Below are 144,179 nucleotides of genomic sequence, written 5' to 3'. Positions count from 1 at the left end.
GTCTGTGGTCTTTACCAATCAGGAAGATGAAAGGACAGAACCACAGCAGGGGCAAAAAGCCCTGTTGTGCATAAGAAAGCTGTGAAACTACAATTCTTCTCTCTAGGTACCCCACCCGCCTTGGCATCATCAAGGGCTGCGCGCATTCTCTCCTCCCTGACCCCCCTGCCCTTGCTGGTGAGTATCTCTGCTCCTGCCCATTCCAACCTTCTGCTTGTCTCTACAGATTTCAGGAGACAAAGGTATCTGTAAAGCTGTAATAGCGGCATTACAGGTAACTCCAGAGGAAAACCTAACCACAGCATTTTCACTGGACTCAACCCATGTAGTCTCCTTTTTTCCCATCCTGTCCACAAGATGACGTTCTATAGAGAATAAACCAGGATTCAATTTAACAAAGTTATGTCCAAGACACTGAGACTATATCAGGCACAGTGCAGTGGGAAAGATGGGCAGGTTGTGAGAGAAATTTGAACTCAGCTTAGGCTCATCAAATCCCTTTCTAATCCTTGGTTTCTTCATCTGTAAAATAAGGACATTTGCAGTGTAATACAAATGTGGGATTATGTGCCAACTGTCAAGTCCTACTGAGTATTATGTATAAAAGAGCCCACAAGGAACTTATCATTTAAGTTTCCATAGCGGTGAGGTAGCATTAGAATATAGAGCATATCTCGGGCTGCCATAACAAAATACCACAGACGGGGTGGCTTAAACCGGAGAAATTTGTTTTCTCACAGTTCTGGAGGCTGGAGGTCCAAGGTCAGCGTACCAGTGTGGTCGGTTTCCGTTGAGACCTTTCTTCCTGACCTGTATATGACTTCTCACTCTGTTCTCACACGGTGGAGAGAGAGAGGGCAAGCAAGCTCTCTGATGTTTCTTCTTATAAGGGCACTAATGCCATCGTGTGAGCCCCACCCTCGTCACCTCATCTAAACCTAATTATCTCCCAAAGACTCCATCTCCAAAACCATCACACTGGGAGTGAGGGGTTCAATGTATGAATTTTGGGGGGACACATTCAGCCCTTAACAGAGCACCACCATGGCCATCTCCCAATTGACCCTAACCCTTGATAGCAGTGCTAGATACTTTTAAACTGAAACTAGAACTAAAGCTTCTCAAGGACAGCAAATTAGAGAAATCTGAAAATTGTCCTTAAATCATATTCCTTTTTGTAATATTGTATAACTCTCCTAGACTTAAGAGTATGCACCATTAATGTCTCTAATAGAAGGGGCTGGTGAGATCTTCCTTCACTATGGATTCAGGGTGAACAGTGAGAGGAGGTCATGTAACCTACCATTGTAGAATGACTTCAATTTACATTGGAGAAAAATTCTGCGAAAATAAAATTAGTTCTATCCTCAATTCATAGAATCCAAATGTAGTATTGGAGCTACCAGGGCTGAAACCAGAGTGTTTTCACACCTTGCCATAAGTCTCATGTAAGGTGCTGTGAGTTCAATTTTATTCCCCAAAAAAAGACATGTTGAAGTCTTAATTCCTAGTACCTAAGAATGTGACCTTTCTCAGAAATAGATTCTTTGCAGATAGTTAAGATGAGGTCATACTGGAGTAAAGTGGGTCCATTATTCAATAAGACTGGTGTCTTTATAGAAGATGGTCATGTGAAGACAGAGACACACAGGGAGAACACCAGGTGAAGAAAGAGGAGTGCAGGGATGCATCTATAAGCCAAGGAACACCAAAGATTGCCAGCAAATGACAGAAACTAGCAAAAGGCAAGGAAAGATTCCCCTATAGGTTTCAGAGGGAGCAAGGCCTTGCCAGCATCTTGATTTTGGACTTTTAGCCAGCAGAACTGTGAGCCAATACATTTCCGTTGTTTTAAGCCACCCACTTTGTGGTACTTATTATGGCAACCCTAGGAAGTGAATACAAAAGGAAACATGTCTGTGGGCTGAAAGTAAGCAAAAGGTTCCCTGCCTTACGTTGGACAATAAATCTACTATAAGACAGTCAAAAATAACTCCCTTTCTCCTTTTAGGATGTCTTGAGTAAAGAGCAATACTAAAGACAAAGGGATAAGGCTCAGGATTCTTCCAGTGAGCTCTGGGGTTTTGTCTTTTAGGAAGGAAAGCTCTCAGGAGATCAGAAGGACAAATCTCAGTCCAGTAAGGTTGCTCACTGGCACAGGTCCCTTCCAATTCTGAGATTCTCTGATTATCAGAAAAGGGCAGTTCTGTGGGACACTGCTCATGTTGTCTCTGATCTGGCAGAATGTTCTGATCATGCAGCATTCCTTCAGGAAGTGCTCCTGGTAACTGATATCTAGCGGAAGGTGGAGGGGATATGAGGTTACCTCTGAATTAGCTACACAGAGCATCAGGGTTTACCTCCCAGCAAGTAACTATCCTTTGAATGGCCCCCTTTCATCCTGGAGACAGCTAATGTCTTTTCTCCTACCCCTGGGTATTGCCTCTTGCCAAGAGAATGACTTGGGAAGTCAGTTAAATGAGCCCCTCCCCTCAACTCTGTTTCATATTCCTATGACCCTACTTGCTCATCTCTTGACTTTTCCATTCCCACTAGGTATTCAGACCCCTTTCCTGAGACCTCAGGCTGGCTTTGAGCTTGCCTCCTTCCCTCCCTTGCTTGGCAACTCTATTCTGGTTTTCTGATTTCTGCCTGCTCTCTGCTGTGGGTACTAGACAACTCCGCTGGTGATGCTTGTTCAGTTCGCCTCTCCTGCTGCTCACTCCTACCTCCTCAGTCCCACCAGTTTAATCTCCAGCCCACTGCTCAGATGGTTCTTGGCACTCACTTCCTGGCTCCTTCTGTTGTGTCCTCCAGATCTTCTTACTCATTTGCTTAAGCTAACGCTGAAAAAGCATTCACATTCTTTAAGAAATGTTCTCATGAGGAAGTAGTGTTTACCTCTTGGGAAGCAGAATAGCTGACTTCCGGCTGAGATGTGCAGGAGTTTAGTCCATTGCAAGCAGTCACCTTGTCCCTGCTATGGCTATCTACAAGTGTAGTTGGGCATAAGGACAAACAGAGCTTAACTCTTCCTTTGTTTATGAAATGTCATGCCTCTATTGACTCAACCCTACGTATCCTGGGCCAGCTCCAGACAGAGGTGAATGTCTCCTGAATGGTAAAAACATTTAGAAGAGGGCTAAAGAGCTGGCCATTGCTAAAATATCTCCCTTACTTACTCATTTCTCTGCCCCTACCTGCTATACTGCCATGACTGTACTGGAAAGACTTTAATAGGTTGCCTTAGAAAAACAATAAAATGACCAACTCATATACTGATTGCTATGAACTGAATATTTGTGTCTCACCAAAATTCATATGTTGAAGCCCTAATCCCAAATATGATGGTATTTTGAGGTGGGGCCTTAGATTTAAATGAGATCATGATAGCAGAGCTGCCATGATGGGATTAGTGTCCCTATAAGAGAAGGAAGAGACCAGAGCATGGACTCTCTCTTGCTCTCTCTCTGTCTCTCTATCTCTCTCTTTTTACCATATGAACATATAGCAAGAAGGCAGTCATCTGCAAGCCAGGAAGAGAGCTCTCACCAACTGCAGACCATGCCAGCACCCTGATCTTAGACTTCCAGCCTCCAGAACTGTGAGAAATAAATTTCTATTATTTAAGCCACCCAATCTATGGTATTTTGTTATAGCAGCCCAGGCTGACTAAGACACTGGCAGACTACCTTCACCTATGATAAATTTACTAAAGTCTCTTTTCATCTAAAAAGCAGAGTAAGGAGAGAGTAACACAGATAAGCAACAAATCTATAGAGGATGTTAAAATCCTATAACAAAGCAATGGGTTGATGAACTGATGCTGTAATCAAGAAGCATCAGTCTGTACTCTGTGATCATGGGGGAACTGGGAATGCGTGAGAGGCTGAGAAAGAACAGACGCCACAAAGACAATGAGAAGACAAAAGAAATTTTGAATACATCACAATTTTGCCTAGGGAAGTTTTTTCTGATGTTATTTTGCACAACCTTTGCTCCTCCCCTCCAGAATAAATAGAATCAACCCAGATGTTTTATAGCCCAGCTGACTGGGTGAGGGCAGCCAGGCTCAGACAGCCAAGGACTTCTGAACATTTGACTTGTGCCTATAAATCCAACTCACTCTTGAGATTAAGAGTGAGCATCCAAAAAGATGCAACTTGAAAAAGAAGGCATGGATTTAAAACGTTTTTCATCATACACTATTCTGGCTTAAAATTTCACTCTTCATCTGAAAGTAGTTTTGTTTCCAAAAGTTTGAAGAATCAAAATACTGTTATGAAATGTCCCTCGGTCCCATTCAATCTATTTGGTTATGTAGCTGGATATCTGTTTTGTAAGCATTTATCACTTTAATAGGAAAGGCCTGAAGGGGAAAAAAGAGCAGTTGTTAGGATTTATTTTATTTATTGTAAAAGGTTCCAGCCCCTCGGTCCCAGAAATTGTCTCTTTAGCTCATTCTCCTAAGTCATATTTAATTTACTTCAGAAACAATGCATATTTTGTGTCACATAGTCTATTTAGCAGAGTTGGATTGTTTTATTACTCAAGACTGTTTCCTTCTGTGATTTATACTCACTTACAAATTCAAAGGACTCTTCTTGTTGTATAGTGTTTTCCATGCAATATTTCTTTCATTCATAATACATCTCGTAAAAATCAAATACACCTTAGATGTTTACTTTTTAAAAAGTTATTATTGTTTTATACCCAAATGATGAGAAATATAAGTATAGTAATCATAGGTTGTATGCCTTTCATTTGTAAAAAGCATTTCATAAGTTTTCCAAGCATATGACCTCACTGAGTTTTTATCACACACCTTGTGATTAGGTATTTCACAGTTAAAGAAACTGAGGCTGTAGCTGGTACATAACCGAAGGCAATTAGGTTATCATCTATGCTTCCCTGTCTCCTCCCTACTTTTTAGAATCTTGGACTCTCCGGTTTCCACGTTGGTTGAGGCTGTGGTGGTCTTCTCCAGTGGGCTACAAACACTAGTCCGTGAAGAAGTGTGTGTAGACTGATGATGTAATTAAGGGATCTTAGAAGTTGTGATCTTACAGACAGACCAAGTCATGGGAGATATGTAGAATCCAGTTGCAGGTCTTTATAGTATCCACAAAGAGCTAAGGCCAGTCAGAGAGGGGGAATATAAAAACAATCCTGCATTCAATCAATCAGGGAAAGATTGATTAAAGGAAGTTATCCGCAGTCTCTCTGAGATATTGCAGACTCAAATCGGGTAAAAAATATTTGGTAAGATGTAACTGAAACCCAGAAACCAAATACTTGGTAAGGTGTAACTGAAATCTGAATTCTTTGAATTCAGAAACCAATTGAATTTGAAGAGTTTAGACTAACAATCGCTGTTGTAAAATCAACTAGAATTAAGAGTGCATGTTCTCTCAGTGGTGCAAGATCTATCAGCTCCATCCAGCATCTAAGCAAGAAAGCTGTCCCAGTTCTCCTAGGACAGGAATTCCAACTTACCTGGAGTGCAGAGCTATTTCCTCATGGGAAAGTATCTTTTAACCCTGGCAAGGTTTAGAATTAGGTATATAGATGATTAAATGTGCTTTGTTCTTTGAAAAATCAAAGGATGAAGGAATTTAAACATATTTTAAAAGGTTTAAAGGAATTTAGTAGACTAAGTTTAAAATGAGCCTGATTATTTAAATGTTTATTCATTTCAATTTGAATTGATTGAAAATTATTGCCCTCCAATAGTGATCTTTAAAGTTTTCTAGATTTATTAATAAAATAATCACATTTGTACATTAAATTTAAAGGTTTCAGGAAAACCAGGTTTTAAACTATTACTGTAATAAACTGAATTCTAATGTAAAATCTCAAGTAGCAATCATTCATTTTTTCTTCTGCTCCCCAAAGCCTCCCCTGCGTCAAGCCTGGAAAAACAAAAGCAAAAACTAAAACCTCACAGAACGCATGACATCCTGGTCACATTCTGAGGTACTAGGGTTTAGGAATTCAGCATATCTTTCGGGGGACACAATTCAATCCACAAAAACCTCATTAGATAGGACTTAGTCACGTGGCCACAGTGATCTGCAAGCAAGAGGGCAAATGTCATCTTTAGCTAGATACATTGTCATCCAAATTAAACTGGTGCTGTTATTAAAGCAGAAGAGAATAGGTGTTGATTGTCTGTCTTAACAAATAGCATTTGTCATTGAGCACCTACACAACGCCCAGCACAGTGTGTGGCACATAATAGACGCTGATTGAATATTTTTTGAATGGACAAGTGAATGAGTGTTCTGGAATTATGTTGATGAGAAGAAAGCATATGGTAATGGAACAAGGTTATAAAATACAATAAACTGGAAACCCCACCTAAAACTGGAAACTCCAACTTTATTCAGAGAGGATATTCCTTACAATTGTTGGAGGCATCTTAACAATCTAGATCCTGTCAAAAATTCTGGATGCATTTGCCCACAATCTGGAAATATCATAAGCCATGGGCAAGGAGGCAGGGGCTTTTCTTCCCACAGCCTATCAACATGCCTTAAAGACTAAGTTGGGCCTACCCAGCAGAGCACACAAGACTTAAAAACAAAACATGCAAGCAGGAGGCCCAGGAGCCAATCCAACTTGCAGAGATCCTTGGTGTGCACCAGTGTTATTTCCAGCTTTTAAACTTGGGAAGATTTCAAATAGAAATCTGTATTTCCAACACTTATTGAAAACCTAAAGATGTGGGAATAGTGAACCCACAGAACTAGACAGCAATTATTGGCTGGATCTATGTAGGAGCTGTCCACTTCAGATGAGGCAAGCACTCCCTATTTTTCCAATAGCCCCGCTTCACAAATTTATGCTTTTTTCCTCAACTCTCAAGGCATTTGATTTTGTCACTCCTCATTTAAAATCATCTAGAAAACCTAGTGTAGGTGATTGCATACACCTAAATGTCCTTAATTTTAAAGTATTAGTATTCACTAGCAAATAATAAAAAGCACTACAGCTATGGAAGTGTGACATGGGAAAATAAGCTGATATCTCAAAATTGTATAATGTACACACGTTCAGGCTTCTTTCTTACCAGACTGTTGACAGTAGAAAGATGTGCCTTTCTTTTCATCTAGTGTTTTGGTGCCATGAACTGGTAAATTGACTTAAAGGAAATGAATAAAAGAAAACTAATGTGTTGATCCTAAAGAAACAACAGATTAATATATCTATTGAACCAATCATTGAAAAAATACTTATTGAAAATATCACCAAGCATTTCTCATGGTGTCGGACTTTTGCAGTGAAAAAAATAGACCCAAATTCCTGCCCTCATAGATCTTCTTGTCTAGTCTTTGTGCTTAGGGAAAAAGGGAAGAGAAGGAATAATAAACATATAAATAATTTAAAACATAATAGTTTAAATTATTTGTGATGATTGACTTTAAGAAAAATAAAGCAAGGAAGGGGAATAGGAAAACCTAGGTCAATACAGTTTTTAAAAAGTTGTTAGGGAAGGTGTCACTAAGAAGACAATACTTGCAGGAGATGAGAAAATAAGTCACACAATATCTTGGAGAAGAACTTTCAAAGTAGTGGGTATAACAAGGGCAAAGGACTTGAGAGAATGGGAGCATGACTGGCATGGAAAGGACAGCAGTGTGTGGATGAATGAGCCAGAGGTAGAGTAGCAGGAGGTGAGGCCAGGGAGCGTGTGGGAGTGTGGGAGAGTGAATTACAAAGGCCCTTCTATGTCATTTTAAGTACCTTGGCTCTACTCTGAGGGAGGATAGAAGCCAAGGAGTGTTTAGAGTAGAGATATGGTATCACCTGATATTGTATTTTAAAGACATCATTTTGGCTGCTGTGTTGAGTTAGACTGTAGGAGGAAAAGGGAGGAAACAGGAATATTACTTAAGGAGACTATCCAGGCAAGAGAGAATGGTGGCTTGGACCAAGATAAAAACTACGGGAATGGCAAATAGTCCTAAGACTTGGAATATATTTCGAGGTAGGATTTGCTAATGGATTGTATGTGGCATGTAAGAGAAAGGAGTCAAAGATGACTCCACAGTTTCTTGGCCTGAGAAACTGGAGGATTAAGACACCATTTACTAAGATGGAGAAGACTGAAACAATTCCATTGTGGGTGGAGTGGGGCAGGGGGCTAGGTCGAGAATTTACTTTAAGATACGTTAGGTTTCAGATGCTTATTAGATATTTAAATGGGCTAAAGATGCCTGAGCTAATGCTAAATTTTGGAATTTTACTGTATAAAAATAGTAATTAAAACCATGAGACTGACAGGTATTACCAAGAGAATGTGTGAGAAAGAGAAGTAGAGTTCTGAGGACAGAACCAGGGGTACTTCAACATTTAAAGTCTGAGGAGATAAATAAGAATAAGCAAAGGGGCAGCAGTGAGTTAGGAGTGAAACCAGAGGAGTGGTGCTCTAGGAAGCTAGCGTAGAAGGCATTTCAAGAAGATAGGTTGACCACTGGGTCCAGTGCCGCTGATAGGTCAAGAAAGACCAAGACTTAGAATTGATTATGGGATTTAACAAAAGAATGGGATTTGTGCCTTGAAAAGAGCAGTTTTGGTAGAGCCGTGGATGGAAGCAAAATCCTGACTGAGGAGTATTCAAGAGAGAAGCTGGGCATAATCAGAGGTGGCAGATATAGACACTGATTTTAACTATTATTTTCTAAAAGGTGACAAAGAAATGGTAAGAGACTAAAGGAGAATGAGGAGTCTAGGGAGGTTTTTTGGTTTTGAATTTGTTCGCTTAAAGACGGGAGGAATCGCAGATATTTATAAACTGATTAGTATGATCTCGTAGAAAGGGGGGAAATATTTGAATCAGGAGAGCGGGAAGAAAATGTCTAGACTGATAGTTCAAACAAGCGAAAGGAAAGTAGATCAGGTGCACAAGTGGATGGTTCAGTTTTACTAGGAACGAGGTCAGTTTGCCCATGGGAGATGGAAAGCATAACATATGGGCGCAGATGTAGGTAGATAGATGTGGTGGTGAGAGCCTGTAGACACTGTCTTCTGATTTACATTATTTTCTCAGTGTAGTAAAAGCAAGGTAATCAGTTAAGAATGAGGGTGGGAGAATTGGAGGTTTAGAAAAGAGGGAAAGGTGGGAAAAACTGGCTTAGTAGAGTGAGAATGAATGAACCAGAGCAGTAGAAGAGGATGGCTCAGCAGCACTGAGAGTCCACTCGAGATTAGATGTCATGAATTTAAAGTGAGATCCGATAGCCTGTATGTATAATGAATTTAAAGTGAGATCCGATAGCCTTTTGTATCTTGACCCATCTGCATTTGCTGTGCAGTTGCAGGGACAAAATAGGTGGAGAGAAGGATTTAACCAGGTTTGGAATTTTGCCAGGCAAGTATGATAAAGTGACATGGATAAGGAAGTTGAGGATATACGTAAAGAAGAGATTTAATGCCCAGTGATAGAATCAAACCTGGGAAACAAGCATCTATAGACATAAGAAAGTAGTGAAGCAGGGTGGAAAAAATGGTAAAATCAATAGATTCTGCTGATGAGCTCATTAGAATTGTTGAATTGGGGTACTAGAAAAGATGTGATGGAAAGATAGGAAGAGATGTTGGGAAGGTGGGATGCTTAAAATTAAGGCTACAAAGATGCTACTTTTTGGTAATGATATCATCTAGGATATGGCCACAGGAGGGAATGGCTGTGGAAGGACAAGATCATTGAAGAGGAGATAGGCAAAGAAGTTTGAGGCCAAGTTATTAGAAGGATCATCTAAATGGGTATTGAAACCACCAAGGACCATAACCGAGTAATGTGGCAGAACTGGACAGTTCGGCCAGGAGCTAAAATTTTCCATCAACAAAGAGGACGGATGTCGGGTAAGTGGATGGCTACAAAAAGGAAGGGTAGTCTGTGGGTGTGTTTTGACCACAGGATATTCAAAACTTAGTGATTATAGGGAGAAAGAAGGAGAAAGAGTCTGAAGCAGTTATAACGAGCAAAGACAGCTACCCCATCCCGGGGCCAATGTTATAAGGAAGGTGGGAAAGAAAACATCCACCCGTTGAGAGGACAACAAGAGAAATAAGTGAATCGAGGCAAAAGGTAAAGAAAGCATCAGAGAAGAGCTCGACGATATAAAAGATACAAGCTCTTAATATAACTCCTACCAACTCTTAAGTAAGGAGCAATTCCAGAAGGCAGGGTGAAAGTTAAGGAGAAGTGGGATGGACTGAGACAAAGGGAGCATCATATAAGGTTGACAGCCCAGAGGATGAGACCTGGTATTCCTGTGGCAACCGATAGAAACAGAGATAAAAGAGAAATGGATTAGTCTAGATAGAGCTGGGACTGGGTCAAGGGAGAGTGAGGCACTGGCTTTCTGGGGCAAAATTTAAGGGTGCACCCAATTTAAACAAATCTATGATGAACAAATGATCAGAATTTTAAATAAAAACAAGATTAGTATTACTGATTTTTCTTTTTACCTCAGACTCCAGTATGGCTAGGCATGGCACTGTTTTAATCAATGAATATTTGCACTGATTTTGATTTTTTAAAATATTGCATTCAAATTGTATTTATCTTGATTACTGAAATTTTCTGGTGTCTCATTAATTTTTACCCCTGAGGTCAGTGTCTCACTGGCCTCATCCTAGTCCTTCCCTGAGTCTAGAAAAAAGTGGTGGTGGGGGGGGCTGTGAGTGCTTTATGAATAGGGAAAAGCAGAGCATGCTGAGTCCTGGAGTTCTGTCTTCATTTCTGCAATGGTGGTTTTAGCTGGAATCTTCAGATCTTCCTCTTGATTCTCAACAATGAATGAGTTGAAGCCAGAGGAGGACCCACCCCATCACCACTGCAAATTCATGAAATATATATATATATACATACATATACGTATATATATGTTCTCCAGATAACCTTCCACAATCAATACTTTGATAATCATTCTCTAGACAATCTTCAGGACATCATCTCACAACCAATATTCTGATAAATATCTGGTAGCAAAAAATCTGAGGTTGTACTCTAAAAAGTATGTGGAATACTATATTCTTTGTTACTAACTTAGTATGAATACTTTTATTTGACAGTAAGCCAAGATGAGGGTAGAGTTGATAGCCTCTTATAACCAGTTGAAGAATATAACCAGGGCTTGTGCCTAGATAAATGGTCACCCCCATTACCCTGTAATAACTACTATAATACAATAAGATGAATCAGGAGTGCCATCCTCAAGGCTAAAAGACATCCCACAAAAAACTATTTTAAAAAAGAGTCATATGGTTCACTTTCAAGAAAATGTCCAGGTCTGTGGCTAAAGGAAAAAAGCTTTATAAATATACTGATCTATTTCAGAGGTTGGTTATTTTTAGTTTTTATATTTAAAATTAACAGGATCTTAATGCACTTATTTGGTAAAAGGCAATCTCCAGCAGCTGAGCAAACACGTAAACCAGTCAAAGAACTCAAAGAAGCCAAAGCTTCTCAGAGTTTCAACTCATAGCTTGACAGTCGGGCAGCAAGTGACAAGCCCTACTCATCAAAACCAAGAAAAGAACACTTACTTCATTCACTTTTATGTCTTATGACAGGTGAGGTGACTGTGGCATACACATTATGAATGAGGTGGGAAAAGTTCATGGTCTATTCACTGAAAAATCAATGAGGTGAGAGCAAATAAGTTAGTACTTCCCATTGTGCACCTGCTCTTCCTAGACACAAATTAAAAATTTAGCAGCATAAGCCTATCCCTCCTGCCACAGCCCTTACCACCTCCTTCAGCTCTCACCACCTCCTAAGATACTGGTTCAAAAATGAGCAAACCAACAGCAGCTTTTTCTTCCATCCCCCCTAGTCTCTCCTATATATTTTCAAGCCATGTCCTGTGGCTAGAACTGGCATTAGGTAAATATACTACCACTAAAATTTTCTGGAAAAACCATGATAAGAATGCAAGAAAGATTTGGAGCGATTCACAATGATCATGATTGGTGTTAGTAATTGATGCTCTGAATTTATACATTCAGGAACCTGAAGACAAAGAAGGACTTATTGAAATGATATTCAACATTCTTCTAAAAAAGATTTTGGTTTCTATTCAACTTGCCAAATCAGTCATTTATAAGAGTACTAGTTAAAAGTAAAATACTTGACATATAGACCAGGTCTCATCAAATCATTCTTGGGAGTTTACCAAAATTAGCACAATATCTTCATACTTGTGTGCTATATGAGTACTGCCAGTCACTTGAGGAGATATTCTAGGGGAATTTGCAAACATAGCATCTATTACTTATGGATCCTCATTTCCTCCCTTAGTATCTAACTTCCACACACAGTTTTAGGGCAGCAATTGTTTCTGTAGCTAGAGGTCTCCTCCCTGTTATTAGCCTTCTGTGACTTGATCCTCTTTGTTCTCCAACTTATTCATAAATTATGAGTCCCTCTCTTCAGAAGTCCCCACTCAGAGAGACGAGACAAGTACTTTTCAATAGTGTCCCTAACCATCCTATAGGTTGGCTTCCTAAGTTTAAAAATAGTCATAATGGAAGTAAATGGAAGTCATAATGAAAGTAAAAAGTTTAAATTTCTTCTTCTCAGAATTTGTTGTTGTTGCTTCCTACTGCTTCTTATTTGGAAATATTAGTCGCGAGAAGAATAATAGAAATGTAAATTGTTGTGGAAGTGGGGTTGCCAGAGGACATTCTTTTTTACAAAGCCTGAATTATGCCAGGCACTCACTAATTTAAACTATGACCATTTTTCATGTAATTAAAATATTCATGCGGCATAGACACAGGAATCAATCATATGGTCTAACTTTCTTGCTTATCAGAAAGAAACAATAATAATTAAAGATGCCTTCAGCATTTCCCATGACAAAGTTATGACTGTAAAATAATCTCCCTTTTGGGCAAGATTATGCTTTGCTATTGTGGTAATAACAAAAGGAGTGATGAATATCAGAATGAGAGAAAGCTTTCCTAACGGTTGAAGAATAGTATTCTGACAATTTCTATCTTACTAGGAGGAGCATAGCATATGAAAAATATATTCAAGTAGAACCTAATATCTGTGAGAACCGAGATAAAATACTGAAGATGGGTGGAGCAAAATAATTCAGACTTATTTAAGAAAGATGCTCCAATGTTAAACTGACTATATGACGGCATTATGGGGAGATATAAAATAGTCTTCCTGAAGCAGAAGCTTCAAGAAAAGGAGCTGTAACTGTTCATGGAGCTCCTCTCATCATGCTAAGATGTCCTTCATTTATGTTTCTCTAAGCAATTTTGAAAGCTTGGGCTGGATGCTGGGAGAGGCTAGATTCCTGTAGAAAGCCATATTCTCTACATGCAGAGCTAACCTCAAGGGGACAATGAAAAACAGAGGTGGAAATACAGCTGTGTCAGGTACAAAGGGGAAAGCAAGACAACAGCTGTCAGGCAAAGGTCCATTGAGAAGTGTCTTTCTTATCTTCAAAATTGGCTTGACTGGGAACCTAGGAACAATTATGGGAAAAGCCCAGACATGTGACTTCCTCCTTTTCTCTTGTAGCCTTGCCCTTACAATGGTATGCAGATGGCCCATGAGAACAGTGGATTCACACAGTCTAAAGCAACTATGATGGGAAAAATATTCTGCCCTTCACAGATATCTGAAAGTTCATCTTTCTCCTTCTCAATGTCCTCTCAGCACAATTTGGGGCCAAGAGAGTTTCATTCTATTCATTTTTTTCCTTTAACAAGGAAGCTACATCCTTTGAGTACTGAGGACAGAGGAATTCCTTGGCCCTTTTACCCTTTTTTTTTTTCTCTTGAAGCCTGAGCTCTTGTTTATAAGCTTAATATTTATAATCTCAGCTCCAAAACCTGGTTTCTTTCAGGTACTTGGCAGACTGCTTTCCTTTAATCTTCTCCCTTTTTTAGAGTCTTTTCAAAAGCAGCTAAATGAAAAGTCAAAGGCAGCAGGAAAGAGGCTGCTATTCCACCAGCTGGAGATATCTTCACGTTTTCTGGGAGGCGCAGACATGAATGATTCCACGTGAATATGACGACAGCAGAAAGAGCAGGCTCTTTCTCCTCAGTCTCTCACTCCTACAACAAACTCATCAGACATGTAAGTGATCTAGTCATCCAATATCAAATGATGCAGATTCATCACTGCCTATTAGTTCTGAAAGTCCGAAATGGCTTTTTCTCAAGTCAGTCTTCCTAGCAGAGCCCAAGTCTAGCTTGACATGGAAGCCGTAGAAAGTTCATAAAGAGTGAGGCTGCAATAAATAATTCACTTGACCCTTTAAGGTTATATTTAAGAGGTAGACAGAAGACTATTACAGTAAGGCTGTCCCTACAGTGTCCCCTGATGAATCAGATTTTGATGCTTAGAAAGACAGTCATGTTGTAGAAGATACAAAAGAACTAAAGACAACTATCACTTGAGTTCTTGCAAATTCACAAAGATGATTTAGAAAAAACTGGCAATAACTGTGAAATGTACCATTAAAAAACCCAAAACTATTTCTAATGAAATTGTTTATTGCTTGCCTTAAGAGAAATTGTCTAGGTAAGATACTTTTCCAAGTGGAGAATGCAATAGGAGTGGTGACATTATTTGCAAATCATTGTAACGCGGTTCTATATATATATTACTGTACTCCAAAGCAATTTCCTGAATGTACCCAGAAGCGGATTAAAATATGACAAGAACAGAACTGCAATGACAGCAGAGTAAAAAAATGCTAAGTAGAACTTAACACAGATTGTGCACAATTCAAGTAGATATAGATGTGTAGATATATTACTCTTCATTTAAATTTGAACATGCTGTCTTTAGTCTTTACAAATATTAGATGCATCACTTAGTTGTATTACTGAAGATATTACTGTACATATGTAATGGATTTTTCTATTATATTTGATGTAACATGATCAGTTCATATCTAGAGCTCCTGTTATGATAGACTCTATTTCATCTTCAAAGCTATTTCTCATCTGAAAAAAAAAAAAAAAAGGCTATTTAAACCAGGGTCAGACTCTTGATTAAGAGTCCCTATATAATTTCCTGTATTATAGAAAATGATTCCCACATCAACACCATCAAACACAAACATTATAATCAAATTCATGTGCAGGCTCCTATAAATAAGTTATTATGCCATAATATGCTCACTGAAAAGTAATAGATTCTGTATATGGTAAAACTAGGCCTAACAGATTATCAAGTTTCTTTTGCTTTCCATGAGGGATGGCAAGGTATGGTACTAAGGAGCTAGTGCTCTGACAATATATGGCAATAACTGACTCTACATGATCAAAAATTAGACGATTACAGGGGCCAGCCCTGTGGGGGCTTAGTGATTAAGTTGGGCACATTTGGCTTTGGATGCCCAGGTTTGCAGGTGCAGATCCTGGGCACGAACCTACACCGCTCATCTGCCACACTGTGGCACTGTGGTGGTGACCCACATAAAGTAGAGGAAGATTGGCACAGATGTTAGCTCAGCGCTAATCTTCCTCAAGCAAAAAATGAGGAAGATTGGCAACAAACGTTAGATCGGGGCTAATTAGATGGTTACATTGTTGCCATGTGGCAGGCACTGTCCACTGCCTATCCAATTTTCTCCCCTTTTTCCTTCTAAGTGAATCCCATTTTATTCACTCCACTCCAAATGGCCATGATTTTCAGAGATCTGCTTCCTACAATAATTAGAGGGGGTGAATCTGTAGATTGGTCTAACTGTGGGGGTCTCACTCCTCTTCCCGGGAAATGGGTTCAGGCATGAGCATTGGATCCAATTCTGTGATTTTTCTCTTTTCATAGTCTTTAGATGCTGATTTCTGAGATGCCTGGGAAATTGGTCTTGGAACCATGAGGACAGATGACGGCAAATTCATAACAATTGAGCTATCAGGAAAGGCTTTGAATAGAAGGTTGCATTTGAATCAGAGGTATGATAGACTCCCTAAGACATTTCCAGAAGAGAGCTTCTCATGTTGTGATCATTAATAAAGACAAAAAGAAGAAAACAGATTCATGTTTATAACAGGAGAGAAAAAGAGAGAGCCAGCAGATGCTGCCTACACGAGGTCTCTCACTTTTCCTACAATTTACTTACCTGTGTCTTTAGTAATTTCCTCAATGTGAACCAGAGCTACAGAGAAAAGTAATTTTCAATACCTAAATTCATCTCAGTTAAGAGAGGGATGGCAGTCGTGTTAAATATAGATGCTGAGTCTAATGAACTAATCATCTCTCCTAAAATGCCATGTTAGGGAGGACACTAAGGCGCAGCCCCCGCCCAGTTGAAAGGAGATCGGTGCTTAGAGATGTCTGCCTGGAGCCCAACATAGGAGAATGGTAGCTAGCCTGCCAAGTATTTGTCATCTTCAGCTTCGTTGACTCAACTAAACTGTGTAATATATGTATATTGCACCTCTATTGAATTTAAACATATCTGGTAACAAATATAAATATTTCTAAACTGAATTTCTGCTCATCATTCATTTACGTATTTAGTAAATATGTTGGAAAGAGACAGAAACAATCAATTACTTATAATGCAAGGCAAGAAGCGATAACTGGTAAGTGTTATAATAAAGGCATAAAAAGGCACATCATTTCCTAATTAAAATTAAACAATTTACAGCCTTCTTTCTGAGATTTGATGGTTGACCCCTTCAGCATTTTAGATTCATTTGTCTTTTAAAGGCAGATAAAGTTGCAATTATGTCTAAGCCTAAGGCACAGTCAAGAGAAAGTGAGAAAGTAAAAGGAGGAAATAGAAGAAAGGATACAGGAGAAAACTTGAGAAAACAAAGCAAGAGGCAAGAAAGAGGTGAGGAATATGGGAAATGGTCACCAACAACTCTCTATGTGCCATTCAGCAACTATCCAGGAAACCTCAGCATGGTCTTCACAAGTTAATCAAGATGATATTTATTTTATTTTTTCTCTAAGCCTCCTGGATTCTTGAATTTTTGAAATAAAATGTTTAAGATTGCACAAAGAAATGTTTCCTACCCTAAACGTCATTTCAGCTAACTTAACCCATGTTACCAATATTATTGTTACTAAAGCCAATTTTGAAAATCCAGACATAAAACAACTTCTAGTGCTGTGGGGAAACCACTGGTGCTTCAAATAACTCATATGAAGGATTAATTCTGGAAATGGTGATAAAGTCACCTTTGATTTAAAGGTTCACCATTAGATAGTATCATCTATCCGTTTTAAATCTAGAATACTTGTTTTGCCATAACATCTTAATTATTGAAATAAACATAAATGGAAGCCTAATTTTTTAAATGACCCTTCTTTATATTTCTCTTTTCCAAACTAGGTCATAAAGTCAATTTTTAATAGAATAGAACAAAATAAAAATATCAGAATTCATAGAGTCTTTGCTTTGCCACACTTTTGTTTCTATTATATGTTTGTATTATTATATTGTGTCATCTTGACTTTACAGTATTTCTTTTTGTGGATTACAATCAAAAATTGAAAGCCACCACTTTAACTTTCTAGTGCTATTTGCCTATTCTCCTTTTTAATGGAATTGTCACTGATGATGTAAACAAAGGGAGGCCCAGGTGTGACTAGGAACAATGACTGTACACTCAATCTAATCAATTGGTTTGATAAATATTTGCATTTGAACTCTTTTACTTTTCTCAAACAAAATCTCATTAGGAACTCTCAAATAAAAAATAGAAAAAAGCAAAACCAAACAAAATAGAATTTCTCTGGTTGGACCAGGGGTTTGCCCCCTGTCACCTCTTTCAGCCTCCTTATGGAGAAACTGTTCACAATAACTGTATCAGGTCTCACCTCCTCCACAGGAGTCTGTCATCTTGAACAAGTTACTCAGCTTCTCTAGACTCAATTGTTCCATCTGTAAAATGAGACATTTATAACCTCTTATACTCATAGACTTACTGTGAGTATAAATTACACAACAGATTTTATCTCCCAAGTTCCTAAGTAGTTTCTCAGCCATTGTTTTGTGCCAACTCAGTGTTTTCCCAATCATTGCAAAGTGTCTTAAAAATGCATCAAAGCCAGATTAATTTGAAATAACCCTAACACATTTAGGTACCTGTAGCCCTCCTCTAAGATATTTGACAATTGTTAATGTTTCCCTGATTCAGAGACCTAGGGAAAAACATATCGTGTCCCATTTCTAGAAAGTGCCTCATCCTAAATGAGATTCTATTATTTTAGCCTCATTCCTTTGGATCAATATCTGTATTGCATTAAAATGTGAAAAATCAAAAAAAAAAAAAAAGAGAGAGAATTGTATGGCATAGTAAATCATAGTCATAGGAAAGAATAACTTAAACTTAGGATTTTTTTTAAATATAGAAGTAAACCTATGGATACCAGATGCCTGAAGATTAAAAAAAAAGAAAAAGAAAACGGTGACCAGTGAGGTAAATTAAACAGGAAAGAGAGAAATCAAGTATCAAAGAAACTTTTGTCTACTACTATTGATAATAGGTCCAATTGTTATAAGTAATAATACTCTGCATTTGCATTTTGCTTAGTAGTTTGCAAAACTACCTCATACTAGATCCTTGTAATATCCATGTGGAATACTTAGATAAGCCTTTACAAATTCCTTTTATTTTTAAATAGTTTAGTGAAGTAAAACTAAGAGTCGGCTGAGTAAATTGCCTAATTTTAAGAGTAAGTTAAGTAGTAAAAAATAACCTGGGAGAAAAACCTTGGCCTTCTACACTCTTTTGGGTATATCTGTGTTCTCACTTTGCAGTGTGACAAAAACCAGCCTAGAGCGTCATGAAACAAATATCTGAGATATTCCAACCTTGGTCACCAGAAACAGGAGCTCAGTCAACTCTTTGAATGATAGCAGGATATACCACTTGGCATTACATTTTTCGCCAAGTTTGCTGTTCCTTAAGTTGTTCCTCAATGGCCTCAGGAAGTTTATATAGCCTGTTTATTCCATAATGCCAGGGTAGGTCTCTCTTCAAGGAGAACTGAGTTCTCCAAGTGAAAACACCTCCAAACACAAAGTATTGCATGCCCCTTAGGTACAAGGCACTTCAACGTTGCCATTAATGACTAGGGAAACATTGCTACCAACACTTGACAGAACACCCAATTTATTGACAGTGAAAATCACTAAATAAACAAGCAGTTTATGGCCTTGTAACACGGAGTGAAAATTTATCTCTAACTTCAGCACAGTATTTTTATTTCCCTGGTTGAAAAGCAGCTACATGAACAAGATAACGGACATATTTGATCATTAGTTGACACTACTGAGAACGAGAGAGGAAACATGAAAATGAATAAACATCGTGCATCTTTAAATAACATTTCTGAAGATGCGACCTTGTGAATCAAATACAGTTTACTCAAGGGCACTGTTAAAAATGTTTACTAAGTTGTCTCTATTTTCAGTCCAGGAGGAAGTTTACCCAGGAGGACAGTCACTGATAGTCAGTTTGCTTTATTAATGTCACTTGATTTGTGCTCTTACTCTTTTCAGTGTTCTTTTTGGTATTGTGGGCTTTCTGATGTACCCTGTTAGGACTATCGAGAGTGTTGTCTTGTAGATCATACAGTGTGGGTGGAAAGATAATGTGCTGAACAGAGTTTTTGAAGTTATTTTCATTCTTAAAGCCATAAAATATTTTTAAGAATTCTTAAATATTATGAAGATTATCTATACTGAATCCAGACAGCTAGGTAGGGTAGACAATGATCTACATCATTTGATTTCAGGAGTCTAACTATCAGTTTCCTGCTCCTCTCAGAATATTTTGTCCTTTTGCTCACTGGGACGTGAAATTTAACATGTAGAGCTTCTTTTAGCAAAAGACTTTCTCTATTGTTATTCATGTAACCAAACATTTCTTAAAAAGTAGATATTCAAATGGACACCATTGTAAATTAAGACATCATTGAACTCATGGTGTAGACGCCTTTAAATTTCCTATGGAGAAACAACAGTAACAGCCGAGATGGAAGGAAAATGTTTTGCCTAATTAGAAAAAAGTTTTAAAAATTAATCAAAATTTACGTTTTTAAGGAAGTTTACAAAGTCGCATGTCATATGACCCAAACCATATCAACCTTACATGCAGAGAATCCCTTCAGCTACTTTTCTCAAAAGAGGCTGTTGATAACGCACAAACTCAAAATGTCCCATAGATAGTCAGGGACATTAAGGAATTCATATGCACAGAGAGACCAAGGAAATGAGATAGCTCTTACAGAGGAGTGACTTGAAAATTAGTTTTTGGTGTTGGTTGTCGTTTTGTTCAAAATTTCCTTTTGAAATAATTTTAGACTTACAGAAGCGTTGAAAAAAATAGGATGGTGGTCCCCCCTTATCCGCAGGGGATACATTCCAAGCCCCCCAGTGGATGCCGGAAACCATGACAGTACCGAGCCCTGTACATGCTGTGTTTTTTCCTGTACATACATTTTTGAGGTGTGACAGCAAAACTAGCACAAAAAATCTTTTTCTTTCTTCACAATTTCACAGATAAAAGATCCATTCTTACTGTAGATCTTAGTTTAGCAAACTCAGTGTACAATTTTTTTTCCTTTCCTTATTATATGGCGAACTTTCACAGTTTCACTGAAAGGAAGCACTTTACAGCTTTTCTTTGGCATATTTGAATTGCCAGCATCTCTACTCTTACACTTTGGGGCCGTTATTAAGTAAAATAAGGGTCGCTTGAACACAGGCACTGCAACACCACAACGGTCGATCTGATAACCAAGAAGGCTACCAAGGGACTAAGGGGCAGGTGGTTTCTATAGCATAGACGGTGTGGATATGCTGCACAAAGGGATGATTCACGACCCAGATAGGACAGAGTTGGATGGCGCAAGATTTCGTCATGCTACTCAGAACTGCCTGCAATTTAAAACTTATGAACTATTTATTTCTGAAATTTTTCATTTAATATTTTCAGACCGTAGTTGACTGCAGGTACCTGAAACCATGCAAAGTGAAACCATGGATAAGAGAGACTGCAGTACAAAGAGTTCCCATATACCCTCCACCTAATTTCCCATATGTTAATGTTTACATAACCATAGAACATTAATCAAAACTAAGAAATTAACTTTGGTATAATAACATATAACTAAAGTACAGAACTTATTCGGATTTCACCAGTTTTTCCATCCATGTCCGTTTTCTGTTCCAGGATCTAATCGACGACCCCACGTTGCAATCAGTCGTCACGTCTTCCAAGTCTCCTCCAATCTGTGACAGTTCCTCAGTCTTTCCTTGTCTTTCATGACCTTGCCACTTTTGAAGAATACTGGTCATGTATTCTGTAGAATATCCCTCAATTTGCTTTTCCCATAATAAAATTAAGGTTATGCATTATTAAGGAGGATACCACAGGGTGGTGTGACCTTTTCAAGGGGTACATGATGTTGATTCGTGTTACTGGTGATATTAACATTGATCACTTATCTGCCAGGATCCTCCACCATAAAGTTACTACTTTTTGCTCTGACATTTATAACTATTTTGAGGGAGATACTTGGACAGTACCCAGATATCCTGTCTCTGCTTAAATTTTTGCCCACTAATTTGAGCATCCATTGGTGGAACTTAACTGTGACAATCATTACTGTGATGTTTTAATGATGATTTTCTGTGTTTTTAATTCCTCTATATTTATTCATTGTAATTTTTCTGTAAGACAGAGTCGTCACTTCTCCCCTGTTTCTTTATCAATTGGTTATATATTTATATCATTATGGACTCATGAATATTTATTTAATTCATGGGTTATAATCCAATACTATTGTTATTTATTTGATTGCTCAGGCTGAACACAACACAATTTTTATGAAGTCTAATTTAACTTTTTTTCTTTCTTTTATAGTTAGTGCATTCTGTGTGTTCTCTAAGAAATCTTTACCTATCTCAAGATTGTGAAGATATTCTCCTATGATTTCTTTTAGAAGCATTATTGTTTTAACTGTAACATTTTAGTCTATCATTCAAGTTGGTTTTGCGTATGATGTGAGGCTAGTGTTGAGATTCTCCTCCCTCCCCCCACATCCAATTGGTCCAGCAACATTTGCTGAAAAGACTTTCTGTTCCCCTACCTAATTGCTTTGGCACTTTAGTCGCCAGTCATTTGACCATACTTATGGGATTATTTCTGGACTCTCAATTTTGCATTTTGATCTATTTGTCTGTGTTTTCACTCATACAACACAGTCTTGACTACATAGCTTTATAGTAAGTTTTGAAGTAGAAGTAAAAGCTCCAAATTTGCTCTTTTCTTTCAAGATTATTCGGTCATGTTGGGTCCCTTTCCTTGCAGCATAGATTTTAGAATCGGCTTATAATTTTTTACCAAAACAAACAAAAAAAAAACCCTCTTGCAGTTTTATTTGTTTTTCATTAAATTTTTACACCAATTTGAGGAAAATTGACATCCTAACAGTATTGAGTTTTCCAATCCGTGAACTTGATATATATTTCCCATTATTTAGAGTTTTAATCTCTCAGAAATATTTTATAGTTTTGATGTGGAAGTCTAAAGCATCTGTCATCAGATTTATTCCTAAGCATTTTATGCTATTTCAAAGGTTTTTTAAATTTAAAATTTTTATTTCTCGTTTGTACTTTGAAAATTTAAAGAAAACAATTAATTTTTGCATATCAAATTTGTATAATATCTTGCAAAATTCCCTTAATAGTTCATAGTGGTTTTGTAAGATCCTTTGGATATTTTATGTACAGTTGAGTTGTCTGTGAATAATGACAGATTTATTTCATCTTTTCCAAACTTTATTCCTTTTATTCATTTTTCTTACCTTATTGCATTGCTGGAATCTCTACCACAATGTTGGGAAAAAAAAAAAAGAAGTGAGAGCAGCCCTTGCTTTGTTCCTGATCTAAGAAAAAAGGGGTTGATTTTTTACCATTAAGTTTGATATTAGTTATAAAGTTTTCGCAGGTGGTCTTTATCACACTGAAGAAGTTTCCTTCCATTCTTGGTTTATTGTTGGAACTTTTTTAAATCATAAATTGGCATTGAATTTAGCAAATACTTTTTCTGTTCTATTGAAATGATCATGTGATTTTTCTCTCATAATCTGCTACTGTGATGAATTATACTGATTTATTTTCATATATGAACCCATTTTAAATTCCGGGGATAAAACCTACTTGGTAATGACATATTAGCCATGTTATACATTGCTGTATTCTGTCGGTTGTATTTTGTTAAGGATTTTTACATTTATATTCATCAGAGATATGCAGTTTTTTCTCTTTGAGATATCCTTGTCTTATTTTTATACTAGGGTTATGCTGGCTTCATAAAATGAATTGGGAAGTGATCCTCCTTATCTACTTTGTGAAGAGTTTGTGTAATACAGCCATGATTTTTTTTTCTTGTATATTTAATAGAATTCACTAGTGAAGCCATTTAGACCTGGAGGTATTTTTGTGGGAAATTCTGTAACTTTAATAACTATAGGACAATTCAAAAATTCCATTTCTCATTGTAAAAGTTACAGTAAGTTGTGTTTTTAAAGGAATATCAGTTTCATATAAATTGTAGCACCATATAATTATGAAGTTATTCATTTTATCTTCTTATTTCCTTTAATGACTGTAGTGATGCTCCTTTTATTATTCCTGGATGTAATAATTTGTCTTTTCAGGGATATTTTTCTCTTTTTTCCTTGATCAATCTTGTTAGTAGTCTTATCAATTTTATTAATCTTTTCAAGGAAGTATCTTTGACTTTGTTGATTTTCTTTATTATTTGTTAATTTTCTATTGGAGGTAGAGGTAGGACACTGGGTCATTCATTTCATAACTTTCTTCTTTTATAAAATAAACACTTAAAGCTATACATTTCCTTTTACGGATTGCCTTAGTTGCATCCCACTAATTTTGATATGGGGTGTGTATGTGTGTGTGTGTGTGTATGTGTGTGTGTGTGTGTTTTATCATTCAGTTCAAAATAGTTTTAAATTTATCTTTATCTTATGGTTTCTTCTTTGATCTATGAGTTGTTTGAAAGTTTTGTATTTAACTTTGAAATATTTGGGGGAGTCCAACAATTTTTTATTGACATTGATTTCTAGTTTATTACACTTATGGTCAGAAAGTTCACTTTGTATTATTTTCATCCTTTGAGATTGATGGAGTCTTTTTACATGGCCCAGGATGTTATATTTTCATGAAAATTCCATATTCATTTGAAAAGAATGCATATATTGTCTTTGTAGTGTCCTGAAAATGTCAATTAGGTTAATTTGGTTGATAGTGTTCATCAACTCTTCTATATACTAACTGATCTATGTGAACTCTTCTTATCAATTTCTGAAAAATTGTTTTTTAAAAATCTCCAAATATGATTGTAGATTTGTTCATTTTCCCTTTAGTTTTGACAATTTTTGGTTAACAAATTTTGGAGCTTTGTAGATTCAGGCATATTTAATATTAACATGTGTTCTTGATTATTTGACACTTTTATCTGATATTAAAATAATCACATCAGTTTTCTTATGCTTTGTGTTTGCGGGCAATATATGTATTTCTGTCCTTTAACTTATAGACCATCTCTGTCTCCACGTCTTTGTCTTTAAAGTATTTCTTGTAAACAACATGTAGACCATTCTTGTTTTTTTATCTGATAATCTCTGCCTTTTAATTGAGATCTTTACTGTATATATTTAATGTAATTATTGAGATATCTATATTCAAGTCTACAATCTTGGTGTTTTCTATGTGTCCTATAGTTCTTTGTTCCTTTGTTCCTCCTTCTAAGCCTTTTTGAGAGGGCAGTAGGAGGCGCTAAATCAACTATTTTTTTAATAGTCCATTTATGTCCTCTATTGACACTTTAGCTATGCTTCTTTGTTTTATTTTTAGTGTTTACTGGACTGATTACAATAGGCATCTTTAACCTTCAAAAAGCACATACATGAATAGCTTGTCTTGGCACATGCTGTTCCCTTTTCCTAGAATGCTCTCTGCACAGATATCTTCAGGATTCTCTTTTCCACTTTTTTCAGGTCACTGTTCAAATGTCATTATCATCTTGTATCTTGCTTTGTCTTTTCTCCATAACATTTTTACATGTAAGGAAATTTGATTAATTGAAGGAACAAATGAGATTGATTACTTAAGGAAGGGGTTGGTGTGTTCAATTTGAGTTTTTTTCAAATTAGTAATCACAAGTCAATATAACTGTTGGTGTTTTAACATATTTCTGAAAACTATTTCAAAATTTATAAATAGAAGTTAATGGCTTAATACATCTTTTATTTTATAAATTAACTACTTATTTACAAGTCAACTAACTGTAAGTAATCCTTTTAATGTTCAAAATTTTCTCTTCAACCCTCTTTGACATCTCTCATTTTTCATATTTCCATTTTAAATTAACTTCTTTGGAATGTTCTCCTCATCTCTCAAGTCTGGGTTGAGGCTTCTTCCATATACTCTAGAACATCCTTTCCTAAGAATATTTATCCTACAGTACTGTAATTGACTATTTGTCTCCCAGCACCTAGTAAAGTCCATGGCACATAGCAGGCACTTAATAAATATTTGTGGAAGGAAGGAAGGAATAATGGGAGAGAGGGAGGGAGGAAGGAAGGAAGAATCTCTCCTCTACCTACTCCTGTCAATGCACCTTCAATATCCTGCATTCTTTTTAATCTCACAAGATATCTAAATTCTCAAAGTGAAATATATTAAAATAGAAGCACCTTTTCAATTCAGTTAGATCCCATATAATTTAAGCTTTGCATGTAAGCTTAAGAAGGAGAAACTCATATTGGTTTACCAAAGCTATGTCCACACAGAGTGAACTTTCAGAATATAAGATTCTGTTACTTTTGTATGTTCCATATAGTTCTAAGTACATCATGCACTATTATGAAATATTAAATCAAATGCCACTGTTTCTTGACTTAACATGTTCCATCTTATTGCTTAGTTACTTTGTTCTACAAAATTTCAAATTCACACTTGCCACTTGAAGCAGAAATTATAAGGAGAGAAAAGCTTTGAGGATAATGACTCAGTTCTGCAGTCTCTCCAAATCTTCCAGAAGATCCTTTAAGATATTTATATGTGCAAAAGCTGAATGACTCTTCTGGGGTATGACAGTCTACCTTTCTAGAATTTTATATCAATACTCTTCTCTTTCTCCTATCCTTTGTTTCAGTGCCATTCTGTTCATCTTTCTTTAAATACATCAAGATCACCAATGCCTTCACACCTGCTGTGCCTGTGTCCTGGATTTCCCTTCTCACTTTTGCTTCTTTATCCCAACTTTCCACATGAAATTCAATCATCTCTTCCTCTGTGTTCCCAAAGCCTGTACTACATCACTCACATCTACTTTATGTTATTTGGCATAAACTTAATTATAATTATACCCAGCAAAAAGGAGAACTTTTTCCCCATGTAATATCTTTCCAGAAGTACACCGTATTTCTTCAGCATAAATTCATACACAAGCTCTTTTCAGATACAAAGGGAAACCTTGAGGGGCCTGAGTATGAGCAGAATCGTTCACAGTCTTTTCTACAGAAGGAAAAGAACATGCTGGTTTGTCCTCTGGGATAGGAAGAAGTAGAGAAAAGACAGGGGAAATGGTGATGGATGATGGAGAGCCCCGTGATTTAAAAAGTGATCCCACCTATGTGTTGCTGAATATCTATGGTAAAGTTATAACTTCATGAAATGCTTGCATGACAGAACATTTTGTGAGAAACTGGTGAAAGTTGGAGGTTTGCACTCACGTGGCAGGAGTGAAATTCTGACTGAAAGGATAGATGCAGTCAGGTGATGGCCAAGAGAAAGATGTGAAATAAAAAAAGGAATAAAACGTCGGGGATTTGAAGCAAATTTATAGGAATCTCTGATGGCTGTGGTCACTCAGGTTCCATTTTAGACACTCTGCCTTGAATCCTGTGCTCTAGCATTCCTTGGCTAGCTACATCTTGCATGTAATCGTCCACCCTTGAACACAATCAAGGTTGTGGATATCTTTGCCTTGACTCAAATCTGTTGAATAAGTATACAGAGTCTGACCAGGCACAAGTCCAAACTGCTTTCACAATAAACCTCAAGTCAAAGAAAATTTTGGGAACCACTACTTACACTGTTGAATGTGTCAAATGAAAAGCTAGGCATATAGAAAGTGGGGTGTGAACTTATTAGATTCAGCAATTCTAAGAAACTCCCACATGAAGCAGCTGACTAGAGGTTGTTTTTTAACACAGCTTTAACTAACACACCATGCTTTAAGAAATTGAAGAAATCTTTCCTAGAAGAGGAAAAAATGCCTGTTGTACACGTATTTAAACTAAGTTTCTCTCTCCTTTTTTACCCATTGAGAGAGGAATGCCCAGCCTGGACTGCTGCTATGTTATTGTCTATCAGGCAGGTATTGGAATCTCTAAACAAGGTTACAAGCTACTGGAAACAAGGGACATTTTAAGGAAGCGTATATTTAGGGTTTGCAGAGGAGGATTTGGGGCTATGGAGAGAACAAGCTCCTGAAATGTTGCGGTACAGCCACAGGTCTTGAGAGTGGAGAAGTAACAGCAATTAATAGAAAGTTGGAAGGGTACAGCATATGGTCTCAAAGCCACAGTGAAACTATCTTGAAAATAGGATAACTTATAATACTAGAATGGGTTTTCAGGAAAGTGGAGAAATTCCAGGATTGCACTTCAAATTTCTGACCACCAAGAGGAAGGGAATGGGACAGAAATATTTTAAGACACATGAGTCATTTTAAGTAAAACATTCAGTGAAGTGCTTGGAAGTCATTTTGAAAAATCAGATCCAGGGAGCAACTTATAGCAATGCTTTACTAGAAAAAATTTAGACAGCATGAGCAGGTTTAGAGCCCCCTTCTTACTATTAGTGAGTCTAATTCAGAAAAAGGCAGAATGATGAGACATTAGCTGCCCTCTGGGATGAAGAATAAACAGGCTGCCATACTGAAAATGACTGGGGAATTTGATTTGAAGTAAGTATAATGCAGACCCAGAAGTCAAATGCAGGTGCTAAGATGTGAGCTTAAGTTGGTCCCCCATATTTAATAAGAAGGTATGGCAGTCAAGAGTGCTGTTTAACAAATATTTCCTTTTCTTCTCTCTTTCTAGCACAGGGTGGTGTTGCATTTCCCCATCCCCTTTAAAGTTAGGCATGGCCATCCAACTTGCTTTGGCCAATGCAATGTGAGCAGAAGTGATTGAGTCACTTTTAAAAACAAAGATTTTCAGAGTCAGTACACAAGTTGTCATATCCCTTCCCACCGCTACAGTGATTAAGGAAGCTAATGTCAAGATGGAGTTCCCATTGGTCTGGGTCCTTGATTGTCCCCAATGAAAATGTACATATAATATGATTGAGAAATAAACCTGTATCATTGTAAGCTCTGGCGGACAAGACATGTTGTCCAATAATGCTCATCTCCTGGTGTTCATGCTTTCATGTAATCTCCTTGCCTTGAATGTGGGTGGGACATGCTTCTATGATTTGCTTCTAACCAATAGAATATGGCAAAATTAATGGGATGTCATTTCTGTGATTATATTACAATACGTAAAAGACAGTCTTGCTAGCAGACACACTAGGGACTCCCCTCACTGGCCTTGAAGAAGTAAGCTACCATGAGATCAGGACCTGTGTTGGAGAAGCCCAGTGGCAAAAAACTGCACACAGCCTCTAGGAGATAAAGACAGCCTCAAGCATGAAACTGAAGCGTCAGTCCTACAACCAACACGAGACAGATTCAGCTGACAAGACAAGGGAGCTTAGAAGTGGATCTTTCCCTAGTCAAGCCTCTGATGAAAGCACATCCCCAGCCAATACTTTAATTGCAACCTCTTGAGACTTTCCTCTAGAGAATCCAGATACAACTTGTTTTTTTTTTTTTTGTAAGGAAGATTAGCCCTGAGCTAACATCTGTTGCTAATCCTCCCCTTTTGGCTGAGGAATATTGGCCCTAAACCAACATCTGTGCCCATCTTCCTCTATTTTATATGTGGGACGCCTGCCACAGCATGTGATCAGTGGTGCGTAGGTCCGCACCCGGGATCCGAACCTGCGAACTCCAGGCCACCGAAGCGGAGTGTGTGAACTTAACCACTACACCACCATGCTGGCCCCCAGATCCAACTTTTGACTTGCAGAAACTGTGAGATAATTAATGCATTTGGAGCTCGGGGGGGAGTTTGTTTTTTTGTGTGTGTGTGAGGAAGATTAGCTCTGAGCTAACACCTGTTACCAATCCTCCTCTTTTTGCTGAAGAAGATTGGCCCTGGGCTAACATCCATGCCCATCTTCCTCTACTTTATATATGGGACGCCTCCACAGCATGGCTTGACAAGCAGTGCATGGGTCCAGGCCCGGGATCTGAACCTGCGAACCCCAGGCCACTGAAGCAGAGCGCGTGAACTTAACCACTGCACCACTGGGCCGGCCCCAATTAATGCGTTTTAAGCTACCAAGTTTATGGTAATTTTTTATGCAGTAATAGAAAACTAATATGCAAGCCATTGTGTTTTGGAAGTTGTTTGTTACTGCAGCATAACCTATCCCTTCTGACAGAAGGATATAGAATAAGCTCAAGATTTGTGTTCACTACAAATTCCTTTACAGTATAAGTGGCCCTAGCCCATAGCAGGCTACTAAGATCCACTGGTTTTGCTTGTCTAAGTATCCATTGGGTGCTATCGTATGCAGTGGAATTGTCCCACATGTGTAGGACAGATTCAACTTTAAAGAACAACCAGAAATTCTGTAGGGTAGAAACATTTACCAGTTGACTCAGATCACAATGATCCTGGGCCTCTTAAAACACTATCCGTGGGGCCAGCCCGGTGGCGCAAACGGTTAAGTGCACACGTTCTGCAGCAGCGGCCCGTGGTTCACCGGTTCCAATCCCAGGCATGCACCAACGCACTGCTTGGCAAGCCATGCTGTGGCAGTGTCCCATATAAAGTGGAGGAAGATGGGCATGGACGTTAGCCCGGGGCCAATCTTCCTCAGCAAAAAGAGGAGGATTGGCAGATGTTAGCTCAGGGCCAATCTTCCTCCCAAAAAAAAAAAAAACACTATCCATGAGAATCCTATTTTTGTATCCCAGAGTTTTCAAAGAAAATTGATGATTTTGGATTACATGTCATGTTTATTTGTACCACTCTACACCCTCTGGAACACTATCACATGTCCCTAGATTTACACACATCCTGGTTGAAATGTGCAATCTTACAAGAGCCAACTATATGAATTAGCTACGACTGCGTGGTAATGCTAACAAGGGTGGATGGGTCTACAATTATAACATCTAATAATACATTTTTACAACAGTAAAGCTGCTATTTGGTATTTATGCTAAACCTTCCTAGAGCCATATACAACTTAGCATTTGGTTATTATTTGCCTCTGATTTGTTATCACTTCTTTCTTAAGTCACTTTTCAGAGTCTGCTATATACTGCATGTAACTAATTTCTTCTGTGTAAGTCTCTCTCTCTAATATTAGACTCTGAGAACCTTGAGGAAAGGGCCATGTCTTATTTTGATTCCTATACTCAAAGCTTAGCGTGATGCCTGGCAGTTGGCTCTTGATTATTGAATAGAATGGAATGGAATAGAACAGAATGGAAGGCCTTAGTCTTGGTTGTTTGGTTCCCATTCATTGACCAAGTTATTGGCGCATCTGTATTTCCAGATCTATGATATATGGTAGGGAAAAAGTAAGAAGACATGGCACATGAGCATGGTTCTAGCAGGTCTATGAGGATTACTCAACCATTTTGAATTGCAATTTGAAGACTGTTAGCCCAGCACATAAATATACTTTTCTGAGTACTATCAACACCTCCTCCACTTCGAAAGGGGTTGGCTCAGAAGTTATGTTTATATTCCATGATCCTGTCCCTCAGTTGTTACTGAAAAAGGAGACGACAGACTCAAGTTAGATCAATTAGATTTTGTCTTCAGAAAATTTGGAATTAGGATTCATTGAAAACAGTATCTGCTGGTCATTTTAACTGAAGAGGAACAATCAAGAGCTGCATGGGTGACCATATGCACATTGAAGGGAAAAACTGTCAATGCAGAGAGAATAGAGAAGTCACAAAGACAGTGCAGAAATAAGAGACCAGGTAGGAAGCGGGAGAAAGGACAAGAGAGAAACTAAGTGACCTGATGACTGAAGAATTCCCATTTCCATCCTTGGGTTTATTATAATTAAATGCCTCTTTTACACTTATAGCAGATTGTGTCTTTTATTTAATTTGAAATTTCAAATTTATGAAATGTATCTCTAGTAAGATATGCTGCTTTCTCCAAAGTCTGTTTTTGTCTTTTTTCATCGTAAATTCTAATGTACTGTGTGGCGTGAGAAGGATTCTCTAATAGAGGCTAAGGGCTAAAGTAAGGCACTTGGAAAATCATAAATGGTAAGATAACATTGCATTTATCACCTTCTACTAGAGAGCAGTTGTGTTATTCCAAGGCATGCATTTTTAATCTTGGGTCCATAATTTCCTATTGGGACCGTGGGTAGAATTCAGGCAGTCCACGAGCTTAGATGGGAAAAAAAGGACATCCTTAGCTTTACCAACATCTAACTGAAATTAGAATTTTCTTCAATTATGGATGTAGGAAAATAAACAGTAATATAAAACAATAACTGTAACTTTGTCACCAACATAAATCAGAAATTTTCATATCCATTACAGTTGTCCCAGAAATTGTGGTGTATTGTATATGTTGATCACGACTTCAAAATGATGGTAGTTATTAGATTCACCACTAGATAGTATTATTTAATGCATTAATAAGGCAGCACATAATTACTATATCACAAATTCCTTTTTAATACTTTGATAATTGCATTTCAATATAATTGGTTTCCTTTGTAATACTATGTATTTTATTATATAAATTTTAAGATGTTATTCTGAGAAGGGACACACAGACTTCAGCAGATTTCTAAATGGGTGAAGGGCACACAAAAACTTTAAGAACCCCTACAAAGGAGATCAAAGGCAGGAGAGAATTAAGTGATTTATTATCAGTGACCAAAAAAATCAAATCCATGGAAACCAGAGGAAGACCAGGCAGAACCAGACCCTTATGCCTCTGAGAATTACTGTATTTCTTACTCCCAGGTTTGGACGTTTTACACCTACTGTGTTAAATATTTGACTATCTCTTTAGAGAACCTTAGTGAAAAATATAAAAGATAAAAATTTTTGTTTCTGCTATAGCTGAAGCCTTTAAGTGCTGTGGCTGATGGAACATTAAGTGGTATTATCATGCTAAGTCAAATCATTCAATTTGACTACCAGTTAAGAAACATAAGTACAGGTTGTATTCAATTTGGAAGGAGTAATGAAAAAATATAAATCTCATCACTTTCATGATTTAAATTTTTTCTTCTCTTATAAAGAAATGTTCCAAGCCTCTTTCAGTAACTTAAGATTATATATTTATATATATTCTAGTGATGATTTTAAATAAGCATTCTGTCAGCCTCTAGTTATCACCTAAACTAATTTGAGAAAGAGAATCCGTGGCTAGAATTACAAATGAGTGGGTTTGCAACTTATGGCACTTAGGGAGTGAAAGATCATTGACAGTAATTACTTCTTTTCCCCTTGAGGACCCCTGAGAAGGAAAGTATAGCATTTTCCTACTGAGGAAATTCAGTGTTCGACAGACCACGCCTAATTATAAAATTAGCTAATTGATAACTTATTAACATTAGAAGTGCACATGTTCATCGGTAGATATTTTTTAAATAAACATCTATTCCAATTTCAAATGAACATTTCAAATGAGACTGATCAGGAAACTTTGTTTTATTTTATTTCATATTTCTTCATTTGCATTGTCTGCTAGCTCTGATCAGTTCTAGAATCTTTAGAAGTTTAGGTATCAATAGAGAAAACCGCTTACTATGAGGTCTCTGAAGTTTCCTTCAATTGCAAATTAAACTATGGCATTATTCTAAAAATAGTAAAAGCACCATCAACAACTACAATGGAAACCAGCCCAGACAAAGAAAGGCCACCTCTGACTGCTTCCTTAACATTGAAAAACACACACACCTTGATTCTTGTCTATATGAGGGCAATGAACACTATATAAAGGAAGAATAGCAGATGGGTGCATACAGTGTGTTCTCAACATCCCTGAAGACTCATTTTATGAAAAGACTTAGTTTGAGCCATTCTGCTTGATCTAATTCTGTAAATTTTAGTCTCCTGAAAAATGAGAATAGAGAACCAATACCTTATGAAGAGAATAGCTCTATATTGTAATGTTCAAACAAAGATTCACTAAACAATGGAAAGTCTTGATTCTAACAATCTCATAACACCGTAGTTAATGGAGGTGTTTGAAAGCTGCTTACTGTAAGGAGCTCAAATTCCAACTCTGCCGCTTTCCACCTGCATGTTCGAGGGAAAATTATTTAATGCACCTCAGATGACTCATGTATAAAAGGAAGAATACAACGATTCTCTCACAGGGATGTGAAGATTTTATGAAACGTAACAGTGCTTTACTAGGCAATAACAGTGCCTAGTAAAGTGCCTGACATATAGCAGGCGCTCAACGAGTTTTAGAGCGCTGCCCTCTTCTGCTGGTTTTGTATCCTTACTCACCATCAGGCTGAGCAGTGTATAGGAGAGTAAGTTAAATGCATATTGATTTCAGGTGAGATGAAATCAAGGCAAAGAAGGAAACAGAAATTTAGAGTGATTGAATTTGCAAAAGGACTAAACCTGAAGAAAGACAGGGCAACCAATTGATACACCTCAAATGGGCAATAAAATAGCTCAAGCTTAGATGTCTTTAACTCTCGTTAGTTAGAATCTCTGAGGGCCTTTCTTAGTTTCTCCTGCCTTGATAGTCTCTTCAGCATTCCACATTGCTTCCCAGAAAAATCCTTGTCTTTTATTTTGATTATTTGGATGCTATATACTTAAATTAGGCTTATTATATCTTCAAAGATGTAAAGGAAGTGGACTTACAGTGGTAGTACACAATAACATTTCTTAACACTTAATGTCTTAAACTGAAATTTAGGTAATAAATCACTAGGGGATGGATTTTCCCATTCTAAAATCCCATAGCCCAAATGACTGGTTTGTTTAAGCAACAATAAGTGAGAAGGGAAGGAGAATGAACAAGAAGGAGAGAAACAAGGAGAGAAAGAAAGAGGGAAGGAGGGAGAGGTGGAGTCAAGATGGCAGTGTAGGCAGACTCTGAGCTCACCTCCTCCCGTGGACACAGCCAATTTACAACTACTCGTGGAAAAATTACCCCTGAGACAGAACTGAAAACTGGATGAGAGGAACTCTTGCAACAACGGACAATCCTCACTGGGGTAGAAGAGGCAGAGACTCCCTTCTGGAGAGGAAAAACGCCGCCTTCACAAGCCGCCAGCTTCACGGCCGCTGGGAGCAGCTCACAGGTACGCAGCCTCCCTGGAGGCGCGGGGTCCTGAGCCGGGGAGCGCCCCTGCTGTGGGCATACTGTGGACCCAGCACAATCGAGACCAGCGGCATAATATCTGACTGTGCCTGCTACTAAAACATTGGGGAGCACCCCCAGAAAACCCGGTTCACAAAGAAACTAAAACTGGCTCTTAAAGGGCCCGCGTGCAAACTCACCCGTTTCAGAGAGCATCCTAAAATCACCAGAAAGAAAGGTGCACAGTGCTTTGGTGACAAGAGACTCACCTAATAGGCCCTGAGTGCATCTCGGTGAGAGGTGAGACCTCTCCAGGGACTGGGACATTGGCGGCGGCCATTGTTGTGGCCTGGTGTGAGCGTGCTGACACAGACGCCATTGGAGTTCTCCCTGAGGCCTGCTAGCCCTGGGTCTGCCCCACCCGCTAGAGCACGGATTTAATCCAGCTCAGCCAGGGCTGGCAGCCCACCCTAGAGACTGGCCCCACCCAACAACAAGCCCTCAGGCAACGTGTGGGCCTGCATAGATTGGTGACTGGATTCTCTGCAGCCTGGCAACTGAACCGACTTGAGCGGGGCAGGGTGTGCACAAGGAGCGGGTGGGGAGTGTGGGGTGGTGGCGGAGTGTGTGGGGCTCCCGCCGTGGAGAGACTGGGTCTGCTTGGGGAGGTTGGGGCGCTCACACGGGGCAGGACTGTGTTGACTGTGTGTGTGGACCTGTGGGCGGCAGGGCTTGTCAGCTGCAGAAGACTTGTGCTTCTCAAAGACCCACATAGGGGGTTTGCCCCACCTTCCAAAGCCTGAAACAATTGGGTGCTCCTGTGCATGAGGCCAGCCCCACCCAGCTGCAATCCTCAGAGAGCTGACAAGAGACCTAATAGGCTAGAGGCTTACAGCAATTGTAAGGCCCTGAGCCTAACAACCTGCCACGCTGGGGGCCTACTCACTTAAAAGAAATACTGCAACACAAATGTGGTATTAGAACTTACAGCCAACTGTGCTGGGGCTCCCCACACCTGATAAAGACACTAAAGGGCCCACAACAACTACAAGCAGCTGAGCATTACAACAGCTGGCCAGGAGCATAACTCAGCCTCCCTGGGCGCCTATAGGGAGAGCTAACAGGTCACAATAGAAGGGCACACGTAGCCCATGTAGGGGCCACCCCTGGAACATTGAGAACTGAGGGAAGCACACTGGAAGCCTCCTAAGGCATCACTAACATAAGGTCACCTATCCAAGAGCAGGAGACGTAGCTGACCCACCTAATACATAGACACAAGCACAGGGAAAGAGGCAAAATGAGGAGGCAAAAGAATACATTCCAAGTAAGGGAACAGGACAAAACCCAAGAAAAGGAACTAAGTGAAACAGAAATGAGCAACCTACCCGACAGAGAGTTCAAACTAAGAGTGTTAAGGATGCTCACAGATCTGGGGAGAAGAATAGATGAACTCAGTGAGAATGTCAACACAGAAATGGAAGATATAAAAAAGAACCAATCAGAAATGAAGAACACAATACTGGAAATGAAAAATTCATTAGAGGGACTCAAAAGCAGAGTAGAGGATACAGAAGAACGGATCTGTGAGCTGGAAGAAAGACTAGAAGAAATTACCCAAGGTGAACAGGTAAAAGAGAAAAGAATTAAAAAGAGTGAGGACAGTCTAAGGGACCTCTGGGACAACATCAAGGGCACAAGAGAATGTCAAGTTACATACAAAGGAAACCCCATAAGGCTATCAGCTGACTTCTCAGCAGAAACCTTACAGGCTAGAAGAGAATGGCAAGATATATTTAAAGTGCTAAAAGGAAAAAACTTACAGCCAAGAATACTCTACCCAGCAAGGTTATCATTCAAAATGGAAGGAGAGATCAAAATTTTCCCAGATAAGCAAAAATTAAAGGAGTTTGTCACCAAGAAACCAGTGCTACAAGAAATGTTAAAGGGACTGATTTAAGGGGAAAAGAGAAGACCACAAATAGGAAAAATTATCTATTTCCATGATTAGAACGAAATGGATACAAATGCACAAAAAAGAGGTTAGATATGATATTAAAAACATAAAAGGAGGGAGGAGGGGAGTTACAGAGTACAGCTTTCAGACAGAGGTCAAACTAAAGTGACCGTCAATTCTGTATAGAAGAAGTAAGGAACAGAGAAGGACTACTAAAACACTGAGAAAAAAAAAAAAAGTTAAGAAATGGCAGTAAGTACATACTTATCAATAGCTACTTTAAACGTCAATGGACTAAATGCTCCCATTAAAAGGCATAGGGTGGCTGACTGGATAAAAAAACAAGACCCATATATATGCTGCATACAAGAGACACACTTCAGACCTAAAGACACTCACAAACTGAAAGTGAAGGGATGGAAAAAGATACTAAACGCAAATGGCAATGAAAAGACAGCTGGGGTAGCAGTACTCATATCAGACAAAATAGACTTTAAAACAAAAACTGTAAAAAGAGACAAAGAAGGGCATTACATAATGATCAAGGGAACAATCCAACAAGAGGATGTAACACTTGTAAATATCTACGCACCCAATGTAGGTGCACCTAAATATATAAAGCAATTATTAACAGACATAAAAATGGAAATAGACAGTAACACAGTAATAGTAGGGGACTTCAACACTCCACTTACACCAATGGATAGGTCATCCAAACAGAAGATCAATAAGGAAACATTGGCCTTAAACGACACACTAGAACAGATGGACCTAGTAGATATATACAGAGCATTCCATCCAAAAACCGAAGAATACACGTTCTTTTCAAATGCACATGGAACATTCTCCAGGATTGATCACATATTAGGCCACAAAACAAGTCTCCATAAATTTAAGAAGATTGAAATAATACCAAGCATCTTTTCTGACCACAACGGTATGAAACTAGAAATCAACTATAGGAAGAAAATCAGAAAAGCCACAAATACATGGAGATTAAACAAAATGCTACTGAACAATGACTGGGTTAACGAAGAAATCAAAGAAGAAATCAAAAAATACCTGGAGACAAATGAAAATGAAAATACGACATGCCAGAATTTATGGGATACAGCAAAAGCGGTTCTAAGAGGGAAGTTTATAGCAATACAGGCCTATCTCAACAAACAAGAAAAATCTCAAATAAACAATCTAACAATGCACCTAAAGGAACTGGAAAAAGAAGAACAAACAAAGCCCAAAATCAGTAGAAGAAGGGAAATAATAAAAATCAGAGCAGAAATAAATGAAATAGAGACGAAAAAAACAATAGAAAAAATTAATAAAACCAAGAGCTTGTTCTTTGAAAAGATCAACAAAATTGACAAACCTTTAGCTAGACTCACCAAGAAAAAAAGAGAGAAGGCACAAATAAGTAAAATCAGAAATGAAAGAGGAGAGGTTACAACAGACACCCCAGAAATACAAAAGATTATAAGAGAATACTATGAAAAGCTATATGCCAACCAATTCGACAATCTGGAAGAAATGGATAAATTCTTAGAATCATACAACCTTCCAAAACTGGATCAAGAAGAAGTAGAGAATTTGAATAGACAAATCACCAGTAAGGAGATTGAAACAGTAATCAAAAACCTCCCCAAAAATAAAAGTCCAGGACCAGACGGCTTCCCTGGTGAATTCTACCAAACATTCGAAGAAGACTTAATACCTATCATTCTCAAACTCTTCCAACAAATTGAGGAGGGGGGGAAGCTCCCTAACTCATTCTATGAAGCTGACATTACCCTGATACCAAAACCAGACAAGGACAACACAAAAAAAGAAAATTACAGGCCAATATCACTGATGAACATCGATGCGAAAATCCTCAACAAAATACTAGCAAATGGCGTACAACAATACGTTAAAAAGATTATACACCATGATCAAATGGATTTATTCCAGGTATGCAAGGATGGTTTAACATTTGCAAATCAATCGACGTAATATACCACATTAATAAAATGAAGAACAAAAATCACATGATCATCTCAATAGATGCAGAGAAAGCATTTGACAAGATACAGCATCCATTTATGATAAAAACTCTGAATAAAATGGGTATAGAAGGAAAGTACCTCAACATAATAAAGGCCATATATGAGAAACCCACAGCTAATATCATCCTTAATGGTGAAAAACTGAAAGCTATCCCTCTAAGAACAGGAACCAGACAAGGATGCCCACTGTCACCACTCCTATTTAACATAGTATTGGAAGTCCTAGCCAGAGCAATCAGGCAAGAGAAAGAAATAAAAGGGATCCAAATTGGAAAGGAAGAAGTGAAACTGTCACTATTTGCAGATGACATGATTTTATATATAGAAAACCCTAAAGAATCCACCAGAAAACTTTTAGAAGTAATAAACAAATATGGTAAAGTTGCAGGATACAAAATCAACATACAAAAATCAGTTGCATTTCTGTATATTAACAACGAAGTAGCAGAAAGAGAAATTAAGAATACCATCCCATTTACAATTGCAACAAAAAGAATAAAATACCTAGGAATAAACTTAACCAAAGAGGTGAAAGATCTGTACACCGAAAACTATAAAACATTTCTGAAAGAAATTGAAGAAGACACAAAGAAATGGAAAGATATTCCATGCTCTTGGATTGGAAGAATTAACATAGTTAAGATGTCCATACTTCCTAAAGCCATCTATAGATTCAATGCAATCCCTATCAAAGTTCCAACAACATTTTTCACAGAAATAGAACAAAGAATCCTAAAATTTATATGGAACAACAAAAGACCCCGAATAGCTAAAGGAATCCTGAGAAAAAAGAACAAAGCTGGAGGTATCACACTCCCTGATTTCAAAACATACTACAAAGCTATAGTAACCAAAACAGCATGGTACTGGCACAAAAACAGACACACAGATCAATGGAATAGAATCGAAAGCCCAGAAACAAACCCACACGTCTATGGACAGCTAATCTTTGACAAAAGAGCCAAGAACATCCAATGGGGAAAAGAAAGTCTCTTCAACAAATGGTGTTGGGAAAACTGGATAGCCACATGCAAAAAAATGAAAGTAGACCCTTACCTTACACCATACACAAAAATTAACTCCAAATGGGTTAAAGACTTGAATGTAAGACCTGAAACTATGAAACTTCTAGAAGAAAACATAGGCAGTACGCTCTTCGACATCGGTCTTAGCAACATCTTTTCAAACACCACATCTGACCGGACAAGAGAAACAATAGAAAAAATAAACAAATGGGACTACATCAAACTAAAAAGCTTCTGCACAGCAAAGGAAACCATCAACAAAACGAAAAGACAACCTAACAATTGGGAGAAGATATTTGCAAACCATACATCTGATAAGGGCTTAATCTCCAAAATATATAAAGAACTCATACATCTCAACAACAAAAAAACGACCAACCCAATTAAAAAATGGGCAAAAGACCTGAACAGACATTTCTCCAAAGAAGATATACAGATGGCCAACAGACACATGAAAAGATGTTCAAAATCACTAACTATCAGGGAAATGCAAATCAAAACTACAATGAGATATCACCTCACGCCTGTCAGAATGGCTATAATAAACAACACAGGAAACAACATGTGTTGGAGAGGATGTGGAGAGAAGGGAACTCTCATACACTGCTGGTGGGAGTGCAAACTGGTGCAGCCACTATGGAAAACAGTATGGAGATTCCTCAAAAAATCAAGGATAGAACTACCATATGATCCAGCTATTCCACTCTTGGGTATTTATCCAAAGAACTTGAAAACGCCCATTTGCAAAGGTACATGCACCCCTGTGTTCATTGCAGCGTTATTCACAATAGCCAAGACTTGGAAGCAACCTAAGTGCCCATCAAGGGACGAATGGATAAAGAAGCTGTGGTATATATACACAATGGAATACTACTCAGCCATAAGAAACGATGAAATCCAGCCATTTGTGACAACATGGATGGACATTGAGGGTATAATGCAAAGTGAAATATGTCAGAGGGAGAAGATCAAATACCGTATGATTTCCTTCATTAAGTAGTAGATAATAACAACAATAAACAAACACATAGGGACAGAGATTGGATTGGTGGTTACCAGAGGGGAAGGGGGCAGGGAGGAGGGTGAAAGGGATAATTCGGTACATGTGTGTGGTGATGGGTTGTAATTAGTATTTTGGTGGTGAACATGATGTAATCTATGCAGAAATATAAGTACAATGATGTACACCTGAAATTTTTACAATGTTATAAACCAATGTTACTGCAATAAACAAAAAATTAAAAAAAAAAAAAAGTTTAGTACAAAAAAAAAAGAAAGAGGGAAGGAGGGAAACAGAGAAAAAAACAAAAAGAATAAATATATCCATTTTATTTATTTATTTTTATGCAGAAATCTTTTTTTTTTTTTTTTTTTTGAGGAAGGTTGGCCCTGAGCTAACATCTGTGGCCGATCTTCCTCTTTTTCTTTTTTCTCCCCAAAGCCCCAGTACTTAGTTGTATATCCTAGTTGTAGGTCCTTCTAGTTCTTCTATGTGGGATGCTGCCTCAGCATGGCTTGATGAGCAGTGAGTAGGTCCACGCAGATCCGACCCAGCGAACCTCAGCCTGCTGAAGCAGAACTCTGGAACTTAACCGCTATGCCACTGTGCCGGACCCCATTTTTAAAAAATCTAATTTCAATTAAGTGAGTAGTAGGTGGCTTCCTGAGATTGTAGATTGTGTTTCTGTAACCCAAAAGACCAGCAAGGCATGGATTGTCTGCAAAATATAAGAAAATGCACTGCCTTTTCCGTCTGATTCTTACTATATAACCTTATATATTTCTTTGTTTTTGCACCTCCAGTGGTGCAAAATGGAACTGGTAAAATTCCAGAAAAGGAAAACTAAAGCAATCTCAAGGACTGAGAGTAGGAATAATGCTAGTGGAGACAGCCAGTGATGCAAGAAGGAACGGAAAGAGTAAAACTCTTCACTCTGGAAAGGCACAACCAGAGGATGCTAACCAGATTAAAATCTTAAAAATATAAAAATCTGATGATTGATGTGTGCAAAACAAGCATAGACTTAACTTTCAAAATCTGAAATACTAGACTGTGTCTCTTAAAGGAGACCCTTTTAAAAACTGAGCAAGATAAAATTAGGACCAAAAAAAAAGGAAGTACTTCTTTATACAGAGGACAATAATCTTAAGAAACTCTTAACCCCCAAGAGGATGTAATTGACAGCAAATGTAAGTGGATTTTAAAGGGGGTTGGCTGAATTTATATACCACAGTGCCGTCGATGGAGATTACGAGGAGCTAATGCATGCTCTACCTTTAAGGTTGATGTCAGGATGAAAAATTACAACCACTCATGACTCACTCCCTATGGCCCTTGTTTGCACAGATTTGGGGGCTGGATGGAACATTAATCTAGACCAGTCACAGTTATTTCTAAGTTTATAAGCTTTATCCTCCTATTTTTAAACTTATAAAGTTATGAAATAAACTGGAAGAAAACTTAGAGCCTATCTACTTTAACTTCCTCATATCATTCATAGGAAACTTGAGTTCCAGGGTCATACTGACTTACCTCAGGTCGCCCAGTTGGTTGACGGAAGAGTAAGAAATAAAATCAGTTCTTCTGATGCTAGTCAGAGAATTCTCCAAAGTTTGTAGATAACACATTGACTTCCTTCTCTCCTCATGGCAAACCAAAAATAAAAATATTGAACGTAATAAAGCTACATCAAGATGCACACCCAGAGTAGGAGTCACCATGGTTCTCCTTCCTCAATCAGGAAACTAATTTCTTAGTAACAGTTTAAGGCATTCTATCTACTTCTTCCATCATGTGCCTTGAAATCCACATAAACTTAGTTTCTTTACTAACTTCTTCAGTTGTTAGTTTTAAAGCCTGAGCTAAGGCAAAAACCTCTGAGAGAGATTTTTTTCTGTTAAAAGAACTTGAAATTATAGAAATCAACATCGTCTTTGTCAATGAATTTTAAAACTCATACTGGTGAGCAACTCTACAGGAAGTAAATGATATGACTACATAAGGTTTTGTGTGTGTAAATGGCTCCCACAATGACTGACATTGAACTAAACCGTAGTAAATATCCATCCAGGGCTAACCTGAGAAAGTGGAACCACTCAGTCATAGCTGGTAAACACATTCCCTCTTCATTAATGTGTGTGCACATGTTTTTAGCCATTCTGCAGAGATTGCATTGATTGGCATTGCATTTACAGACTTCATTGAAGTAGAGCGTCTCAGATATCTACTGAAAACAAATACGAACTATTATTTACCCCGTAAAATGTAAGATGTACGTGGTATTACCTCACTGCAACGATATTGCAACTTTATTTAACCGACATTCAGAGAAATCAAACCACAATTGAAATTAACCAGTCAGAACCCAATAAAGCTCTGGTCACTGAAAGGCCACTCAGGAAGTCCTCTATGTTAATGCCAATTATCAGAACTTGGTAACCAAAAGGATATGCAAAGTATAAGCAATATACATTAATTGAAAACATAAACTACACATAATTATACCCAGCATATAAATGCCCACGAGTAGAAAAGAACATGACAAGATTATGCAAAAAGAGGAAAGCCTGTTCTTCTGGATGAATGCAATCTATCTAGGGCATGAGTTTTGCCTAAGACTTTTCTTGTTCTCAGACACTTCTGAGCGAGCCATTACTTGGTTGTAGCATGAAAATGTAAAGTGATTTGTCTATAGGAATACTATTGGAGCTGCCAAAATATTAAGACTGGGTCGTTAGAACTCTCTGTCCATACCAACCAACAGTACCCTCTCTAAACTCTGAAGAATTCTAGTACTTCATGTTTTATATTTAGTTAATGATTATATTTTCTGCCTTGATTTTTGATTAAATTATAACTACTCAAGTGAAACAATAATATAATCTTTTAAAATATTTTTAAACTCATTTTGCCCCACAGAATACCTGACCAGGTCCATCGATTGACTGAGGAATCATATATCATAATAGGCAATCAAAATACAGCTGGCAAGGAAAAAGAAAACCATATTTCAAAGTACATTTATATTTATGATCTGACCTTTAGATTTCTTACAGAATTTTGGAAATGACTTTTTTTGATAAGATAAAATTATTATTTCCATGTGTAGTAAATCTGCTATGGCTGACATTTTGGAATAAACAGAATTTTTACACAGCAGAAAAACATATCTAAACATACTTTTAAAAGAAATTCAACTCCTGCCTGGCCATGATGGAGTAATGATGTCAAGAATAATTCTTCTACTCTAAACAATTTAAAAAGTGGACGGAATATATAAAACTGCTCTTTTCAGTTGCTAGAAAGTAGACAGCACAGACCTGTGGTCACTGAAAACAGGAGCCCTTGGCTTTCTGCCAGTAGGCAGTTTCAGGACTGGACAAAGGGAAGAGACATTCAAATAGAGTCTGCTGTCTCTCTTGGCTGAGGAGACAGAGATTGAAGCTCAGTGAGGCCAAGGAAGCCCAAATTGGTTGGAGGAGTGGGGAGGAAGAAGTTGTGTAACACCAGAGAAAGAAGCTATGCAAAGATAGAGGTCCAGATATGCATAACAGTCCCCTTGAGTCTTTAGCTGAATATCAATATGTATGTGTTTGTTGTGGGCCAGACAAAAAACAACTTTCAAGAAAAGAAAAATTATTGGGGATCTGTAGGCAAATAATTCCTAGAGCTTACACAGGGCAAGAAATAATTTGTGTTCCCACCAGCTAGAATGGAAAGACCTCGTTGTTAATATATGCAGCATTCAGTAGATGTCCCAGAAGAATTGTGCTTTAGTATTGAAGCTAAAGTGTAGGCTACCCTATACCTACTCCAACCCCAAAAGCTTGAAAACAAATCACAAAAGTACCAAAATGATCTGTAAGCAACTTTATTGCCTGCCAGGACACTCTTTATATAAATTTAACAAGTCTGACACTCAAAAAAATGTAAAATCATAATGCCCAACAGCCAATCAAAACTACTAGATGTGTGAAAAGGCAGGAAAATGTAACCTATGACCAGGATAAGAATCAATTAACAGAAGCAGACATAGAAATGACAAAGATAATGGAACTAGCAGAAAAAGATGCTAAAATCATTATTATTAATATGTTCGATATGCTCAAAGATTTAAAGAAAAACATAATGAGAAGGGAAATAGAAAACATAAGAAAAGAATAAAATGGAACTCCTAGAGATGAAATATCAGTACCTGAAATGACTATCATTGGAAAGAATGAACACCAAATTAGACACTGCAGAAAGAAAGATCAGTGAACTTGAAGACATAACAATAGAAACTACCCAAAATAAAGCAATGAGAGAAAAAGAAAAGAAAAAGAGATCAAAAGAAACAAGAGTCTTAGTGACTTGTAATTAATTGCAAGTTGTGTAACAAATATGTAATTGGATATTTCAGAAGAACGGAAAGAAAAAGGGAGATAGAAAAATATTTCAAGGAATTCCAATTCCAAAATTATCCAAAAGTTTTCCAAATTTGGTGACAACAATAAGCACACCGATGCAGGAAGATCAATGAAACCGAACAAATGAATACAAAGAAAACCACACCAACGCATATTATAATCAACTTACTGAAAACTAGTAATAAAGAGAAAAATCTGAAAAGTATGTAGGAAAAAAAGACACATTTTGTACAGAAGAAAAAAACAAAAGAATGATCACAGACATCAAAAACTCAGTGATCAAGAGTCGATGAAATGGAAGAAAAAAAACACATCAAACTAGAATACAATCATGAAACTATCCTACAAAAATTAAGCAATGAAGACTTTTTCAAGCAAACAAATCTGAAAGAATGTTTTTCCAGCAAGTGTGCACTAAAAGAAATTTTGAAGGAAATTCTTCAGATACAACAAAATGATACCAGTTGAAAAAGTAGATGATAAAAGAGAAGAAAGCACCAAACATGGTGAATATGCAGGTAAGTGTAAAAACATGGTTATTTTTTTTTTAAATATTTAAAAATAATTGGCTGTTTAAAGCAAAAATACATTGTGGAGTTTAATATACACATATACATATGTGAAGTGTACCACAACAAAAGCACAAAGGATTGGAGGGAAAATAGTATAGGGAAATGTTTTAAGATTTTTAAGTTATACATATAATTTAAAATACAAGTGAAAGATATATAGTATAAAATCTAGATTAGCCACAAAAAGATACACAAAGATGTATGTATAGTTAAAAAACCAATAGTGGAGGTAAACTGAAATATTAACAAAGCAAAATAAAACAAAACTTAATTAATCTTAAAGAAGAGAAGAGGAAACATCATCAAATAGCATGATGGCATATTTAATCCCAAGTATGTCAAAAATTACTCAAAAACAAATGGTCTAAGCATTCTAATTAAAAATCAGAGATTATCGGACTGGATCAAAAAAGCAATAAAGAACTATATTCTGTCTACATTTAAAGTATGCTTATTTTAAGTATAAAGAGATCAACAGGATAAAAGTAAAAGGATACAAAAAGATATGCTATGCAAACACGAATATTAAGAAAGTTGTAGTGACTATAGCTAGGTAAAGTAAACTTCAAATTCAAGAATATTAACAGGGATTAAAAAGAAATATTTCATAATGACAAATGGGTCAATTCCTAGCAAATATATAATAATCCTCCATTGTATGTGCCTAAACAAAATTTCAAAATTGGTGAAGCGTAAACTGACAGAACTGAAAGGAGAAAGAGACAAACCTGTTATTAAAATTGGCGATTTCAACACTCTTATCTTAGTAATGATAGAACATGTAGACAGAATATCAGTGAAGATACAGAAGAATGAGCAACACATTCAAACAACTTGACCTAATTGACGTTTATTTATAGAACAATTCACCAAAGAACAGCAGAATACACATTATTTTCTATTAAACATGCCACATCCACCAAGATAAACCATATGTTGGGCTGTAAAATGAGTCAATAAATCTTAAAAGATTCAAATACACAGTATGTTCTCTAACAACAGTAGAATTAACACAGAAATGAACAAGAGAAAGCTATCTTGGAAATACCCAAATATTTGGACATTAATCAATGCACTTCTAAATAAATATGTCAAAGAATCACCAAAAGAATTAGAAAATACCTTGAACTGAATGAAAATGAAATCATCAAAATATCAAAATTCGTAAGATTTGGCTAAAAACAGTGCTTAGAGAGATATTTATAGCTTTACATACTTATATTAGAAAAGAAGAAAGGTCTAAAAATAAATGAGGTAAACTTTCAACTTAAGAAATTAGAAAAAAAACGAGCTAATTAAACATGTTAGTATAATGAAGGAAATAATAGATACACAATTGAAAATTAATAAAATAGAAAATAGAGAAAAATCGGTTAAAACAAAAGTTGTTTCTTTGAGAAGGCCAACAAAATTGATAACTACCTAACTAGCCTAATCAAGAAAAAAAAGAGAGAAGACACAAATTACCAGAAGTGAAAGGAGACATCACTAAAGATCCCACAGATATTAAAAATGTAATAAAGGACAATTTTCACAACTTAATAACAATATATGCTACCTTCAAGAAAAACATAAAATCCTTGAAAATCACAATAAACCAAAACTAACACAAGATGATATAGAAAATCTAATTTTTGTAATAGTCATTAAAAACATTGATTTTTCTATCAAAAATATTCCCACACAAAACGACAGGACCTTATGATTTCAATGATGAACTCTGTCAGACATTTATGGAAGAAATAATACCAATAATATACATACTCTTTCAGAAAACAGAGGAGGAAACATTTATTAAATCATTTTATGAGGCTAGCATCGACACGATATGAAAATCAGACACAGACATTACAAAAAGGGAACTAGAGACCGTATCCCTCATGCATATAAATGCAAAAACCCTTAACAATTTGTAGTAAATAAAATCCAATAGTATATAAGAAGGATAACATATGAGGTTTACACTGGGAGTGCAAAGATAATGGTGAAGGAAAATTAAGATCCACAAATGGATCTTATCTGGGGAATGTAAAGACTGAAGAAGATGACTACTTTTTCAAATGCGAAGACAGTGACACAAAACTTTAAGGAACATGAAAAATTAGGGAAACATGATACCACCAAAGGAACACAATACAGCCTTTTCAATAGTGGTATGGGAACGACTGGGTAAACATACGGAGAAAAATAAATCTCAACTCTGACCTGCATCTTTAAAAAATTAACTCAAAATGAATCTCGGACTTAAATGTCAAAACTAAAATTAAGAACTTCGAGAAGAAAATTAAGAGAAAGCTATGTGATCTTGGGCTAGGCAGAGTTCTTAAGCCACAAAAAAACATGAACCATAGAAGAATGGAACCTCATCACAATGAAAATTACTGCTTTTCCAAAGACACTATTAAGAAAGAAAATGAAGTCACAATCTGGGAGAAGATATTTACAATACACACATCTGATAAAGGACTTGTATGCAGAATACATAAAGAATATTTACAACTCAATAATATGAAGGAGATCCAATTGAAAAATGGGTAAATGATTTGAACAGACACTTCATCAAAAAAATATACAAATACAAAGTCATGTGTTGCTTAATGTGGGGGGTATGCTCTGAGAAATGTGTCATTAGGCAATTTCATTGTTGTGTGAACATCACAGAGTGTAGTTACACAAACCTAGATGGTACAGCCTACTACACCCTTAGGATATATGGTACTAATCTTTTGGGACCACTGTCGTATATGTGGTCCATTGTTGACCAAAACATCATTAAGAGGTGTGTGACTGTATCTAATAAGCACATGAAAAGATGCCCAATATCATTAGTTATCAGAGAAATGCAACTTTAAACTGCAATGAGGTAACACTATACACTCACACTCAAATGTCTAAAGTTGAAAAGATCATCATCCAGCCAGTGCAGCAACTGGAACTCATACATGGCTGTGGGAACACGAAAAGATAAAACCTTAGGAAAACTGTTTGATTTTTTTTTTTAATTTAAACATATAATTACTGTATGATCCACTTGTACAGGAATGTTCATGGCAACTTTTTTCATTAGTCAAAAACTGGGAACAACCAGAATGTCTATCAAGAGGCAAATGGAAAAGCAGTTTATAGGATACTACTCAGCAATATAAAAGAAGCAACAACTGAGGCAACGATGAGGCTGAATCTAAAAACAATAAATGAAAGAAAACAGACACACGAAAGTACAAGCTATATGATTCTATTTCTATAAAATTCTAGAAAAAACAAATCTTATATCTAATGACAGAAAGCACATCAGTGGCTACCTGGGACCCAAGCTGTGGTGATAGACAGGTTCTATATATTGATTTAGTGGTGGTTATGCAGATAGCCACATTTATCAAGTCACATAAAACTTTACATTCAGAATCACATCCTGTCTGCTTCCTTTGGTTACCACAATGAAAGACTCTCATGTCTGTGGAGCCTTGGAGAGCTTGCTTTTGATCTGCACGTTTATGACATTTAATAGCATAATTCAAAACATCACCATAGGGGCCGGCCCGGTGGCGCAAGCGGTTAAGTGCGCGCGCTCCGCTGCGGCGGCCCGGGGTTCGCTGGTTCGGATCCCGGGCGCGCACTGACGCACTGCTTGGTAAGCCATGCTGTGGCAGCGTCCCATATAAAGTGGAGGAAGATGGGCACCGATGTTAGCCCAGGGCCGTCTTCCTCAGCAAAAAAAAGAGGAGGATTGGCGGATGTTAGCTCAGGGCTGATCTCACAAAAAAAAAAAAAAAAAAAAAATCACCATAGATGCAGACATGCACAGATTCTATATAAATGTTTGTTAATAGGCTATGTTGCCTTGGAAAAATATACATATTTTTTCAGTGTTTGCTTCAGGGTTCTACAAGGTCTATCAATTCAGGTTATTAGATTGTCTGCTTGATCTATCAGTGTATAAACATGTCCCATCAAAATTCCATTTTGACAATTCCCTGGGTAATTCTGCCAATGTTTATCTCACATGTTTGAAGCTACATTTGGAGGTGTATTCAGGGTTCAAAACTGTTATATCTTTATGGTGAAATGTTCCTTTTATTCAATACACTTGTCTTTGAAATCTACACATTTTGATAATATTGCTACATCAACTTTCTTTTGATTGGAATTTTTTTAATATATATTTTCCATTTCTTACCTTTTAACCTTTCTATATCCTTACTTTATATCATACGGATATCTCTTGAAATTAGCTTATAGTTGGATATAGTTTTTGCTTTTGTAGCAAGTCTCTCTCACTCTCTCTTTTCCTCTCTCTCTCTCTGTCTCTCCATAGGAGATTCTCATCAAGGAAGTTTTTTATATTTACAATTATTGTAATTACTGATATATTTTAAGTCATTTTCATTTTTCATTTTTCATGACTCATTTTTATTAGTATGAAACCTTTAATATCCAGTTTGTAATGTTTATCTCTAGTTGTATTTTTTACAGAACTACGATTTTTCATTTGAAGCTTCTAAGAAGTCTTTCCCAAATATGATTATCAAAAGAGGGAGAAAAGGCACCAGTTGATGTCTATTTCTTAATGGAAATGATCAATCTTTCCCCCAATAAGAAGATGATATATTTGCGAGAATTTTGGAGTTGGAAAGTGTCTTACAGAGGTTGCCTAATCCATTCTACATGTGAAAATTGAAGGCTGGAGGGTTGAGATATGTTGTTCAAGGTCATGAAGTGAGTGAGTAATTATGATACGACTTGAATGAAGTCTTCTAAGTCTTTGTCTAGTTTTCCTTCCATGCTGCCCTTTCAGATTTATGTTGTGCAGTTTGTTGAATCTCATCATTTCTGCAATACGATAGTAGCACATGTCTTCCTGAAGGAGCTTGTAAGTTGAATCAATTCTGAGATATGCATATTAAGTTAAGAGGCATGCAAAGCAGATGGTAAAATGCAAATGGATTAAGAGCTCCAAGGTTATACAGATTTGAATCATTTTTTTAAAATGATAGTCTGTTTTAAGTCTCATCAGTGACTTTGAAAACAATAGGCTCAACCATAATGGGAAATATGAAATATTTTCTAACTTGCAGTTGCCCTTTGTAAAAAATGTTTTATTTCAATATCTAATTTATTATTTCTCATTTATGTATACCCTGCAGCATTATTTCTCTACAACTTTTACCTTTCCATTGAGTATTTGATTTTTTTATCATTTATTTTCCCTCAAAGGCATTAACCTGCTTTTCTAAGTCTTATTTCATTTTCTTTGTTACTTTTCCAGATACCTAAAATTTTTAAATATTGTTTCCAGTTAATCCCAGAAGGCACACAAAATGAAGAGCCAGTGTAGAGAATAAGCACTCTGTATTTCAAAATGCAGAACTGCTGGGGTAAAATAGATGATGGAAAATTATGGCCTCGGGTCTCATGGTATTGACAATGGAAAAGTGGCAGTCATATTCAGAAAAAGCTTATACATTCTCTACATGAGAAAGAAAAGGGAAACACTAAAACTCAGCTTCAAATTATGCTTCCATTTCTAGTGTAGTGTTGTCTTCTTAAAATATATATTGCCAAACCCCCTAGGTCAGCAGTTCTTTCTAAACCAGCCTCTGAGATTTCAGTGTAGGGCTGCATTTCGAGCATACACTTTAGCAGATAGACCGATAAGGCTTTTTTTCTGACAGCAGCCAATGTCGTGGGGACTTTGTTGAATTTCTGTCACATCTTGTGTTTATGAAAATGAACCACGTCCTTGGGAATTTCGATAGGTAATGAAGCATGGGCCTGGGGAGAGCACCAGAGGGAAGCATAGCACAGAATGTATCATTGTGAAGTTCTGATGGGGTATTGGTTTCTAATGATAGTGATGGTTTTCTACGGTATGTAAGTCCAAAGAATCAGATTTAAAACAAAATCCCATGAATTCTACTATCTAGAAAAATCCAATTTTTGATTAAACTCACATGTACTACCAATTAATTCTGAGAAAAAGTAGCTTTGAAATGCTGTATATTTTATTTTTTACAGAGACTTATTTAAACTTGAGAAAGGGCAGACGTGAGCTGTCCGCCATCTCTTGGGCACACACCATGTTGAGGCTGCTACATGCCAGCTCCAAGCTCAGGTTTTCGTGTCTTTGGTTGAAGGGCTCTCTCAAAGGTTGGCTTATCCTGAACTCTGCTCTCAAGCTCTGGCTAGTCCCATTCCGCTTCTATTCTTCTCCTTCTGTTATTCTTCTTTCCATCCCAGTCTCAGTCCTGCATTTATCTGTTCATTTTCAGGTTCCCTGGAACTTCACTTTGGGTGACCAATCATCCCACTTTGCCTGGGACTGTTCTAGTTGTAGCCCTGAAAGTTCCATGTCCCAGGAAAGAGCCCTTCTCCTTTCTAAGATGATCTGGAGATTTATATCTTTCTCCAAGCCCAACCAAGCTACTAATCCTGCTTCATATTCATATCCTCAACAGGTTCCTTTATCTAACAAAACATCACTGCCCCTCCTTCCCAAACACACACACATAGAGTTCAGAAATATGCTGAGAATAAGCCAAGGCTAGAACTTCACTTGCAAAATTTGCTTCATCTGCTTAGAGTCTGTGTCTTGCATGTCTGTGTTCCCAGGCCAGCCTCGTGCTTAGTAGGTGTTACTCTCCCTTTGTCTCACCTTTCCAAGCTTTTCCCAATCTCTAATGACCTTCACTTGCTGGCTCAGGCTTGCCTTGGATACTGAGCCAACTTAGGAGAGAAAGTTCATATTTCAATAATGCCTCTCTGCCTTATTTCCATGAAGTGGAATGTGGAATTAAGCGACATCTAATTGGGATTTGCTGGCTCAACTATAATTGCTCATCTTTTGTATGCGACCTGCTTTCCCCACCCTCTCTGGAAGCTTTTAAGATCTTCCCTTTGTCTCTACTATTCTGAAATTTCACAACTATATCCTTTTGTGAGGGTATTTTTCTATTCATTGTGCTAGACACTAAGTGGGCCCTTTCATTCTGAAAAATTATGCCTGTTGATACCTTTTTATATCACTTTTCTATTAATTTGTACATTCTGTAATTTTTCTGTTCTTTCTAATAGTTTATTGTTGTTGTACTCTTTTTATTATATATGACATCCTATTCTTTTTAACGGATGCAACATTGCCTCGTATTAAGGTGACCATAAAATGTAATAAAATGCATTTATTTTATGTTCATTTTCATCTTTCTAAAGATCAAATAATTTTATTAGACTATATCTCATGGTCCCCATAATTGTTTTGGTTATAACTTGAATTGTGTAAGTTAAAAAGTAAAAGTTTCATTTTATGAATGTTGAGACTATGGCAACATATATTTAAGTTAAATTTATTGAAGTTGTTCAAAGGACTGTGGAAAATCTTGTTTCTGTCTGATTTCACAGCTTTGGAGTGCTGGTGAAAGCTGAGAGCAAACCTAATATATTATATGTTTTGTATCTGCCAAAAGCTAGATCATACTAACAGAGCTACCCCATTTTTTCCAGTCCATGGAGGTCAGTTGAAGAACTGACATGCTTTAATCCTAATCAATGTTTTGAAAGAAAATACAGAAACAGCACTTAATTCCACATATGGACAGCTTTTTAAAATAACGAGAGAAAAAAAGTGATCCTAATCAATTAGAAATAAGCCAAAAGCCAAATGAAATTTAAGTAAAATAAGTCCTTGGGGATAAAACCAAATTAGAAAATTCTTAATGGCACAAGGGTTCTTAGACATAGACAGAAAAACTGTTATGAGTCAATATTGAATTAATAACAAAATGTCTTCTCTATTAACAAAGTTATTACCACACCACAACAGAATAAATGACACAGGGGCCGGCCCGGTAGCATAGCAGTTAAGTGCATGTGCTCCGTTGCGGCTGCCCAGGGTTCAGATCCCGAGTGTGCACCCATGTATCGCTTGTCAGGCCATGCTGTAGTGGCGTCCTATACAAAGTGGAGGAAGATGGGCAGGGATGTTAGCCCAGGGCCAGTCTTCCTCAGCAAAAAGAGGAGGATTGGCAACAGATGTTAGCTCAGGGCTGATCTTCCTCACCAAAAAAGAGAATGAATAAATAACACAGGAAGTCACTTTTAAGTCAATGTTAAAGCTGAAAGGAATAGTACAGAGCAATTAGTCCAATCCTTATTTTTATAGCGAAGCAACTGAGATCAAAAGAAATAAAGAATTCATTCAAGTCCTCACAGATAGTTAATGGCCCATGCAACAAATATGGGTTGTTCTTCCAAGATCAAACTCTTTAGTCTCTTTATTCCTACAAACTTCAATGTTCTCTTTACTATACCAATTGGTCCTATAACGGAATATCTAATTCAACTGCAGTTAAACTCTCTAGGTGAGGAATAATTGGAAAATTCTAGTTATGGCCCATATAAATTTAATATTCAATACAATACAATTTCAAAAAGAAAAAAGAAGATTCCAGCTCTATATGTTTTAAACAAAATGTAATTTAAAGTTGAACATGAGATGGTGCAGAAATGAACAATAAAAGTAAGGCTAAATAAAAAAGACAAAGCAGAGAACATTTGTAAAGGCAATTAAAAGAATTTGGGCTGTAAAATCTAGAGAAGAGCATGTTAAAGAGTGACTTTCTACAGTTAAAATACAAATCTAGGCTATTATTCTCCATCTTCACTGAGACAAAATATAGTTAGACCAAAGTGAGTACAGATGCAACCAAGGAGCAGTTCTTGAGCACAGAGTGACTTATGTCTGGCCCAGCTCCCAGTTAGTGAAATAAGAGGGTAATGGTAGATGGATCCCTAGAGTTTTGGAGGAAACGGACTAACAGTTATCATCCCAGTCTCTTGAAATTTATTGGTCAAAGGTCCACGAGCTAGAACAAGTGACCATTATGATATGATAACACCACAAAGGAAGCTGCCTCTCCTAATCTGAGAAATAACAAGTTCAATTCTTCCAAGTCCAAGCCATGCTATAATGATTAAGCACACAGACTCAGGGCAGAAGGCCTGGGTTCAAGTCCTCGCCTTCATCACTAGTTATCTAAATTTAGGTAAATTACTTTAAAGTGCCTGGGGCTCTCATAAGTAAATGAGGGGGATGTTGGTACCCATCTAGGAGGATTTTTAAACAATTCTTGGGACAATGACTAGGAAATAGTAAGTTATTACCTCCCAAAAGTCTGGACTCATCCTATCTGACAGATCCCAATATTATTTTTAAGATAATTATTGAAAATATCAAGATTAAAATGCTAATTTTAAAAGTATCTATTAAGGATATCACCAGCTTGATTTAACGAGGAAAAATGTAGCTAAATATATTTAATGGCTCTTATTACATCAAAATGAGACATCAAATGGGCAGTGGTGAATACGTTGACTAAATTCTAATCAAGAGTCTATTAAATTAGTGAATTTTTGAATCTCACAATTGGCATTTGTTGGCTCCAAGTAATGCTGGGCTCTATCCACATGAGCACTGGAGAGGCAGTTTGCTAGTCATTTTTATTAGAAACCATGAGGCAAGATCATACCTCTCTAAACATAAAGTTCCACAAATACTCATAATGTGTACCCTCAAAGTATAACATTTCCAAATGACTGAGTCCATTGGCTGCCAAATGAACTCTCAGTTGAAACAATGGAAAAAACACAAAGATTCTAGAATTTAGACACAAATAAGAGAACACCCAAGAGAATGACTTGGTAGTTAAACTCAATAGTAATGAAATGCCCGAGTCTTAAATTTATTTATGGCAAGACTCTCAGTCAAGACTTTAGTCTTTAAGTATGGTTGAATGACTATAGAGCAAGAGAAGGAAATATTAGAGCCTTAACTAATAAGATATCCCAATACAGTCAGTTCTATGGTAATGAGACATATGTGTTCTTAAAAATTACTATGTTCCACAAAATTGTGCAATAAAAACCATAGGATTTATGCAAAAAAATGAAGCTAGGGGGACAACATTCAAAAGATTCATCAGTAAAACGTTGGCAAAAAGAAAGATAGGAACACAATGAATATGGCCAGAACAGTTTTACACATGCTAAATAGTTAAGAAATAGATAGATACTACAGTACACAGAGTATTTTACCCTGAAAAAGACCTGAAGTTGGCTTGTGTAAGTGAGCAACAGAGAGGCTGCAGCTTGTGCATTATTGTAAAGATGTGGAAGGAGGATTAACAGAAATCGTAGGGAAAGTTGTAATACCAAACGCAGGTGGGTATGGCTTATAACATGCACTGAATTGAGGCAGCTGGAAGACATTTTAGGGGTGTGTGTGTGCGTGCGCGCACGCACGCATTTTGTGTATTCCTACCTGAATCAGTCCAGCTGGGCACAGTTTTCTGTGTTCATCTAGTATTTCTTGCAGATAAAATCATGCATAAGCAAATGCAAGATTCACATTATGCTCAAATTGTTCCTTAAAATACCAATCACATGAGAACAAATCGATTTTCAAAACAAGGTATATGTATATGACATCTTAATCATTGATGTAAAGACTTTTGAGACTGGGAATAACATTGCCAGAAAAATAAAATAATTAACATTAAACTTTCTAGGATTGAAGAGGTTGTTGAATAAATTGACTAATTTAAATTGGAAAGATTAGCACCTTAAAAAAAACTTCCTTTCATGGATGTTTTTGTTACTTTCCTGCCTTTTGAAGATGAATTCAATCATTTCTTAATATACGGCCAAATTACCTCCCTTCTAATTTTTTCCTAACATTTCCTCCTCTCTGTTCATCACCTTGAATTATTTTCTTTTTCAGAAGCATTTTTTAACCTAACATTCTTGATTTTCTTTCTTCTAAACAGAATATTAACTTTATTTTAGTGTGAGAATAAATAATTTTTTAAATACTTTATTTTGAGATGAATTGGGGAGGTTTGGGGATTGGTAAAATGGATAGGTGGGCTTTGAATTATTTCTAGGAGCTGCATTTCTGTTCTTGTGGAGACTCATTGTAAGACAAGTAAAGTTATTTTTAATTCCTCAAAAAATTGGGCTGCAACCTGAATGATATCAAAAGGCTGAACCACCCATCCAGCTAAATTATCCTCAGTTTGCTTCTTTATATCAGGAAGAAGATCTTCAACTAAAATGGACATCAAAAGATTCCTATGTTCTAGATTTAGAGCTGTGAGTCTTTGGACTGTTTTAGTAAATCCTTCCACAAAGCCTTCACAAGGTTTTTCTTACCCTCTGGGTACATAATGTCTTTTCAGCTTAGGGGAAAAGGCCTAAAAAATCCTTCCTATCAGGCTCTGAATATCAGCTTCCAATTTGGCCAACTTCTGACCATAGAACTACTTTAAAAAAAATCCTTTCAAATATCTTGTCAGATTTCAGCAGAGACAAACAGTAAATATTCCTGGAATTATTGAACAACCCCTTGAATACAAAAGACATTCCCAAAAAGAGAGCAAAAGGCACTATCCTCCCAAGATACAGAGACAATCCCAAAGATAAGCAAAAGAAAGACAACTCCCCTGAGAACTGGCAATTGTCAATAGGACCCTAGCCACAAATGGGTTAGAACCCACATTTCTGGCCAGCCATATTTTTCTCGCCCCTCCCAAATGACAGTTGCCAAGCCAAGTTCTCAAGACACAAAATGAGACAAATGAGAAGGTAATAGCTGTTGCTGGGAGAGAAAGGATTGACAATCGACGGGTACCCAAAAGCAAATTCACAAGTCACAATTCAAAGAGCTAATTCTTACAAATATTTTTTACCTGCCAATTTAAATTTGGAAAGAGACAATGTGAAATTTTATTTCCTTTCTCCACCAGGCACCATAGATAGAGAACTAGGAGAGCTGACTTGAATAGGAATCTCACCCTTTGCTGGCTTCTGCCAGTTTTCCAGGATCCTGTTTTCAGGCTCCAGAGCGAGTGGGGTGTCCCATCAGATTTCATCCAGGTCGCCAGAAACTGTTCATTGTTGAGTCAGAGTTGATTCCAACTTCTAGTGACCCTGTGCACAGCAGAGCTGAACCCTGCAGAGCTTTTTGTGCCCTGCTCTTACCTTCCAATGCTCTAGCAGACAACACTCTGCTGCTATTCACAGGATTTTCACAGCCAATTTTTTCCGAAGTGGGTGGCCAAGTTCTTCTTCCTAGACTGTCTTAGTCTGGAAGCCCCACTGAAACCTGTCCACTATGGGTGACCCTGCTGATATTTGAAATCCAGGTGGCATAGCTTTCAGCATCACAGCAACACAGCGCTGCCACAGTATGACAACGACAGACAAGTGATGTGGATCCCTGACCAGGAAACAAACCTGGGCCACAGAGGTGAGAGCACCAAATCTTAACCGCTAGACCATCAGCACTGGCTATTACAAACTGTAGAGGAGGAAAAATAACTTTTATTTGCCTTTATAGTGAGTGCTTGGCTGAGAACCCTTTTTCTCTAGGGCGCCTCATAAATGGAAAAGCTTATCTAGGTTAAAAGTTCTCCACTGTGGCCACTGTAATTCAAGATTACCTTTGGTAAGGTTAACCTACTTGTTCAGCCTTAAAACAAAATTTTATTCACCTGAGGCCTCACACTGGATCCAGTCCAGTTTAAGTTAGACCCAGTCCAACCCTGGAACCAGTCCAAATTCCAAGTCAGATTGGGTCGGATCCCTGACTCAGTCCAATCCTGGACCCAGTCCAGTTTTTCAAGTCCAACCCAATTCAACTCTGGCTGGTTTCTGAACCCAGTCTGAAAAAAAAAAAAAAGCTCAAAGAAAGTCTGAAAGCTCATAATGCAAAAGCTGTGGAGCCAGGATCTGAGAGGGGCTTCTCCACCACCCCCAGTGGCAGCAAGAAGGCAGGGAGCTCAACGGGCTCAACACAGACCTTCACCTGCCTGCTCATTGCTCCTGGGGACCATCGGGGGTCTCCCTCTGTTCCCTCTTCTGACAACAGACCTGGTAAAAGATAAACTGAGGCATATTAAAAATTTTAAGAGTTTGAGCAAAAATCGATTCAAATGGGCAGCATCCAATCTAGCAGATAGAAAGGAACCCCAAGGAGCTATACAAAATGAAAGACTTTTAAAGGCAGAAGGAAGCAGGAACAAAGAAGTTGTACAAGGCAAAAATCCGGTTGGTTATTGTAAGGTTACTTTCCTTTAGGGGATGGCAGGGCCCTATCAGGCAAATTACCTAACTAGTTTACTGATCAAGTGATTTCTCATTGACTGGTTTAAGATTCCACTTCTGGGAGAGCCAAAACTGTAATTAAGTTGTCTCGGTTTGGTGCCATGGGCCTTAGCATAAGCTACTCCATTTGGAGCCTGTTGTCTTTTTTTTGTGTGTGTGTGAGGAAGATTAGCCCTGAGCTAACATTCGATGCCAATCCTCCTCTTTTTGCTTAGGAGTATTGGCCCTGGGCTAACATCTGTGCCCATCTTCCTCTACTTTGTATGGGACGCCACCACAGCGTAGCTTGACAAGTGGTGCGTCAGTGAGCACCCAGGATCCGAACCTGCAAACCCCAGCCCACCGAAGCAGAGCACACATGCTTAACTGCTGCACCACTGTTGTGGTGCACAACAGGGCCAGCCCCCTGTTGTGTTGTTTTTAACAAGTGTTTTAAATTATGTTAGTTTCTTTGACATGTACCAGACAGACCAATATTTTAGGGAAGTGCCTATTTGCCAAATTTCCACCAACCCTTGATATTGTTGATATTTATCACTTGTAATCATCTGGTAGATATGAGTGAAAATGATACTGCATTGTTGGATTGGTTTGAAGTGCTCATATTAATAATAAAATTTAGCATTTTTTCATATGTTTATTAACCATTCATATTTCTTTTTTGAATAGCCCATTCACATCCTTTCCCATTTTTCCACTGAGTTGAGCTTTTTACAAGAGAATTTGCAAGACATTTTTCTTTATTAATATATAAACCTCTGTCTATCATAGATCTTACATATGATTTTCCTGGTTTTTCACTTGGCTTTTACACTTTTAAATGGAGCTTTTTATAATGGAGAATTTTCCAATTTTTATGTAGTAAATTCTGTCCATATTTAACTTTATGCCTTCTGGGTTTGGGAAATTTTTAAATACCAATATATTTTTTAATCTCCATTATTCTCCTGATAGTTTATAGTCTTTTCTTTGATATACTTAATCTATCTGAATTTTTTTTATATATAGAAATGAGGACAAGACCTAACCTTTTCTTTATAAAGTATAAAATATTGTTCTAACACCATTTGAAATGCCACTTTTATATCTGCCACTAAATTCCCATGCACCTAAATAAGTGTTTCTGCATTATATATACTGTTTTACTAATCTATGGTAAACATAAACTAAATATTTAAAATAAAATATTACCAAATCAAATTCAATATTTTATTAAAAGCAAAAAAGATCAAGATCAAGCTGGGTTTATGCCATGAATGCAAGGATGTACAGTATTTTCTCTAGTTATGTTTGCTTATTTCTGTTTTTCTTCTTTTCTATGTCTTATGTTTGCTGGATTGATTAATTTTTTCCTTCTTTTTTTTCTTTGATGTTTTAGAGGATCATATTTCCGTTACTATTAGTGATAGTACTTAAACTTTAAAAGGCATATTTGTACGTATTTCCCTATAAATTTTGAGAATCAATGAGTATCTACAACTATCCCTTGAATTGGCAAACATTTAGCATATTTAATTGCTCCTCCCTTCCCCAACCAGCTGAAAACCATATTTCCCAACGTTGCTTGCAGCTAGATATGGCTTGCAACTAAATTCTGGGGTTCTGGCCAGCGAGTGGGGAGTGGAAGCATCCTGTGGCAACTTTCTGGCACCTTGTTAAAAAACAGATGACACTCATTCCTTGGCTCTTCTCTTCTTTGTCACTTTCTCCATCCTACTGTCTAGAGTGTGGGTGTCACGGCCAACATTCTGAACTGGATGAGAGCCTGGGTCCCCGAAGAACAAATCTCTGGATGGCCTCCCTGTGGACTTTTACATGACCAATAAAAAGCTTACTTTCTTGAAGTCACAATTATTTCTGTTCTCTTATGTGCAATTAAGGTCAATCCTAACTGACACAAGCTTCCTAGATAGATCTTATCTCTATTTTTCACATTCAACATATTTTCACTCTTTTTACCACATTCTATAAGAATCACATGGGAGGGGGCAGTGGGGTGATGTAGGTCAGAGGGTACAAATTTTTATTTGTAAGAAGAATAAATTCTGAGGATCTGTTGTATAGCATGGTGACTATAGTTAATAACACAGTATTGTATACTTGAAAGTTGCTGAGAGTAAATCTTAAGCATTCTCATCACACACACAAAAAAGAGTTAACTATGTGAGGTGATAGATGTGTTTATCTTGATCTTAGTAATCATTCTACAATGTATGTGTATACCAAATCATCACATTATACACTTTAAATACACACAGTCATGTGCCACAAAATGACGTTTTGGTCAATGACAGACCACATATACGACAGTGGTCCCGTAAGACCCCTAAGGTCCCGTAGTACCGTATAGCCTACTACTAGGCTATACCATCTAGGTTTGTGTGAGTACACTCTATGATGTTCACACAAGGACAAAATCACCCAATGACACATTTCTTGGAATGTATCGCCGTTGTTAAGTGAGGCATGACTGTACAATTTATTTGTCAATTATTACTTAAGTTAAAAAAAAGAAAGAATCACTTGGGTCAATCTTCCAATTCATTAATTTAGTTTCAGCTGTATCCTTTCTTCTATCTAATCCATCTATGTTTACTTTTTAATTTTGTTATCATGTGTTTCAATTCTCAAGACTTCAAATTTGCTTTTCATTGAAGTCTGTTATTCTATTCTCTCCCAGAGGATACTAACAATAAGTATTTTAACATTTTCTTCTTTTCCTATATTAAACGGTTGTAGTGATTCTTTCTTAATTTTGTTGAATTTTCTTTCTCTTAGGTTTCCTTACATGTCTGGTAACTCTCATTGCATGTTCCTATTTTTAGATTAGCTTCTAGAAAATGCTGAAAAAGCCAGGCAGGAAAAATGTTCTGATTTAGAAGTATATGGTGATGGACAAACAAAAAAGTACAACCAAAAATTTCACAATGTTATAAACTATTAAAACATCAATAAAAAAAAAAAATAGAAGTCCCATCTCTAGAGGCTGTGCCTGGAGCACAAGGCAGGACTTGTGGCTGGGTTAGCATTTCAAAAGTGCGTGAGAATATTTTCTCTGCCAAGCAAGAGGGGTGCTCTCATTCTTCATGGTAAACATGTTATCTGGAACCTTTCTCCATACCAGCTCTTGAAATCTCTTGTGAGAATGTCTAAATTAGAATGCCTTATTCATGTCCGCTCCACTCTACCCTGAGGCCAAAATTAGGAAAGGGTAGGGAAGATTAATGAATGGATATTTGTCATTTGTTTTGCCTCTCCCAGCATCTGAACCCCTTTCTGTGTTAGGAATTTCCATCTTATGAGTCTTGCTGAGGCAAAGAATGCCTCCTTCTATAAAATCTGAAACTCCAGTGATCCACCTTTCTAGTTATCTGAGCTAGGCTCTGCCAACTAAAATACAACTGTGCCTGAATTGATGCTCCAAAAGGGAAGACCTGTGCCCATGCCTGCAAGATTAGCGTCCTGGAAAAAAGTGGCTCAATGGCAAATCATTGTAATTCTACCTGAATGAGGTAACAGAAATTTCATAATAAGGCCACTTCTGTGGCTTGGATGTGGTTGTTGCTCCTGGAAGCCAGCCTGCAGCCTAATTCTCTAGCCTTCCTGCAATTCTGTGAGCCACCCAAGCCCTTGTCTGCTTCACTCAGGGTAGGCGTTTTCGCTTATATTTAAGGACTTGATTAATATAATTGGCACAGCTATGTTACAGCCCTTTAATTAATTACCAAGCAGACCTCCCATGGCTTCCTTCTCTAAAACTTACTGCATCTAGGAAAAAGTAGTTTTGGGAGCACGTCTCTTTCCTCAGTATGCATTTTTCAGCAATCTTGCATTTCTTCTCAACCCGCTGTCACGTGTTCTATTTCTTTTAAAAAATGCGTCACTGTTCTGGTTTTTTGATGGCTCTGGTCCAGCTTTCCAAATCCCTATGTATCCCATTTTCTTTTCTGTATGTTTCCATGAGATTTGGGCTGGTAGGAAAAGTAAATCATATTTTTAGAAAGCCATATTGAACTGAAAGTTAACTATTTATTTTCTACATTTTCTTCCTGCTTCATTTTTAAAATAATAATTGCTATGTAAGTGTCCTTATAATTTACATATATGTGTGTATATATCTGTGCGTGCGTGTGATCTAGAGATCATTTGAAGAGTTTCTAACTTAATGGTGACGTTAAGAAGCAGGCAGGGGCCTTGGTGTCACATCTTACTGCATTCACATGCAGCTCTTTATCGTCAGGATGGGTGTAGTTAGGTTGCTTTTGAGTTATATTTATTGTCAATCAGCAAAGCAAACATTCCATCCCAACTTCCGCCACATGTCTCCTCATTTGCTTTCAACTGAAATAAGCTGCAGAGGGTTTATTCTCTCTCTCTGTTTGTGTGTTTGTCTAAATATCCGTTTGAGATGGAATCACGAAGTGTATGATGATGCCTATGTACCATAGTAAATTTGATGTTTCCTGATTATCATGCCCACCAATAAAATCATTACCTAGCTTTATTCAGCACTGCAGACCATTTAGTTTCTGAAATCATCTGCTACGAAAAAGCTTGAATAAAATAAATCTTTTGTAAACTGGACCCTACTTTGAATGTAGCTAAATCCATTTTAAATGAATACACTTAAAGCTGGTAAAAAGAATGTACACTTAGGGCTGGCCTGGTGGTGTAGTGGCTAAATTCAGCGCACTCCGCTTTGGCAGCCCAGGGTTGGTGGGTTCTAATCCCACGCATGGACCTACACCACTCATCAAGCCATGCTGTGGCAGCGTCCCACGTACAAAATAGAGGAAGACTGGCACAGATGTTACCTCAGGCCAAACTTCCTCCTCAAAAAAAAAAAAGAAAAGAATCTACCCTTGTTAATGCCATGTTGTCAACACATAGCAAACGTCCGATCACAATTCTTGTGTGATTGATGTTCTCCCTCTCTCCTCCCCTCACCAAAAAAACCCTCTGATTTATCTGTGTGTTTGTGTTTTTTTAATTTTCAATGCTTACATTGGGTTTTTCTAAGATAGGGCACACCTGCATATGTCTTTAAGAGTTGAATTTTCCAGTTGCGTCAACATCACATTCCCAACATTGCCCTGAAGGCACTTTCTGTTTCTGTTTCCTTTACCTTTGCTGGTTTTCTTCTAGTGAATTAACACTTTTCAGGTACTCTTTTTTCAATTTACTTTAAACTTCTGACTCTACTCTCTGAATTTTCCTGCTTTCTTTAAACTTGAGTCAGGCTGTCAACACCACTTATTGAATGCCTGCTGTGAAAAGATACAAAAGGAATCAAGGCAACATTTTCTTTGCTTAAAGAATGTAAAATCTACCTGGTGAGACAGAACATACATTCCCATTAACAGCATCTAAAACACCTCAAAATAGCTTGAAATAAGCATGCATTCATTTAGCATAACCCTTATTTGAATTCTGAAAGAATGCAATGTTATTTAGTGCTAAGCAAGATTGATGGAAAAATTCCTTCTAGATCTGTTTTGAGTCTCAAGCCTGTCAGACATCATGCCTCCTTTTGTATCAAATATTTTATAACCCTTTACTATCCTGAAATAAAATTAATAGATGATAAAACCTAACAATACATATAATTTCAAAGAAATTAACATAATGCCTTATCTGCCTCATAAAGGAGAATAAAGAAAAATAATTTATAATCAAATAATACCTATTTCAAAATATAACTGATCAGGCACATTCACACTAGAAGCTAAAATGAGGTAGAGTCAGATGCTGGTCCTATATTTGGCAACAATAAGAGTGTTGGTGACTCAAAAATCAGGAGAGGCACAGCTGACAGAAGTGTGGTTTTCCAAAGTGGTGACTGGCTCTTGGTCAAGTTCCAAAGGAAAACAAAACTTCCCTCAGTTTATATGCGGGTTACACGGATGAAAAAATTCAGCGCGTGTTAGAACTGTACAAAAACACTTTGTTTCCTATATGTAAAAGAGTTATGTTCTGCTCTCAAATAATTAGAAACAGGCTTTCCATTTACAGGGATAACCAGTGGCTATTCAAATAGAGGAGGGTTTTGGAACAATTTTTTGTTGTGTAAGATTGTCCTCACACTGAAGGATGTCTAATATCTTCCCGCTCACAATCCTGTCCAGTCACATGACAACTGTAAGTGTCTCCATGCATTTGACAAAGCATCCCCTGGGGATGGCACTACCTCTGCTGAGAATAATTGGAAGCAGAAAAGAGGACAGATTTTCAATGAGAAATGGGCCAAGCATTTAGCACCTTCTTTTTTCCATCCCATTGGTTCCTAAACCTTGTTTGTGTCAAAACCATAGGGAGAAACTTCTGAAGTATCTAGTAAATGTACACTTAACACAGACTTACATAGTGCTTACTATGCCTCAAACTGTTATAAACACTCTACAACTGTTATCTCATTTAACCCACTTAACAACCCTTAAACAGAGGCACTATTATTACAGATTACAGATTGGGAACTGGGGCACTGAGAGGTTAAGTGATTTACCTAGGCCATACAGCTAATAAACATGGAAGCCAAGATTCAAATATAGGTATTTTGGTTTCAAGATAAATGGTAGACACTATGATATGCAGTGAACATATAGGTCCCATCTTATATGATATTTATTCAGAAAATTTGGGCTAAGGACAGAGAAATCCGTACATATTTGAATAAGATGTTCACATATAGTGAGAAGGACACTGAGTTGAGCCATGGCTTAACTGGGAGTGACAGGAAGGAGACTTCTCTGGTTAGAGTCGAATCTCTGTGTTAGAGTCTAATAAGAAAGCAAGAAGAACAGTGTGTGGGGACTATTCACACAGAACATTGGGAGCCACACTAAAACACATCACTTTTATAAAACGGTCAATAGGGAGCTATGTATTGTTCAATAGAATGAAATATACCGAAAGCACAGCATCAGAGGAAGAGTGTAAACAGCATCAATAAACATCAAAATGTTGTAAGTATAATGCATTCAGCAAACAAACGCATAAAGATAGTAAACCTGAAGCTGGAGAAAGCATATTAGGTTATACATATGATGTGAAAAAAAGCGATAGTACCATCTAACTTGCTGTTGAATAGCTTTCAATTATGAGGCTAACAAACCAATTAGGTAATTGTGGAATCATAGATGAGTAGGCACTGGGTGCTAGAAAGTACCTTTGAAAGCATTAAGTCTAGAGACCACAAACTCAAACATCTAAAGGCTCAGGCAGGTAATAAAGCAGAATACATCTAAAAATAGGAAGTAGTGGAGAGGGTGTCAAACTAGAATGTGCACAGAGGGCAGCTGTCTATCTGTTCCAGGCAATTGCTCATATAATTATACTAAACCAATATTAGCAGATACTCTGACTTTTAAAGAGAGGCCAGACACTCAGATTTTAATTTAATAATTCACATTTTACCACATTATCCTCAAACATATTTTGGAAGTTTTATCAAGTAATTTGTTGAAATCTGGATATAGCATATTTTTTCACCTCTCTTAGTTTTTATAATTCAGCAAAAATGACTAATAGTGACTATAAAATAATATGGGGACTTTATTGCTGGATGCTCTTTTACTAATTTCTCATCTATGATAGGTTGCAATAAAAAAAATCTAGCTGTTCCACCTACAATGATCCCTGTACTCATAATGACTGGTGGTAATAAACTACGTGATCTAGGAGTTGCGAAAGATGAGGTCCAGACCCACGTCTCTCATTTATTAGACAAGTTACCTTCAGCAAATCACTTAACTTTCTGTGCCTGTTCTGTAAATTGGAGATTATAATTCCTAACCTATATTTCTCAATGGGTTGCTATAAAAATCAAATAATATAATTGAACCTTGCACAAATGCAGTAAAGTGGGAATATCACTGGACTGGAAATAAGGGGATCTAATCAGTTAGTAGTTGGTTTTCTAACCTTGAAATGAAAAGGCTGATCTAGAGCAGTGATCTCTAATAGAAATGTAATGTGAGCCATATATGTAACCTTCAATTTTCTAGAGTCTACATTGAAAAAGGAAAAGGAAATAGGTAAAATTAATTTTACTACTATAACTTATTTAGCCCAATGTATCCAAAATATTACTATTTCCACATACAATCAATATAAAAATTATTACTGAGATATTTTACATATTTCTTCATGCCAAATCATTGATATCTGATGTGTATTTTACACTTACAGCATGTTTCAGTTTGAATTAGTCACATTTCAAGCTCTTGATAGTCATAGGTGGTAGTGGCTACTGTATTGGACAGCACAGATCTAGATAATGACTAAGGTCCCCTTCAACTCTTAACTTTGATACCTGTCTCCTTATTATATATCTCATTATACCTCAATCTTAGTAAATAGCTGAAGCTTAAACCCACATCATGATGAATTAAATAAAGTCTTTAACATTTTTTTAATTAGGAGTTGAAAAAGTCTAGCAAAATCGTTCTTTTCTAGTTCTATCATAAGAGAAGATACCAAGAATTACAGTATATAAACAACATCCTTTGATATATTTAAAACTGACATAGTGAAAATTAAAATTTTATTCAACAGAAAACTCATTCAGCCCTTTCATTGTTTAGAAAGGGTATACACAATTTCACTCATGTAAGCTGCTTGCTGTATTTGTTGTCAAGTCAACTGAATGCTAGACATATAATTGAATTTTGAAATTATCAATCTGTTCTAGGAGATATCTACCACCACACTGGCACAAAGAATTTGTTTAGTGTAGATAAATCTATCAACATGGTGATGAAGAAAAAAGATGCATGGAAAAACTTCCCAAGTTTTTTTTCAGGTACACTGAAATACAGTTTTCCTTTTTGCACATCTTACGGGAATTTCTTACAGGACACAGTGGGATCTCATTAGATTCCTTAGCTAATAGAACCTTGACCTTAAGCTCAGGCAATGAGTTAGTAATTACTTCAACACTTCAGCTTTCAGTCAGGAGTAAGATGAAAGTTTCTGATGCCTGGAAAGAATGATTCCAGAGATTTCCCCCTTGGCTTTCTTTAAGGGAAATTCTTAAATCTATAAGCATTATATTTGTGTTATTAACAATGTTCTAAATTCAACTTGTCATGCACAGAATGCTTCAGGACCACAGCATTGCACCAATCCAGAGGGTGCCATTTACATTTTTTCTATGGTCCTGCCAAGATGGTTATAGCTGGGTATTTGCAACTTGGCAGCCTTAATGGGCTGTGCTTCTCTCAAGAACATTTAAACATGTCCTATGATTAATCAACACAAGTTATTCAGTTTAGCCATCACCTACACATATTTTCTTCCTGTAAATTCCCTAAGTACACATATATAACTACTTGTTTTGCATTTCCTATTTCTACATCTAAGAGTCCTAACTCTGAATCTCCCACTCGTCATCCTCTACAGTTGATTAAAATGACAATGAAGTATTTTCTTTCTTTCCCTGCAGATGCTGTTTGAAATATAAATATAAGAAAAAAAAATAGCTGGAGGTAAATTATCCATAAAAAGACATTTCCTAGCTAATCAAATATTTGCAATTTTTATTACTCTGTTTCTATTACAAGTAAATGAAGCAATCTTGTAGAAATTTATTATGTGTTTTCTACCAAAGAGAACAAAAACTTCACTTTAATTATCACTATTATTAGCATTATTAAAATCAGAGTATCATTTAATTATATAAATTACATATGTTTTCTTTGTATATCTGCCATAAAACATGATTCAAAGTGGAGTGTGTAGAAGGGGGAAGGATCTACCATTAGTCTAAAAAACCATAATTAATTTGAAGTTGAAAATCTTACCCGAAGTTGTACAAGGAAACAATAGCAAAGTTAAGGATCCAGATTAGATCTAAAGTTTCCATTAAGAAACCTCACTTCTTAGGGTAAGAAAATTCTTTAATAAAGGCTATACTGTGTATAAGAAAGCAAGGAAGAAGACAGAACAAAAAAGAAAAGAAAGATGATATTCAAGCAAGCAATTTCAGAGTGGTGTTTATATTTAGCATTTTCTATCAAGCTTCATTCTTAAATATTTTTGCTCCTGAAAAGGAAGAACTAGGCAGCATGTGCAAATTCAGGCCCTGACTTCTTCTTTTCATAGTGTTAATGTTGTACTAGCAAGGTCAAAAGATATATGCCCACTGTGTAAGGAGAATTAATAGACTTACAACACTAAGAAAGTGAAAAGTTTCTGAGAGGACATTTGAAAAATAAATGATCCTCCTAGCAAACTAGGAATATAGAGGAACAAACCTAACTTGACAAAGAACATCTACAAATACCACAGCTAACATCAAAGTTAATTGCAAAAATCTTGAAGCTTTCTTGCTAAGATCAGGAACAAGGTAAGGATGCCCCCTCTCACAACTGCTTTTCGACATCCTTCTGGAAGTCATAGATAATGCAATAAGACAAGAAAAGGAAATAAAAGGTATACAGATTGGGAAAGAAGAAATAAAACTGTCTTTGTTTGCAAATGACACGTTCATCTAAGAAGAAAATCCAAAAGAATTGACCAAAAATTATTGAAACTGCAGGATACAAGGCTAATATACAAGTCAATCACTTTCCTACATACCAGCAATGAACAAGTGGAATGTGAAATTAAAAACATATTATCATTTACAGTATCACCCCAAAAAATTAAATACTTAAGTATAAATCTAACAAAATATGTACAAGATCTATATGAAAAAAGCTACAACACTATAATGAAAGAAATCAAAGAATGAATAAATAAATAAATAAATAAATAAATAAATAAATAAATAGAGAGATATTTTACATTCTTGGATAGAAAGACTCAATACTGTCAAGATGTCAGTTCTTCCAAACTTGATATAGATTCCATGCAATCCCACTTAAAATCTCAGCAAGTTATTTTGTGGATATGAACAAACTGATTCTAAGTTTATATGAAGAAATAAAAGAACCAGAACAGCCAACATGATGTTGAAGGGGAAGAACAAAGCCAGAGGACTGGCAACACCCAACTTCAAGACTTACTATAAAGCTACAGTAATCAAGACTATGGTATAGGTGAAAGAATAAACAAATAGAGCAATGGAACAGAAGAGAGAACCCAGAAATAGACCCACATAAATACAGTCAACTGATCTTTGAAAAAGATTAAAGGCAATACTTGGAGCAAAGATAGTCTTTTCAGCAAATGGTGCTGAAACAACTGGACATCCACATGTAAAAAATTAACTTAGACACAGACTTTACACTCTTCACAAAAATTAACTCAAAATGGATCATAGACCTAATTGTAACATACAAAACTATAAAATTTCTAGGAGATAACATAGGAGAAAACCTAGATGACCTTGGGTATGGTGATGACTTTTTAGATACAACACAGAGTGCACAATCCATGGAAAAAATAATTGATAGCTGGACTTCATTAAAATCTAAAACTTCTACTCTGAGAAAGACAGTTTCAAGAGAATGAAAATATAAACTACTTGGAGGAAATATTTTCAAAGGACACATCTGATAAAGGACCATTATCCAAAATGTACAAGGAATGCTTAAAAGTCAATAATAAGAAAATGAACAACCCGATTTAAAAATGGGCAAAAGACCAAAACAGACACCTCATCAAATAAGATATACAGATTACAAGTAAGCATATGAGAAGACATTCAACATCACATGTTATAAGGGAAATGCAAATTAAAACAATGAGATATCACTATGCAACTATTCGAATGGCCAAAATCCCAAACGCTGACAACACCAAATGCTGACAATGAGGTGAAGCAATAGGAACTCACATTCATTGCTTGTGGGAATGCAAAATGGTTCAGCCATTTGGAAGATAGTTTCTTACAAAACTAAATATAGTCTTACCATATGACCCAGCAATTGCACTCCTTGGTACAAATCAAGTGAATTGAAAACTTATGTCAACACAAAAATCTGAACACAGATGTTTATAGCAGCGTTATTCATAATAGCCAAAACTTGAAATCAACCAAGATGTTCAGTTAGTGAATGGATAAATAAACTGTGGTATATTCAGATAATGGAATGTGAATGGAAAGTGAATGGATAAACAAACACTGGTACATCCAAACAATAGAATATTATTCAGTGCCAAAAGGAAATAAGCTATCAAGGCATGAAATGATATGTGACAAAGACTCCTTCCTTAAACTTTAGTTCAGTCTTCTGAACCCTCTTCCTAACTAGGTCTCAACATTTGGGATCCTGTGTCCATCTTTGCACCACTTAATGTTAGCAAGAATATTTCTAAGTCAGTTAGGAAGAATCCCCCACCCTCAAGCTTGCCATCAGTGAAAAATCCTGTCAAGTTGGTTTAGCCAGAAGTACTCCTTTACTCTTGATTTTTCCTTGATAATTTTCCATCTATGGATACCCACTCTGTTCCTTTACTATAAATCTCCACTTGTCCATGTTGTATTCAAAACTGAACCCAATTCTATGCTCAAGTCTCCTTTTCTCTATTGCCATCCTTCTTCAGTCAAATATAATTTTACTACTTTAACTACTTCCCAGCTGGGGTTTTCTTTGACACATGGAGAAAAATTAAATTCATATTATTAAGTGAAAGAAACCAATCTGAAAAGGCTACATACTGGATGATTCCAACTATATCATATTCTGGAAGAGGCAAACTATGGAGACATTGAAAATATCAGGAGTTGCCTGGGGTTAGGGGGAGGAATGAATGAACAGATGGACCACATAGGATTTTTAGGGCAATGAAACTATTCAAGATGATACTGCCATGGTGGATACATGTCATTATACATTTGTCAAAACTCATAGATTGCACAACACCAAGATTGAACCCTAATGTAAATGACAGACTTTTGGTGACAATGATGTGTCAATGTATGTTCATCAATAGTAACAGATGTATCACTCTGGTGGGGCATATTGATAAAGAGAGAGGTTGTGCACATGTAGGGACAGGGAGTATACAGGAACTCTGTACTTTCTGCTCAATTGTGCTGTGAACTTAGAACTGCTCTAAAAAACAAAGTTTTATAGTTGAAAAAAACATTGCTTCTCATAGGATGTTGCTATTATTCTGTAGTATTAGTTTTGTAAATGCTTAGGCCTCCTCTTGTTGAAGCTGCAATAAAAATTTTTTATTAATTTTTTAAAAGATGATGATTACATCTTCCCTTCATGTTCCAGGAAGTTGAACATCAACATTTGCTTCTTACACTTACTAAATTGCTTCTACTAGCAAGAATATAGCCAAAGATGCTTTATTTATGTATTTATTTATATTTTCCCCTCAGCTTCATTGAGATATAATTGACATATAATATTGTGTGAGGTTAAAGTGTACAACGTGATGATTTGATATGTGTATATAGCACAACATGATTACCACAATAAGGTTAGTTAACATATCTATCACCTCACATAGCTACCTTTTGTTTGTGTATATGTGTGGTGAGAACATTTATGATCCACTCTCTTAGCAACTTGCAAGTATAGAATACCATGTTGTAACCTATAGTCACTATGCTGTACATTAGATCCCCAGAATTTATTCATCTTATAACTGGAAGTTGTACCCTTTGACCAATAACTCCCCATTACCTCACCCCCAGCCCCTGGGAACCACCATTCTGCTCTCTGATTCTATGAGTTCAGCTTTTCTAGATTCTACATATAAGTAAGATAATACAGGATTTGGCTTTCTCTGTCTTATTTCACTTAGTATATTGTTCTTAAGTTCCATCTGTGTTGTCACAAATGGCAAGATTTCATTCTTTTGTATGGCTAGATAATATTCCATTGTGTGTGTGTGTGTGTGTGCATATGATATGTATACGTATATGTCACATTTTCTTTATCCATTCATTCATCAGTGGACACTTAAGTTGTTTCCGTGTCTTGGCTATTGTGAATAATGCTGCAATGAACAGGGGCATGCAGATATTTTTTGAGATAGTGATCTCATTTCCTTTGGTTATATAGCCAGATGTGGGATTGCTGGATTATACAGTAGTTCTATTTCTTGAGGAACTTTCATACTGTTTTCCATAGCAGCTGCACCAATTTATGTTCCCACCAACAGTGCACAAGGGTTTCCTTTTCTCCATATTTTTGCCAACACTTGCTGTCTCTTATCTTTTTGATAATAGCCATTCTAAAAGATGCGAGGTGATATCTCCTGGTGGTTTGATTTTTATTTACCTGATGATTAGTGATGTTGAGCATCTTTTCATGTACCTGTTGGCCATTTGTATGTGTTCTTTGGGAAAATATCTATTCAGCTCCTCTGCCCATTTTTTAATCAATTCTTCTTTTTTGTTTTTTGCTATTGAGTTGTATGTGTTCTTTATATATTTTGGATATTAACCCCTTATCAGATATATGGTTTGCAAATATATTCTCGCTTGCATATGTTGCTTTTCCATTTTGCCGATTGTTTCTTCTGCCATGCAGAAACATTTTAGTTTGATGTAATCCCACTTGCTCATTTTTGCTTTTGTTGCTTATGCTTTTGGTGTTATAGCCAACAAATGTCAAGGAACTTTTTCCCTATGTTTTCTTCTAGGAGTTTCATGGTTTCAGGTCTTATATTCAAGTCTTTAACCCATTTTGAATTAATTTTTGTGAATGGCATAAGATGAGTCCAATTTCATTCTTTTGCATGTGAATATCTAGTTTTCCCAACAACATTTATTGAAGAGGCTATCCTTTCCCCATTGTATATTGTTGGTGCCCTTGTCAAAGGTTAGTTGACTGTATATGTGTGGGTTTATTTCCAAGCTCTCAATTTTGTTCCATTTGTCTATGTGTATATCTTTATGCCAGTACCATACTGTTTTGATTACTATAGCTTTGTAATATAGTTTGAAATCAGGAAGTGTGATGCCTCCAGCTTTGTTCTTCTTTCTCAACATTGCTTTGGTTATTGGTGTCTTTTGTGATTCCATACAAATTTTATGATCTTTTTTCCCTATTTCTGTAGAAAATGCCATTAGAATTTTGATAGGGATTGCATTAAATCAGTAGTTTGCTTTGGATAGTTTGGACATTTTAACAATATTAACTCTTCCAGTCCGTGGACATAGAATATCTTTCCATTTATTTATTTTTTTCTTCAATTTCTTTCATTAATATCCTATAGTTTTCACTTTATGGATCTTTCACGTCCTTGGTTAAATTTATTCCAAAGTGTTTTATTGGTTTTGATGCTATTCTAAATGGAATTATTTTCTTTATTTCTCTTTCAGATAGTTTGTTGTTAGTGTATAGAAATGCAACTGATTTTTGTATGTCGATTTTTTATCCTGCAACTTTATTGAATTCATTTATTATTTCTAACAGTTTTTTGGTGGGTTCTGTAGGGTTTTCTCTATATAAGATTATGTCACCTGCAAGCAGAGACAAGTTTACTTATTCCTTTCTGATTTGGATGCCTTTTATTTATTTTTCTTGCCTAATTGTTCTGGCTAGGACTTCCAATACTATATTGAGTAGGAGTGGTGAGTATAGGCACCCTTGTCTTGTTCCTGATCTTATAGGAAAAGCTTTGACCTTTTCATCTTGAGTATGATGTTGGCTGTGAGTTTGCCATATAGAGCCTTTATTATTTTGAGGTATATTCCTTCTATACCCAATTTGTTGAGAGCTTTTATCATGAAAGTGTGTTGAATTTTGTCAAACTTTTTTCCTGCATCTATTGAGAGGATCATATTATTTTTATCCTTCATTCTATTAATGTGGTGTATCATGTTTATTAATTTGCATATGTTGAATCATTCTTGCATCCCAGGGATAAATCCCACTTGATCATGGTGTGTGTTCCTTTTACCATGCTGTTGAATTAAGTTTACTAGTATTTTGTTGAGAATTTTTGCAACCATATTCATCAGGGATATTGGCTTATAGTTTTCTTTTCTTATAGTGTCCTTATCTGGCTTAGTTATCAGGGTAATGCTTGCCTTGTAAAATGAGTTTAGGAGTGTGCCCTCCTCTTCAATTTTTTGGAACAGCTTGGGAAGGATTGGTTTTAATTATTCTTTAGATACGTGGTAGAATTCACAAGGAAACTATCTGGCCCTGGGCTTTTCTTTGCTGGGAGGTTTTTGATTACTGATTCAATCTCATTACTTGTTATTGGTCTGTTCAGATTTTCTGTTTCTTCATGAGTCAGTCTTAGTAGGTATTATGTTTCTAGGAATTTATCCACTTCTTCTAGAGTAATGTGTTGACTTATAATTGTCCATCTAATTCCTTATATCTCTGTGATATCAATTGTAATGTCTCCTCTTTCATTTATATTTTTGTTTGAGTGCTCTCTCTTCTTTTCCAAGTCTAGCTAAAGGTTTGTCTATTTTGTTTATACTTCAAAAGACCAACTCTTCAGTGACGTCAGCATCACAGCAGACTGAGCTTTCCTGTAAACTCTTCCCCCAATAAGATACAACGAAAGGGACAGTCACAGACCAACAATGGACTCCTAGACAGCAAAAAGCAAGATCGGAAAGATCCACACTGCTGCACATCTGAGAGTAGACGTCCTGGGGCCCCCAGAGGAAGTGGGGAGAGGTAAGGAGAAATCCTCTCCCTCACCATCAGATCAGCTATCCAGCTCTGTGCAACTCTCAGAGAGGGGGGAGGGGCGGCCCTCTGCAGGGAAACCGTAGCTCTTCGGGCTCTCTCAGCCAGTGGGAATCTCCCACACAGAGGACTCAGAATTGCTGCAGGGGTGCCATCAACATCTGAGCACCCCAGGAGATCTGATAACAAGGGGCAAGCAAGAAGCCCCCCATGCCAGGGACCCAGCAGGCAAAAGAGAGAGCTCCCCCCTCCCCACATGCCCGACACTGCAGCTCAGCAGACCAGCCCAGACAGAGCGGCCTGGCAGATCACAGTGAGCAGCCAGGGCAGAGTGCAGGGAGCTCAGATTACACAGCCCTTAACCCCCACACGGTGGCAGCAGGTGGAAACTGCAACCAGATATTTCCAGGATGAGGAAAAACAAAGCGAGTACGGGAACCACAGTGCAAAGGTACACAAAATCACCAGACCAGAAGGAAAATGACAAGCACTCAGAAACCAACCCTGAAGGCACAGAAATCCATAACCTAAATGACAGAAACTTCAAAATAGCTATCATAAAAAAACTCAACAAAATACAAGATAACACAGAAAAACAATTCAATGAGCTAAGGAGTTTCTTCACAAAAGATATTGAAATCATAAAGAAAAACCAATCAGTACTGATGGAGATGAAGAACACAATGGAGGAGATAAAGGAGAATCTGGAATCTTTAAAGAACAGAGTTGACAATATGGAGGAAAAAATTAGCATTATAGAGGATAGGAATACAGATATGCTCCAGATGGAGGAGGAGAGAGAACTAAGACTAAAAAGAAATGAAGAAAGTCTCCAAGAAATATCCGACTCTATTAGGAAATGTAACATAAGAATTATAGGTATTCCTGAGGGAGAAGAGAGGGAAAGAGGAACAGAGAGGCTATTCAAAGAAATAATAGCTGAGAACTTCCCAAATCTGGGGAAGGAGCAGGAAATACCAGTAAGCGAAGCGAATAGGTCACCTAAATATGTCAACAGGCAAAGGCCCACTCCACGTCATATAGTGGTAAGGCTAGCTAAAGTCAATGACAAAGAAACAATATTAAGGGCAGCTAGACAAAAACAAAAAATAACATACAAAGGAACTCCCATCAGGCTCTCAGGGGATTTCTCCACAGAAACTTTACAGGTTAGGAGAGACTGGAATGATATATTCAAAATACTGAAAGACAAAAACTTTCAGCCAAAAAGACTCTATCCAGCAAAAATATCCTTCAAATATGATGGAGAAATAGTAACTCTCCCAGATAAACAAAAGCTAAGGGAGTTCATGGCCACGAGACCCCCACCACAAGAAATACTCAAGAAGGCCCTCAGGCCTGAAAAAAAGAAGAGAAAGAGAATACAAAGCTTGGAGCAAGGAGAAAATAGGTAGACAAACTCAGAAAAATAGTAAATCTTTACCAGAATAGGTTAGCAACCACTTAAATACCAAAATCAAAGATCAAAAGAAGGAAATCACCAAAAATAAATATAACCTCATCACTGTAAACACACACCCACAACACAAGATAGAATAAGTTGTAACAAGAATGACTTAGAAGGGGAAGAGGAAAGAGATTGAATTGACTTAATATAAGGAAATAAGAGGCCATCAGATAATGGACTATCTCATACACAAGATTTTTTATACAAACCTCAAGGTAACCACTAAACAAATCATTAAAACAAAATCACATATGATAAACAAAGAGAAAACTAGAAGAGTCATAAGACAGAACAACCAAACTGAATTGGCAGTCTGAAACAAAGTGGGCAGGAAACAAAGGAAATGCAAAAGAACCAGAAAACAAGTGACAAAACAGCAACATTAAGCCCTCATATATCAATAATTACCCTAAATGTAAATGGATTGAACTCTCCAATCAAAAGATACAGAATGGCAGGATGGATTAAAAAGCAAGAACCAACAATATGCTGCCTCCAGGAAACACATCTCAGCTCTAAAGACAAGCACAGGCTCAGAGTGAAAGAATGGAAGACAATACTCCAAGCTAATGGCAAACAAAAGAAAGCAAGTGTTGCCGTACTCATATCAGACAAAGTAGACTTCAAGATAAAGCAGGTTAAGAAAAACAAAGAAGGGCAATATATAATGATAAAAGGGACACTCCACCAAGAAGAGATATCAATAATAAACATATATGCACCCAACATAGGAGCACCAAAGTACATCAAGCAACTATTAACAAAACTAAAAGGAGACATTAACAACAACACAATAATAGTAGGCGATCTTAATACCCCACTTACACCAATGGATAGATCATCCAAACTAAGGGTCAATAAAGAAACAGTGGACTTAAATGAAAAATTGGACGAGATGGACCTAGTAGACATATACAGAGCACTCCATCCAAAAACAAAAGACTACACATTCTTCTCAAGCACGCATGGAACATTCTCAAGGATAGACTATATGTTGGGAAACAAAGAAAGCCTCAATAAATTTAAGAAGATTGAAATCATAACAAGCATCTTTTCAGACCATAATGCTATGAAACTAGAAATCAACTACGAGAAAAAAACTGAGAAAGTGACAAAGATGTGGAGATTAAACAACATGCTACTGAACAACCAATGGATCATTGAAGAAATTAAAGGAGAAGTCAAAAAATATCTGGAAACACAGAAAAATGAAAATATGCCATACCAAATCATATGGGATGCAGCAAATTGGTCCTGAGAGGGAAAATCATAGCGATACAAGCCCACCTTAACAAACAAGAAAAAGCCCAAATAAGCAACCTTAAATTACACCTAACAGAACTAGAAAAAGAACAAACACAGCCCAAAGTCAGCAGAAGGAGAGAAATAATAAAAATCAGAGCAGAAATAAATGAAATTGAGACCAAAAAAACAGTAGAAAGGATTAATGAAACAAAGAGTTGATTCTTTGAGAAGATAAACAAAATTGACAAACCTTTAGCCAGACTTGCTAAGAAAAAAAGAGAAAAAGCTCAAATAAATAAAATTAGAAATGAAAGAGGAGAAATTACAGGGATACCATGGAAATACAAAAGATTATAAGAGAATACTATAAGAACTTATATGCCAACAAATTCGACAATCTAGAAGAAATGGATAAATTCTTAGACTTATACAACCTCCCAAAACTGACCAAGAAGAAATGGAAAATCTAAATAGACCAATCACAAGTAAGTTGATTGAAATAGTAATGAAAAACCTCCCAAAAAATATAAGTCCAAGACCAGATGGCTTCTCTGGTGAATTTTACCAAACATTCATAGAAGATTTAATATCCATCCTTCTCAAACTAGGTGAATTTTACCAAACATTCAAAGAAGATTTAATAACCATCCTTCTCAAACTATTCCAAAAAATAGAGGAAGATGGAACACTTCCTAAATCATTCTACGAGGCCAACATCACCCTGATCCCAAAGCCAGACAAAGACAATACAAAGAAGGAAAATTACAGGCCAATATCGCTGATGAAAATAGATGCAAAAATCCTCAACAAAATATTGGCAAACCTAATACAGCAATACATTAAAAAGATCATACACCGTGACCAAGTGGGATTTATACAAGGGACGCAGGGATGGTTCAACATCGGCAAATCAATCAATGTGATACACCACATCAACAAAACAAAGAATAAAAACCATATGGTCATCTCAATAGATGCAGAGAAGGCATTTGACAAGATACAACATCCATTTATGATAAAAACTCTCAGCAAAATGGGGATAGAAGGAAAGTACCTCAATATAATAAAGGCTATTTATGACAAACCCACAGCCAACATCATACTCAACAGGGAAAGGCTGAAAGCCATTCCTCTGAGAACAGGAACAAGACAAGGCTGCCCACTCTCACCATTTTTATTCAACATAGTACTGGAGGTTTTGGCCAGAGCAATTAGGCAAGAAAAAGGAATAAAAGGAATCCAAATAGGCAACAAAGAAGTGAAACTCTCACTGTTTGCAGATGACATGGTCTTATATATAGAAAACCCTAAAGAATCCATTGGAAAACTGTTAGAAATAATCGACAACTACAGCAAAGTTGCAGGGTACAAAATTAATCTACAAAAATCAGTTGCATTTCTGTATGCTAATAACGAACTAACAGAGAGCTCAAAAAGATAAGACCATTTACAGTTGCACCAAAAAGAATAAAATATCTAGGAATAAATCTTACCAAGGAGGTAAAAGACCTATACAATGAAAACTACAAGACATTATTGAAAGAAATCGATGATGACATAAAGAAATGGAAAGACATCCCATGCACATGGATTGGAAGAATAAACATAGTTCAAATGTCTATATTACCTAAAGCAATCTACAGATTCAATGCAATCCCAATCAGAATCCCAATGACATTCTTCACAGAAATAGAACAAAGACTACTAAAATTCATATGGAGCAACAAATGACCCCGAATAGCTAAAGCAATCCTAAGAAAAAAGAACAAAGCTGGAGGCATCACAATCCCTGACTTAAAAACATACTACAAAGCAACAGTAATCAAAACAGCATGGTACTGGTACAAAAACAGACACACAGATCAATGGAACAGAATTGAAAGCCCAGAAATAAAACCACATATATACGGACAGCTAATTTTCAACAAAGGAGCTAAGAACATACAATGGAGAATGAAAAGTCTTTTCAATAAAAGGTATTGGGAAAACTGGACAACCACATGCAAAAGAATGAAAGTGGACCATCTGCTATCGCCATTCACAAAAGTTACCTCAAAATGGATCAAAGACCTCAAGGTGAGACCTGAAACTATAAAAGTCATAGAAGAAAATATAGGCAACACACTATTTGACATTGGTCATAAAGGAATCTTTTCGGATGACATGCCTACCCAGACTAGGGAAACTAAAGAAAAATTAAGCAAGTGAGACTTTATCAGATTAAAGAGCTTCTACAAGACAAATGAAAGGAGAATCAAAATGAACAGACAACCCACCAGCTGGAAGAAAATATTTGCAAAACATATATCTGACAAGGGGTTAATCTCCATAATATATAAAAAACTCACACAACTGAACAACAAAAAAACAACCTGGTCAAAAAATGGGCAGAGGAAATGAATAGACACTTATCCAAAGAAGATACACAGATGGCCAATAGGTACATGAAAAGATGTTCAACGTCACTGGTCATCAGGGAAATGCAAATCAAAACAATACTAAGATATCACCTCATGCCAGTTAGAATGGCTAGAATCACCAAGACAAAAAACAACAAATGTTTGAAAGGATGTGGAGAAACAGGAACCCTCATACACAGCTGGTGGGAATGCAAACTAGTGCAGCCTCTATGGAAAACAGTATGGAGATTCCTCAAAAAATTAAAAATAGAGATGTCCTGTGATCCAGCTATCCCACTACTGGGAATCTATCCAATGAACCTGAAATCAACAATCCAAAGAGGCTTATGCACCCCTATGTTCATTGCAGCATTATTCACTATAGCCAAGAAGTGGAAGCAACCCAAGTGTCCCTCAACTAATGATTGGATCAAGAAGATGTGGTATATATATGCAATGGAATACTACTCAGCCATAAAAAAGACAAAATCGTCCCATTTGCAACAACATGGATGGGCCTGGAGGGTATTATGTTAAATGAAATAGGCCAGAAAGAGAAAGACAGACACCGTATGATCTCATTCATATGGAGTGGAATATAAACCAACACATGGACAGAGAAAACTGTAGTGTGGTTACCAGGGGCAATGGGGTTAGGGGGTGAGCACAAGGGATGAAGGGAGACATATATATGGTGATGGACAAACAAAAATATACAACAAAAATTTCACAATGTTATAAACTATTAAAACATCAATAAAAAAATTGGGGGAAGTTTTGATCTTTTCTATTTTCTGTAGTCTCTATTTCTTTTATTTATGCTCTGACCTTTGTTATTTCCTTACTTCTACTAACTTTGGCTTAGTTTGTTGTTGTTTTTCTAGTTGCTTGAGGTGTAAAGTTAGGTTGTTTATTTGAGAGATATATCTATATTTTTTTACTCAATGTAGGCATTTATTGCTATAAACTTTCCTCTTAGAACTGCTTTTGCAGCATCCCATAGGTTTTGGTGTGTTGTGTTTCCATTTTCATTTGTTTGGAGATATTTTTTTATTTCCCTTTTGATTTCTTTTTTGACCCATTGGTTGTTGAGGAGTGCATTGTTTAATTTCCACATATTTGTGAATTTTTCAGTTTTCCTCCTGCTGTTGATTTCTAGTTCACAACATTGTGGTTGCAAAAGATACTTGATAAGATTTTAATCTTCTTAAGTTTGTTATGATTTGTCTTGTGGCCCAACATATGATCTGTCCGAAGGATATTCTGTATGAGCTTGAGAAAAATGTGTATTCTGGGGCTGTTGGATGAATTGTTCTATATACGTCTGTTAGGTCCATTTGGTCTATAGTGTTATTCAGGTCTGCTGTTTCCTTATTGATTTTCTGTCCAGATGATCTATCCAATTTAATAGTGGGGTACTGAAGTCTCTAACTACTATTTTATTGCTGTCTATTTCTCGCTTCAGTTCTGCTAATATTTGCTTTAAACATTTAGAGGCTCCAGTGTTAGGTGCATATATATTTACAGTTGTTTATCCTCTTGATGAATTGACCCCTTTTTCACTATGTAGTGACTTTCTTTGTCTCCTTTGACTGATTTTTGACTGTAAGTCTACTTCATCTGACACAAGTATAGCCACTCTTGCTCTCTTTTGGTTACCATTTACACGCAATATCTTTTTGCGTCTTTTTACTTTCAGCCCATGTGTGTTCTTAAAGCTGAAGTGAGTCTGACATCACCAAAACCTGCTTTTTCAGAGAGCCTCTGACTGCAGAATTAGTTTTTATGACATAGAAAAAAATTAGACAATAAGAGAAAAATCAAGTAAGGTCATTTTCTTGTGTGTTTGGGGAATAATTTGGAATAAAGAAAGTATAAGATAAAATAGTTGAGTATTTACTAATTTGCAACTTTAAATGGCTTACATTGACATAAAAGAGGCCCATAATGAAGCGTTTTGAAAAAGTTTTGTTCCCTTCAGATTTCTCAGAAACCTCATATATGTAGTCTCTAAATAATGAAACTTTATATTGTGTGTGCCATATATTAAAAACAAATTTGATGATGTATCCCAAATTTACATTATATTTACACATATATATAAATTATATACATATGCTACTTTCTAATATATCTTCTTCACCCTCTGGGGTACATGCTTCCCATTCTGGGAAATTGCTGGCTTATCCTGTCAAGTATTCTCTCTCTGTCCTCTTAATAATAGTTAACTGAATTAGTCCCATAAGTATTTAAGTATGCTCAAGACTCTCTTGCTGTTTAACAGAAAAAGACCAGATTCCTTAATCTAAATATTCCCCTCAGCTATGATAAAAACTTTTTTTCTCTCTTGAGGTATCTAATCTTATTGTTTGCATTTCCTTAATTCCCATTCACTCTTTACTCCAATCTATTCATCATAGCAAAATCACTCTCATCAAATTGACTAATGACTTTCAAATTGCTCAAATCCAATGAAAATTTTTGGTTGACATAACACATAGAGATCTGCAGATCTCTATGCAGCATTTAATACTCTTGAGCATTCTTCTCTTACTCTCTCCATGATCTTTTCATTTAGCTTCTAAGATATCTTATTCTCCAGGTTTGCCTCCTATCCTTCTGGCTACTATGGTTCAAACTTCTTTGCAGATTCATCATTCTCTAACTGGACTGTAGATATGGGAGCTCCTTAAGTTCTAAGTCAATAGCTTTTAAATTTGTATCTCCAGCCAAGACCCCTCCTCTGAGACTACATACTTGTATTAAGCAGCCTACTCATCTTTTGCTCTTGGGTGTCTTAATAATACTTCATACTCAACATCTCTGAGACCAAATTTAAAATCTTCAATCTAAAATAAAACCTATTTGTTGTTTGGCATTCCACATCTCACTAAATGGGACTATTGTTCATCTCATTGAGCAAGGCTGGAATATAAGAGTCACCTTCAACTCCTCCCTAAATATCTCTCGAATTTATTGAGTCCTCTCTACACCCACTGTCCATGCTGTAGTCCCACCTAAACTACCACATTAGACTCCTTTCTGATGTCCCCCCATTTAGTTGGCCCATGCCACCATGTCTCAGAGATTTTTTTACCCTGAAGCTAAAGCAAACTTAATAACTTAAATGTGATCTGATGATACTCCTGCTTAAAATCCTTCAATCATTCTCCATTGAACCTAGAATAAAGACTATAATCCTCAATGTAGGCTCTAATCCCTGCTTGGGTTGGAAAGACAACCTTTCCAGCTTCATGTCACACTCTCTGCCCCTCACATTCTCTTCAGTAATTCTGGCCTTCTTTTGTTTCCTAGAGACCACCTTTCAAGCACCAGCCATAAGGCCTTTTCACATACTGTTTCCTATGCCTGGAGTGACATGCCCTCCTCAGTTCCACCCCACGTATTGCTCACTTAACTCAAATTCATCCTCTACACCTTAGCTTGAGACTTTCTCTCTCAAAGAAATTTCTCTGACCCCTGAATCTATGTGAGACTCCTTGGTTATACACCCTCACAGCACTGCTTCTTTGTTTTAGAAAATTTATCAAAGTTTCTTAATATATATTTGTTTTATGATCATATTTTTAATGGCTGAATTCCTCAATATACTGTAAGTTCCAGAAAAGCAGAATTTCTGATTTTACTCACAGTGTATCCCCAATGTTTAGCTCTTCATAAAGGCCTTACTTGTTTTTAAATCGTAATACATTAATTTGTAGAACATCAATAAATTAAACTTGAAAGAACACACATTGATACTATGTAAGATTATAGTCCAACACACCATCTTATGCAACATTATGTAATGTTTTATTGGTTTAGATCCTGTTACTAAGGAAAAACAACTACAGAAAGGTAGATGTAAACCTATAACTCATAAAACTAAAGCTAATAATAGCTTTGGACTGAATAATCACTTTCCTTTACTATTAGGAGTACAGATTATTTCTGTTACACCTATAACTTCAGTTATAAAAATTTAAGAATTGCACAAAGACTTAATGAAAACGCAAACGACAAAAGAATTTGCCTCATTTAAATTTTAGTAGGGATTTAGCTTAACTCTCAGAATTTTCCTTCACCACTATGAATTTGTGAAAGTCATTCTGGCCAGAATTTACCACTTGGTCCAGGAAACTTTTTAAAAGAGCTATCAAATATAAAATGTATCTTCTAAGTTTTTCTCCTAGGCTCTGTTAGTAGAAAAGAACCTCCCAGAATAGTGGTGGAGGTAAACTCTTCCTCTTACTTTGGTTCAACTAGAATCTCACAATTGCTACCCTCAACACTTCCAGAGGTGATACAAAAGCAGGCGCTATATGCTTAGTGCTCAATGAGATGGACCCTTGAGTTCCATAACAACGGATACAGGATAAAAATTAATGCCAGTGGTTAAACAATAATTTGATTGTTAAACAATTATTCATACATATTTATTAACCATTGTCTGGAGTTTACACAATAGTTGCTGATATAGGGTGAAGTGTATAAATGAGAGATACTCTAGCCACAGGAAGTTTTACCTGTGGTCATATAGCAGAAATAGAGCCAGATGAAGAGGCAGAATATGAATTATAAAATTGATTCAGGGCTGGCCTGTTGGCATAGTGGTTAAGTTCTCGTACTCTGCTTTGGTGGCCCGGGGTTCGCAGGTTCAGATCCCAGGCACAGACTTACACACCACTTGTCAAGCCATGCTGTGGCAGTGTCCCAAATAAAATAGAGGAAGATGGGCATGGATGTTAGCCCAGGGCCAGTCTTGCTCAGCAAAAAAGAGGAGGATTGGCAGCAGATGTTAGCTCAGGGCTAATCTTCCTCCAAAAAAAAAAAATGGATTCAAATGTCAACAGCTAATAAAAAGTAGTCAATATGAGTATCTAACCAGAGAAGAAATGAAGATCAACCTTGGGGAAGTCCCCAAACAAGCAGAGAACAAGAAGATAGCACTGCGAGTCCTAAGTGAGGCAAACTGTACAACTGCCCCCTTTCCCAGTAAGAGGATTATACATCCCTACAGATTGCAGTGAACTTTCAGTATCTCTCTGTGTGCATCTACTTCCTTGCCTCATTGTCAGGCTGGGCCATTTGACTCGCCTTGGCCCAGGAAATACGGGCAGAAGTGACATTTTGCAAACTCTAAGCATAGGCTTTACAAACCATTGTGTGCTTCTGCTGGCATTCTTGCTTTTTCCTCTCTGCCATGAGATGGGTAGGTCATGATTAGGGGCTGCTTCTTCAGTCTGGATTTTAGAATGAAGACACAAGGGCCACATCAATCCGTACCAATGCAGCGCTGTAGTCTACAAATACCGTTAGTGAGAAATACACCTCTGCTATGAGTCAACAAGATTTAGAGATTGTTACTGCAGCCCTACCCAGTGAGAACTGATACTTTAAGCATCCATCAGGACTACCTTTTTGTGTGTGATCTGGAGGACTTCACCAAGTCAAGACTAGAATCTTAAAGTCAGGTCAGGATGGAAGGACTTTGCTATGAGCAAGGCTTTGTGCTGAAGGCCAAATGAAAGATGCTAGTTTTTGCTTTTAGGTACTTTACATTCCATCTGAGAGAATTTATATGATTTCACTATAAATAGTGAAATAGTGCTTAAACTAAAGAAAAAAAAATGTCAGAGGACTTTAAGACTCACTCTTTCCAGAGAGAAATCATAAGAAGATGTTTCATAGGAAAATTAAAATTTAATTTGAATTGTGAAGGAAGGCAAGATCACCTCCTGTATATGAACAGAAGGGATAGTCACATTACTGTAAGTGTAAACACATAATCAAATGTACAACATCTAGGAGGGAAGCATAGGTAAACACGCGTAGGACTGAAGTCTTCAAATAGAAGAGGACATTAAAACTGGAAATAAAAGTCAAACCAAATTGTACGGAGCCTTGAGTGCCAACTTACAGAGCACCCACATTGAGTTTTACCAATTAATTCTCACAGACACCTGGAAATGACATCAAAAAGTGACAACTGTTGTCCCTGTAATACTTCTGGACAGAAGTCTAAATAGCAGTGGTCAGATTTCACTTTCCGTATCTGAGCCACAACCCAGAATGGAGAAACTTAGCTCAGGAAACTCTTAAATGTCATGCTGTTGCGTGGAATCTACTGCGTATTTCTTAAGGCAATCAGCTAATGCCCGTTCAAAATACAAAACTCTGCCCTCCAATGTAGTTATCTTTGGAAACTTGCTGTTTTAAATGCCCAGGTAGGAAACACAGCAATATGAAGCCATTATATACGGGACCTAGACTAGATATGGCTGTATACATATATATTTTTTTTTACTGGAAAAATTTGAGTAATACTAGGCAAAAATGTATACTTTTTTATGGGTTACTTTAAATTGCCCGTAATTCTACTAAACAATTATTCGATTTAGTAAGCCTTTCTTTTCTTTCTACTATTATAATTATCTTCCCTTCTCTCTGGAAAATAAATTAGAGAGAATAAAAACAGATTGTAACACTGCTACTTTGCAGATGAGGTTTCAAACACAAAAAGTATTCTTATTAAATATTACGGCTACAATTTCTAACGCTAAATGTGTTTTGCTACATGGAATATTCAATGAGTGTTAAGACAATAGTGCCATGCTAATTTAACTTTAGTATTTCTTACATTATTTTTATTTCAGGTCACAGCTTTAATATTTCATTAACATTGTAGTAATATTTAATGCATTTGTACATTATAAACACTAGTATAGGGGCTTGAATTACTATGCATTTTCATGCATCTCTTATTTAGAAAATTACAAGACTGATGCCAAAATGTTGGCCCAGAAATAAATGATTTGAAGTCATTTCCTAGATAACCGTACTTGGAAGACTGACTCAAAAACCATTTTATAATCAATCAAATCTGCATCTACATATACAGTATTAAATGAAGAATAAAAGCGGTTTTATAAATAATTCAGGAAAAATTTCATTTAAGGTGTATTTTTTGTTTGTTTGTTTATTTTATTTGTTTGTTTGTTTGGTTGGTTATTTTTTTGTGCTAGAGTAACATTTAGCCAGAGTTCCACCAAAAGCATTAATCTATAGTCATTGCATGAAGTATCTATGCTAATTATATTTGTGTGTAGAATAGGAAAACTTACAAATATAATCCCAGTAATTTTCAGAAGCCTCCTATTATTATGCCTATACTACAATGTCAAAGCAGATTTTGTTCAAATTAATATAATATTTACAAAGGGCCAATTTCTTAGTAAATCCAATTCACAAATAGTTATTGAGGCTGTACCAATAGAAAAGACACTACACTAGGGGCTGTAACTAGAAAGAATCTGGAAGCATTTAGCATCCAGTTAAGGGGAAAAGCTTTAGCACCTTAAGCCAAGTTAAAAATTAGCATTTCTAAACTAAATCCAAGTCTGATCAAGTCACTCATGTATTTAAATCCCTTCAATGCAATTCCGCAGTTCGTGGCCCCTGCCTACCTATTCACCTTCACACCTACCCACTCCACGGGCTAGAGAATCTGTAGATTTCTAAAAATTTTCTACATACGTGCACAATCATACATCATCACCTGATACTGAGATTTATTTCTTCCTTGTCAATCATTTATTTCATTTCTATTGTCTTTCTGCACTGACATTTTTAAGTTATAATATGTAACAAACATATGGAAAATCCAACAGGGCAAATATACAACTTAACAAATTGTAAAAATAAACATCCCTGTAACCCCCACCAATGTCAACCAGCGTCTAGAAGCCCCGAGTGCTCCCTCTGGATGCCCTTCCTATCCTCAACGCTAACCATGCTACTGAATATTCTGAAATTCACTTCTTTTGCCTTCCTTTATAGTTTTACTATCTAATTGTTCATCTTGAAACACTGTGGTTTAATTTGTTGCCTGTTGTTGAAATTTATATTAAAAAAATCAAACACTAGGTGTTTTTTTACATCCAGTTTCTTTCACTCAACATTATGAAGGTTTATTCATTTTCTTGCATGTGTCTGTATATATTGAGGTCTAATATTTTTTGGATGAATATACAACAGTTTGTTTACCTATTCTAATGTTGATGGAAATTTGAGTATTTCCAGTTTGGAGCTATGATGAACAGCCTTGTTATGAACATTCTTGTCCATGTTTCCTAGTTTACTTATGTGCACATAGGAATGGAATTGCCAGATCACATAAGATGTATGTTTTCAGCAACTTCCAGATAGCGGCAAGCTGCTTTCCAAAGTAGCCATTACCAGTTCATATTTCCACCACCAATTTATAAGAATTCTTGTTGCTCAATATTTTCACCAATATTTGATGTTTTCAACTTTAAAATTTTGTCAGTCTGGTGGTTGTAGAGTGGTATTTAGGTTTTTTCCTTACATTTTTAGTTCTTCTTTCATAGTAATTATACATTTAATGTCTTTTGCTGTAATATTGGAAGCGATGATACCCACAACCTTCTACTCTCTGACCTCCAAGGAAATGCTTCCCAGACTTCACTGATAAGCATGATGATTCTCTAACTTTTATGTAAGATATGCTTTATTAAGTTAAAGAAGTTCTCTCATTTTCCTACTTTACCAATTTCCAGCATAACTAGATATTGAATTATAGCAAACGCTTGTTCTGCATCTAATGGGATAATCATATGATTTTTCTTCTTTGTTAGGCTAATGTAGTGAATTACATTATTTCATACGTTAATATAAAACCAAACTTGTACCCTGAAATGAATCTAACTCGATTGTGAAGTATTATTCTTTTTATCTAGAAACAGATTTGGTTTACTAATATTTTATTTAGGACTTTAATATCTATGTTCACAACAGAGATTAGTCCATAATTTTCCTCTTTTGCAAAATTTTCTAGGTTATAAAATCAAGATAACACTGCCTTCAAAACATGAGTTTAGAAATTTCTTTTTTATTCTGAAAGAATTTATATAAGAATTCGAATTATTTCTTCCTAAAATATTTAGTAGAATTTACTGGTGAAGCATTGGTCCCTGTGTGTGTGTGTGTGTGAAGGATTTTAAATCAAGCTTTTTTAAAAAATATGTGATTCATAATATTTATTTCTCATTGTGTCAGAATTAAGTTGCATTTTTCTTGGAATGTGTCCATTTCATCTAAATATTAATATTTATTAGCATTAAGTTTTCCATAAAATCCTTATGTTTTCTTTGAAATGTATTTAATATTTCTAATGATGGCCTCTTTTTCAAATCTATTATATAATTGTGTTATGTGTGTTTAGTTGTGTTATTTCATTTACTGTTTTTTTCCTTTTATTTTTTCTGAGTTTTTCTGTTCTTTTTCTATTTTTTTCATATATTTTACATGTGTCTCTTGTGAACAACCTACAGTTTGAATTTTGTGTTTTTGAATCCAGTTCAACAATCTTTGTCTTTTATATAAAGCATTTAGGCTATTTATTATGTAATTACTAGTATATTTGAGTTTATACCTACCACCTTACCATCTGGCTTCTATATGTAATGATTGTTCTATGTTTATTTTTTTTTCTCTTTTCATGCATCTATTTAGCATAATTGACTACTACATCAGTCAGGGTTCAATTAGAGAAACAGAATCACTAGGAAAGGTGATGATATACATAGAGAAAGATAGATATAAAGGTATTTATCACATGGATTTAACCTTATGCAATTATGGGAGCTAGTAGCAGTGTCTGCAATACTCATTTTCACATCTGATGCTAGAGCTTTAAATCCATATGGTATGCAGTTGGGAAGGAAAGGTACAAGTAGAGTAGAAGAGAACAAGAACAAGCTAGAACTCATTAGCACAAGATGGAGTCCACAAGTACAGACTGAAATCTGTGTCAGTTCTTGTTGTTCATCTAATTTTATCATCTAACCTTGATGATATGGGTGTCCTGCAGAAGGCAAGAACCTTTGTATTGTTGCTTAATACACACTCCCCTGGCTCAGGAGTCAGAGAAGCTAAAAGATGATCTAAGGAAAGATAGATCAATTTCAAACTTGGCCACTGACTCAGGTCAATGGGAGTCCCATAGGTAAAGGAAAATATGTGAGGTACAGAAAGGCTGCTGCTTCACTCTCACCTTCCAGATTACCCACAAGAATTTCTCCTGTGGACCATCCTAACCAGAAACTTACAGGATAGGAATTCTGGGAAATGTAGATTAGCTTAGCCAAGTTGACGTATAGCAAAGCCACCACAACTGGTTTATACTATTCCATATTTTCCACAGTTTGGAAGTTATACACACTTTGGTTTTCTGCACTTTTACTAGATGTATTCAAATGTAGATTCCTATTTAATTATCCCATTTGACATTTGTTGGGCTTACTGATCAGTTGTAGAAAATTATTAATAATTATCTCATCATATGTTGCTTCTTTGTCATTTTATTTCTCTACTCTTCTGGAACTCTAACTGATGAATGGATTTTAGACATTCTTATTTTATCCTTCATATTGATTACTCTCTCCATTATATTTCTGTCTTTCCAATTCTCCATGTTTCATTCTGAATTTCTTCTGATCTATCTTCCTATTCACTAATTGTCTCTTCAGTTGTATCTCATCTGCCCATAAGGGTCATCTGTTAATTTTAATATCAGTTGTTATATTTTTCAGTTATATCATTTCTAGTTGGATCCTTTTCAAATCTGCAATATATTTTGTGTTTTCCAGAAACTTTTTGCTTTTAGATTTTATTTCTAAGAATTAATGAACATAGTGTGATTACATTCCATGTTGGATAATTTCCATGTGTCTGCCCTCGTGAGTTTGTTTCTGTTGGTGATTGTTTATACTATTTTAGTTTGTATTTTATTTTATCTTTTTATTATTATTTTATTATCTTATGTGCCTCATAAATTTTAATTGCTTGCTGGATACTTTATTTGATATATTCTTTTTAGAAACAATTTGAGACCTAGGGTTTTGTTACCTTGTGTCAGAAATGAATTTTTTACTTTTTTATCTTTCTTCCAAGCTCCTGGGAAGCTAACAGTCCAAGCCTAAGGCATCAAGATTTTCTGTGATACCTAGATGATCAGGATATTATTCCTATCCCCACTCTATAGCATAGCCTTTTGGGGTCCCTGTCCAGAATAGGGGCCAACCAACACAAAGTTTCAACCTTTAGAGAGGACTTAAATTTGATCCTTTTCCTTCAGTTCTAGGAGTTTGCCTCAAAGTTCTACTTACCTGTTAACAACTTTCCTAGAATTGGCAGATGAAAAGGGAGGACAACAGGTGATTCTTTGGGGGCTTTGCTCCTCGTGGCAAAGCCCCCAAGGGACTTTGACTCCTGTCCCTTAGTTATAGCTCATGGAGCCCTAGCTCTCATCTGCTGCTTTGGAAAAATGTTCCTGGGTAGAAGTAGCTCTGGTTAAATGCATTGGCTGTTATCTTCCCCTTTTCTTGGTCTGGTACTATCTTACTACTTTATAAATTTTTGACCAGTTCCTTTAGTTATCATTGCTGGAAGGATTAGTCCAAATCATCTAGTTAGCCATTTCTGGAAGTGGCAGTCTCTCAGGCAGGTTTTCTTTCACTATCTTAAAGTCTTCATTTTTTGCTAGTGTCTTTGAAAATATTTCATAGCACTTAGAATTTCCACTCATCTTTGAGTATTTTTGAGTCTCAAATTAGGGCCTCAGACATATTCTCAGACTCCTTGAATTATCTCTTAAATATTAAACAAAAAATATTTTTTATGATAAAGACAAATAGTATAATTGTTTAAGATCATTTACTCTCACTAAAATGTAATATCCATACTATAATAATAATGTACTGATAATAATTAACATTTATTTAGTGCTTACTTTGTGCTAGACACTCTTCTCAGCAATTTCCACTGGTAAGACTCAAAGAATTTCAGTAACTTGCCCCAGGTCACGTAGTTAGTAAGTGATGGAAGCTGTTTCCAACTATGAATAATCTGGCTCCAGATTTCCTTCTATAAACCTTTACACCAAAAATCCCTTGGAAGCAGTGACAGTGGTATCTCATTTACCACCTATCTCTACTATCTAACAGAATAACTTATACACAGCAAGTGCTCAATAAATATTTGTTGGATGACTACATGAATGAATTCAATAATTTTCACATCTATTGCAAACATGATAATTTCTATAAAAATAAAAAGAGAGAAAGATTATATCAGGTTGGATTGTCAGAGAATACATTACAAAGCAGTTAGATTCTGAATTAAATCTAGAAGCCTGAATCCTGAAAGCTAATTACGATTTGAATAGGAAAACAGAAATAATGAAAGCAAGAGCAAAGAGGCAGAAAAGCACAAATACATCTAAGATCTGCTTGTAAATATGTTTGGATGGAGTAAAATGTTTGGGAGTCATGATATGTATCTCAATATTACTAGTAATTAACATTTTGAACAAGGGTTCTGGACTAAGTAGTTTATATAATTAGTTTATTAATATTATAAAGAATATATCATTTATTTCCATTTTACAGATAATAAAATTTAGGTGCCAAGAGAAATAATTAATACCTCAAATCATATGGCTAGCAAGCGGTGAAGCTTGAAAGTACAGAACAAGTAGTAGAAGAAAATGGGATAGGGAAATTAGGGGCTAGAATTCCAATTTTCTATGCGTACGTAAGGCATTTAGATTTTATCACTAGGGAAAGAACACCAAAGAAATTACACTTTTGAGGAGAGAAGTAACCAAAGTTCCTGTGTATGAAATCTCACGGTAGTAGGCATGACAGAATTTTTATCTACACTAGAGTTGAAACGAGTTTTCATTCCTTGTACTCTTTCTGATTAGATTGACTTTTACCTATTTGTAGCTGTTGTTCCATCTGTTTGTTGTTCCATTTTTAATGTGGCAACAAACACATATCTAATTGTACTCTGTGTCAGGCTCTGGGTTGGTTCCCAGGAACACAAAGAAAGAATGGAAACAGAATGTGCAAACAAACAACTTACATACAATATGGTGCATGCTATTTGTTTAAGAAGTAGGCATAGAAAGTTACGGGAGTACAAACAAAAATTATTTAGACCATCTTGGGCCAGAGGATGTCCGAGAAAGCTTTCTAAGAAGGTCATACTTAAGCTAATTTGATGAATGTAAAGAGTTTAGCCTGGAAAATATGGGAAGGTAAGTCCATTCTCAGATAAAGGGACAGCATAGGGAGAGGAACAAAAATATGAGACCGCCCTGTATATAGGGAACTATTTCTCAAAGGTGGCGACAGAAGAGATGTCCAGAGCTAGGTCACAGAGGCTCTTGCACACCATGTCAAGAAGTTTCACCTTTATTCCATAAGGTGTCTGGAGCCACTGAAAGATTGTGCCCAGGGCCCTGGCACAGATAGCTATCAACGTTTTGGTATATGACTTGAAATTTGTCCTCAGTAATTTCTCATTAAGAACTTTCTACCTGCTCTGTGTGTGGCAACTCCACTTCCATTAACCACACAGAGTTTCAATTTTAGAGTCCAGAAATTTTTAAATTTAAAATTGCTTCTCCCTCCACAGAAGCTGCTCAGAGATTATTTAATTTACAGTAATCTAATATAAATGTGACTACAGAAAGAGCCATGATGGGATAAACCAGCCTAAGATATGACATTGCACTGAGGGGTGAAAAGTATTGAAGGAGAAAATTCTGATATAAATATAAGACATTAAAAAAGTGTATGAAAAAAATAACAGGAAGGAATTTAGAGTTAGCAATGTAAATGTGAAAAAAGCTTTCTTCTCTATCACTCTCAAATGCCTTATTTGTGCCAGATATTTTCGAGTATAAAATAACAAAGCTATAGCCAGTGCAGCAAGTGGCTTCAGAATCAACCCCCTAATGAAGGTTCCTAAGGAGCTCTGATGAAATTCATAAGAAATTATCACCAGAGTCAGAGTTCATGAAGCAGCAACAGGTGCAGATATAAAGGCATCCGTAAGCTGAAAACCTCTCCTCGATCATCCCTCCACGGATATTGTGTGCTCACGATTGACCTCATGAGTAGGAACTGGATACAAGGAAGAGGATACAAATAAAGAGAATAAAAAGCCAGTCATGGAGTAAGTGACTATGTGGCTTGTGGGTCAGTACACTCTTGCTTGAATACTTGAATACTTGAATACTTGTTTCTACTTGAATGAATGTGGAACATACTTAACATGCTTACTTGTTTATTTAATTGAGTGAAATACATTCCCTGGACAATAATTCCACTATTGACTATCTTCCCTCCTCATATGTTTATGCCAATTTTTTCTAAAATACACATTCAAACTAAAACTTCAATTATGAAACACTAGCTTTTATGCTTTGATCCATTTATACATAATGTGCCAGATATCCCCTTTAGGAAAAATTATTCCTCACAATTTGGGCACAGATTTTATTCAACTTGGGTATCATCTTGAGCTCAAAGCAGCTTTCTAAGAACTTTGGATATATTTTCAATAAAAGATGTTTGCTTTACAATGGCATAGATACTAAAAGTTCTAATTGACGTTGTTTGAATTTGACAACCATAATTTTTAACTATTGCAGTACCTTTATGTCAATCTTATACATAGTCAGAAAAATGGGGCTTGAAAGGGGAAAATAAAGTAGGCAAAGCCACACAAATTTTAAAGATTAGAAATCTCAGTTATTAATTAACTTCATGGAATAAATTCAAAAGCAGCCAAAAGCACATGCAAAAACAATAGCAAATTTAAAAATATTTTCCATATTCAGTTATAGAAATTCAAGGCCAATTCAATGTGTATAGGTAAAAAGAAAGTTATATTCCATATGGTACTGGCTAAGTGAACTAAGGACAGGTTTCTGGTTGAGAGCCTTAACCAGTCTCAGTAGCTTCTGTCTTTTTGGAATCCTCTCTCTTTGCTTCACGAATTGTGTGAGGCTTTTGCTGAAAATAGACAGCCCTATCTCTCTTTAGTGCCAGGGACAATAGCTGTCTGTATCGGTATTGCATAGCTAAAATTGTCCTTAATGCTTGTTACTCAAGCATTTCTGCTTCCTTTCTCTGTACCCAACAAACTCCCATTAACCATGAAGGTGTATTCAATGTCCTGCCATCAGACATGCTTTCAACATAACCAGTCCAACAGAGTGGAGTTGGCCCCAAATTGAGTATACATGTAGCAACTTGCTGGAAGTACAAGTCATCATAAAATAAAACCCAACAAAACAGGGGGATGATCAAATTAAAATAGAAATACTGGAAGCATATGACACCGCTAAATTATAATATACTTCTCCTGGTCAGTTTAAAGAAAACAAAGAAAGGAAACAGAACCTAAAAAGGAAGTCTTACTACCTGTAAGTGGTTTGGCTGATTCACAGATGTAAGAAAAGGCTCTTTCAAGGTGCAACTTCAAAAGATGAAATAGGTTATAACTGCAAAATCTAACACAAAACAGACTGGATTTAGTCCCTAGAGAGATTGAAGTTGAAGAAAGTCACAGTGTAAACCACAAATGAAGAATGTGGAAAATTGTTACCATCAATTTCAGCGGCTTTGGAAGGCATTTGGCAGCCTGTACCGGAAGAGCATGTAATACCAAATGATGGATTTAGCCCTGTTGTCACCGCTGAGCTGATGGATACAAATCACTTGCCTTTGAAACTCCAAGTTGAGGAAATAGGATACATTGAGTTGTAAGAGGATGAAATGGATGAAAATCAGACACCAACAGATCAGAAAGTACACACCCCAATGTAGTCTGGATCAATTTTCTTAAATGGGTTACAGTAAAGAAAATTAATGTTCTCACTGAATTCTAAGGACTGGATTCTCTTATCCAATAGTTTTATAATAATGGTGGAAGGGAAGGTGATGTGGTTGACGTTTTATGTAAGGAACATTCCTCGCATCACTACTAATCACTCCAGGTGGGTGGACCTGTTCCACCTCTGCATAAATCTCTGAGTGGAGGACAGAGTGTGAGACACAGAAGCCGAGACCATTTACTAGTCATGTGACCCTGAAACAGCCACTTAATTTCTCTGAAGCTTGTTTCCTTTATAAGGAATGTGAAGATTAAAGAAAAATTTTTTTATTTCACATGGTTGTCTGAAGGTTAAAAGAATTAATTCTGTGGAAATGCACTGAAGTATGTATATTTAAAGATAGCTATTTAAGGACAATCAACTAATTTTTTTCCCTCTCAGAATTTCTTTGAAATGTCCAAAATGAAAATGAAAATTATATTTAAAAACTTTATCAGTGCTAGAAAGCAGGGAAGATATTTGTCATTAAGACAAACATCTTCAAGAATTTCTTTAAGATACAGTAAAGGTAAGATCAGATTATGAAAAGCAATAACCAGCTGGCAAATCAACAGAAGTGAAGGATGTGAAGAAGGGACCCACGTGGGCAATAAGTGAAGAGGACATTCCAACAGGGCTCTGAGAATTACTAATCTCAAACGGGTGTGATTCAAGACAGAAGAAAGGCCCCTTGGGGACACTTGGAAGATGAGAAAGTTGAAGAATTTCAGTAACTCTCTCCGTACCCAGATATATACAACAGGCTGTGGCACTCATTGCCATTCCTCCAACTAATGTGGCCAGCCCACAAGGTAAGCCGTGAGATTTGCTACTGCAGACATAAAAACACAGCCATGTCAGTGAGAGAATGTTTGAAATGACACCTCCCCCCTTACATGGTGGGGTAAGGCCAAAGAACAGCCTCTCTGATAGCTCTTTCCATTCTTCCCTTGAACAAAAGAATTTTTGATGGATCACAGGCATCTTAACTTTCCAACTGAGAGTAGTGGGTGAGGAGAGGCCATAGGTCAGTTGGCAGAAAGAAAATTACTTAAACGACTTTAGGAACTGCAAACATAAATATGGACACATGTATATAAACTTTGCAACAAAGTAAATTTTCCCGCCAAAAAAAGTGCCTTCCTTTAGTCAACATCCTAATGCTCACTTTCTAGCACTAGGGATAACACAGGAAAAAAAAAAAATAGACATAAATCCTCACCCTCATTTGCTCATATTCTAAAATGTTATTTTCTTTTCTACTTGAAACATACTTCCTCATTTTATATTGCCAGGGAAAGAAGGGCTGCATCTGGAAAAATAAAATTATTAAAACCATAAAAAAGATAAACTTAAGACCAGGAAAGAAATTTTTTCAGATGAAAAAAAGGACAAGTAAATTAAAACATTGAGTTGAGGCAGTAAAGAACAGATTGGATACTGCAGCAAAACAAGTATTAGATTTAGAAACAGGAATCATCAACGTTTGTCTATATAAAGAGTAAGATAGTAAATACTTTAGGCTGTGCATTCCACATACAGTCTCTGTTGCTGCTACTTCTTATTTTTGTTATTATTGTTAAGAAACCCTTTAAAAATGTAAAAACCATTTTTAGCTCATGGGCCATACAAAAACAGGTCATGGGCAATAATTTGCCGATCCCTGGTATAAAAGATCAGTTTATTTCTTTAACATGTCAGGAAATATACTAAGAATAAGACATCTTTAGTGGAGAATAGATCCAGGAAATTTCCCCAAAGTGAGAGAGCAAACAGAAGAAAGGCAAAACCATAATTGGATACAATAATAAAGAACATATTCCTGAGCTGCTGGCTTAAATCTTCAGATTAAATAAACCCAGAATAACGGATGAAAAATAAATGTAAAGAGAACTATTTATACATATATTTTAGTGTGGATTTTGAATTCCAGGAAAAAACTTGTTAATCCTTCAAGCATTCAGGCAGAGAAAAAAAATGTTTAACTACAAAATAAAAATAATGTTCACATCAGACTCCTTTTCTGTGTTATTAATCACCAGATGACAGTGGAGCAATGTCGACAGTGTGACCAGTTGGAAGTTCAGCCAAGTCATGTCATTCAGGTGCCTGAGCCACAGAAAGCGTTTCCAACGTCCAGTGATCACATAGTGTGCTAGCTATTTATCCCTCCCGGATAAACATATCTGAAAATGTACTCCAGACGATAGAAAAATCATCAAAAAAAAGTAGCTCAAGAGGAAAAGTAAGGTATAAAATCTGGTGACAATATCTTCTGAGAAGTGTAAGTTTAGGGGAAAAAATTATATTCTTTGAAATAGGAAAACCATTAGAAATAAATAGGAAATAAAATAGAGAAACTGATAGCCTTTGAAATAGAAAAACAATTGGAAATAAATAGAAAAAGAACAGAAAAAAGTTAAACCTCTGCCCCATTTTATATTGCCAGGGAAAAAACGGCTGCATGAAAAGCTTTAATGTTTTTTGTCATTTTTCTTTTCTTTATTCCTAACTTGGTTTCTTAAAATGTAGAATGAGGTCTGTAAGCAACCCTACTTTGCTGCTGAGGATTAGAAGCGGTGTAGAAGGGGTCGTCTACCAACTAAGAATGAGAGGGGTGGAGGCAGGGCGCCTGGATTTGAACCCAGGCTTCATCACTTAGAGGTATTAGTTTTAGGACCGCCAACAAATTCCTTAACTTCTTTGTGCTTCAGTTTTCTTGTCTATATAATAAAGCTGACAATAGGGTTTGCCTTAGAAGTTGTAGTGAGGATTAAATAATATAAGTGATGAAAAGATTGAGAATAGTATCAGGCATGTAAAAAGTGCCCAATAATCCCTACACTCACATTTAATCATTACAGCCCATCCCAAATAAATGATATGCCCTTTGAAGGATAGCTGTAACAACATTAGTAATAATAATGATGACTGTTCACTGAAACTTTATCTCCTCATTTTTTAAATGGACATAGTAAAAGTATCCCTCCCACACACACACACAAAGTTGTGAGATATAAAGAGGAAACAAAAGATCACATACAAAGTATTACAAACCAATCCATAATTTGAACTCAGGAAATTCTGACTCCAACACTTTTCTGTTCTGCTTGTGCCACCTCCTTAGAAAAAATATCTGAATCTCCATTTGTCCAAATAACCCAATCCAACTGAACCCCCTTGGGACGATGCAAAGGCTTTGAGCGCATTGAGCTGAGTGTCACTTATCCTGGCACTTTTCTTATGACGAAAGGCTTTTATAAAAAGAAAAGTGCAGTTTAGAAAATGGCATTATGACATTATTGGACATAAAAATAAAGCAGACAGCCCTTTAGGGAGAACCCACTGCCCTCAGAGAAGAGCTTCATATGTCACTCTCAGAGAAAAGCAATCCTTATGAAAAGGGCAAGACCAATCATCTAAGAGGAACCTCACACTTGATAGGATGTTGAGCTACCAGCTCAAGCGCAGAGAGCAAACAAGAGCCACATGGACTGATCACGAAGATGAGGGATGCATCAGAGGGTAACTGGCCTGAAAGCACGGTTTGCTTCTATTTTAACACCAATTGTAGCAATAGTCAGTGCTTATAAAATGCTTGCTCTGTGAGGGGCCCTGTGCTGATTGTTTCACATGCTTTCTCACACTCAGTTCTCACATTAATAAGGTAGGTTCTATTGTTACTCTGATTCTCTAGATGAGGATAGTGAAATTCAGGGAGGTTAGGAAATTTGCCTGAGGTTATAAAGCTAATAAGTGGAGTTGCTAAGACCTGGATAATAAATTCTTGAGAAAGAAGTGACTAAATTGAATTAAACAAAATTAATCATTTTCTTATTCAATTAACATGATCATTCTTCAAGGAAGAAAGTATATTCTGCCACTAATTTTAACACAAATAATTTACCAATTTAATTATTCACTCATAATCAAGCATGAATGCATTTAGCCAGTGTTTTCAAGGAGCCTATTAAGTACAGAGCACTTTGCTTGGCATTGTAGAAGGTTGGGTTTTATAATCCCCAAAAAGTGTAAGTTTTCAATAGAAGATGCTCCTAACAATCTCAAAAACTGCATTACTTACACTAAGAGTAAGCACTGACCATCACCATAGAATCTTGAAGCAGTTGGTACAACCTGAAGCTAGATTCATGCACATTCTGATCCTACCTAACACACAGCCTATTGCCTCAACTGCCCTCTCACAAGAGAAAACAGCCTCATGCTCTCTCTGATTTTACTGAGTGATACTAAGATAGAAGTTTTCTGACATTAGTGCCATGATATTTGAGAAAATTCTGCGAAGTTTAAGAAAATGTTGTTACCTACCAACTAGAGGGTGATTTTGCAAGATGTAAAGATTAAGGGAGGGAAAGAAATCTGGATTGGGATTGGGCAGAGAGAAAGTGAAGCCACAATACAATCCCAACAAAATCTCAGCCAATCCCATGGGAAGCTCCAGTGCTGGGATGGTCCTTCAGAGTTACCCTGAGCCCCGGCAAGGCAGTCAAGCCATTATATCTCCCTGGATGCAGGCTGCCCCTGGAAGGACCTTCGATGAAGTAGTTTTCTTCCTCACCCAATCTTCCAAAGAAAGTCCTCAAAGAGGGATGACAACTAATGGCCATCTTTTGGTAGCTCTCAGGAGTTGGTGGAATAAATTCTTAATTCCCTAAAGGGGAACAAGGCAGTGCACCACAACCACCACAACAGTTCACACCTTGTGCCCCTAGGATACATTTCTTTGTCTATGTTCTGGGAGCAGCTCCTTTAGGATTTCAGTGGGATTCTTTCCTGAGGGAAATGTAGAAGGGGAAAGTTAGTGCGATGAACTGTAGCCTCTGTGACTGTAGCTGGACTTGGGGCCATAGCTAATATCATTGTCGTCCTCCTATCTGACTTCTTTTATCGTCAACATGGACAATTTTTCATCGTCACTTTTTTCTAAAAATAAAATGGTCTTTACTGTTGTGAGAATATGTCTTAGGAATAATCTATCACTCCAGCCAGTTAAATTCTGCTCTACTTGTTTTCTTTCAAGTTTTATGCTCACCAAGAAAGAATAATTTCGGTTTACCTATTAAAGATCAAGGTGCATGTTTCATATCTTTTGTAAGCAAATACTAATGTCCTATATGGCTTTAATTTCCCATTTTCACTAATTCTTATTTATTCTAAGAAGAAAAAGCCATTGTTTCTTTTTATGTTTGCTTACATATCATCATCAGAATAGTTCATTTATTATCCATATATTTGGATGTGGTAAGTAAGCAAAGCAAAGCAGAAAAAAAAAACAACAGAGGTTTCAATGGACACTCTTGAATGACTTACTTTAAAAATGAATATATATAATTTCAACCTAAAGAAACCTTCCATGGGTTAATACATGACTACAACTTAAGTTTAGGGCATGGTTAAGGGTAAACATTAATATATATGTGCTGCAGATTTGTAGATTTGACCCTTGACCCTATAGGCCACAGATATCTTTATTTTTGAAATTGAAATAAATTGACTTTTTCAAACACTAGACTCTTGTTTTTTTAGTTTTTATTCTCAAGGATTTTAAAAACCATATCGAGGAAGTTAAGTGATTAGCTACTATTTGCTTCTAGCATCCATCCACCCCTGGAAATGGTAACCATCCACCAAAACCACCCCTTCCCCATTCATTTTTCCCTCAGTCCCCTTGTGATTCTCTCCATAAATAGGCTCTGATAGGTTTAAACAAATCAGGGGAACCAACCCCCTTGGCCAAAATGATTAGTTCAAGAATGGATAGGTAACCCAATCAGAGCCAAAGGGATGTACAGGCATATTTGCTGGGGCTTCCAGAAATCTCTCTTTTTTCTCCTTCTGCAACTGGGATTTGGAAGAGGTAAGACTTGACCCAACTGCATCTACCTTGTGATATCGAATGGAATCAACCAAAGAATGCCAGCAACTCACTGAGGAAAGCAGACAACAGGCTCAGAGAATCTGATCCTAATAACTTTGTTTATGCATCTGAATTAAGCCATGTCAGAAGCTTGTCTTAATCCTAGACTGTCAGTTATGTGACCCAATAAATTCCCTTTTCTGTTTAGGACAGCTCAGTTAGGTTTTCTGGCCAGCAGCCAAATGAACACTAACTGAAACCTAAGGGAAATCTGCCATTGATCCAATGAGCAATTGTTGTAGAATTAGCTCTTCACTACAAATAGGCAAATAGAACATTCCAAAAACCATGTTATTCTTTTCATTCCTTCTGGAATGTTTATGTATCACCAGTGTCTCTTCACCAGGAATGAAGTGAATAAAAATATGTACAAGGCAAGTTAAGTGGGGAGTCACTAGGGAAAATGTAATTAGTCTTCCAAGGTGAAATTACCTTGTTATATTCACCAAAATCTAGCTCTATTCAATTCTAGTGCTCAGTCTTGCATATCTAGAAAATGAAATAAAATATATCAGTATGTTCCAAAATAGTCTTTCAATGAGCACCAACACCAAACAAATTCACACAAAGCTAATATATAAAATCTAATACCAATTTTGTAATGAATAACTCTATCCATTTAATTTCCAGATGGTCAAGTTCTCTGGTCAGGGCATCTTTTTCCCAATAATAACACAACTGTAGTGCCAAAATAGTAATTTTTTATTTATTTATTTATTTATTTTTTTGGTGAACATGGAAATGAAGCCAAGAGAGGGCATAATCTTTAATGGTTCTCAACCAAAGACAGTAAATCCTCCTGAATGTATTTAAACTTAACAGTGACTGGTAGTGTTTATGGGGTGTTACTGGGGTTTAGTGACCAGCACTAGGATGTTGTTTACTTAGAAACACGTGGGTCAATCCTAAGTCTGTAGTGAGGCCTGTCAGAATGAACAAATCCCGAGATCAGTATCCTTTTTCCCTTATAATGTTCTAGCCCTAGAGGCAATGACAATCTACAGCACTGAGGACCCCTAGCATACAGCTTATGGTCTCTGAATACCATTTTGTATTAATAGAAACTAGGGGTCCTAAGAGAAATGGCTGATTCCGTGTGCGGTGCAGGAAATGTACAAGATGAACCCCGGATATTTTGTGCCAGAAAGCAAGAAACCTATCAAAGACTAATGAAGTCGTACCAAAGGGACAGAGGAGCCAAACTAAAGGGGCTTTCACCGGCCTAGCATAGGATAAATGAATCACCAAAGAAAAAGAAAGAAAGAAAAAGAAAAAAGTAATTACAATGGATTATAACCCATCAAATATATAAGAATCTACGAGTTCGTGATGATTTTTCACAAGTAAAAGACATTGTTTACCACAATGGACCAACTCAATATTCTGCAAATTAACAAATAAAAGAAAACTGTTAAATATTTATCCTGCTTTTCCTCTAAAACTTTATTTAGGGTAGCCAAATATTTGATAAGGGAAAATTCTTTTCTATGGAATGCCTGATAAAAGTACAGGAGGAAAAATAAAGTTAGAAAATTACCATTTTGCAATTCCAATTTTATTGACAATGGATCTAAGCAATATTCATCAATGGATTCAAAAACCTAATGGTGCAATAGGAAATAATCAGCACCTCCTATGTGTATTCTGACCAAAAATACTGAAGTTGAATCAAATCTAGTCTTAAGAAGAAAAAAAAACTATTGCTTTAAAGAAAATAGAGAAGTAGAGAGCCATTTTAAAAAGTCCTCTCAGGAAAAGATGATCAGTCAGATTCATAATGTGAGGCATTCTGCAGATTCCACAGGACAAATGACCCAGTTTCTGCAAAAAATAAAAATAAATAAATAATCAGAAGCATGGAGATAAAAGAAGGAAAGAGACTATTATTGACTAAAAGAGACTAAAAGGCATAACAATCAAACGTAACATGAGGCTCTTGTTTGCGTCTTGAACAAACCAATTATTAGTAGATAATTTTGAGAAAATTATGGAAATTTGAATATGGCTTGTGTGTTAAATGGTATTAAGAAATAGTTGCTAACTTTTTTGGGTATATTAATGTCATGATGGGCATATAAGATATTCATTTCCAATTAGTGAAGCATACTGAATGATTTAAGAGGGAGATAACTGTTGAGTCGCAACCTCTGGAGTTTCCCACATAAAATTTGAAACTGGCTTCTGTACGTGGAGGGCAAGGAGAGATCAAAGAAAGAGGTAGACCACTCCAGATTGGTAGGTGGCAGGTTTAATAAGCAAGGGAACTTACATATAATGCTTGTCTTGGGTGGCCTGTTTATCTTGGGGGGCCGCAAGACAAGTAGATCTTCACACCCACGCACCAAAATCTTAAAAGTTTATGTAAAGGCCTTAACAGGTTTCACTCATGTATTTAGTCCAGATGGTCTCAACAATATATTTCCCTCTCAATGCTGTGTCCTTGAAATAGTTCCTAGTGTAGGAATAGTGGGCAGAATGTACATTCTAAGGACAGGGGAGAGGGCAAGGAGCCTCCAGTTGCCCAGGTCTAGCTTGTGGGTCAACTGGTGGTCACGTCCTCTCCATGGCCTCATCCAACAGTAGCATGATGGCTAGCATGCTTCAAAAGACTCCAGAAAAATGAGTGGACAGGGAATAGAAGATACAAACTGGCAAAATGTTGATCATTATTGAAGTAAGGTTATTATATTACTTTCTATACTTTAGTGTATGTCATTCTTTATAAAATATTTTTTTAAAGAAGAAAGTACTAGAGACATATAGCCAAAATTGCTTCTCTGAGCTCTATTTTGATAAATAATTTCATTAGTTAGATTTACACCAGTTAGCTAAAGGTAGTTTTCATGGCAGTTTAATTCTTTCACTTGCTCAGGGTAAGAACCTGGATACCATCCTTGACTCCTTTTTTTCTCTCATACTCTACATTGACTCCATCAGTGAATCTTCTTGGCTCTACCTTTGACATATATCCTGAATCTGACTCCTCCTCATCACTTGTACTGCATCTATCTTTTTCCAAGTTACCACTGTCTCTCATCTGAATTACTGCAAAAGCCTCCTAACTGGTATGCTTGCTTCTGTCTTTGCTCTTTTGGCTTATTCTCAGCAGGGCAGCCAGAGGGGTTCTGTTAAAGGCTAGGTCACGTTACTCCTTTACTCATCACCTCTGCCTCTGCCTCTGCCTCTGCCTCTGCCTCTGCCATGGAGTCTATCTCGCTCAGATTAAAAGGATATGTCCTTAATACAGCCTACAGAGTCCTACGTGATCTGGACCACTACTCTCTCCTGTTACTCTCCTCTTCACTCACCCCTTCCAGGCACACTGGCCTCCTTATCATCTCTTGAACATAACAGCATGCTCCAGTCTCAGGGCCTTTCCATTCGCTGTTCCCTCCTCCAGACATACACTTCCCCCACTATCTGTAGGGCTTGTTCCCTCATTTCTTTTAGGTCTCGGTTCAAATGTCATTTTACCATAATTGCTTTTTTAAAATTAAGTTCTCTAGGCTTCCCTATTCCTCTTCAATGCCTTATATTTTTTTCATACCTTTCACAAATATCCAACATATATACGTTGAACTTATTTTTACTGTTTATTTCTGTGTCCTCCATTTTCCATGAGGGATTTATGACTCTTCTGCTCACTACTAGATTCCTAGCACTCAGAAGAGTGCCTGGTACATAGTAAGAATTCAATAATTATTTTTCAAATAAATAAATTAAGCTACTACTATTCCAGTAGCATTGTTCATGGCCCTAGAGGCTCATTGTTCTCTCAAGTGCATTAGCTTGACTAGTTTTAACCATCAAGGAGCAAACTCACTTCTTGCACTATTCACTCATTCTTTAAAAATATATTTATTGAGCTCCTTCTATGAATTAGGAACTGAAGATACAATAATTAATAAGATAAATATGTTATACACTCTCCTACAATCATCTCCCAGTTTTTAGGGATGGAGAAACACTTCACTGTCTTCCTATGACTAGTCTATATAGCTATTCAATCAGTTATTCCAGACCCTAGGGAAAACCTTCATAAAAAGTTTGCAAATTGTGTGTGCTACAAAAGAGATATGGGGGTACTGTGAGATATGGATCCCCTCTGGACTTGGGCAGCATTCGGGGGTGCGGAGCTGGCTGGAGTCCCAAAGCCAATTGCTTCTGGTTATTAGATTCCTCATCTGGAGCTCCTCCAAAAGCAGCCCAAGAGAAGTAGGGTACAACACTGTTGCCCATGGTCTCTTCAAGTTGAGAGCACTCCAAGTTACAACCAGCTATCACCACTGTGCCCTGAAATTCATGCGTGGAGCCAAGGAGTAACTCTGCCACCTGGATAAAAGAGTGGTGTTACTGCTAGAGGCACTAAAGGAGAACCACACAGAACAGCAGCCCAACCTACAGCTAATTGGAGGAGAGGGGTAACTTTCCTATTAGCAGTGGCTAATAATTGAAATTTTCATATAACCCAGATACTTCTGATATTTGTGTCTTTTTTGTGATGTCCAGGCTAGCATAGGGCAGCTGCTCTAAGGATGTATGCAGGTTCTGCAAATCAGAACTCCATCATTATTTCAAAACACCTAGATTCAAGATCCTTTTTCATTATCATAAGAAATTTAAATATTGCATTTGTCAGTGAAAGAAAAGGAATACTAGTTGTATTCTTTAAATCTAATTTCAACTGTTACAAATTTTTGAATTGCTATTATAATGGTTTAAAATTTTTATCACCTAATTATGAGAACAAAGGTTCTTGTTGATAATGACTATCAAAAATTTGAAGACATCATCATTTAAACAGTCTTAATCAGAAATTGCTTGTGGTCATTTCAAGTATAAAATCCTGATACAAATTATGGCTATATTCGCTGAAGCAAACTCAAGCTTCTCATTTGGAATTTCAAGATTTTACTTGGATGTATTCTTCCAATTAAACATTTAGTATTTTTCCTAACACTTTGCTTTATAATGAGATGTAATTATTTTCATCACCATGCCTTACATAGTTACTCTCAAATTTTCTCTGATTTACCCCAGAAAACGTTATCATTTTCACATGTGCTTTGACGTGGAAAGAGGTTGAAAAACACTCTGCTTGGGAACTTGTTTGCCATGAGTGAATCCATTGGCCTCTTACGTGCAGACATTTTCAGACAGCCAAGATTTCCCAATGGCATTTCAAACCTCCTACTCTCATGGTTTGATAGAGTATGAGTATCCTATGCAGATAGAGACAAACACTGGTGACAGGAATAACCCACTTAGGTTATCATTCAACTCCTTCAGTCCCTTAGAATGAGATCAATGAAGCCTCATTCTTTTGAAGGAAAAATTATACCACTGTCTTGGAATGTCACTAAAGACAGTATGTGAGTTAGGAAGAGGATGTGTTGATGGCGCAGATTACCAGTCCCAGTTAAAATGGCTGCTTCAGGGTCAAATAAGTGAGCCAAAATTATTCCAGTCTGTACCAGAATACGACCCATACCATTTGCCACATTTATTATAGTATATAAGCTTAAGCCATAGGAAGAGACTTTTGGCTGAAATTACCATTGCTTTCTTTGATATCTTGAATATCTTTTAGGTTTATTTACCTTTTTTCTAAAGAACTTAGAACTTTAACACCTAAGACCTGCCTTATTAATAATGGGTTTGACTGCCTGATTATCAAAACAGTGTATAATCAAAGCTAAGTTGTCTCAGCATGATGAGACAGCCATGCAATTTACTGACCACATGGTAGCAGCTGCTTTCCCATTTATGCATGTTTCTTTTCTATTCAGCAGTGGAAGCACTTTATGTAACCACGGGTAAGGTTTTATCTTCTGCATATCCATCCTCACTGTGGCCTATTCAAAGAAGGGATCTGTGAATGGTATAAAAGGATATTTCTCTAACTATTAAGACAAACATTAACACTTGGAAAGTAATAATTATATTTGGAAAAAGAAGAATCATACAAATGCTGATGGTGATGGGTGTGGAAAGTGGGAGCCAGGACTCTGTTCCCATTGCTTTTGTAGCCGCCCTAATGCAATGCAGGTGCTTTATCCCTAAGAAAAATCTAATAACAGTTTATTGGTTTGAATGAATAAAATGAAAGACATACAAATGTCTTTAATTTTCATAGTATTCATCACTGATACATTAAGAAGAGTACAAAGTTTTACCGATGTGCAATCTTTGATCAGGCATGAAGAACAGTTGTGAAGAGTGGGTATGCTGTGACTCTATGATGCGGTAGAGCCTTAGCTAAAGCCTGTTCTCCCAGACCCACGTTTCCGATGAAAAGCTATATGTGCTGTGGTTTTGTTTTTAAACAAGACATTCTCTCATGCTGCAGAAATTCATTGAGAAGTTGAGTTTATAGAGAGAATGTGTAGCAAACAGTTGAGTGCTTCAGTCCAGAAGGTACAACACCATAGATTATAAACAAGTATATTTATAACGATGCTGATGCTAGCTCTATTGTGTCTGGATAGAGTAAGGCACTCTGTTAAATACCTCACACACATTCTCATTTAATCCTCAGAGTGCTTTACACAAGAGGTCCTATTTGTAACCCCATCTTACTGATGAGGAAAATAAGGCTTAGCATCTGAACCCAAGTGTGTCTGACTCAAAATGCTATAGTCTAATCCCTTGGCTCATTGCCTCTTAACAAATGCACATGAAAATCCCTACATTTTACACATCAGACCGAGAAAAGATTTTCTACTCTATGACAGCTGTTTACATTCTTTCATCGTTTTTGGAAACAAGTGTAATAATTTTTGCTGCTTTACAGGCTTGTATTAATTATTTGTTAAACTGCAAAATCAATTTTTACTTTTTGGAAACCCTTATGTTAATATTTAGAATCAATCCGAAGTAGACGAGGATTCAAGTATTTTACTATATACTTGAAGAATTACTAAACACTGATCGCTGTGATTGTAACCACGATGAGACAAGAGGATACCACAGCCAGAAAGGTCAAGAGTGAGTTTTCCAGGTCATTGGCTCTGCCCAGAACTGCCTGGGTGAATCACGTTCCACAGAGCCTCTCAGTGCTGAGCCAGCATCTATGTAGATCAAAGCTGTGGCCAGAATGGCTAATTCATGCGCTAAACCCAAATGTCAAGATTGGTTAAACATATATTCCTTTAGAAAAACTACCTAACTGAACCCACTGGAATAAAAGTGGTAGAACAAATTATTTGTCTAAATTCAGATTTAGATGTTTTAATTTACTGCTGTGAGGAGCAGCCAAACAATAAAAGCAATGGCACAGTAATAGCCTACCTGGGGAAAGAGCGAGGGTCTATTGCTGAAAATCTTCAGGAAGAGGCATATAAAGAAATTAGTGAGACTGATGAAGTGTTTAGTGATATAAAATACAGAAGTTCATAAAGGATTATCCCTCTGGTCTTCCCTAACCAGGTTGAATATGAATGCATTATTGAATGAATAAATCAGCAGCTTAATGATATAAAGGCTTTCAATGTATCAACCCTGCTGTTCATTCTTAATCTCTCTGTTCCTTTTCCCCACACTTCTTTTTCCTTCTCACTCTTAATGAGGAATGTTTCGTGACTACAAAAGTGTAATAACGCCCACCACCACCACTGCCACATACACACCTTCTTTTTTCTTAGGGTGGAATACTAGCTAAGGAGTCTCTTAGATCCAAAAGCAAAAATCCGCCTCTCTCCCTCTTTGTCTCTTTTCTCACTTTCATTTCCATCAACTTTCTCTTTAATTTTGGACTCTGTCAATTTCCCTATGTTGTTAATAAGTACAGCTATGCATTTGGATATTTGTTATATTTCATACAGCATTTCTAGCTGTTTCATAATGGGGGAATTTTCAGATCCCAATCTCAATATTCCTGAAAATTTAAGTGTCTTCATCTTTTCATAGAACTCTTTCTAAAATAGATTTGTATAAGGCTGCTGTTTGAAACAACGAATTCATTGATTAATGACTGGGGTTTCAGTTACTGTGATATATTTTTGCCTGTTGCTATTTGTTCTCTGAGAACCCTAGCAGGCCTCTTCTGCGGTTTGGAGCCCATGGATATTCTTCCCTTTACTTAGTACTAATACATGGGCACTTATGGATTAATTAATTAATCAATTTCTACTTTTTACAGGTGTTGAAGAAGGAGTTACTTAACTGATCAATCTCTTCTCTCATGGTATTAAGGAATCCATCTCTCTCATTCTGTTCACCCTCTGGCTCTTTCAGCTCGTCTTTAAGGGGATAAAATGAAATGACCTGTGTGGTTATATTTGCAACTCTGTTCTTTCTGGGGATACAATCTGGAGACACGTAGTACAAAGCAAGTAGTGCACTGAGGACATTGTACACACATGAAAGTAGGGTACAAAAACGTCAGTTGGATTATTATTGTTAATATTAGCCTAGCACTGAGTCAATTTCCTAAATTCCTGTTGGATGTTGATTGAGTTTATTTAGGCATGTAAACTATTCCCTGGGCGCAAATTAAACACTTTCAAAGCTACATTCACTTTCTTAGGTTTCTGTGGAAATAAATTCATTAAATTGGACTTCATCACTATACTGAAAAACTGAATTCTTTAAGTGCTCTTTAGGTAAAGAAAAGATGACTTTTAAAACGTGAATTGATTTGGCAACCATTCTGAATCCATTTACAGAGAGAATAAGCAGAGGGCCCTTTGTCGGCCAAATATCCCACTCTGACTCCAGATTTCTAACCTGCAGTCATATAGCTCTAGAGAAGGCAAGCCCAGGTAAAGAATTTTAAGCAGAATTTGACAGCATGGAATGTGATGAGGTTTGTCTCTCTCTATTCCCCTTTTCCTATGTAAAACATCAACAATGGAGTATACCTGGACAGAGCAGAAAGAAATCAGAAAATAGAGACACAGAAGTTATGAGGAAGATCAGGAAAATACATGGAAACAAGACTATTGTGGGCTTCCAGGTTGGTTGCAAACCCATCAACAAATAAGTAGGCCTAGCAAAAGTATTAAAGGAGTATTAGCCTAGGTTAGGAGAATGAATACAAAGTCTTCCCCCAATTACAAATATATCTCTTTTGCAAACAGATTTAAAGAAGTGAAAGGAAAGGGTCACACAAGATCTTGAAAAGAAGGTAAAGACAGTAATAAAAAGGGTGGTGAGCAGAGCATCACAGTATCTGAAGAAAGGTGCTTAGAGGCCACTGGGTGTTGAAACAGGACCATGGACCTTTCAACATGAACGTATAAGTAAATTGATGGGAAAAAAGGGGGAAATGTGAACATTGTTGAAGGGAGACTTGGAAACAAATCTGAGGACTTTTAGGTCCAATGATAATTACAAATCTACTGAGGCTCTGGCCTTGCACCCCATTTCCTTTCAAAGTGCCCTGTGAAAACCTGCACATTGGAGAATGATGAAGTCAGCACCAGAAACTTAGAATAAGATTGGGCTTGGGGCAAAATTTAAGAAGATTTCCTGCAAACTTTGGTAGAAATATAAACAGATAAAAAAGAAGAAGAAGAAAGCACTGAAGGTTGACATAAGATTGTCTCTTGAGCTAAAGCTCTAAGCCTCAGAAATAAGTGGGTCTTACAGAATCAAGAAAATGTTCAGAATCTAACCAATAAAATCATCTTACAATATAATCATTTACATTGACCCAGGAACTCTATTTACAGGACTCCCTACAAGGACACATTTAAAAATGTAGAAAATGCTTTATATATACATGTAGTTACCAGAGGGTTCTCTATAATTGTGAAATCCAAATGTCCAACCATAGGCTGATAGGTATTTTTTGAAGATCTAAAAGTAAGATTTACACATCTAGGCAATAACATAGAAAAATGTTGTTACATTTAAATTGCAGGCTGTCTCACCCATAAACAGAAGATAAAAACAACAAACAAACATGTAGAGACAGAGATTGGATTGGTGGTTACCAGAGGGGAAGGGGGGAGAAAGGAGGGTGAAAAGAGTGTTTAGACACATGTGTATGGTGATGGATGGTAATTGGTCTCTGGGTGGTGAACATGATGTGATCTCCAGAGAAATCGAAATATAATGATGTACACCTGAAATTTACATATTGTTATAAACCAATGTTACCACAATAAAAAAAATTAAATAAATAAATAAATAAATCAGTCATTATATCCTTTAAAAAAAAATGGTCTGGGAATGAACACTTGGCAAGGGACTCAGGTGAAAGAGGTTGAGGTATCCTTCTAGGGGAGGCCTCTGTGAAGAAACCAGTAGTCTGGTGATCTTGGAAAAGAAGTTGGGGAATATTTGAGAGAAAATGGTTAAAGGAAACCAGTTTAAATTCTAACCAAGAAGAAGCTTGAAGTAATAAATTCACTCAAAAAGCATTATAGACGAGGACAGAAGGGAGAGAAGAATAAGAACTAGGATGTACTGGTAGAACATCAGATATAAGCCGAGGTCCTGGAACTGTAGTCAAGATTAATCAGTTTTTCATTCACCATTGACCTGGAAATATTTACCAATGGAAAGAGTGAGTCAGATGACTTTGAACAGAGCAGCTTTTCTGGAGGCTGGAAGGAGTTTCGGTCTAAAGTCTACGCAGGAAAAAAAAATACTCTGGTGGCAGAAAGAGAATGAGAGAGAGCTAAATAAATGAAAAGGAGAGGAGAGAAGAGAAAAATCAGCCTACATTTTGAAGGATAAAGACAGAAAGATGAATCATTAACAAAAAAGGCAGCATATTAAAGAGTTGAGCTAGAGAAATAATAAATGGAAACAAGGATACATTTGAAGATACTGTTTAATTTTTAAAGCATGTTATAGGCTAATAGAGTAATGTTGGCCTGTGAACCTGTGAAGTTTGTGCAGCAAAGTTTCCTCACCTTGGGGCAATGTGCTCATAACAATTACTGACTACATACCTTACGCCTCTTCTAATAAACTTTTTTTTCCATAAAAAAATAAATAAAATGCAGGTGTAGTATATAGATATTTTTTAATTAGTATTGTGAAAAAAATCCCGAGCTTAAAAAAAAACAAATACTTTAACGCAAAGTCACAAAAAAGTCAAAGTTCTTGCATTTGGGTGGGAAGAAGGATGTTGACGTCATCCTCCTCTTTCCCTTCCTCCTCTGCTTTCTCATCTTCTATTTTATAATTTTCAAGTCTTATTTGATAAGCTTGCATTGTTTTCTAAATGATTGAAAAAAAAGTAGGATAGAGATAAAAGCCCATCTGAGGTTATTCATTCAGGGAATAGACCAGTCTAAGATGGTGGTTCTCAACTTGAGGATGCGTCAAAATTATCTAAAGTCCATGATTCTGTAGGTTTGGGGCAGGACCAGAAATTTTGCATTTCTCACATGTTCCCAGATGACACCAATGCTGCTGATTTAGGGACATGCTTTGAGAACCACTGCTCTAAGAGAAATGCTAACTTTATTCCTCATGATTCTCAAGATTTTACCCATCTCTCCAATCATTTCACCAGAAGGCTCTATTCATGTAGTATGGTGTAGTGAGACGTACTCTACAACACCGTGATTTAACATTTTGCCCTTGGCTTTTATCCAAGGTCAAAGTAAATAGAACACTTTTTCTTGGAAAGGGCAAGTGAAGACATTATTTTATGCGTTACAAGTTGCCTTTTAAAAGGCTCATGTTGAAAAAGCTTTCACATAACATATAGGAAAGAATTTAATCTTACTTTTTTAATTACTTTTCATTATTAGATAATAGGAACTAATTTTTAATTATGCATTTATATCTTTGTTTTATTCTTGGATTTAGGATGGTTTCCAAACCATCTTAATATAGGACATGAGACAGAAAAAAGTTGCAAATAAATAGGTGAGGGAATCAGGACAAACAATTTACCTAACCCAGATGGCATAATCCTATGCCACCTCACCTTGGGAAGGTATGCATTTACCATTGCACTAGCTTCCCTCAGGCTTGGTTTTCTGTATTTAATCTTCTCTTCCTCCTTCCATAGCAGCTTTGAAGACTTTCTTGCAGATATATCTTCCTTTCTACCTCAATTCCCCAAATAGCTGCGACAAACTGTAGGAAGATGTTTATATTCCTATTCGTCACGTAATCAATCTTTGACTAAATATCAACAAACACAAGGTTGTATTCAACTAGCAACACAGCTGAAAGTAATATTTAAGGGCAAGACTAAGACTACTGACTCAGATATAGTTTTAAATATTTGTTTGAATATCTCAACAAAGCCTTGAGAAACAAAAGCTTCAAGAATATGAAAACCTCTCCAATTCAAGATCAAATAAAAGTGCTACAGGCATTGTAAGGAACTTCACTCAACGTCGCAAATTTAACCAGCTAAAAATGTTTGTTTTTCCTTTGTAAGCTGCATTCTATTCAACTTCTAGAAATGAGGATCTTGTCTTACAATGGAAAAGCAGCATATTATCCTATAGATGGAACAAAATGTCCTTGACCCCCTTATCCTCCAGGGGAGCACTGCCTTTTGGCACCAGCTACTTAGCATATATTAAAGGAGCAGACTCCAGTAATTTCACAGCACAGCTTCAAAGTCCAGAGGCTTCCTTTTGTTCAGAATAAAGAAAAATGTCGCTCCTATTTCCAACGTACTGGCTTCTGCTTCACTAAAGTCTAGCAATACTAGTCTCCCACTGCATAAAGACATCCTAAGAGCACAAAAGAGAAAAGCAACTTTAAAATAAGGGATTGAAGTAATTAAACGTATTAGAAAAGGAGAATATTGTGATCCAAGAGCAAGCAGGTCAGCAGTAAGTTTAAGCGAGGCTCAACGTGCTGAAACACCTGCTTGCTTCTTGCTGATTTGGGGAATATATGATTATAACTCAAATAACACCCTAAACTTGCAATTGGCAAAATCAGCGAAACAATAGAAGCCTATTTAAGGGAGAAGTTTTTATACTTGGTTTTTTAAACAGCAAACCACATGATTGGCATTTGCTTACTTAATAAGGCTGTGAGGGATAATGTTTTCAGGGTTGACACATTATCAACTCAAATTGGTAATTCAAGATACAGATGAAACTTATCAGTGATATTGACATGGTTCAGAGTTGTTTGGAATCAAAGTAAGCTCAGAATGAAGTGTTGATAGAAATTGTTTTTAAGAAGTACTTATTAGGTTCCTCCTGGGTACAGAGTCTTGAAAAGGACCCCGGAGAGACAGACAAATTATAAACATCTCTGAGAAATATTGTATACAGGGATAAACCGACAGAACTGCAACATGGAAAGAATTCAGTGTTTGTATTCCATTTTTTAAGGAAAACGTTATGACATAATTGGTTCAGAGTTTGCCCACTAGGGAGTACTGAGTACTCACCAGAGGTCAGATGCTTCACATAAACATTACCTCATTTAATCCTCACAGGAGTCTGGAGAGGCAGGAACAGTTGTACCATTTTACAAAGGAGGGAAAAATGAAGCTCAACGTGTTTAAGCAACTGTCTCAAAATAGCATTGTTTGCGGGAATCAGAACCAAGACTTGAAGCCAGGACTGGCTGATTTTTTAAAATACTTTGTTTCTTACAGCACATCAGGCTGCCATATAGCAGTCTCCTCAATGTTCTGGAGACACCCTCATCCAGTTTCTCAGCAATTTCTCGTTTCTAAATCAAAGATCACTCTGTTCTTAGGAAACACCTGAAATCTTATTTTCCTGAAACATTAAATACACAGGCAGCTTTCAGACCAAAAGTCCCTTTCACTTTCTACAGGCACTTGGACACCCTTAGGAAGCTATCGATTGGAAATTGAGACCTACTCATATATTCCCTATAGACAAAAGCAAAGAAGTATGAAACAACACTGGAGAGATACATAAAACAAGTTTAATCCCAAACATCTCAGTAAAACTATTTCATAAGACCATACAGTATAAAGAAAAATTCTTTTGAAGTGTCATTACTTATATCTAAACAAGCTGAATCATGGCGTGATGGGATGATCATAGTATACATTTGTGTATACAAACACAATTTAACAAACATTCATTGTATACTCACGTTGTGTTAGTACTCAGCCAATTATACCTTACACGTCAAATACATTCTGAATCATTCCACTTGCCGCTAGCCATTGAGCATACTTGCATCTCCAATGGTAATGATCACACCTCACTTTACCTACTCACTTTTCAAGATTCAATTCAAGTGGCACCTCTTCCATGAAGCCTTTCCTTTTATCCTCAACCAGGTGTAATCTTTCCTTCTTCTGTTGTCATTCTCAATAGCACTTCTTTTATAACTCTATATGGTACTGCATATTATTATATATTTATGCACATATATTTATTTGTATATATTTTTTGATTCAACAAACATTTATTGAATGCTTTCCAAGTGTTACTCTGTCACTGCTAAATGCTGAATGTACAGAAATTAGAATGATGCAGACTCCCCAGCTTGGGTTCACAGCATGGTAGAAGATGCTTACTTCATGCCTTGTATAAGACTGAAAGTTCTTTGATGTTTCAACTTATGTTTTGTTCATTCCTGAAAACATAAACCAACATAAAACTTAAGCCATGTGTTGCATAAGCCAACACATGGTCTTTCCCATAGCAGCTTTCAAAAGTAATGGTTTAATTTAATTAGATTAAAATAACAGGCAATGCTTGCAGTGAAAAATAATCAATGTATAGTTACGTGTAAGGAGAATACAGCATTTGTATCACTATCTTGTTATTTCAGGGTGGGTGAAAGTAAGATGTTTCTCTTTTCTGGAGTATCAAACTAAAAACTGACTGACTAAGGAAATGGAGTTCCATGTTTATAAGCACGTGCCAGGACTCACTAGACTCTTAAACGAACACAATCTGACATTAAATGGATTTTGAATGTATTACTGGTCAAATTAAATCCCAAGAAACACTAAATAAGTTACATAATGAAAACACCTTAGGCAGTATGCTCACAAGAGGAATACTCGCATACAACAATCAACAGAAAGTACACGGAAATGATGTCCATTTTTTCTCCTAGTGTCATAAATGGATTCTCCTGTATTTTCCTTCAAATGAAAAATGATGAGATAGTGACGCTTATTCCAAGCTTGATTTAAATTTTGTAATGGGTGGATAAGTTGCTTCCATATTTTAGACAGCCTAAGTCACAGTGTTTCCCAAAGCGGGTGATTCAATTTTTTTCAATGCTTTTCCTACTCTTTTAAGTCCTTACTTCTTATAGTCGATTTCTAGATCCAAATGACTTGCTATCTTTGGAATCTTCTTCCACTAGACACTTAAGAGAAGCGAGTATGCATATATTACACTTCGAAAGAGTTTTGTTCCAACGGCATAACTTGAGGCAATGTAGAAGATCTAGAAGAATGGATCTGTGTTCTATTTTTTTAAAAAATCCTTTCCAGTGAAGGTAGATATCTTCCATAATTCAAGTTGATTAGGAATTTGCTATGTCAATACTTTGTAGATCACCTAAGTCTTACCTTTCATATCCTACTTACTCCTGATATTTCTCTAATAACGAGAGTAAACTCAAATGATTAATTTTAGCTTGGTCAGTTTCCCACTAAAATTTGGGCAAAAATTAGCCACATGGTGCTGGTGGGATAGAGTCTAAGTTCTAACAAGTAAAAAGGTAAAAAAATAATTTGAGAATTCTACTGCCTGATAAACTTAGAGATTTTTTTAAGGAACTTCCTACAATCGTTGAGGCAGAGCCAGAGTAAGAAGTGAAAAGAAGGAAATGGAAACAGAGAGGTTATGGAGCCAAATTAAAAACGAGCAGTGAGGTGGGATGGAGGAAGAAAGCTGGTGCTATATACCCAAAAGATGCCAGGGAGAAAATCCCCCTCTTGAAAGCAGAGTATTATTCCTTGCTCAGGTCCTAATATTAGAAGGAATGAGTGAATAAGTTTGTATAGCTTTCTAAACTGCAGTTGAAGATAAGCAAGAAGGAAAGAGAAGGTAATGGGGCATTCACTCCTGACCAGACGTTTCTTCCATGTCTGGGGAACTCTCTTCTAGTCATCTCAGTACAGGAGACTGTGTCTGAAAGCTTGTCATCACCCGCCACTGGATAAATTCAGCAGGTGTGTCAGTCAACAGATTGGGCCAATAAATCTCATCGAATGTCTTCATTAATCTGCCTCTGGCGATATTCCTTTTTTTGTGCCCAAATTCATGTTTTGAAGTTTTTGAAGCTGACAGAAAAATTGAAAGACTGATACAATGAACGTCTGAATACTCTTCACCTACATTCACCATTTCTCTCTCCCTCTCTCTCTCTCTCAGATTTTTTTCCTAAACAATTTGAAACTTAGTTACAGAAATCATGACACTTCACCCCTAAATATTTCAGCATGCATCTCCAAAGGATAAGAACATCATCCTACACAATTATATTAACAATACCGTCTACTATCCAAATTAAAATATCCCAAATTATTCCATGTATTTTATAGCTGTTTAAAATATAAGATTCAATGATTGTTGAGGCATTGCATTTAATTGTTATGTCTTTTTAGCCTTTTCAAATTCAGAAGTCACATATTTTACATTTGTTTGCTTTGTAAACATTGATTTTTTTTTTTTCAGGTGTGCAAGCAGTTATTTTGAAGAACAGATCGCATTCTGAATTTCCTGATTGCTTTTTGTGAATGGATTCAGGTTAAACATATTTGGAAAGAATAACATAGATGTTATTGATACTTTTTATTACATCACAATAGAAACACAAGATATTCAGATTGTAACGCTAATAGTAATGCTATCCAGTTGCTTGGTTAAGGAGTTGACTGCAGGATCTTTCTATTTATAAAAGTACATTTCCTCTATAAAATTCAATTAGGAAATCATTTGTGGGGGTGAATTATTCAGTTTGACTGAATATCCTATTTTCTAACCACATTTTACCTAAAAGTTTTAGTACCCACAGGAGATCCTTGCCTAATCCAATTACTACAGTGAGGGTTGCCAATAGTAATTTCCTAATTCTACCATTCCTTCTACATTCACTGATATTTTTCCAAAAAGAAATGCTTTACTTGGTACCCCCCTCACACACTGTCTCACAATATTAACTACCAACTCATAGATATTTGTACCAGTGTGTTATAATCCATTGCCATAAATCTTTGATGCTCAAACTGTCCAATATGTGGCCAGTGGGAGCCCTTCAAGCTGTCTTCCATATTATTTTGAAATAACCTTATTGTCTCTGAGCACCTCTTTGCTTTCTGCCACAAGATATTTCAGGCTCCCCTTGCTTTTTTCCTGCCTTGAACAAGAAGTAACTCATGTCAGCCATTTCTCAAATGAGCTGCAGTACCTTTAATGGGGAATGGAATTTAGAAACCAACTCTTGGAGCTATATGTGCTCATTAGCAATGGGATGTCATTGCTTTGAGATACTTTCAGTGGGCAGATTCTCTCTCTCTCTCTCTCTCTCTCTCTCTCTCTCTCTCTCACTGTGTGTGTGTTGTATAATTTTCTTATATATTGATATGCCCCCACTGGGGTATTAACTTTTTTTATTATTTTTTAAACTATATTTTTAGAATTAGTTTTAGGTTTACAATAATAATTCTTTCTTTCCTCATAGTCTGGAATGGATGAGAGGAACAAATAAAATAATACATACCATGCCCTTTGAAATATATAAACTACTATAAAAACTTAGGGCATTGCAAATGTTATTACATATTTTAATAAATGATCTGACCTTTTGGCTTTAAAAAGACATCCGAGAAATTTTCTTAGTTTGTCTTTATTGCTAGATGTTTATGCTCTTTTGCTCTCAGTTACAAATATCATTTGAGAATTTAACAGTGTAGTGTGTTCAATCTTGCATGCTTCTTATAAAGTTAGAAATTCAAGGATGGGAGGCCCCTAGTAGCCTAAGGTATAGGCTGACATTGGCAGATTCGGAGTGTTAAGGTTTTCCCTTTAATGCTGGCCCTCACTCCAATCAGCAAATTAAATTCCTTACCATATTTCTTACTCCCAATGAGTTCCAATGTGGCAGGGTATTCTCAAAAAGCATTTAATCATAGTGCAAGTCACCAGACAAGTTATTAATAAGTGATTATTTCTCATAACAAATAAGCTTGTTATCATCAAAGCTATTGTTTATACTTAAAAGAAATGTTCTGCTTAAAATGAAGTTTATTCCAATTTTTAACAGAGTTTGAGTAAGTGTGGGTTATTAGAATGTAAAACTGGATGAAGTGACAAAGTCAGAGTGCTCGGCATGGTTCAAATATCAACGCACAATATTTTAAAATATCTCAGTCTCAGATGCTGCTATAGACACACACACCCACTGTGGAAGATCAAACTCAAAGAGACATGAAACAAAAATGCTAGAATCACAGAAGTGGAAGAGACCTTAGAGACATGTGAGAAACTTGATCCACAAAAGACGAAATTGAGACTTAGCAGGAAACTGTTTGGCCCAAGTTCACAGTGGAAGTCAGTGGCAGAACAGAGCTAGAGCCAAGGTTTCCAGACCCCAGGTGCAGTGAGGTTCTACTGTATGAACCTGTCTGTAGAGCCAGAGTACACACTGGTCACCTGTTCAGGGATTAAATTAAACAATGCAAATGGTGAACAGAAGGTAACCTGATTGAGTGTGGGGAAAAGCCAAAAGAAAAATGAGAAGAACATGAAAAATGAGAGAACAGGGATTTCTTCCAGATTCTTTTCTTATTCACCAGAAATCATGCCCCTAAAATTTAGCTCTTCAAGGCTATAATGATTCTGTGATTCTAGCTGATGTTCCAGACATGGAAAGAAATGTTCCCTAGATACTTCCATGTAAATAACCTAATATAGAGGGTCACTGCTGCCTCCAAGACTACTAGTCTCTGGGCACTCCACTGCTTGCAAGAGTATCCTTATCTTGTGCTTATGTGCTTGGACAGGGTGATGCCATGTCCAGACCCTAGACACATACACATAAGAGAGATGTGGTCCTTTGATGATGGCTTTCTCAGAAAACACTGCTGTTCTTGAGAAAATGTGGACATGTTGAACTCCCAGGAAAGGTCAGTAAGAACTGAGTCTCCCTTTCTTTTCAGGATTATCAAGGGTCACAAATGCAGCAAAAGAAGAGTATTCTTGCAGAATAAGAGCACAGAAAAATCTATAAAGAAAATTAAAAATTATATTAAAAGTACATATGTCCAAAACAAAGACAGATTTTGCAAGGACACATACAAAAAATATATATATATATTAAGTGCATTTAAAATGTTCTCGAGTTGGGGCCAACATGGTGGCGTAGCGGTTAGGTGCATGTGCTCCGCTTCAGCAGCCCGGGGTTCGCAGGTTCGAATCCCTGGCATGCCCCGAAGCACTGCTTGTCGGGCCATGCTGTGGCGGCATCCCATATAAAGTAGAGGAGGATGAGCACAGATGTTAGCCCAGGGCCAATCTTCCTCAGCAAAAAAGAGGAGGATTGGCATTGGATGTTAGCTCAGGGCTAAGCTTCTTCTCCCACACACAAACACACACACACCCACACACACACGTTCTTGTGGTCAGAAAGGGGAATAGAATTAAGGATAAAGGGAATAAATTGAGGAAAAATAAACAGAATAACTTTTTAAAAAGTATTTGTTTGAAGGCATAGCAACGACAGAGGTGATATTTCACTATAAGAAATATCAGTTCATCAGACAGTACGCCACTTGACCTGACTACACAAAGAACTCAGATGTCAAAGTTGTGAGGTCCTTGGTACAAATATGTGCCAAAATGTTACATTCTGGGGTTTTTATAAAAGTGTTCTGTGAGGGTTCTAATAAAGCACAAAGCGCCATGAATAACTGCATTCAACCAGGAGAGAGCTGGGAGTGAAAGAAAAAAATGCCACTGAAACAAATTGTTGGACAAGTTGGATTGAGTTTAAGTCATCAAGTATCACGGGTGCTTTGACCGCTTTCATTTTTGTTTTTTGATTTTGATTTTTCTGTATAATCAGCTTTGATTTTCTTTATAATCAGCTTCTGAGACTATTAGCAAAATGACAATTTGTATGTAGGAAGTGAGTAGGGAATGTGGCGAGAAGAGAAGGAAGGGAACCCAGGGAAATGAGGAGGAGCCTCACCTTAAGCCTAGAGTTTAACCCTGAAAAGTGTGTGGAAAGAACAAAAACTGAGGCAAGAGGAACCAGGAAGCCAACCAACAGAGACCAGAGACTGTCTGCCAACACGGAGTTTTTCTTTGCAGGATTAACTTATACATTTAGGAAATTCAGCAGCAGGTTAAATCCTTTAGGTGACTATTAAAAATAAAATATGGGAAATAGTCATACCCCTCAAATATATGGCCCTTGGAATCTAAAGGAGATTATCATAAAATTTAAAGCTTAATGCAACTTTCAACAAAAGTTCTTACTTTATACCCTCCACCTTCCCCCACACTCCGTGAATAGCCTATTTTCAGCAGTGTTCATTTCTGCTCATACATAAAGTATTAGCTCTCTCTCCTTCTCACTTGGCCTCTGGCCTTGAGAGGGACTCGAAGTAATAATGCAGGAGGAGAGCAATACAGTCTTTGCACTTCCCCCTAGATGTCACACCAGCTCACCCAGAAACTGTTTATTCAGGAAACTTGGTGCAGAAACCAGAGGGTCGTGGGCAGATTTGTGAGCCACAGGATTGGCTAAATTCTAAACCATTCCTGGGACATAAGAACAACCACCTTCTCAGAGTGAAGCTAGAGAAAAGCAAGCTAGCTCCAAAAGGCTTTTGACAACATGTAATAGAAGTCCAGAATAGTCCTTCTGCACCATGGCTATGCATTAGAATCACCTGGGGGAGCTTTAGAAAAACACCCATGCTCAGGTTCACTCCAAACTAATTAAATCAGAATCTCTGAGGGTAGGGGCTGGCCTGGGTATTATTAAAACCCCTCAGGTAATTCTAATATGTGTACCAAGAGTGAGAACTAGTGTTCTAGAAGATCCAAGGAACAGATAATTAGCGTAATCTAGTTGTTTATTAAGGGTGGTTTTCTAACAAAACATTTAATTAGTGGCTAATCAAGGCAGCTGAAATGGAGACTTAACCCCAGGCTTTGTCTTACTTCATTTTTTGAGATCACAGCCAGGTGCTAATTTATAAAGTGACAGATTGTGGAAGGCTGAGAAGAATGGAAGAGAGTAAGGTGTGTGGGGAGGTGGATGGAAGTCAGCAAAAGGGAAGCATCCCAACTCCTGAGAGCAGGGACTGCATCTTGTTCATCTTTGAATTCCCATCACCTGACATAGCGAGTGTCTGCACAGAGTGGGTTCACAATAACTACCACGAGGTGACTGAACTGTCAGAGAAACGTCTTTTTGTCTGCAGCTATCCAATGGATCTAGGTTCTAGAGGGTTTTCCTTTGGAAACCAGCATCCCTTTAGTAAGCACCTCCAGACAAGCCTAGATAGACGTGTGGGCACATGGATCTGGGTAATAATTTGGTGCCCCTTAAAATGGGTATCCACTTTAAATGTTGGCTAACCATTTAACGAAGAAAGGCCAAATGCTCTGCTGGGGAAGGATGGAGAAAAGCTGGTGGTAGTAACCTGGCTTTCTTCTGGTATATAAACAAATCAGTTCCGGACCCAAATTTGCAAATAGCATTTTGCAAAACAAAAGCCCTTCAGTTAACTGATCCACCCTACTCAAAGTAGTTTTATGATAATCTGTAGTCATTTAAGCTTGTTGGAGGCGTCATCTACACTATTCCTAAGTACTTTATTAATATTCCTACTAATTACATCCATATTTTTCCCTCAGAGGGATTATGGGAGATAAAATTTGATGACTGTTTTACCTTTTCTTGGTTCCCCAGGGATTACATGTGCCCTGCATAGGTTGGTACCCTGTAGCTGGCACCTCTCTGAATTTATCTTATTTTCTTGATTGTCAATACCACCACACTACATGGCAGTTCCTCAGACATTCTCTGGTTCCTATTGGAAATCTCAATTCCATTGCCAGGCCTTCTATTCACCTTCATGTTTTCTGCTGTGAGGCATTACTCAGATTCCTTACACTGCTTCCAGAACAATCCCCTGCTGTTCTTCCTTGAAAACCCTATGCCTCTCTTATACCGTAATATTTGACTATCCAGAAAATCAGCCCACTGTTTGCCACCTGTGGACACTTTATCATGCTGGTTCTTATCTTCCATCTCTGCCCCAAAAATATAATCTAAAAAGTTTGCCTCAAATGCCACCATTTAATAAACTTTTCCAGAACCAATTATGATTCTCTCTTCCCTGAGCCTCTGACGTTCGGCAGTTCTTTTGTGACTCTCATACTGTTTTACTCCATGTCCACGTAGGTCTGTATCAGTTCGGATCTTTTAGTTGCAAGTAACAAAACTCACTCAAACTAGCTGAAACAACAAAATATTTACCTCAGAAGTCAAGGAGTAGGACAGGCTTCCAGCATGATTAAAGAAGAATTTGACTTCCAAATACCTGTGACTGTTCAATTCTTTCACTCTGTTCTCCTCCACGTGTTGGTTTCATCCGCAGAGCTGGCTTCCTTCGTGGTGGTAAGCTGGCTGTTGGGAGCAACCATAAATTCCTCCTTTACCTCCCATAAGTTCCTCCTTTACATGTGGCAGATACAGGATATAATATCCCATAATAACTGAAAAAAGAAATCTTGAGTTTCCTGCTGACTGACCCCATTTCCCAGGAGTCCCTTTAACTGAGGAACCATCAAGCATTGATTGGCTGATGCCTGAATCAATCACTGCAGCACTGGAGTTTGGTTTAGACCAGGGGTCGGCACTGCCACAAACCGCAGGACAGGGGGCAGATCCCGCCTACAGCCTGTTTTTGTAAATAGAGCTTTCTAAGAACACAGATACACCCATTTGTTTACTTTTTCACTGTAACTGCTACAAGGGAAGAGGTGAGTAATTGTGACAGAGACTGTAAGGTTCCACAAAGCCTGAAATATTTATGCTCTGACCCTTTACGGAAAAAGTTTGCCAATCCCTGGTTTAGACCACTTTAGACCCATCCATGAAACTGAGCTTGGGATCAGTCCCAAAGCATATGGCTGCTAAATAACGAAGGAGGAGAGGGTCTCAAAAGGAAAACCTATGTCTTATTAGGAAAAAAAAAAAGAGGAGAGGTTCCTCGAGGGCACTGACCAAACGTGCTCATTTTCATTCTTTGCACAATGCTTTGGATTGAATTGAGCTCAATAATTATCTGTAGAATTTCTGAGCTGAATCACATTGTTGCATTCTCTCCCGTTGACTTCCCCTGCCTTTTCCTCTGGGAATGTAGATATTGAATACTCTGGAAATTCTCTTGGATGTAAAGCAAAATTTATCCAGCTTGCTTCCTTCATTGCTTTGCTGAAGGAAATTATGGGATACGACATTGGATTTATAATCGCTACCTTTGTTTATGTGCCCAAGTCAACCATAAACCCTAAAAATACTGTAGAAACTCTAAGGGAGAAGGACATCATGTTGTATTTTTCAGAGAAAAATAAGACTGAAAATTCTGTAACTACATTCAGTAAGATCTCATTTTTTTCATAGAAACTTTACAATTATGAATCAAGTTTAAAAGTATATTCTTCCTTTTTTGTTGTCCTATAATAAATCCATACTTGCGTGGAATAACCAAATTGTGTCTGTAAATTTTAGTTTGGAAGATTTCTTGGGTTGCTGAATGATATAACTGTCATTATTTAAAGTTAGAATAAAGCAAAAAGTACATGTAAGAGGTTAATATTTACAGTTTTGCCATGAAGTCATACATATAACTGGAATTTTTTAAATTTAAATTAGGCACATAACCTTAAGTTATTTTACTTATTAAAATGCCAATTATAACATGAAGTTAGTTTGTCAAATATCATTCTTGTTCGGCTATTAGCAGGGATATTTTAGTCTACTAATTTACCTGTCTCAAGGGAAGGGGATGATAAGTACAGAGGACATAGAGCTGCAAAAATTGCCTATTAATTGCAATAAAAATAACAACAGTATAAAAACACTTACATTACCCCAAGACCCAAAATATTCAATATTGTGTGTGACTATCAAGTTGAAAAATGCAAAGGAAAAATACTCTAATTTTCCAAACAAACTGCATAATTTCATGCTGAAAGCAGAAATTGAATAGATGAGAATTTGATGCCGTGACTTACTCTGTGTTCAGAATCCTGCAATTTTTAAGGATTAAAATACCAAGGGATTCAAAGCTGTGCAGTTCTGTTTGACATTTGGACTGTCATTTACTATTCAGTTCCCTGTTTCATCACTGTAAGGAAACAAGGACTCTCCAACTGCAAATTAGAGATACTGTTCCCCCATCTTGACTACACACCGCGAAGAGAAATGTCCTGCCTCATAACACCTAATTTCTTGTCTTCCTGTTTGGATTATGCATTGCTCACAATGGATTTCAAAACAACCTTGAAATGTTGTGATATTAGAATCTCATTACCTGATATTTACCACTGATTTCCTTCCATCCAAAATATAATTTTATGTCCTTAATTTCTTAGCATAAACAAACCGCTTCCAATACCCACATCTACTTGCACACTGTGGAATTGGTTGTAACTCAGCTTCAGTTGTTCTGATTAACCATGGCTCTTTAGGGCTTCCTCTAGAGAAGCAAATATTGTATTTCATCCTTATAAATAGTAATCCACTGTTGCCTGAAGGCTATGTCTAATTTGTCTGATTTTACAAAAATACGCAGCCTGTAGCACTATAGATTTTATTGAAATATAGAAACTTTTACTTTGGTTTACACATTCAATTTCCTCGAAACCACCTTTAGGTTTTTAGAACTCTTCACCACCCAGTAATTTTCACGATTCTTGTCCACATTTGTCAATAGTTTCTGACTTTTCACACATCTTTCACTCTATTTTTCACTCTTTATTACTGAAAATAAGGGTTCCAGACAACAGAACTGGGGCTGTTTCACCTATATCATAAAACATGAAAAGTTAGGGTGAAAATTATGTCTCTTTTTTTTCTTCCTCAGTTGCCTTTTGTTCCCATTCTACCTCATCCGATCTAGTCTCCAAGTAGTCATTCACGGACTACGTTGAAAGGTCCTTTTACCTTCAACTGGTATTTGCTCATCAAGACTTGCTACTCCCTTCACTCCCCTCCACTGTTTACCTATGTCTATACATTTATTTTGTCCTTAGAATGAATAATCACAATTAATACTACTTTACAGTTTGGATTTCGCTGTGTCGTAACATTCTGTTCTATCACAGATAACATAATAGATTATAAGTATTTTTTTTAATAATCCCCCTTTCAGGTGGATTATTGTAAGACAAAGGCTGTGGTCCATTGCTGTTTAAGACTTCACCCACTTACACCAGGAAGAGAAGAGAGCAATGACATGGAAGCTTCGTATTTGAAGTTACACTGAGATGCAGATGAGGGTTTTGACTCTAAGCATGTGTGTGTGTATGTGTCTCTCTGTGTGTCTATACGGGCACATCTAAGTGGATCCAAGTGACAAGGAAGGTAGAGGTAGAGGACTTATATAACTTAGCCCCATAGATATGTTAAATGAGAATTGAATGAAGGAATCAACCAGATAAAATAAAGTGGAACTTATTGCCTACTGCAGTCTACGGATGATGTCTTGAAGAGAGAAGAACAAGGTCTGATTTATTGAGATTTTGAAGTCTGGTTTAAGGCAGGTCTTTCAATGAGTGGGTATGGGGTGGGGAGGGGGGCTCAATTAGGAGTGAGTAAAGATGTTGGTATAATAGTTTAAGACTGGTAGAAACAGCAAGGTGATGATCTTGAGATGAGGGATTCAAAGAGTGTTAGGGAATTAATGGTCCACTGGTACTTTCTATTGAAAAGTTAATGTGTCTTTCAGGAAATTCCTGGAATGAATAAGAAAGTTATTGCAACTTTTATATTCCTGGGAAAGAATCTCTTAGAATAGTAAAGTCATATTGATGTAGATCTTACATTTCAGTTCCTGTAATCTGGCAAATCATTTATTACCATCTCTGTGTCTCATTTTTCCTATCTGTAAAATAGGAATACTATTTATCTTTCAGTTTGTTTGTGAAAACTAAATGAGATATTTATTAAGTTCCAGCACAGTACCTCACATAAAACAAGTCTTCAACAAATACTAATTTTCCTTCCCTCTTCCCTAATTTCTGGACTCTGTCTCCAAGGATTCAACCAGTTTTATTTAATTTTGAATTTTCCTTTTTTTTATAACTATAAATTTGTAACCTTTGGCCGTCTTCACTTATTCACCCCCTCCCCTGCCCCTGGCAACCCCCATTCTACTCTCTGTTTCTGTGAATTCAGTTTTTTTTAGATTCCACATATAAATGAGATCATACAGTATTTGTCTTTCTCTGTCTGACATTTCATTTAGCATAATGCCCTCAAGTTTCATCCATGTTGTTGCAAATGGCAAGATTTCCTTCTTTTTATGGCTGAATAATATTCCACCGTGTGTGTGTGTGTGTGTGTGTGTGTGTGTGTGTATCACGTTTTCTCTAGCCATTCACCTGTTGACATACACAGATTGTTTCCATGTCTTGGCTGTTGTAAATAATGCTACATTGAACATGGGGGTACAGATATCTCTTTCAAGAGTGATTTCATTTCCTTCAAATATATACCCAGAAGTGGAATTGCTGGATCATATAGTAGTTCTATTTTTAATTTTTTGAGGAACCTCCATACTGTCTTTCATAGTGGCTGCGCCAATTTACTTCCCACCAACAGTGTATAAGAGCTCCCTTTTGTAACTTTTTGGGTCAGCTAGCTTTTAAATCTAACCCAAGAGTTCCCTCTATCCACTTCCCTGCTTCCCAGGGCTGCTGTAAATAATGACACAACCCTCCGAACTGCTCTTTTACTAGAGGTTGGAGGAAATAAGTACACCAGATCTTTTCATTTTAAACTTTTAGTTCTAATCACCTTGGGGGAAATAGACGTGAGGAAGTTGTACAAGTTCCAGATAGCTCAGGAAATTTGTGTCATAGTTATTCCCAGATTTATTGAAACACTCAGGCTAGACCTTTCTTTCATTTAGCCTGGCCAACTCATTTCTTAAAAGTGTGCCAAAGAGGTTTTATTCATCTATTTTTTGTGTGTGTATGTGAGGAGATCAGCCCTGTGCTAACATCTGCCAATCCTCCTTTTTTTTTTTTTTTTTTTTGCTGAGGAAGACTGGCCCTGGGCTAACATCCGTGTCTATCTTCCTCCACTTTATATGGGATGCTGCCACAGCATGGGTTGCCAAGCAGTGCGTGGGTGCGTGCCCAGGATCTGAACCAGCGAACCCCGGGCCGTGGCAGCAGAGCACGCGCCCTTAACCACCTGCTCCACTGGGCTGGCCCCTATTCGTTTATTTTTTTAAAGTAACTGATAACAGCTTAATATGTTACCTGTAGCAGGTGAATGTGCATACCAACTGAAAGATTAAATATACAAATGAATAATGACCAGATCATATATGACGATAGAAATCTGACCCACAACTTCTGCACCAACAAGTCTAGGAAGCCAAACCACAACTTCTGCAGTAATTCTTGGCCCAAAAAGGTGAGAACTTAGTCAATGACTACCAGCTTACCTAATTTTTGCCTCCTCCCCAAATCAGAACCAATCAAAGGAAGCCAAATACGATCCCTAAACCAATCATATAGATGCATGCTTCTAACTAGCCCACCTCCTGTGCCAACAACCTCCAATAAGAGGATACCTAAAGTCTTCCCTTTTTTTCCTTTTACTGTAATGCTTTCCCATTCCCCAGCCTGTCTTTGAGATTCTGCCAAACACAAGTGACTCCCTTGCTACAGCATGCTCTGAATAAATAGTCTCTGCTTGTTTTCATCTAAGGGGTCTTCATTTATTTATATACACTAAGCCTTCTTCAAAATCCAGAGTCCCCAGTCACTTCCAGAGAGCCACTTATTGAACAGATCACTCAAGTGTGAGCCCCTGGTTTCCCCCCGGTTTCCTAGCTTTCATTGACTTGACTTCACTCAACAGGGCAAGCCACATTCCTCCCCGCTGGATCTCACAAGAAGTCAGTAACTAACATGCAAGGCTTTCTTCATCACCCCAATCAGCAAAGTTCATGTTGAAGTCCCACTGATGGACCTCCTTGAGTTCAAAATGTATCTCCAAGGAGTAGGCCTTGGGCACCAAAGCGCAAGTAGGTGGCAAAAACTTTAGTTGCTGAAACAGAGCGATCCATCCCCTGCTTACTGAAAGTCAGGCCCTAAGGTTCATGTCCCCATTTTAGTTGGCCAGAAGAACATCCAAGTGCCTTTTTAGGTTTGAATAGATATTTTTTCTTGAGATTTAATTCTCAAAGAAATCCTGTGACATCATTAGATGAGAAAACCAAAGTTCAAATACGTGAGCATGACCACAGCCACCTGAAAATTATCTTGGTGACTACTAAAGACAAAAACCAGTCCAAGTCCAGATTGTTTGATTCTAAGTCAATGTTCTTTCTGTCACACCCTCAGAAAGTACATCGTGTATTTACCAAAAAACAGGTTCACATGAGAAAACGAATCAATATATGAATTTAATTAGTTCTTCCACAGTACTAGATAGAGCCAGGGATCTGTGTGAGGTTTCACTGCTGTCATGGCTTTTACCACATTGTTCTGTCATCATCAGATACCCTTCAGTATCTCCTTCATGTTAGGGACTATGACATTTTTGTTTCTGTCTCAAATCTTAACAGTTGGTAACACATCACAGATACACAATAAATGTTTGCTGAAAAAATGTAGAAATTTTGTGAGGAAGTCTAGAGATTTGAGACTGAGAATTGTATCTGTGCTAAGTAGCTACATAAATTGGTCAGGTTAGTTAACCACCTGGGACTTGCACTATATTAGTGCTTTTCAACCATCTTTTCATTATTATTATCCTAGGAAGTCTTTTTAGACATTTTTAAAAATAATCATTATCCCATGAAATTTTACCATACATATACTATCTGTTTATCTAATATGTGTATATCTGTGTTTTGTACAGAAAAAGATTAAGATTGTTTTTCACCCTCCAAGAACCAATATCACTGTCATTGAAAATACATGCACTATATAGTTGATGTTTATCCCAGTTACAAAATATTGTAAATATTTGATTTCCTAAGTTTTACAAATTATTACATATGATGCTTTAGTCTTCCAGAAGGTGGGGAGCTGTGTGAAGCCCATAAGAGGTGATTGATAGTGAAAATTATGGACTCAGGCCAAAGATGAAAGTTATTCTGATCTATATGGTCAGGTTCCTTCCATTTGAAACCTGGACATTGCCTTTGGCCAGGGATCAGAGTACAGGTAGAAATCTTCTCATGGTATTGCTTTCTGGTTTGTATCATCTATCTCCCAGAGGCCCACATGCTTGAAGGATTCACTCAGAAATGAGGTGAGAAGCTTCCAGTCATGAGTCAGGTCCTGGAGTGAGCAAGCCAAAGTATTTAAAAGTGAACTCCTCAGCAGGGACTCTAATATTGCATCTTTAATCTGAACATTCTGATTTTTTCCTAAGTATTTATATACATCTCAGGTAGTCTCTTGGCTTAAAATCAAGGAACAAGGATATTCCTACAATGGACTTAATAATTTGTGCCTGGATTTATACTGTGTTACAACTGAATAAGGATTAAAAGAATAATTTGTCCCCCTCAACACAGTATGCTACTCTGAAGTTATATAGGCTCATTTTCACATTCTTATGCAATAATTTTTTGTGATTCTCTCTCTCTCCCTGCCTCCCTCCCTCAGAATCCTCCAGTTATGATTGATGGACAAATGAAGTCTACAACAAATCCAAGCTATATCATAATAAGTCATGATGGAACACTAGAGCGGTACTGACTTCAAAAATATTGCCATGGTAACTAGTAAAATTTGGATTTGAATGCAATGAGAGAAAATGACTGTCTCTCAACAAACAAAAGAAAAAATATCTGTCAAGGATATAGGATGATTTTGCCCTAGTAACTTGATTAACAAAGCTCTCTGTAAGGAGTATCACTCAGGAGTAACATTGTCCTTCGTTTCCTTGGCATTGAAATGAATAAACAGTGGGACAAAGAAAACAAATTATGACTAGGTAATACACTAACAAATACTCTGACTATAAAATGTAGTATTTGGTGCTGTGTTGCCAGTGACTGTGTGTTAAATGAATAGATTTCAGTAAGGGTTTAATATTAAAGAGTATACTAAAAACAGAAATGTCAAAACCCAGGTTTATTCCATGTCTCTTAAATCTAGTTCACTGAGGTCACAAGGTCTCAGCTACACATGATTTCAAAGCCTATGCTCCTCTCACCAGACTTCCCTAATATGCCAAGTCAAACTAATTCCCAGAAGTTTTCTTCAGATAATCACCTCCTCTCCCACTCCTTCAGCTCGGATTTCCACACACTTTGCCTCCCCGTCCCTTTTTTATAATGTTCAGATTTTCAGATTTGGTTGTACAAATCATTAGAATACACTCGCCATTAAAAGATATATGTGCTGTTGCATATTTGATGATATTGTTTTGAAGTTGGAACCATCTTGTTTGAAAACAGCAGTTTCCATAGGAACAGGTTTTCCAACTAGATCTTACAAGGAGAAGTATGTCATAAATAATTGGCAATGCCCTAAGGGAGCTGTTAAACATCCAAAGAAAGGCAAGAAAAGAAAAAGAAGAGGGATGCCAGAGGACAGCCACACGCTGACATTCCACAAGGGAAAGGCAAATGCTGTCTAAATACCCTGGATTCCGACGCAGCTAATAAATTAAACTTCCAGATTCCAAATCAATACCTGAAATGCAGTGCTGAGTTCATTCTAGAGCAGAGTTAAAAGTGGTCATAAATAATGGACCAGAATTGCATTCGGTATTAATAACTCTCCTATCCAGGAATGAATTAATGGCACTCAATTCCCTATTACATAAATGTAATAACATAACTCAAAAAAAAAAAGCATATATTATTGTTCAAAGAGCCATTCTTAAATGCAAAGATTTCTCTTCGGGAAGAGCTGCTTGGCCATAAGGAACTTGGCCGCTGGGATGCAGGAATCAGCCTCCCGGTGTAATAGGGAGGCGGAGGGAACTGCGATTCAGGGCCTTTGCTCTGGGCTCTTCCTTTTTTATGTAGGGTGTTGATTTTTAATCCTATCTCTTCCTCTCATTTTCTCTCAGGGCCCTCTCCTCCCACTTTAATCTCTAGCTCTAGCTCTAGTTATATCCCTGCTGATTTTGCTTAGGGAAAGAGGTCACTTGGGATTTCAATCTAGCTGGAGGGGAACAGAAAGAAAGAACTCTTGGCTTGTGTGTGGCAGTCCTGTAAAATCAAGAATGTATATTGGAGACCTGAGTGCCTATGGAAAAGGGAAAGCTATTCTCAGACATATTTATCTAAGAGATGGCCCTATAAGGACTCCTCTTACAGGGACCATGCCCTACCTTTAGTTGAAAAACAAATCAGACACTGACTCTGCTGCATCCCAGTTCCTCCTTCTCCTTCAGGCTCTCGTTGGTTCCAGAAGTGCCCCAGGGGCAGGCTGCTCACTGCATAAACACTGGAGTCACACACAGAGAGCCCCTTTCCTTAGGTCCCCCTACCATAGCTGTGGCAGGCTTGCTTTTTGTCAGACATAACCCACTATATACCAGGAGAATTCAACAAGCAAATTATTCAAGAAAATGCAGACCACGTATTTATAGACAAGTTTCCAAAGTCCCTGATGGTAAGAATATCCTCGAATCCCAAAGGTGTCAGAAGGTGCTTGTCCTCAATTTCCTTTCCTGCTGTCTTCATGTGGCGAGTGTGCCTTACACAAGAGTCAAGATGCAAAACTCTGAGTTTTGATCCAAGGGGGATGCTTACTGTACTGCATAGAAAGGATCATTAAGCCCAAGATTTTGGCAGCAATTAGGGAAACTTTTTTCAGTGTAGAGCCAGAGAAAGGGCAGGCAAAAATAGTCCTTCAAAAATAAATTGCGTTACTTGAATTACAAAGAGGAAGAAGGAAAAAGAGAAGGGGGAGGAAGAGGAGGGCAAGGGGGAGAAGAAAAAATGTGGCAAACTTTTTGTAAAGTGTTTTGTGGAAAGACAGCTTCCTTAAATTCTCCACAAAAAAGCTTAGGGTATACAGTGGATGAGGATTCCCTTGTAAAATCTAGAAGCTCTGCAATTGCAGACCATGTGGCTGAGAATTCCCTTAATGTACCAGTGTGAATGTATTCAAATACAAATACAAAAACAGATAAAGCATACTCTGAGCTCAGAAAGAAGAAACCAGAATAAATCAGAACAAAGAGACTGCTTTTAGCCACATATGATTAAGAATTTCATGAGTTTTCAGAAAGAAAAGATTTGAAAATACAATATATATTATTAAAATTAGTTGAAAATGATGACAGTGTTCAATTTAACTATGTATAGTTTTCGTTCTGTTTCATCTCAGTTTCCTTTGGTGGACGCAGCCAGGAGCCTGGGTTCGTGGGGGCTGATTGAGAGCCTGGGGCCATGAGATCCACCCAGGACCAGCAGGTGCCAGGGGGAGCTGGGGCCCCGGGTTCCCCAGAGCCCACTAGAAGTCACAGGAGCTGACAGGTGCTGGGGGTGAGCTGGGGTTCACGGGAGCCCACAGGGAGCCACCTGGGGCCATGGGAATCACCCTGGTGCTCGAGACCGACTGACTCTGGGTCCGAGGTGAAGTCAGTTGCTCACTTCACTCTCCGTCTTCCATCGGGAGGGTGTGTCTCTCCCTGCTGTGCTGCAGAGGCTTGGGGAGGGATGATGGGGGTATGTGAATCTATTATTCCTACCGTCTTCAGTGCATCTTTTATTTCTGTGGTTCACCCAGGTGCTGTAATACATTACCTGGAATTCTTGGCTCTTGAGAAGGTATTTTCACATGTGGATAGTTGGATAGTTGTTCAAATTGATGTTTCTGATGAACAACGAGCACTAGAAATTCCTATGCCACCAATTTGCTACTGTCACTCTTCCCAATTTAAAACCTTTTCAACAGAAATGAAAAATGTGTTTAAAAGCAGAATACAAAAATGTATCTCTAAAAGTTAAACAATGTAATTTTTACGTACAGTGGAATTGTAGATACATTTGTGTTTCTTTTAATGCTGTTATAATGTTTTTCTACAATAAATAACACTTTTAAGGAAGTTCTAGCACCAAGTGACTACAAAGTCCCTAAGCCTGAAATTCAACCGAAATCAGTTAAATACCTAAGAACAGCTATCAGGTGCTGTTTTAATGACTTCCATCCATTAACATAGAAGAAGAAGTCAAGAAGAACATGAGTAAAAATTAAAACGTGCAGAAATTGGAGAAGCACATACAGATAACATCTATCTTCTCTGCTTAAACACTTTATGGTCACTCTACAAAATATATGAGATAATAATGACCTAAATGGTGCGGCAGTGAAAAGAGATAGTTCGGAAAAAAAAAAAAAAAAAAAAAAACCACAATGTGATTTAGTGATTAAAAGGTGACGGAATCTAACTAAGTTGACTTCAAGTTTTTAAACCTAGGCAATTGGCAAAAATGATAATTCCATTAATAGAGAAAGGAAAATGGAGAGGGAAATTTGTTTTGAGGGTAGAATGATTAAGTCACCCTTAGGTAATGTCATCTAAGGTGACAACAGGTTTAAATAGAAATGTGCATTTAGGAGTGTCATAGCATAAAAAGAGGATGGAGTTAGAGGCATAACTTTGGAAGTCATCATTAATATAGCTAAAGTAGATAGAGATGATTTGTATTTTAAGGCAGCATCTTGAAAGCAGAGACTAAACAACAGTATAAATAAAATTGTTTGAGTTTTTAGTTTAAACAAAAATGTCTCCCTTATAGACAGCATAGAGGTAGTTCTTGGTTTTTATCCAGTCTGACAGTCAGTGTCTTTAAATTAGAGGTTTTAGTCCATTTTCATTTAGTGTTTCATTTAATGTTGTTATTGATATGACTGGATTTTGGTCTATCATTTTGCTACTTGTTTTCTTTTTGGCCAATTTGTTTTTTGTCCCTGCACTTCTCTTTTCCTGACTCCTTTAGGGTTAACCAAATATGTTTAGTATTCCATTTCAATTTCCCTATTGGCTTTTTAGCTAAACCTCTTTGTATTTTGGGGGGACTGGTGATGGTTGTTCTAGGAATTACAACATGTATAATTTATTTATTATAGTCTACTTTGAGATAACATTGTCCTACTTCGTAGGAAGCGTGATACATTTCCAACAGTGAGGTTCCCTTTACTCCCTACCTTTACGCTTTTGTCATACATATTACATAAGTGTTATATCGATAGATTCTATAAATTCCACATCACAGTATTAAAATTTTTGCTTAAAACTGTCACATACCTTTTAAAGAAATTAAGAAATTGAAAGAAAACATGTAGTACTGTATGTTTATTGACGTGTTTACCATGTATGATACCCTTCATTACTTTCTGTAGATTGAACTTTCCATTTTTGTCATTAAGTGTAAAGAACTTGCTTTAGCATTTCTTATAGTGCAGGTCATCCAGAAATGAATCCTCTGTGTTTTATCTATCTGAAAATTTCTTTATTTGCCTTTATTCTTGAAGAATATTTTTGATGGAGATAGCATTTCAGTTGGCAGGTGTTTTTTTTTTTTTCTTTTGACACTTTAAAGATATCATCCTACTAATTCTGACCTTTACTGTTTTTGATGGCAAAAAGAAGTTTGCCATCATTTTGTAAGTAATTGGTCATTTTCTCTCTGGCAGCTTTAAAGATTTTCTCTTCATCTTTGGTTTCCAGTAATTTAAATATGATCTTTCTACAGGTGATTTTATTCTGATTGGAGTTTGCTGAGCTTCTTGAATATCTAAATTTATGTCTTTCACTCTATTTGGGAAATTTGGGGCCATTGCTTCTTCAAATAATTTTCCTACTCCATTATCAATTTCCTCTCTTTCTGGTCCAATTATATATGTATTTGACCAAGCAATAATATCCTACTGGTCACTGAGGATCTGTTCATTATTTTAATCATCTTTCTCTCTCTTCTTCCAATTGGATAATTTCTAGTGATCAGCCATTGTGTTTAATAATGCTTTCCTATGCAGTCTAAAATTTTCTTTTCAGATATTGTAATTTTAGTTCTAAACTTTTCAATTTTTTTAGAGTTTTTATTTCTCTTTTGAGATTCCTTAGCTGTTCATTCATTATAACTGTATTCTCCTTTAAGTCCTTGAATATGTAGTCATGCATAGCTTAACAAGGGGGACATGTTCTGAGAAATGAGTCATTAGGCAATTTTGTCATTGCACAAACATTATAGGGTGTATTTATACAAACCTGGATGGTATAGCCTACTACACACATAGGCTATATGGTACTAATCTTATGGGACCACCATCATACATGGGAGCCATTGTTGACCGAAATGTTATTATACAGTGCATGACTCTATACATAATACTCTTTAAAATCTCTGTCTAATAATTCTTAGATTCGGTTTTGACTGACTTTTTTTTAATATTGGTAACATACTCCTCTTTCGTCTCAGGTCTAGTAATTTTTATTGTATGCATTATATTGTGGTTAATGGATTGTAGGGAGTCAATTATGACTTTATCCTTTAAAGGGTGTTGACTTCTGTTCTGGCAAAAAATTAAATTATTGTGGGATCACATTGGTTCAATCAGACTTAGTTCTATGATTTCTGGTGGCAGATTTCTTTTGGTTTTGAATTTAGAACTATGGTCGTGCCCATTACCAGAAGATGTGATAATTTCCATAAAATGTCGACATTCTGAGGTCTCTAGCATTGAAGGCTCCAGCTGCTCAGCAAGGCCTCTCCACTTTGACGAGGCTGGAACTCCGATGTCTTCTGGAACTGCAGAACCCCTAATATCAGCTGACCTCTTTCAGCTCTCAGCCTTTCAGTAGGCAGTCTCTGCCAGACCTTGTAAATAATTCCCTGCATATGTGCAACTCAATCCTTGGCCACTTATACATGACGAACTCTCACACAGACTTCTGGGTTCCCCCTCTGTTCAGCCACCTTTTCTCAGGTATGCTGGTCCACGAATTTCAACTTTTTCAGCAGCATGGAACTTTGATCCTCTGTTTCTTCAACCCAGAAATTCAACCCACTCTTCTGCTTGGACTCCATCTCTCTGCTCTACATTAGCGAAGTACCGTAGGTAGAAATCTTCATCAATCACTGGGCTCACGTTGTGTATGTGCCTTTTCTAAGGGGTCGTAGTCCTACATTGTCTTTTGCTCAATAATTGAAAATAGTTACTTCATATATTTTGTTCAATTTTATAATTATTTATTGAGAAGGCAGGTTTGATACCAGTTACCTTATTGTGGCCAAAAGCAGAAGTCATCTGGATTTATTTTTTCTCATAATAGCTATCAGCCCTTAATATATCATATGTCTGCTAATTTATTTGCTTATTATAAGTCTTTCCTCATCCCACCTTGATTGAAAGCTCCAAGATAGCCAAGATTTTATCTATTGTTTAATACTCTAAACACTGCATCTAGAATAGTAACTAACACATATGAGGTTTAAAAAAAAAAAACTTTCATTGTGAAAATAAGGAGTGAACAAATTCCATAATCTCACTTTGCTATTCTCAGTAAATTGGCTTTCAAAAATAATCTTACAAGTTTTAAATTCGTTTCTATAATTGTTAAACAAAGATCTCTAAGCTGGTATACCTCGGCTGACAACTGTTACCAATATTTAGTGCCCTGAGTAGTAGCAGTGTCCTTGTAGGGTCTGTTTACATCATCCATTGTTTGCCACATTCCAAATTCATCTGTTTATTGTAAGATATATCATACTTATGAATATGGACGTATGTATACTAGTGTACATAGTCTTTTGCATAGTCACAAAAGTAATACTAAAACAAAACCTATGAACCTACCACACAAATTATGAAACTACATTACAATTAACTTTGAGGACCCCTGTGTGCCCTTCCTCATTTCATCACCTTCCCTCTCCCCTAGGTAGATTTAACTACAATTCTAATTTTTGTGTTAATTATTCTTTCGCTTTTCTTCCTAGTTTTGTGTGTTATACACAAACACAGATATGTTTTGTTTGCTTTCTTTCTGATTTCGAACTGGCATATTTACCATATATGTAACCTGTGATTTTCTTTTTCTATTCAATACTATTTTTGAGATTCATGGTTGCTGATACATGTAACTATAATTTCATTTTCTATAATACACTAACATGTGAATACACTATAATGTAATTACTCATCTTACTGCTAATGAACCATTTGGGCTGCTCACCTTTTTTTGCTATTACAAAAATTCTGCTCAGGATGATGTTCCACCTGTCTTCAGGTATACACATGCACAAATTTCTGTAAGGTATATACACCTAGAAGTAGAATTTTTGAGGTCTTTCTATGGAAAAGTTAAAATTTAAAAGATAATTTCAAATAGTTTTCCAAAGAGTCTGTTCCAATATACACTCCAAAATGCAGCCCATGGGAGTTCCCATTATTCGATATACTTATCAATAATTAGTACTACCAGACCTATAAATTATAGCCATTCTGGTGGGTGAAATGTTATTTCATTATGCTTAATTTGCTTTGTCATGATTACAAATGAGGTCGAGCATATTTTCATGTTTGTGAGCCAGGCATACTTCCTCTACTGCAAAATGTCTGTACATACCTATTGCTCATTTGTTTCTATTATGTTGCCTTCCTCTTGCTGATTTATACGCATTTTTGTATTGTATGGATACTAATAATCTTTTTATTGTGATGTTTTTCAAATAGCTTTTCCAGTTTGTGGCTTGCTTTTTCCTCTTCTTAATGGTCGCTTTTAAAGAAAAGAATGTTAATTTGAATGTAATCAAATTTCTCAGTCTTTACTCAGCTCTTTTATGGTAAGAGCTATTTGTGCTTTGCTTTAAAATCCTTGTATATCCCGAGTTCCTTCTTTTATGTTCTTTTTCTAAAATTTTTACCTTTCTCATTTAAGTCCCTGTTCCAACTGGATTTGGTTTTTGCATATAATATGAGATAGACATGCATTTTCATTTTTCCGTATGGATAAGCAGTCTTCCCAGCATCACTTACCAAGTAGTCTTTTCTTTATTCTCTGTTCTGCAACACTCACGTCTTTAATTGTCAGATTTCCATATATGAGACAATGAGTCAATTTTAAGCCCAATATCCTGTTCCATCGTTCTAGTTGAGCTAACGGATTTCCTTTTTAGGGTGCTTCTATAAGCATAGTCCCACTCCTAAACAAATTTTTTAGTCTCTTTAGCTGTTTAGATTTTTTTGGCTTTAAATCCCAGTTTTATATTCACAAGAAAGAGAATCTGATGGGCCCAAGTCAATCAGGAATCTACTCCAAGTCCCATCATCTGTGGTGGGGATCAGGGTCCTCACACAGCAGAGATATGGCCACTAGGGGTCCACCTCTGCCTCCAGAGAAGGTGAAACTATTGTGAGAAAAGGAACCAACCCGGAGCCTGCTGCTCTGAGGAATGGTCAGAAGCATGCGACTGTAGCCATATGCAAGTACGAAAGAGTTTGATTAAATTCTTTTCAGAAACTGCTTAGCAAAGAATACAAAAACAATCATGACAATGAAATATTTGTTACTTATCAACAAGACAAAGATTTATTCAAATGATGGTTGATAATATTCCAGAGGGTACAATAGAAGGAGTACACATGCATTGATGGTAGGAATTTCATTCTATACAACTTTTCTAGATAGTAAATTAGCAGTATTTGTAAAGCACTTTAAAAAGGTATATTCCCTGTAATTGAATAATTCTAAGACATTATCTTATAAGAATAATCCAAGATTTGTGAAAAGATGTCTTCAGTCAGGTTCTTCATAAGCAGACCACGAGATAGGGATTTATTGCGAGTGATTTATTAAGGCAGTGCTCCCAGGGGAAAGTGGTAAGCACGTGGAAGAAGCAGAAGCAGTAGAGAGTAAGCAAATCAAAGGTGCAATTGCAGGTAAGGCTTCAAGCAAGCCTCAGCTAATCCTCTGAGTTGTCCCACTAGAGGCAAAATTATTGCGCAGTCATAGCCAACACCTGCCAGTCATTGTTCAAGCACTGAATTTCCCAGGCACTTAACAATGTTGTTACAACAGGTATATTATTCAGAGTTAATTACAATAGCAAAACAAAACCAAATAAAACTGAAACAAGTTAATTATTTAACAGCAAACAATGATAAAAGTAAAAAACAACACATTATTATCTAGTTCTTAAAGAATGTTTACTAAAATGGCAAAATTCTCACAATACATTTTTAAACAGTAGAATATAAAACTGCTGTGTGTAGTATGAGACAAATTATATTACAAATAGATAGATACATAGAGATAGAGAGAGAGGAGTAGATACGCAAGAATAGTTATATTTTCTACCTTATACTCTATATTTTCACAATTATTTACTATTACAAGTACATACTACATTTTTGGAGAAAGAAAAAAAGAGAGAAAGAGCAAAAGCAAGTGAGAAAGCAAGAGAAAGAAAGATGGAGAGATCCTGCATTAACATGTATGAATCTAAGTATGCAAATTGCATCAAGTTCAATGCCAAGTCCCTCTTGGGCTACTGTCAATTGGAAACTATTTGGGAAGTGCTTCCCCACCTCACGCCCATTTCATCCAGCCAGCATCTGGGTGCTTGTTCCTTGTTGAACAGGACAATACTTATACCATAGCCTTTGACCTAAGCACCCTGATGATTCTAAATGCTGTGGCCATGAGTGTGTGTGTATGTGTGTGTGTGTGTGTATGTCTGTTTGAATTTAAATGCCTTAATTTCCACAGGTTAACTCAATAAAATTAACCTATCTGGTACATTGGAAATTGTGACTGAGAACTGTTGCTGTAGGTAATGCTGGAGAAGATTGGACAAACATTAGAAAGGCCCTGAGTGAGCAACAGGGGGGAGAACTCAGCTGCTTTGGGTGACTATTGGCCACAGGAAGGGCATCTGAGCTGCCATCTCCCCATGCACCATGTTTCAGTCGCTGGTGCACATCTCCACAGGAGAAACACTGGGGAGTCCATTAGAGCAGCACCGAGCATGAGCCCGTGCCCATCCCCATGGCCAGGGCATCTCTTCCAAAAGGCCACACATTTGCTCTTTCCAATCTAAATTATTTCAAGTCAAACAACAGCATTACTTAAACTAAAGGCCAAACCATTTTGAATGATCAAAATCTTAAATTTAATTTGTTTCAAAAACTTTGTCTAACTGAAAAATGACCTTTCACACTCGGATGTCTCAGAATTGGCCAAATGAATTTTTGTGTAACCTCACAATATGTGGCTAAAATTGATATGAAGCATGAGAAATTTCAGCAAATGGGGCTTAAAAAATATACGAGGAAGAGAAAATAGGAATTTTAAATGGAAATGACTTTTTCAACCTTAAATATAGGACTGGCACTTTCGCATAACTGTACAATCCATTTAACATCCCTGGGTAACATAAAAGAACTTTATCATCCATGGCTTATACCTATTTCAAAGAGCATTTTTCTGATCTCTTTTTAAAAAATGAATTCTAGATTGTACCAGAATATGCAATAACATATACATACACACAAAACCACATCACATTCCTTACATTAGGATGTATTTTCCTATATTAATAGTCCTTACAGTAAAGCAGCATCTAAAAATTCTTATGAAACTATAAATTAGTATTAAATATCACAATTTTATTTTATTGCCCCTAACAAAAATCAATATTATTCACTTTAAAGTTATTTAAAGATTATTATCCTAAAGATATGGAGCAAGATGATTATCCTAACTATTGGTGTGAGATTTGCTTCGAAAGATAAACTTCTACTCTTCTGTAGAAACTGTATCAGTTTTCTAGGGCTACCACAACAAAGTACCACAGACTGGGTGGCATAAATAACAGAAATATATTTTCTCACAATTCTGGAGGCCAGAAGTCTGAGATCAAAGTGTCAGCGGGGTGTGAGGCCTCTCTCCTCGTCTTGAAGATGGCCCTCTTCTCCCTGTATCTTCACGTGGTCTTCCCTCTGTACCTATCTGTGTCCAAATTTCCTCTTCTTATAAGGACACCAGTCATATTGGATCACGGCCCACTCTAATGACCTCATTTTAACTTAATTACCTATTTAAAGACCTGTCTCCAAAGAGAGTCAACATTCTGAGGTACTGGGGGTTAAGACCTCAACAGATGAATTAGGGTTGGGAGAAGACACAATTCAGTCCATATAATCACCTACTAGCACATGACATTTCTCAAAGAAAAGTAAGTAGACCTGTTCCTGACTTGCAGTTGTTGACTACAGAAGGGTTGAACCACAGAGCCCTAATTGTCGAACAGGGTAGAACCAGAAAGACCCTTCTATAGAGCCATAAGAAGACAAACACTCAACACACCCATCTGCCTATGTCTTCTCAACCAGCACCCAGCACCTCACCTCTGAGGAAGGACATGCCTTTACAATAGAGCAGACTGAGTATGGGGGAGGCATGGTCTTGGGCCCTGGAACTAACCCAGCCTACACAGAGATCAAAACCAAGACACTGGTTTCTTCATCTGGCCCTAACCACCAGACGTAACCAAGTTACATAATAGTTATCAAGGAGAAAAACGTACCAATAAATGTTGTCTTGTTTCTCTAAGGCAGTGTAAATCTCAAACAAAGTTAAAGTTTATGCAAGTTTACTGCTATGCTTATTTATCCTAACAAAAAGTGTGTTTTAATTTTTATACATTATTCCCCTTTTGTGAAATAGATTCCATTCTTCCTTTGTGTTCTCAAATCCTATTTATTTTCTAAGACCTAATTCTAATCCCACCTCTGGTGATATTTCTTCAAATATTTTAGTTTATATTTCTTTCTCTCATCTCTTCCCTTACAGGCAGTGCTACGTAATTTATTCCTTAATGGTTCTTATTTAATTTATACCTTACTAATTGTGTTGCTCCCAGACAGACAATAAAATTGGAGAGAGTAAAGTCTAGAGATTCTATTCTTCTGTATACAGCAACCATTACAGTTGAGGGAATACAACAGGCTTAAACATATAGACAATGACTAGTAGACTGGAATATGGCCATCACTACCATTTTACACAGGATACTATCTTACTTTATCTCTATTCTA

The sequence above is a fragment of the Diceros bicornis genome, chromosome 12 (genome assembly GCF_020826845.1).
Source record: "Diceros bicornis minor isolate mBicDic1 chromosome 12, mDicBic1.mat.cur, whole genome shotgun sequence".
In the NCBI taxonomy this organism is placed as follows: Eukaryota; Metazoa; Chordata; class Mammalia; order Perissodactyla; family Rhinocerotidae; genus Diceros; species Diceros bicornis.
Note: the sequence above shows the minus strand (reverse complement) of the source record.